The sequence below is a fragment of the Poecilia mexicana genome, unplaced genomic scaffold (assembly GCF_051168715.1).
Source record: "Poecilia mexicana isolate PSO_F unplaced genomic scaffold, ASM5116871v1 scaffold_3, whole genome shotgun sequence".
In the NCBI taxonomy this organism is placed as follows: Eukaryota; Metazoa; Chordata; class Actinopteri; order Cyprinodontiformes; family Poeciliidae; genus Poecilia; species Poecilia mexicana.
This window is the reverse complement of record NW_028263372.1, coordinates 31,804,087-31,935,690: the sequence shown is the minus strand read 5'-3', so window position 1 is coordinate 31,935,690 and position 131,604 is coordinate 31,804,087. Positions and strand designations below refer to the sequence as shown.

The 131,604-nt window shown below is 37.2% G+C and overlaps 5 protein-coding genes across 8 annotated transcripts; 3 read left to right on the top strand and 2 right to left on the bottom strand.

Annotated features, from left to right (window-relative positions):
• The first annotated feature begins 18,347 nt into the window (after positions 1-18,347).
• Positions 18,348-21,369, top strand: fibinb (fin bud initiation factor b). Its single transcript, XM_014978929.2, has one exon. The coding sequence runs from the start codon at positions 18,745-18,747 to the stop codon at positions 19,366-19,368; it is 624 nt and encodes a 207-aa protein (XP_014834415.1). The 5' UTR covers positions 18,348-18,744; the 3' UTR covers positions 19,369-21,369.
• A 3,085-nt stretch (positions 21,370-24,454) lies between these two features.
• Positions 24,455-50,455, top strand: bbox1 (gamma-butyrobetaine hydroxylase 1). The gene is made up of 8 exons (XM_014978922.2): positions 24,455-24,545; positions 26,623-27,055; positions 29,311-29,425; positions 45,767-45,965; positions 47,013-47,118; positions 47,263-47,459; positions 48,405-48,571; positions 49,585-50,455. Exons 2-8 carry the CDS (start codon positions 26,657-26,659, stop codon positions 49,791-49,793), a joined length of 1,392 nt encoding a protein of 463 aa, XP_014834408.2. The 5' UTR covers positions 24,455-24,545; positions 26,623-26,656; the 3' UTR covers positions 49,794-50,455.
• A 44-nt stretch (positions 50,456-50,499) lies between these two features.
• On the bottom strand, positions 50,500-103,768 carry madd (MAP-kinase activating death domain). 3 transcript variants are annotated; one of them, XM_088004445.1, is made up of 35 exons: positions 103,469-103,768; positions 95,853-96,052; positions 94,204-94,842; positions 91,449-91,752; positions 88,398-88,529; positions 88,144-88,257; positions 87,770-87,850; positions 84,327-84,383; positions 82,609-82,781; positions 81,784-82,019; positions 81,540-81,696; positions 81,347-81,450; positions 81,054-81,259; positions 80,697-80,947; positions 80,411-80,550; positions 79,418-79,519; positions 72,355-72,463; positions 72,053-72,239; positions 70,097-70,247; positions 69,573-69,776; positions 66,755-66,858; positions 66,489-66,572; positions 65,356-65,514; positions 64,894-65,014; positions 64,206-64,268; positions 63,429-63,549; positions 63,237-63,342; positions 63,028-63,138; positions 62,846-62,953; positions 62,598-62,762; positions 62,444-62,516; positions 61,299-61,405; positions 58,112-58,181; positions 54,835-54,881; positions 50,500-53,006 (listed from the first exon to the last, which is right to left on the bottom strand). In XM_088004445.1, the coding sequence occupies exons 2-35, from the start codon at positions 95,909-95,911 to the stop codon at positions 52,893-52,895; spliced, it is 4,959 nt and encodes a 1,652-aa protein (XP_087860571.1). In that variant the 5' UTR covers positions 95,912-96,052; positions 103,469-103,768; the 3' UTR covers positions 50,500-52,892. The 3 variants fall into 3 exon arrangements, with proteins under 3 accessions (XP_087860571.1, XP_087860570.1, XP_087860569.1); XM_088004444.1 differs by lacking the exons at positions 64,206-64,268; positions 69,573-69,776 and having other exon boundaries at positions 103,469-103,766; XM_088004443.1 differs by lacking the exons at positions 69,573-69,776; positions 84,327-84,383 and having other exon boundaries at positions 103,469-103,766.
• Positions 103,769-106,002: 2,234 nt separating this feature from the next.
• nr1h3 (nuclear receptor subfamily 1, group H, member 3) lies at positions 106,003-122,649 on the bottom strand. 2 transcript variants are annotated; one of them, XM_014978662.2, is made up of 11 exons: positions 122,521-122,649; positions 118,862-119,077; positions 114,527-114,609; positions 113,904-114,146; positions 110,887-111,153; positions 110,566-110,771; positions 110,291-110,470; positions 109,995-110,094; positions 109,741-109,854; positions 109,434-109,528; positions 106,003-108,274 (listed from the first exon to the last, which is right to left on the bottom strand). In XM_014978662.2, the coding sequence occupies exons 3-11, from the start codon at positions 114,567-114,569 to the stop codon at positions 108,128-108,130; spliced, it is 1,395 nt and encodes a 464-aa protein (XP_014834148.2). In that variant the 5' UTR covers positions 114,570-114,609; positions 118,862-119,077; positions 122,521-122,649; the 3' UTR covers positions 106,003-108,127. The 2 variants fall into 2 exon arrangements, with proteins under 2 accessions (XP_014834148.2, XP_014834142.2); XM_014978656.2 differs by having other exon boundaries at positions 118,867-119,077.
• A 1,072-nt stretch (positions 122,650-123,721) lies between these two features.
• Positions 123,722-128,199, top strand: arl14ep (ARF like GTPase 14 effector protein). The gene is made up of 5 exons (XM_014978677.2): positions 123,722-123,914; positions 124,765-124,960; positions 125,045-125,170; positions 125,925-125,965; positions 127,772-128,199. Exons 1-5 carry the CDS (start codon positions 123,844-123,846, stop codon positions 127,998-128,000), a joined length of 663 nt encoding a protein of 220 aa, XP_014834163.1. The 5' UTR covers positions 123,722-123,843; the 3' UTR covers positions 128,001-128,199.
• The last annotated feature ends 3,405 nt before the right edge of the window (positions 128,200-131,604 follow it).

Sequence of the window (131,604 nt, the reverse complement as noted above, 5' to 3'; positions counted from 1 at the left end):
TTCATTTATTTGTATAGCACATTTCAGCAACAAGGCACTTCAGATATATATTATCGAAATTCTTATTTTAGAAGCAACTAATTATTCAGTATAGCAATGCTGTACCGTCGGTACTTTGTAGCCCCATTTGTACACCAACACCTCATCAAGGCTTTTACAGAGATAAAATGAACATGAAAAAAAAGAGTTTTCACACTTATCCTAATTATTTTTAGTAATAAATAAATTTGCAATTCATGAGATAAACACAAACCAAATGATCTACCAAACATCGCTGAGGTCTCTTCAGCTAACCACTAGCAAAATGTGACGAGCTTCAGAGTCAACTATTCGCATCAAACACCACATTTTGACCCCTATATGTCAGAATAAGCTCAGGTTAAACACTTCCCTGTGGTAAATTTAAATAAAACACTATCCTTATGAGATGTTGGCTTTATATCAGATGCTATTCTAAAGTATTCAGGTTTAAGCATTAAGAATAATCACATTAGCATGAATAGACACTGAAACAGAACAAAATCAAATAGTTGGGCTCATCTCACTCCATATATATGGAAGTGTGCATAGTTTTAAGCATATAAACATTTCAGAACTCTAACTTTGGATGCTGTGGGGAGTTTTCTTTTTGGTGTGTATTTTCGCTACCCTGGCCATTCTGAAGATAAAAGATTTTGACTGCACCCCTGAACTTTTCAGATTGTTATTTTTAAAATATTATTTTTAAGCATAATTTATTTTCTGCTTCTTTAAAATTATTTGCTGCGTCACACACAATTCCACTAGAATACGTTGTTTGCGGATGCAACAGAACCGTAAAACCTGAATAAAAAAAATGTAAACTCAAACTTCTTTCATTTGCAATATTTACTCTTCATTCCTTGTAAAGATAATGTATTTCAGTCAAGACTTGGATTCCAAATGCAGGAAAGGGTTCTAGGATTACCTTAAATGGTCTTGTGTTTAAAAAAAGAATGCAGTAGAAGTAATCAAACAAATCTGTCTCCTACGCTATGAGGCTATGTCAAACATTTCTGAAGTTCAAATCTACATTGTCTGTTTAGTGAGCTGCCTCTTCAAATCTGAAAGAAACTTGGCAGAAGAAACTTGCTGAGCAATGTAAAACTCAGTAGTCAACTATAACAACATATAACACAGAGAACCAGAGGCTCTGCACCACTAAGCAGGATGGATTGCAGGCATGCATCTTTGTGCCAGCTTGCTTAGTATGTCATCATGTGCTCAAGTGGTACTTTTCCACTGCCCAGCAACAAATAAAACATCTCCCTCAAGTTCCATTTTATTGTATTTTTCAATTTGATGTACTTCTTGCTTTTGAGAATTTGAGCTTAACTGTGTTTATCCTTGTCTGTAACCCAATAAAAGGACATACATTTCCAAATGTTTGCTGGCACTGCAAAGGTTCCTAACAAAAATATTCGAGTTAAAAGTTAAAAATAAGAATCGTGAAAACTTTTTTTGTTTTTCCATGCCACCATGCAGACGCATCCAAGTAGCATCACTGCATATATGCATACTTGATCAGTTAGTGTAAAATAGCTGTTACACACTTGTATGAATTTGCTTGAAAACCACAATAGCCAGCTGTGTTCTTGAGCATGTTTTCATCAGCACTACATAGGACCAGAGCTTTGCAGAATTAACTTTCTTGTGGGGTTGGTTTTTCTAATTTACATTGCCATACACAAAAAAGTGAATTGTTTATGCTTCCCAAGTTCATATACCTCAAATTCCCCAAAGTCATTATGAACTGAATAGGACCAAATGACGCCAGGCAGGCTTGATGCACATGAACGTTATTATGACTTTAGGATTATGATTCTTCTGTTGATGAATGTGGGTTTGAAATGAAAAAAAAAAAAAGTCACATCTCGGGCCCCATATATGCCCATTTATGATACATTTCACATTTTGAGGGGATTTATTCTTTGCAAATCTGTGTGTTCTCTTCATTTTCATAATGCTATTACACCACTGTGTATCTCCCCTATGTTTAGATGGCATAGGAAGATGGGCTGCGTAGAACTCACTGCCTCCCAACATATCTGATAGCATAGCAAAGAAACCTGATTCAGATCTAAATGAATCTATGCTCAGGAGAAAAGCACATATTTCTTCCGTTTTTTTTTTGTGCTTTTTTTTTGTTTTTTTACGCTTATATCTTTTATGTAATCAAAAAACAGTAACATCAGACAAAGATAAACTGGGCAAATACAAAATGCTGATTTCAGATATCCAAAAGGCTCTCCAATCCATCGGGCCTTATCGAATAAATTAATTGCCCTCTAATCTTTCTTCTATTTTACTCCACTCCCCTTGCAGATTTGATTAAAATTCAGACACAATAAATTATTTTTGAGCCTGAATGGCCTGATCATATCCTGGCATCCCAATGCAATTTGAATTTAGGTATTAAAATCTTGTTTAGAGGTAGACTTAGTCGTGTGGATTTTTGTATTTCTTTATAAACCTAAACTCACAAACTAAAGAGAAATGTATCATAAATGGGTGTATTTCATAATTTTCTGGCATAAATCATGGTTTTATTAACTGCAGATTAACTGTTGATTTTTTTTTTTTTTTTTTTTTTTTTTTTTTGCAGTGTTGACTTACTGTAATTCCAAATATTTTCTACGGTAATATAATGTTTCAGAAATTACGGTCAGTAACTGTTGGTATTTTACATTTTTTACAGTAAATTTACAGAGTTTTTTTTTTTTTTTACAGTGTAGGAGGATATGTGCAGTTAAAGATCTGAAGTCACTTCTGGACAGATCTCAAGAAACATTATGTCTCTGACAGAAAACTGTTCTGACTGCTGCCAACGTGCAAAATCTCTTAATCTATGGCTTTGGTAGGAATCATATTTCTTTTCTAGCTCTTTTACTTGTGTGTTCTTCTTTGTGAAAGTAAGTTGTCTTATTGAACTTATTACACAGTTTTGTTGTGCACCGCTGCACCTATCGAAAGATAACTTTCCCTCCGAATCTTTTTTTCTCCAGGGTTAATTTTGGTATGGTTTTTCAATTAGATACTATACACGATAGGAAAAACGGCTCACTGCCAGATCTAGATAAAACTGCAGCTTGAGTGAAGCAAAGGCTTTGGGATGTAATTAGAAATGCAAAAAAATTTTAAATATTTAGTAATTAAGGCAGAAATGATACCTTCTAAATAGTTTTAAATGTTTTTTCTTGGCTTGGAAATTGAGTCTCTGCTGGTGGAATATTCATGGGGTGGGGCGGCGGAGGGAAGATCCTTCAACAGTGAAGAAAAAGATTTCACAGTTGTTAAAGCACAGAGTTTTATGTCACCGGGACGAGACACTGCCTGTCAGATTTGTTAAAGCAGTTTCTGCCTTAACATGCCAAAAATACAAGCCAGCTGCAAAACAGAAAATAATGCATGTAGATTCATGCTGTTCATCCACACAGTCTTCCCAAACTGTTAACGCAACTTATGTGCTAAATTCAAATGCAAAATTCACTTTGAAATCTAAACGTACACATTTTTATGTGATATTTCTCTTCGCGACTGTTTTGTGTTAGTTGACCAGTTTTCAACATGCTTTTACTATATTGGCTGTTTTATGGATTTGGACATTATCTCTTCTAGATAAAGCAACTGCAGGACTTATTGTTACGACTAAATCTGCTTTTCATTGCATAAAAATTACTACAGACTCAGAGGATATAGCTATTGTAATGGAATGTATACAATTAACTTTATATTACTAATACAATTCTACTTGTATTAGATAATACAATATTACTAGATCTGTATAGATCTATTAATAGCTCTATTACTAGATCTATTATGTAATAGATCTGTTACTATATCTAGTAATAGATCTAGTAATTATAGATTACTATATCTACTATTACTAGAAAATTACTAGAATAGTTCAGGAGTAATTGCAGCCTTCTGTATGTAAGGTTTTAAGATATTTTTTGGTCAGAATATAATTTCAGATAAATGTTCTGTCCTTGTTTTTATTTATTGCATATTTCCTTATTTTTGCAGGTAAATTTTATTGAGAAACAAGGTTTCTCTCACGGTCCAAAAACTGACTAAGTTAATTGGTCTCTCTAAATTGCACAGTCTTAGTTTGTGTCTTCATGGTTGTTTGTGTTCCTTGATGTACTTGCAACCTGCCCAAGATTCTCATGAATAGATTGATGAATATGTTTGGCATCAGAAAGTTTGCTTTAAGTTTTATATGGCATCTGGAAGTTTTATACGGCATCCGGGAAGAAACTGCTGCAAACAGAAAGTCTAATTTCTCCAGAAAATGTTGGGATCATCTGAATTATTAGTCTCCAAAGAGAAAATTATAAAACTCCTCCTGTCCTTTCCAACTGTTTTTGTCATAAAAGACAAGTTCACAAGAGGTGCACTGAGGTGAAGCATTCCCAGTTACTCAGAGATCAGTCACTCCACACGTGTGAGGACATAGTGCCAGTACTTGTTGCTGTGTATTAGTCAGAACCACCATTTTTTAACAAGGAAAGTCTAAAGCTATGAGTGATGCCACAAAACAGCCACAGCTGCCCATATCTGCAGGAAAGAAGATCATTATTCGAAACAGATTCAGCTTTCATAAACTTTCACACAAAAGCTGTTCTCATTGGTTTTTGAAACATCTGGTACACATCCAAATAAATGACATCAAGAAAAGTGACTGCGACTGGCACTAAAGATAAACTCCGTCATTGTTTTATTCATGAAGTATTTCAGAGGCAGCAAGTCTGGTTTATGGTAAAAGAAATCCCAGATCTAGAGTCAAAGCAGAATATTGAAGATGAGACAATGTGAGCGTGTGTGTGTGTGTGTGTGTGTGTGTGTGTGTGTGTGTGTGTGTGTGTGTGTGTGTGTGTGTGTGTGTGTGTGTGTGTGTGTGAGACATGTTGAGTTTTATTTGTCAATGTCAGCACATAAGGAACAGGACATCCAAAAGTTTTAACATCCCCTGAACTTTTTAACATTTTGTGTAATTTAACCATAAACCTCAACAATGATTTCATGTGAGCAAAACAAAATGGAATGATAAAGTATGTGCGGTGTTCAAAACTATAAATAACAAAGCGGCTCATCTTAGTCAATATTTCCTTTAACCGTCTTTTAGTGCAGTTATAGCGTACAGTCTTTTATTTGAAAGGATATTTATAAGCTTTTTACATTTAAAAACTAAAACATTAACCCGTTCTTAATAAATTAGCTCAGGCCTTTTCAAGGAGCATCTAGGAATATCAGTTTTTACAGTTTCCTGATTAGATTTAAGTCTGGACTTTTCCATTCTAAAACATGCGTGTGTTTTGTCCTAAATCTTTCAAAAGGCGCTCTGGTTCTATATTTCATGTTGTCAGTTATGGACCTCCACCCCAGTCTCTTTTATAGTTCCTAACCTGTTTTTTCTCTATTGACGTTTTTTCAATTAGGTGAACTCTGAAGTAAATTGGCTGCCCTTGTTTTTTATTTCAGTGCATTCGATGAATGCATACTATCAAGATCTTGCATTTGCATTGTGTTTTGCTGTATTTCATTTCATTTGGATTAAGTCCAAATGAAATACTTTGAAGTATTTAATCGTGATCTGACAAAATATGAAAAAGTTAAAGATGTATGAATACATTTGTGAGGTGATGTACATCAAAACTCCTAGTGAAGAAAATGAAAGCAAAACCTTTTCCCAGCTTTCATCACCATCCGAATCATGGTCAAATAATTGACAGAGTCCAAATTATAGCCAAAAACTAAGGGCTCTAAAATGGGCAAAGCAAGTCATTAACATTGCCGGCATAAACAGAACTAATAATGATTAGACAGAAAGTGATAAAAACAGGATCCTGATTGTCACTCATGCTCTGTTCCTCCATGAGGCTCAGAGCAGCAGAAACATTTGTCTGAGAATTTTACCCCAAAATAAACAGAATTACCAGCCTTTCTGAGATGTGTTTTGTAATGACATGGACATTGAGTGTGCAGAAAAAATTGATTTGTTCTTGGGTCATTGTCTCTGGCTGAAAAGAAATAACTTCATTAGAGCAAGCGGGCACACTCCGAGCTTGGATTACTGGAGCAGGAACTAATACTGAAAGGAAAGGAGAGTAGAAACAAATGAATTGAAATGGAATAAATTAGGCGAGGGTAAACATAACACAAACAGCAATTATTCAAATTGTAAGAAATGAAAATGTCAAACACACGAAATCCATGTATTATTTATGCTTCACATTATGCCACACAGCAGTTCTGAAACAGAGGTTTTGAAGAGAGTAAACTCTTGACCTGCATGTTCTCTGCAGAAAAAAATATTTAAATCAAATTTCAACAAAAAAATAAATAAATAAAATAAAATCTGAGTCATGATCCAGAGAAATTATTGGATGCTGCTAGCTTTGACAACCTAAATGTATGCACTGCATGAAAACTGTTTTGACCTTTTGATAACACAAGAACAAATAAATAAATAAATAAATAAATAAATACAAGAGACTTTCTGAATGTCATATTAGAGCATGCAGTATCTTGTTATACTGCAACAGTTTCGCTGGAGCCACTGAGCCTTGCAGCAAGTGATTTTGCTGCAGAGGAAGTACTCTGTCAAAATGTTCTTTCAGTTAGCTGAGAATGTCCGTGGATTAGTGCTGTACGTGCTCTGCATGCACAGCTGTGGACCTTAACAGACCGCTGACGATCTAACATGTCCACCCATTTCTGTCAGAAAAATAAGCCCAAAATGAAAATGCTCTGCCCGTTACATGATTCTAGTATATAAATTAAACAGTGTGCAGATATTCTGCAGCCATTTAAGCCTATTTTAGGAGCCAAGAGAATGAATGTTATGTTTCCTGCGTGAAGTTGTCATGTTTCCAAAGCAGAATGTCCATTTTATAGCACCAACACAAACGTTTTTCACACAGATGCATCGTTTGAGGCCTGTAAGAGACAAGTCAATGCATCTCCAACTTTGTATCTCTCTCGCTTTCTCTGCTGTCCTATCTAAATTCTCTTGTCCCTGCAGTCTGTCAGGAAATACAATAGATTCACTGACTCGTACAAGCCGCTGATAATGAAAAAGGATAAGAACAAATATTGGAACCACTCTCTGTGTAAGCCTCAGTTGCCACAGAGTCTTAAAACTTTACATTATGGATGATGTCATTGGCACCACCCTGTATTCAGAGTGTATGATGTAATTTATTTGGTTTATGGCTCTGTACCACTCTGCCACATGGTTCTTGGAGAGCCTCTTGCAGTGCTGTATCTGGATATAATTTAAAGCAAGCTGTGACGTCAGGACTCAAAGTTAAGAGAGTTGTAAGAGGCACCGCCAAAAACAATTTCTTGGGAGATTTTCAATTATTTCTATCTGTAGAGGTTGAGAGGGGCAGGATATGTTGGCAGCACTGCACAAAAGCTTCAAACAGACCAGTTCAGCATACATTTGCTACTTTACATGTGCAGTAATTGTGAAATGGTTTGCATGTCCCTCAAACGGCTAATCCATATTTGCCTGAAGGGATTTGAGTAGGCCTAACCTCTTTTAACAATGTCTTGCAATTCCAGCACCACGGAAACACTGGTAAAATTAAGTTAAAAAAGCATGTTTGATGTTATCAGTACATGTTGTAATGACAAATAACTGTAGTTGCTCAGGAAACACAAGTTCCCTCGCTCACTTCTTTATATGAGTGAGATTGGTCATAGCCCCTGGACAGCACCCCATCAAGAAAAGTGTGACTTGTGCTTATTTGCATGTTTTCTCTTGCCGTTCGCTGTGTTGAAAAGTCACATCTGTAAAAATACATACAGTGAGCAAGTAACTTCTCAAGTGACTTTCTGTCCAGGAAGAAGACAAATACAGTAAACAGAGCCAAGTGTATCATCTTCAGACAGAAAACATGGAGGACATGTTGTTCTTATGGGCTGTAATTTCCTCTCTTTCTGCTTCCATTTTATTCACACAACTCTACCAATTTATTTTCTGTTGTTGAATCATGGAGATAATCACAGAAATGTTCAAATCTCATATGTAATGTATGTTGATTAACATAGCAGATTATGATCTCTGAATGAACCAAAATAACTCTTAAAACAACCCCTCTAGATATTATTTCTTGGAGTAAAAAACTAAACTAAAAAAACACACATTTGTAGTAGACTTTACATAGAACATAGAAATGACTCAAATCATTGCATCAAACATCACCATGAACACTATGGCTGATGTGAAATCCAGTGGCAGATCCCCATACAACCAGCTACAAAGTTTTAAACCACAACCACCTTCAGCTAGAACTTATCTCTCCTAACTAATTAGATCTTATTCAAGCATTACTATCTTTGAGTTGGTGAAACATTCCAGTAAAACTGTCATATTTTGTTGCTGGCCACTGACACATTCCCCGAAGGTCACATTTTTTTCTGCAGATTAGGGAGACATGAGAGCAAAATGTCAGGCACATTCATTTCAGTTTTCTTCTAGATATATTTTGCCTGACCTTTAAACTTTTTCAGACAAAGAGATGCAACAATACCATCAATTACGGCGTCATTTTAACATGCATGTATGCAAGCTAGGGAGAGTTACTGCTATGTACTGTTTGTCTGCTGAAACATGTATTACATTTAATAAGCTAGGTATGCTGAAATACATGTGGTGATGTTACCACAAATCCACCCATTAACAAAGTTCATTTTTTACTTTCGATATGTTGGGATGAAAATACTGCGGTTTCCACTTCCTGCATCAAGGCCATCATCCTGCCTGCTATACTTTCAGCAGATGCTCCGCTAAACCCTCTTTAGCTGAACATTTCCTGCTGGGAGCACATATTGTAAGTAGTGGTTGCAGGAAAGGTCTGGACCAGATTTCCATCAAATTCTCCTTAACAACTCAGATGTTTTTTGTGTGAAATGACTTGCAAAGCTTCAAGGACAAGAGATGTACAACATGTCAAAGTGAAATGAAAACTAGCACCGCTGTTTCATTTTTTACCACCTTTAGCAAAGTAAAACATCCTTTTTCAAAGGAGATAGCACAGTTCAAAGTTTACATATTTCATCAGCTTCAGTTTCACCTCTGCAAACTCAAGTATAAGAAAAAAAAATCATGTACCACATTTTCTTGTCCTCTTTACATTTTTCATCAAGGTTAAAGAAAAACTTTTACCATCTATGTCTTCCTCTCCTCAACCCCAAATAATGATCAGATACTTTCAAGTTCAGCCTGGAACCTGTTCTGACTACGCCAATGGATTTTAATCAGCTTGGCACAAGTTTTCTTTCAGTTTTTGTCTCATCTTCAGTTCATTTAAGTCAGGGGTTCCCAAAATTTTTCCTGAGGGCCATGTAACTTTTCCCTTCTCTGGTGGGGGGCCGGAGTCAGTTTGTAACAGAAAAAGTGTGATGATTGCAGAAGTCCCTAAATGTAAAAATGTATTGTTTTCCAGAAAGTACAATCAAATAACCCTCTCTGGGTTCTTCATAGAAAAAAATCCAGGAAATAACACTATTTATTAAATAAATACTGTATTTTCTGGTCTATAAGCCGCACCAGACTATAAACCGCAACCCCAAAGTTTTTGTTTTTTTTAAACAGTAAACATACACATATAAGCCGCAGGTATCTCTGCCGCTCCAGGTTTTCCACAACGATGCAGCAGCAGCAGAGAGGGGCGGACACCCAAAATTTGAGTCATAACAGGTCAGTTGAATATCACATTTATTACGGTTGAAAAGGAAAAGTTGCCAAGTTTAGATTTAACTGAACTGATTACGGTAGTTTCCGAACGGTAACTGTAACAGTAAAAGTGCTGATCCTTCGTGTCTGCTACTAGCATGTGCTAAATGAAAATGGACGTCGTCTTCTTCTTCTTCTTCTTCTTCTTCTTCTTCTTCTTCTTCTTCAGATTTCAATGGCAGCTTGCATCCATTATTGTTGCACTACTGCCATCTACTGGATCCTAATATCTACACCTCAAATTCTCATAATGATCCCAGTATTATTTAAAAAAAACGAAAAATCTTCTTTTTCCCCTCAATGCTATTTAACTGATCAACAACATTCTCAAATTTCAATTCCCTATTAATACCTAATTATGTTTTAATGGGCTCTTCCTTCTTTGATTTCCAATTCTGACTTCCAATGATTCACTTCCTGCTAAAGAGCCCCCTGGTGGTTGAAGAAAAATCCACATATAAGCCACATGGTTCAAACCTTAGGAAAAAAGTAGCGGCTTATAGTCCAGAACATACGGTATATGAAAAAAAATCTAAATGCTGTCTGGTATTGTTCAGGGGACCGGACCAAATGTGGAGGCGGGCCGGATGCAGCCTGCGGACCATAGTTTGGGGACCACTGATTTAAGTGAACTATTATGGCATTAGAATTATTTAATTAGAATAGTATTACCTTTTTATCCTTTATAGCTGCTTGGTTTTTAACAGTCTTTCTCTCTGTTGTTGCTACAGTTGTTTTCGTCTTCCTCTGCGCGCTGGTTTTCAGTTTGTGTGTAATCTTGCCCTGGTTTCTCACTGTTCCTCCGTCACATCCGAGTTTCATCCCTAAGTCAGGATTAAATGTGCCGTATCCCATGTTGACTGGATGGTCAGCCAGCCTGCCTTATTAAATTAAGAGAAGCAGTTTTGATTCCTTTGAACATTGTAGCCTCTCTTCAAACTGTGTCTTTAACTAAAGGATGCATATAAGCAAATGTTAGGAAACTCCTGGTAGGGAGCTGTAAATTCCTAGAACTTACAACTCTAAAAAATGTAATTGAGTTTTTGCTATCACACACATGCTAATTTGGGAGGAGATTAATTTGAATATAGCACATACAATATATATACATCTAGATATGATGGCAATTAAAGACCTTAGTCAATAGCAATCAAACACATTTCCCAGTCTCTGGCATAAAGATTATTTTATTGATGATAGATTATTTATTGATTATTTTATTGATGCTAAAAAGAGAATGGGGCCAACTTACATTATAAGCTTCTGCCTTCCAGACAATCCATTATGCTCAATAATCATTGTATTTCAAACACAGGTTACAACTGTAAAATAAAAGCCATGTTGTTCGCACAGTACTATCTGGCAGTAAAGTCCTTCCAGTATAATCCCTGCAATGTGGAAAATATGCATCAACAGCCATCTTGGCTGCATTACGCAGCCACGTTTGTATCTTTCACAATTTTTCCCTTTGATAGATTTTATTTCCCTTTTATTTATGCAGAACATATGCCCCGTAAGGGTGGAAACATTCTTGGACAGATTCTTTTTTTTATGAATACAGGTCTCTGCCAGGAGAGCTTGTATTTCAATGGGACAACTTGTACAAATAAGGATAAAAAAAATGAAATAATTTATTACAAGACAAAAAGCTGACATTTCAGGTGATTAACTGTATGTCAGTGTTGGCTTTATCTATGCTAAAATAGTCTGAGTCTTATATTCTGCTTTTGTATATCTTAAAGTCCTACCAAGTTAAAAAAAACTATGTTTCAGTATATTTTTTGCCACAACTGAAAAGCATCCAGTGGATGAGTTTAAAATGTAGCCTCAAACTTCCCTGCTTCCTGCTTAAACATTTCTTGGTCATCATACCAGGTTTAGTTTCTCTTCAAATGCAGTTTACAAACTCCAAGGCTGCTAATTTACTCAAGTGGTTTTCTTGTTCTCCGAGTACTTAGTCATGAAAAGGTGGCATATTATGTTGTTAGACCTAGTCTAATTGTTTCTGCATGGGGCCAACTCATTCTGAGTTCACAAACACAATGACAGACTGCATTGTTTTAAATTGCCTCCGTAAGTTTTGTGCTCCAGTTACTGCAAGTTTAATTCAGAAAAGGTTTAAACCACAAACTTCTGTCTTTTTTATTACATTTATATTTGATGCCATAAACCAAAGCCCTGCATAGTTCTGAAGTGGAAGGAAAAGGACTTTCACATGTTTTAACAGATTAAAACCCAAAATGTGTTGGGTGTCACTCAGTCTTCTGAGGTAGGTCTCTACTGACCTTGCACATCTGGAGCCAAACCTTTTAGGCCTCATTATTCAAAGCCATTTCATTTCATTTGTAGCTCTAACTGCAGATTCTAATCGGTTTTTATACAGCATTTCATTGTATTTGCTCCATCTGTCTTCATATATCATTCACCATGTTTCAATACAGGGATGGGGACTGAGGATGATTAGCAGCATTAGTCTTGTCTTATTTTGGTCTCTTCTGAATAGCGCTCTGTGAAATACTGAAAACTTAAGACAGTTTGTAACCTGGCTGGACTTTAACCTTCTCGATTCTTGCAAAGTTTCAAAAAAATATATTCTTCTAAAATGTTTTTCAGTAATTTAATTTAGTGAAGAACGCATTTTGCTTTGGGAACTCGGCTTACAAATGTCTTGCACAATGAGGTTTGTCTTAGATTTTTAAGGCTAATATTAGATTTTTGTCCTAGGCTTTTGTTTGCATTTTATATTTGGTAATGTTACATTTTCTGTTGTCTTCTCTTACGACAAATCTGGCTCTAGCTCTAACTGCCACATCTGCATTGCTATAGTCATTTTCTTCTCAGAATTGTTCTTTTCTCAAATGCCTCTCTTTGTTTATTATCTGCATTAAGTGCTATTAGAAGTCTTTTATTTTCTTTCTATTTTGTATGTAATGCACTTTGGGGCTGAAATTTTCTGGATTCCCAGGCTCACCAAGACAGGTTGTTTACCTTATTTACCTTCCTCCTGAGTCCCAGTCTGCATTTGGGCTCTAATGCGCACACAGCAAATGTCAATTTAAAGAGTTCCACTAACATAATGCAATTCAGTGCTGCCCTAGTATCAACTGGTGCCAAAATCTCAAAATAACCCTTTGCCAACAATCAACTGAAGCACTCTTAGCCAAGCTGCTGAATCACTCTAAGTCAAGTTCAGTTTGAGAAAGGTTTTGCAAACTGGGATTTAATCTAAGTATGGTCAATTTAAATGGAAGTTAAGGGCATTTTATTCCCTAATTAGGACATTAAAAGCTGCCACCTATACTGTAAAATGCACATTTCATTCCACATTCTGACATCAATAGAGCACCTGTAAAAATTTTTGCTCTTTTGCCACAATAAGATGCTATCCCATGACTCCTTTGTGAGTAGGAGTGAAAATTATTTATAAGTAAATTTGCATAATTTTAGTTTTAGGTGCATATAGCCAAATACTTCCAATCAAAATAGCATTCCACCCTAAAGCCATGCTGTGACTTCATTTTCTATATTCCTTTTTTTAGTCTGACACCATATTAAATTTCTTCTGCAGCATAATGTCAGAGGCAGGCGCTTGTTAGGCCTCTTCATGCCCCTTTGAGTTTGACATTATTCTCATTTCTTACCAAGAGGAGTGCTAAATTTTAAGAAAAGCAGATAATTAATGACCAAGTCATTATTTCTATCCAAACAGGCAATTTTTACTGAGCCACTTTGTGTATAAAAATTGGTGCAATATCAAAATGCTGTTAATGCAATCTCATGAAAACAAGTCAAACCCAGAAAGATGCTTCAAGTTGGTTTAAATTGCTAAAAGTACAGCACACTGTGGCTGACTCTGTCTGCAGGCAACCTGAAAAGGCAATGCACATCAGGAGGAATCCTGCCAGAAGCTGTCAGAACTTTCTAACACATCTCAGTACTTTAGATTAAACCCATAATTAGAAATCTACAGAAACCTGTGAGCTGCAGTGATACTGAGACAAAGCCCAAGTGATCGAATCACGTCAGGCGGTGTTGTTTTAGTTTTTCATGTTATTGAGGTCGGATACTGACAGAAAGAGGAATGAGAAATGTGGAATTTCTGCACATCGTCAATCACCCTGATACACATTGCAGACAGTGGTTTATGTAAGGCTTATGTAACATACTCACTCATGTTCCATTTGCCAATTTTAACCCTGCTTTCATAATCTGAGAGGCAATTTAAAAGAAAAGAAAGTATTTGTTATAATTAGTTTTAAATGCTCTATTATTGGAAAACGTACAATAAGAGCATAATAGAAATGCTGAACATGTGAAATTGAATTTTAGAGAAATCATATTTTAGATTTAATTTGTTTCAGAGTCGCCTTGTGGATGTGCTGGTGGCTTCATTAGCTTCTCTTTTAACAAATCTTTTTGAAAATGAGCGGACAAGTTGCAGCACAAAGTAACAGAGGAACAGTTGTCGTTGATTGATCAGTCTCGCTTTTGTAAAATTGCACACTTTTGTTAGAGAAATTGACGACTCTTAGAAAAGCCCAATTTAATTAAACTTGCAATATTAATTCTAAACAAAGAACAGTTGAGTTTTTGTCTGTTGAACAAGGGCTACAGATGCATACAGATGGATTCGGCTGACACATTTGAACAATTCTCATTTAAAAAAGGAAACAGGTGAAAACTTATGAAAATATTTTTGGCCTTTCAAATGTGTTAACGAATCAGCATATAGCCCTTTTTATACATAAGCCTGTTAAGGGGTTTGCTGTGGAATCTTAATGTGAAGAAATTCTTATTTGACTAATGAGAAAATGACTCTCAGATGACTCTTAGGTTGCTTTAATGGCCTTTGAAAAACATCAACTAATACCCCTATTAGACTAATTGCCATTGTGCCTTTTGTTTTATTGCCTCATAAAAAGATATGCAGTTTAAGGAAGTTGGCCAAGCTAACACAAAAAAAAATCAATCAGCTTATATAGTTCACCCTTTGAAAAAAACGAATGGCACAAACACTTCTTTTCTGTGCTTATTTTGTTCAAATACAAAACATAATTCAGCTTTCCATGTACATGTTTCAGAGATGTCCTAAACTGGGCTACAGCCAAACAAGAAAAAACACACACAAAGCACAGTGATTTGTTTTTTTATATGTAATTTTAATTCACATTTGTAGGTTTTACTTGTCTTCTGTACAGCTGCAGAAAATCCCTGTAGTATATTTTAGAACTTTACTAACTTTTTGGATAATTACGCAGCAGGGAAAAGCAAATGCACAGAAACAGTTCATAAAGAAGACGAAGGCAAGCTGCAATAGACAGATTTTCTGTTGAAGCAGCAATTATATATCCTATAGACGGCTGCAAACAACCACATCATCTGTTATGACTGCAAAGAATGATCAACATGCAGAAATATCAGTGTTAGTCCAGTCAAACTAGCTAGTTTCAACATAATTGCACATGGAACATGATTAGAGGTAGAGTGAGATTAACCACCAGATTTGCATAAGTCACAAAACGCGCACTATGAAGCAGTCGATTTGTATGGCTAGTGTTCCAGTGGTAGAAGCTAGAGCAGTCTAAATTTATGTTGACGTGTGACAAACAAGTGGAGAAAGGAATAAAAGTTTAACTTGTGAAGACTGACCATGAAGACACTCAGTATCCGTTATGGTTCATGGATCATTACTGTCATATTCTGACTCAAACATAGATGCAGACGAGGTCTCCATCTTCCAAAAGCTCATCTAACTGAATGAAAATGTTTTAGAATGCAGAAAGAAATCCGTTAAAAGCCTATTATCCAGCACCTTGTTACCAGGATTTCTGTGTTTACGACTATTCTGGCAACTTGCCATTGGATCCCCTCTGACATGGGGTGATTTTCACTATACAAAAACTACATATTTTGTTGTAATCCTGTAATAAAAAATTGTGATTTTTATATCTCTGTGGTTTCTTCATTCTATCAGTGTTCCATTAACAACAATATCAGCCACTTTCCAAAAAGTGAATAATAGATCAAGTTGTTTTGAGATAATTTCTTCTTGTTAAAAGTTCAAACAGAAAATACTATTTTGGTATAGGAAAGGGATAGAATTAGGTATTTCCAAAGATTATAACCATATGCTTACCATGTGAAAGTCTTTCTTCTCAAACCTAGCTCCTGCATGTCAAAACTCTGAGTAATCACCACTGCAGTGGAAAGAATGAGAGCAGTATTCCTCAGCAGGGGTAGGCGATCTAATGATGTCTGCTGTTTCCTCGGGAAAAATATGCACACACTCTGTGACACTGTGGGTCTAAGACATTAGATCACTCTTAGCATGTTAGTGCATGAACTCATCATGTTAAAAATCTAAGTGGTTCTTTCTTTACTGCATTCTTCTCCAGTAGCTAACTGAAGAAGATTGACCCTGTTTATTAAATTGGTTTCAATGTCAGACTTTTGACTTTACTGGCAGAAATTTTAAATACAAAAACATTTCTCATTGTATTTCTGTTGCACCCAAATTAGTAGCTTTGGGAATAGAGAAGTAAATATTTAAATATATTACAGGTCTAGCCTGTATACATTTGGAGTTCCCGTCACTCACTGTGTTGTGTATTTTTGCTTCTTTTGAACTAAACTTGACGTCCTATTACATTGCTAGCAAATTACACAGACATACAGAACTCTTTACAGCAGTTTCTGATGACATGACACTAAATAATAAACATAAAAATTCAAATTTCAACAGCTGCTCGTGAGATCAAATCACTAAATTGTGCAATCAAGAATTGGACATGAAACCTTGAAATTTCTACACATCTCTTCTGAGCCACAGCTGTCCCGCATTTTCACAGAGACAAACGTTTTACTCTGGGCAAACAGAGAGGGAGCGCTCTCGTTATAGTTTATCTGTAGATGTCAAAATGTAATACCCTTCCAATTATCCATACAAGTTTGAATGTTAGTGATAAACTGTGGCATTATGTGTTCCCTTTTAGTACAGAAGGAGCCATTCTTTCTTAAGCTAAATAAATGTCTGAGTAATCCTCTTGGATTTACCAGAAAACGCATCGTCACTGAGAAAAAACAGGACTGTTTCTAAAGCTGTTTGTAAAAATATGTGATCCTAACAAAGAGGAGCAGATGACATTTTTGTACTTTAAAACCGGGTCATAGTTGAACCTCTGCCCTAATATATTCTGAATACTAAGGGTAAGCAAATATATTTTATGTTATTAACGTATTATTTCTTAATACATTTATGCTTTGCACTTACTTTTTAAGAACTTAAGTGGCTTTTACACTTGAGTTAAAATTTAGGGGTTTTAAATTTCATGTTTATTCTGTCACAATATTTTTTGTAAACTAATCTGAAGAGAGAAGTATAGTGACCATATTTTTGCTAATTCTAAAAAAAGACTATTTCATCACCTGTAAGAGGTCTTTATGGCTGACCCATTCTTGATGCATCCTTTGCCTCTGATAACCTTTATCATTTTGACTTTCTGCAGGATGCTTTGGTGCCAGCCTGATGCTGTTGCACCACCACTTATGCATCTGTGTTGCTCGTTCTAACAGGCCAGCTTGTTGTAAACTGCGTCATTTACATACCCTTCTTTTATTTGCCTCCGCACCAAATTGCACTCAAATTAAACAATTCCTTCTGGGTACTGAGCTGTTTTACACATTGGCATTGCAATCTTTGATGAACTTAAACAAAGAATCATTAAGGAGTTCATTAAAGTACACACTACAATGTCCTTCCACAATAAAAAAAAAATTCCTTTTTCTAGATTACCAGCTGATGAGTTCCACCCTCAACAAGAAATCTACTGGGCATCATCTCTACCCATCCTGTTTGCACAAATGCTAAGTATTGTTTCATGATTATTCCATGATTTACCATAAAACCATATTGAAAAATTAAGTTATCAATTATAGTAATTACAACTTTATTTATGTTTAGATTAATTATACACAGACATAACTAGAGGCAACAGATTGCAGTGGGTTTTATTTAAGTAAAGAGTCAATATACTTCATGGAAAATCCCTATGAATTATACTGGCATTTGTGGTTACAAGGTTCAAGGGAGGGGTATGAATACTATTGCAAGGATCTGCAGTTATTTTATGAATAGTGCTAATATTTTTATAATGTTATCCAATGTGCTGTTATTTAGCAATATAAATTAATGCTTTAATTTATACCGACAATACTGTTACTATTGGGATTTATTTTTAATTTTTAATGTAATAAGATTTACCACACTGCAAATATTTCAGTCAAATGTCATTTGCTATTAAAAAAGTATAACATTTTTAAATGTGTGCGCCTGGACTGTAATTACAGGTCTGGTTTACAAAAGGGCATTTCAGGTTTATATGTGGTCACTTGTGTATTTCTCAGGAGTGTAATAATCTTGAACCATATACGCCAATTTGCAACTGATGTGCGAATTAACACAAACTTGGTCTGGGTTCTGGTTTGAGCGAGGCTTTTTTTTACGGGCCGGCCCCGGTGGCAGTCTGGACCAGACTGAAAGCAGCCTTTTGGAAATGACGGAGGGGCTGTAATTTGAGAGTAGCACAGAGGTATTATTAGTCAAAAACTGAAGCGCGGCACTTGAGACGTCCAGATGTTGCGTTTGAGGCACCAGGCAGAGTCGGGACTACAGCCACGCCGAGGGAAACTTTTTTACTCACCGCTCTCCTGCTCGCCAACGGTGATGCAAGCTGTCCAGCTGGGTTAAAGAACGAAAAAGAGAAGCCGTGAAACAATTTCACGCCACTTTTTTGGTTTGTTTGGAGAGGCGGACGTTGAAACTACGGCCAAGCTTCAAGTAACTGCGCAGTTTGGAACCTGTTTGCAGTGTTTGCGCTGAAATGAAATAGCCTTTAAAAGTGCATTTTAGCAAGTATTTAAACCCTGTTTTTTTTTGTTTGTTTGTTTGTTTGTTTTGCACCCTGCAGCAAGTTTGCATCATGGCTTTTGTTCACTTGCTATTAAGTGCCTGGATGTTGTTACAGCCAGCGTGCGGAGCTTTTTACCGGGGACCATTACATCCGGAGATGTCTAATGGCACTTTTCATCATTATTTTGTCCCGGATGGCGAATATGAGGACAACGACGACCCAGAGCAGTGTCAAATGCTTTTTAAGATGACCGACGAGCGAAAGTGCAGTCTGGACGAGGACCAGGACTCTGTCATAAGGGACGACTTCACCCTCATCAAGCGGCAGATCGAGGACTCGGCGCGGGTGCTGGAGGGGATCGGGAAGAGCATCTCCTACGACCTGGACGGAGAGGACAGCTACGGGATGTATCTGCGCAGGGAGACGGCCCAGATCGGCGAGGCGTTCACAAACTCGGAGAAATCTCTGCTGGAGCTGGAGGTGAAGTTCAAGCAGAGCCAGGAGAGCGAGCTGAAGGAGGAGCACCGGCTCAGTGACGATTTCCTCACCATGATCGTGCACACACGGGACGCCCTGAAGGAGACCCTGGACATCTCCCTGGGCCTGAAGGACAAACACGAGTTGCTGTCTCTGATCATCCGCAGCCACGGAACGAGACTGAGCAGACTGAAGAACGAGTACCTCAAATTCTAATAGGAAAATAATCCCTTCAAACTTCCCATTACATCACTTTAAATATTGCTTTTATTGTGGAGTGCGACCAGGGCCGGATTAAGGAAAATGCGGGGCCCGGGGCTAAATCTCACATAATTCATGTGTTTCATGCATTCAAATTTCAATATATTGATCCAAATATTTTTTTCTGACAGTGTCCTTCCATTTTTCATTTCTAAACAAAATACATACCTGGCATCAGTTATATAATTTATAGAATTATATAATACAAGTCAAAACAGTGTTATAATGTGTTATAATAAACATTAGAGCGTCTTTTTGCTGAAAGACCAGAGGAGGGCTCTAAAGAGCAATCAGTGTCTGTATGTCAACTCTTTAAATTTGTAGAACACATGTAAAAAAATTGTTATTGTGTAAATTTGCTGCAATTATTTAGGTATTGCAAATTTATTGTTTTTTTTTATTTCCTTAAAAATAAATATATTTACAGTAGATAATAAGTGACCAGTGTAGCTTGAAAGGATTGACAGTTATAGTTTTCACAGTGAGTACAAATAAATTTGTAGAAAGTATTAATTTCAAAGTTCCCAAATTGGACAACTATTTTTAAATTTGTGTGAAATGAGTATACATTCAATGCAAAATGGGTCCTGGGTAATGGTAATAAAAATGGGTAAATATTAAAAATAGTGATAAACTGAATTAGTATGTGTAATTATGTACCTGAAAGAAAAGTAATTAGTAACTTTGCTGATGATAATAGAGTCTTTGAGATGAAAAAAACAATCTGGGCATACAGCTTTTAAACTATCTCTTCGTAAGAGTAATTGAAAATTGAAAAATATATATTTTTTACTTTACTAAACTGGATTGTAACCACAATGAACAATGAATTATTCACATTTTTATAAGCCGTCAAGTGCCATCATGTTTTGTTTTGCTTTTTTCCCCCCAGTATTTGTAAATGACATATTGGGGATACAATTTCTTTTTCTGCCACATGGAAAAATCTTAATGGATCAAACTACCGGATATCCTGGCAAGACAGCCTAAGTACCTAGCAGATCGTAAATAATAGTTATCTGACTAAACAAACAAGATACATCCTCATATTTCACAACATTTAATTTTAATTATCTAAATTGAAACTAGCTAATGGTTTGCACACACACAAAAAATGTAAACACTAAATGAGACACGGGTAGCTGTATTTCCCTTGTATATTCCCTAGATGTCAAATATTGTCATGCTGGCTTGATGGATGGGTGGATGGATGGATGGATGGATGAATGAATGGATGAATGGAATTAGAGCTAGAGGCTTTGACTTTCAAAACATGAGATTTAAGTAAGTTTTTAATATGTTTTGCAGATTTATATAGGACTAGAATTAAAATCTAATCACATTGCCCAGTTTATAGTGTCTGTATGTCCTGAATGCCTTGTGCCTGCTTTGGTTTTGCTTTTGAATAATCTATATTTAGCAGTGAAATAGCTGACCATAGTCAGGGTGAAAGATCCTATAAAAATGAAAATGAAACAATATTTGTGACTCTTTGACCCTCTTGAAGAATGTTTTTCTGAGAAAATCAAAGAATGTTTACATGTGCATCGAAGCATCAGTTGTAATTTTCTCTGGCTTTGTTTTATTGGCTTGCAAATGTTGCACAATTTTTACTGTCTGAGTGCTAAAGGTTGTGACTTCTGTTTTAAAGTGGGTGCCCCTTGCTGTGCTGATTTGTACAAGGAGTGTAGTCTTGTAAAATATGCATGTTATTATTAAAAGTAAATACTGTGAGTACCTTTATAACAGAATACCTTAATCTGTACTAGTGTTTATGTATTTCTTTTTCAACTCAAGGAACACACATATCTGTGTTTATGTTTTTGGTGTAATACTTTGACAGACAAGACTGCAGGCAGCACTCATGTACTTTTGAGTTTAAGGAATAATCTGTATGACAGCATACTTAATCGACTGTATTGTGACTTTTGAAATAAAGTAATTAAGTACAACGGGCTGCTGAGTTGCAACATGAATCAAAGCATTTTTCTCAGCATTCTTAATTTTAATCCATTAGTTTGTAATGTCACTACATAATGATACGCAAGATTTTCATTAAGCCTTACCAGTGAGGTCCTGTGGCACATGGGGGACCCTGTGATGTAGCTGTGGCACACATATAATTTATAGTATACAAAATATTGCCACATGGTTGAAAATGACAGAGTTCCTAGCATGTTTGCTTAACAAGACTTTGAGGTCTGCTAAGAATTATATTCTCAGGCCCTAGCCTAATTACACGTGCTTTGAAGAGAGAAGCTGCTTACTGGTATTTATGGGGAACGAAGTTGTAAGGGGTGCGTGTTTTAGGCGCTGCGGTCGGCCTCACAAACAGCCTGTTTGTTGTCATCCAGCGAGCTGCAATCTACTATTTGTTTATTTTAGCCATGGTTCAGTCTTTGAAGGTCACAGATAATGTTGCATAAACGCTCTGACACTTTGAGGCAAAGGAATTGAAATGTCATAACTACATAATGTTAAATACCAGGGGTTGTAAATTATGTAACAGTTCAGTTTCGCTCACAAAGACTTTGTGCCAACCGATTACACAAAGGCGTGTAACATACAGCTGAGGAACCTTTAACCTGATTTGTATGTCTCTGCAGCAAGGGGAAGACACCAGTTTTCTTATTAAAATTTAAATAAACAATGGGTGCCATGTAGTGGAAAAGTCTTATATCTAGCAGGCATCTTTAAGAAATGCCACAAAACAATTAGCCTTATTCCAAAGTGAAGATGTTGCTTAAATTTATATTCAATATTGATAATACTATGTAATTTAGCATTTATCATGGGAGGGCAGAATTTGCTTTGCTCAGATCAATAATTTAGTAAAGGTTTTGTGTTAAATTAAATTTACAGGAAGTAGCTAAAAATTGTTAATGTAGGTGTATTCTTCCATGGTCTCACTAAATTTATTCCAAATAATATTTTGCTGCTATTTTACAGATAAAGCTTATTTAATTTTGCAGGAGCTTAAGGCAGTAAATTTTTGTTATGTCAATGCACTTGGCAGATATTACACTTCAACCCAATGACTCCACGTCCGTTATTCAACACACCTACCTGCTGCAAGGTGAGTGAGTTGCAACCATTACTCAGCCTTTGAAAATGATCTCTGCTCCATAATTATTCTAGCAGCTATCTGTTACCCTGGGTTAATTATTGCAAAAGGATGCTTTTAAAGCTCGGATGTGAGCGTAATCGTGCTCCTGCAGTTCCTGGAACAGATCATCTCTGCACCTTCAGAAAAACAAGGAAAAAATAAGAGACAAGAGGTAAGACTGAATACTTGAAAGTTAATATTTAATCTCCATGCTTATGAGTTTTAGCATTCAAGTTGTATTATTGTGAGATATTTTAGTTTAATCCAAAATGTTACATGCCTATAGAATTCTTATGAATATTGCATATTAAACATTGTTCAAACTTAATAAAACTATGCAAAAAATGTTGCAGCCTCATAATTAAGAATTTATTTGACAGCACCAGCATACTGATGTTAGATTGCTACAGCCACAGTAAGACAAAATATTTATTTGCAAAAAAACCCCACTTAATTTTAAATAACATTTTTGCTTCAAATAATCTTGAAATACATTTCTAGCAATATGAAAGCTGACAAACTGTCAAAACTGGATTAAACTGCATTTATGTTATAAAGTATTGTTGCTCTCTCATTTTAGTAATGAGTTTGTGCTTCACTGAGAATTTTTGTCTCCCTTAGTGGCAGTGAAGCAACTGTTGTAGCCAAGCCCTTCTCCAGGCTCAGTCTGCGTCTTTGCTGTGTTTTGACCACAGCCACTGCAGAATCGAAGACATGGCTCCACAGCTTTCTCTGTCATGTTACGGAAAGGTGTTCCTTTTCACACACAATCCACTGTCATGTGGCATGAACGGGAGTTGGTCAAACCATCTTGACATTGGGAATAATTGATTATTTACATTTTCATTTTAGAATAATAAAACTAGGGGTTGCTGTGGTGGCTCGGAGGTAAAGCACAGCCCTCATATGAAGGCCCTAGACCTCAACGCCGCAGTTACAGGCTCAAGTCCCAATCTGAACATGTTCTGTTGTTTTTTTCATAAACAGCCACATTTCCCTTGTAATCTGAATATGGTTATTTCTTCCCATTTTCCTCATTATCGGGACTTATCTATGAATGTTATAAAGCCACCTGTTTTTCTTTCCCCCATTATATCTCCAATCTCCTCCTGACCTTTTGTGTAATTACTTGTTTAATTTCTTCTTTACTAAATGGCATCATTATATCAAGCTGACTTCTATTTGTAGCATGTTTTTCATATTTGTCTGCCTGCTTGTTTCCTTTTAGTTCTTCAGGAAAAGGTATACAGTAATTATTAAAAAGTAACTTTTAATCTCATTGCTTGAATTCTTTACGGTTGAATTTCCAATAATATGAGGGTCATGCTGTCTGAATTTTTGGTTTCAATGAATATATTGATGAACTATAATTGGATAAAACTAACCTCTTGAGGTAAAGACTTCCTCAATCCATCCCGCAGCTAAAACGATTCTCAACATTTGTCCTTCGAGCGCTGAGATTTCTGATCAGTTACAGTTAGTAGCACTGTTGCCTTGCAACAAGAAGGTCCTGGATTCAAATCCCAGCCTAGTATTTTTGCATGGCTTCTCTCTGGTCATGCCAAAAATGACTATCTGCTCTTCTTTCAATTAACATAGGTGGAGCTGGTGCCACAGGTTACATAATAATTTTGCGTATAGTTTTGCTTAAACCTCTTTTTTATTAATCAAGATTAGAAGACAGAGCTAGGTAGCCTAGCTTAAGCCTAGTTAAATAGAGATGGCAAGGATTTGCTGATTAGGATAATGTATTTGAAATTAAAACCTTACTTTGATTCTTTGAAGCCACCCTGTGTGGGGAAATTAATATTGTTTAAAACATAATTTCAGTTTGAAGGCAGGTTCAGTTGGTTTATCAGCTGGATGTGTGTCTGAGAATAGAAAGTAGAGCAAAGTTTACATGCTATGATTGTCTTGTCCCTGACCAGACAGGCAGGCACGGCCGACCTTTCACCTACTTCCCCTCTCAAGCTAACAGCTGCTGCGTTGCTAAAGACAACAACCGGTTGGCGTTTACAAAATACAGGTAACGTTTGTTATTGCCGACAATTTTAGTGTTTTTACCGGTTATTTGTCAGTGCCGCTTGAATTCATAAACCTTAGCGTAAGTCGGTAAATAAATAAGCCCACAGGGAAAAGAGGGGGAGTGTGTGTTTCGCTTATAGCGTTTTAAACTGGATTCCGGATGTAGCTTTAAAAACCTGCTTCATGCTAACAGCCTTGTTGATAGCTCAGTCTTTTAAGCCAGCAGCTGGAGACTATATTTCTTGTGAGGCTGTTTTCAACTTGAATGTCGGTGAACTCTACGATATAAGCTGTCAAACACCGAGTCACGTGCGGTATAATAATTTGCATGTTGTTAAAATATTATACTCTTGTTTTTGAACATTATCTGTAATTTGATCTCTAATGAATTGAAAATTGTTTATCAAACCTATTAAAGGCTAATAACTAATGTCGTATACATTGTTATGACCAGGGATTGTTTTGTTTTCGCTGAACTAAACTACTTTCAGTTTTATGAAGAGACAAGACAACACACCTGATTCAAATTATGTCATTGGCGGAGACCTGTAGATGTTGATTCCATGTTGAGGAATTAGTTCAGAATTGCAGAATAGAATAGAAATAACCTTTATTGTCCCTCAGTAGGGAAATTTAGGTGTTACAGCAGCAAAGAGATAGGCAAGTTCAAGCATTTAGATGTACACAAAGACATAAAAATAGAGCCATGAATAATATACTGTGCAGTAAGAGCAAATTTACGTCATAAGAAAATACTGTACAGTTAATTTGCAACTGAGGAGAAAAATTTCAAAAATGTGCATTTGTGCATCAATGAAAGATTCCATTTACAAGAATAGGGGAAAACAACTGTAAATAACAGCAGGAATGTTATTTGAAATGAGAACAACTGTACAAATAACAGTTTGGAGCAGAATTTGTTAGCAGTGATGGTGATAGAGTCTTAACTGCTGGAAGGAAGGACATATTACAAACACTCCTTTGTGCACCTAGGATTCAGCTGTTTGTGACTGAAGGAGCTCCTCAGTTCAGCAAAAACTTCCTCTACTGGGTGGGATACATTGTCCATTTGCGATGTAATTTTAGCCAGAGTTATGGCTAGGATGAGCTTGTATCTCTAATGAGCTAATCCAACCGCTTCCTCTTACCCTCAGATAAGCTGCTGCGCCATCATAGAAGATGACTGATGTCACCACAGAGTCAAAAAAGTGTTTAGGATTTCTTCTGTCTCTTGAATCAGCTATGCTGAAGCAGGGAAACATCTAAAACATGCAGGACAATGGTAATTGAGGACAAGATTTGGACATCTCTGCTTAAGATGATTTTAAGTTGATTGCTATGAAGCAATATTTCTCAGCACTGTTTCCCAGGGCCCACACTCCTTCATGTTTTAATTCAGCACATTTGATTCAAATGATTGTGTTACCTCTACAGCACGCTATCAAAGACTCTGTTAATCACCCATTCATTTAGTTCACGTGTGTGTGTGGCAGTAGGGAACGCCTAAAACGTGTAGGACAGGTCCTGCCGGCTAAGGTTGGGAAACCCTGATATAGAGCAGGTGTGTCCACCTCCAGGCCCCAGGAGCTTGGTAATGAACAATCATTTGACTGAAGTGTTGCAAACTAGGCAAATAACCTAAAGTGTACAGGATAGCGGCTATTGAGGACTGTGTTGGACCCCACTTATATACAGGATTACTACTGTTTTGATACAAATGATTTAAAAATGTAAATTTTGACAAGTTATAACCACAAACTTTACGATTAAATTAAACACATGTAAACTCTTACTAATTTAATTGAAAGACTTCTAGAGCCAAATGATGGCTATGGATATTATTTATGGACATAAGAGTAAAGGGTGAGCGGTGCATAAAGGAATCCATGCTTTTTAAATTTTTATTAAAAAAAAATGTTGAAAATAACATACATTTGCATGAGTTGGCACTGTAACATACTTGATTACGTAAAGGTAGACTAATTCCTATCAGGTTAGGTTTCGTTTGCTTTTTTGTTTTTTACATTAAAGTAGACTTGAATAATTCTCATAATTTCTTTGTCCTACATTTTTTTTAGTGCTGGTGATAAAGCTTGGGAAGAGCATTCAGAAATGTGGATGAGTACACTTTCACGTTTTGCTCGTCCCGTCTTTCAAAGGAGCCCCTCTCCAGTGGTCTGCAAGGCAATGAAAGCTTGCCGTAGGATGGAGCTGCCTGCACCAAGTTTCTGCATGACTCCAGTACATATTCACAGACATCAAACCCTTGGTTCTGCCCCCATGCCTGTGGCTGCTCACTCAATGAGACATGTCCGTGCTCTGGATGAGGAGAGGCTGATGGCGGTGGAATGGGAAGATGGAGGCCAAAGCTTGTACCCATTCACCTGGCTGAGAGACAACTGTCAGTGTCCGCGCTGCACCCTGCAGTCAGCTGAGGCCCGCTTGCTGTTGATGGCTGATCTTGATATCCACACAGGAATGGATTCTGTGGAGGTTACCAAAGATGGCAAGGTTAGTTGTTACCTTTATCTCACCTATTTCTTATGGTTGATTACTCGTTCCAATATTTTATGTTGCAAAACCATTCTTTGCTTAGTCTTAAGTTCTTTACATTGTGTGGTCTCAGCCCAGTATTGAGTAAATGTTCCTTTGATTTTGGGTCACTGCTTCAAAAGGTTTTACATCTTAGCAGTACAGCTATTTGTAAGAAGCAAACAAGCACTGGTTTTGTTCATTGTTGACTTTGTTCTTAGCCAATAAAGTCAACAATGAACAAGAAATTTTAATTTCTGCAGCTGTGATATTTCATACTTATTTGTAGTAAATGAGAAAGTGGCTTCACATGTAACATAACCCTGCCTGACAAAAGAAAAGTCACCACCTGGATTTAATTGAGCAAATAGGTACAAGCCTCCAATTGGTTTGTTACTGGATGATTATCTTTCAGTTGGCAACAAGTTACTTATCCCCACCAATGCAATGGGCTGCTCCTCACTTCTCAACAACTGTGCTGAGACACACATGCTGTGGTTGTGGAAAAGATGCTAGTCTGTTTAAGAAGGAACAAATCATTGGCATGGATCAAGCTGAAAAACATCTAAGGATATTGCAGAAACTATAAAATTTTGGTTAAGAACTCTGCAATGAATTAATAAAACTGGAAGGAAAGAGGGAAACCATGAACTTGGACTAAGAAATGTGGTCAGAATAAAACCCCAGAATGATTGTGGTTGAAGATCACTTAAACATTTGAAATCAAATTGAAAAAAAAAAAACAATAGTGGAACTCAGGACTTTAATTGTAAAAATAAGAGCATTTCCACACGCACAAAGCAAAAGGAGATCAAAGGTTTGAGGCTGAAAAACTGTGTAGCCATAAGAAAACCACTAATCAATGAGGTTACCCAAGGACAAATGTTTTAATTTGCAAGGTACCATAACAAATGGACTCTGAGCAATGGAAGATAGTCAAGTGGTGATGAGTCTACAAGTACCATGTGATGGTCTGGAGAAGGCTTTTCGCAATGGTCAGACTCTCCCATCATCAATATAAGATCTTGGTGAAAAAAAACAACAACATTGTATGGAAGCAAATCTTCCATACAGAAGCTTATTGAAACAAAAACAGCGAATGCATGCCGTAATCTAAGCTGAAGGCGATAAAATATTAGTGTATTTGGCATTTTTTGTAGGTTTTTTTTTTTTTTTTTTGACTTGACAGTGTAGATTGGTTGAGGTTTTCTGGTGGTCGAACCTTTCGCCTCTAAATTTAGATCATGAGTGATTAGTTTAATCTTTTGAAATTAAACAAAGCCAGCAAAATGTTTTCATTTTGGTGGTTTACCTCGGTTTATTTTTTTTTTGATCCACAAGGGACACTAGAAACTGTTTATTGCTTGTGTAAAATATTCATCATATTACCATCCTTTATAAAACGGGTGGATGTGTAAGTGCTCAAATTTTCTTTTAAAATGTGTTTTTATTTTGTATTAGAGCAGTTGTCCTTATAAATGTACCCAAGTATATAAACTAGGTTATTATTTGCTTTTGTATTTCTACTAGTGATGTGTGTTAAATTATATACACACAACTTTGTGCTTAGGTATGGAAAAAGCCTTTGCCAGGATGAGAATCACTGACCTCTGAGTGCAGCTGCCTTATGATGAAGTGCTGAGGTCAAAAAGGGAGATGATCTAATTTTGGCATGCTCACCATGAACCTTAGGTCCTCCAACAGAATCACCTCTGAGATGCCTGCTTCCCCCTAAGGATTCGGCTCCTAAAGTGGGACACAGCTTTAAGCAGATTCAGTTTTGACTGTTCCAGTCATCCAGGAGAGTCATCCTCAGATGTTTTTTGCCTTTGTTATGTAAATTGACTAAAATAACCCCTGTATAACTTTCTGTTTGCACTGTACTTACTGTTCTTGAATTCCTTGAAAAGGTCATTCTGACTTTTAGTTATTTAAAAATACTGAAACTCTGACTTCATCAAGTGCCTTTAAATGCATTTTAGTTGAACATAGTCAAAGTACATCATCATAATAGAAGATATATCTTTCAATATGTTTCTCCATTTGTGGATTAAACCATTTTTGTGAATTTCAAAAAATAGATGTTAATGAAAGAAAACCTACAGTGGGTCAAAAACTGTTAATTTGTTAAAACAGCAATGCTTTCTTTGTTGACATGTTTTGACATCAAAATGTGAAGAGTTGAAAACAGGCAATGTTTTGATGAGAATCAGTATGTAGTTATGTTTCCTCAGGTTTCCATTGTGTGGCCGGACCAGCACATGAGTGTGTTTGATGTAGAGTGGCTGAAGAAACGCTGTTTTTCTGATGCTGCCAGACAAGCAATGCAGGAGGAGCTGTTCCTCAATGGTGAGTTTATCTTTATCTTTTCTCTTCAAAATATGTTTTTCTGTATTTTAGAACTCAGCCTGTTGTGGATCCCTTTGATATAATATTTTTTTCTGGTGTACGAAGCACTTATCAATAATCTTTTCAACAAAAATGTTACAAAATAAAAGTAGAGGTAGAATTTGTCTCTGAGTTGTTTCATAAAGGTTTGAGACCATCCCACAAAGTCAACAGTAAAGTCCTTTTATTTTATAGGCCATAAAATAGGAAAGACTGTGTAAAAACAGAAGTTTGAGATACTGGTTACATTTATGGTATAAGAAACAGATTTGTTTAGACACGCACATATGAAAAATGAACTGTTACCTCTTTGGACATGTAAAGTGACTTTAATGAACAGAGTGCATTTGATGATCACTAAAAATGTGTCATGTTAACTATAGTGTATTGTTTAAAAACAACACACAAGGTGTCAGCACTATTAATATTTAAGTTCTATTAGTATTAAAGCACAAAGTCATGAATGTTTTTCTAGCTTATAACACTCAGTTGAAACTGGAGGATGCCATGTCATGAGCCACATAGTTATTCCAATAATATTCAACGGTGATATTGTAGAAAGAGACTTTTGTCTTTTTGGACTTTAACATAATTGTCTTTCTATGGGAAATAACCCAGTGAAACTCATTTAAGCTTTGCTTTAATTCAGCAGTTAAATTGGGCATTAAACATGTGCTACTGATTCCTTAACAGAGATAGTTTTCAATCCTACTTAAATAAAAGGAATTATATGGTCCCATAACTTTGAAATAAAGTGCCTCAAATAATAAACTGGTATTGGTGTGTTCACTGATCACTGAAAAAGTGGCAGTTTTCAGATTAGCTGTGTTTAACAAATGGCAAATTACCAGTTTTTATTTGCTGACCTGGCAACCGTCAACCTGAACCAGCTGAGGGAAACCTGTTCAACATATTTAAATTAATCTGTATAGAAAGATCAAAATTTGTGAGGAGATATTAGACCAACAGCAGGGATGGTGATGCAGACTCTTCACAGGTAAAGAGCGATTTTAACTTGCCAAGAAAACCATATTTATTGCAAGCAGAAAGCAGGCAGATGTCAGGACAGGGTTTTTACAGATGTTTCAGAATTACGCTCCTTCACACTTCAAAACATTTCTGTCTGAATTATAGGTATCTTAGAGAGAAGGCCATGTGTAGTTTCTATTTATTTATTTCACCCTTTTACCTTGTCAATTGCTTTCCATTTTGTGTGCAGAGTAATAATTTAGTTACAGGAATGATATTTTGCTGAACATTTCATGTTCAGTGTTGCCATTTGGCACTTAATGATCTGGCTACTTCCCCTGAAGATGTTCAAGGCTAAAGGGCAGCTAAAGCTTTAGATTTTTTTATTATATAGTTTAAAGAACTAAAGTCGGTCTCCTGGTGCTGAGCTGTGGCTGTTAGTGATTATGTGCATTTTTAGCCACTAAGGAGGTGCGGTTGGATGTGAGAGGATGACAAATCACTCAATGGACCTCTGAAAAATTTGTTCCCCCCGCTTCTGAGATGATGGTTATGCCTCTAACAGGAAATCTGCATCAGTTGTTTTCACAATTTATGCCAGGTTCTAAAATGGTCATAAAGATGCTAATTACTTCAAAGTATGCATTAACACAGGACTGGATGGGAACCTCTGTGCCTGCACTTACTCTTTATTTCAGATTTTGTAAACACCAGATAACATGTTAATATATCCTGGTTTGATGGATATTGCACAAAGTTGCACTCATACAACTTCCACAAAGAGAAATTTCAAAAATGCCACAATGTATATCTTTAATAATTGCCGTTCAGACGGGGTCGGACAGGATGTTAGACGAAGAGCAATTTGAAGGTCCTTATGGTGTCAGACCCAGTCACAATTTATATTATTTTGCAAAGTATGCTGTAGTTTTGTGAAGTGTTGGGGGTAGTTGAGCTCCTTCCACATGTATTGGGAAAGATTTACTGTTAGCCGTTACGTTCCACTGTAAAGATAAGATTTAGAATGATACTCTCTGTCTCTGTGTTCTGAGACTGGTGATCACTTTCCAATTATTGTTGATCTAACGGGCAAAGAAATTAATTTTTACGGAGGCCATAAATCATAGCGCAGCTGTCTCCCAATTAAAATGAAGAACAAACACTTCGGTGAATTACTTAGTTTCAGAGTTGTAACTAAGGGCAATTTATCAACTTGCCAAACAGCAGGTGTTTTCTGGTTGTTCATAAATAACAAACCAGCATGTGAAATAAAGCTTATCACTCATGACAATTCATCTTGTGTGGCAATATGAGTGCCACTGGATATGCCTTTGCAGTATACTGCACAATGATAGCTCAAAAACTTAACTAAAGCAAACATTTTTTACATACTGAAGGACACAACAAATTGGCACTTTATTTTTATTTTAATAAGTAAACGAGGCTGAAATTCACTCAAGTGAACATATGTCTTCCCAGCGATTGCTGTTAAATGACAGACTTCTCAGTTTGGTCTTCTTCATCATCATTTTGCAAATATTACAAATTTGCTTCAGAGTTGCATTTTGACAGCAATATTATATTTTTGGACTGTCTCAGTCGATTGGTTGAACGTCCGTCTTGAACTCTATGCTTCGGTTATCCATACATACTTTTAAATTTAGACCTTTAAAGCCTATTTTTTATCAAAATGAGCAGCTAAATGTGATGCTTACTGACTGTCATGGGGCAACCTGGAAGAGAAATTTCCTTTTTTAAATTGAAATATAATGGGTACTTACCCAGTGGTCACAGCTTGAATTAATTAGATAAATAGAACGTGCATTTTTTTATTTAGTCGTTACTAAGCATTGCATATGTATGTGTGTGGCTGTGAGAAAGACTATTAGGTCCTGCTCAGACATGAACATTAATGGCTTCATCAATCTGGTAAAGCGGTTGTATTCAGTCATTCAGACGCAGCCCGCTTTCATGTTAATGTTCCTCGCTGCGTCATTCAAACAGTGACAAAAAGAGCCATAGTGTGCACTTGATATTTTGAATTTGCATAAATGAGGTACTTCAGTCTTCATACAGCTGCATTTTTTCATGTTTTTGAAAGTATCTCATCATATCACCATAATAATCCATATTTATTTGAGATTTGTGGAGTATCATGAAATAGCAGAGCTGTTGGATAATGGCTCAAATTTAATTTTAGAGGTTTTTCTACCTCAAGAATAGACATGGTCAAATGTTTGCATTCTGCCCTTGGAGGTCAGTGAAATGTTACTTTTGCTCTATTGAAAGCTGAATCGGTCAAAGAAATTGCTCAATTTATACCTATATGTTTTTAGAATGTCTAGAATGTATTAAAACAGATTTTTATGATAAAGTCACAGATTATTTTGGTAGCCCTTGAGACTATTAGTCTTTGGTTTATAGTGATGCTTTGAACTATGCATTTATCATTATTTAGTATCATAGATGTCTTTCAGCTTTTCATCGGCCGATTTGAAGGGCACAAACATGCCACAGGGTTCTTTGGTATTGTTGTGTGCACCATGCTGAACATGGAGCAGAAAAAGCAAAGGTCAGAGCTTCCTGACAAGCTTAGATTATAGCTATCCATGTTAAAGGTAAAGGCTATAGGAGGATCTCCAGCAGCTTCATGTCCCTTTGACCTATTCTCAGAAGACCTGTAACCCCAGCTCGATCTGGCTGATGGTCAAGATAGTGGAAAAGGGTAAGAAACCATTGAAAACACTTCAAAGTACGCAGATATAACTAAAATATTACTCTCTAGTCCCTAGTAATTCATAAAGACTCAGAAAGACTTCCACATAGAGAGAAAGAAAATAATTTGCATGTTCACAAAATCTAAGATTTCTAGAATTGCATTTATAGATATAAATGTAATACCGATGAGACAAAAATTGGAGATATTTTTTTCCAGTTTTGCTCTGTGTCTAAAGAGGGAAAAAAGTGAAGATTTAACAGAAAAGGACACTGCATACCTACTGTAAAACATGGAGGGGACAACCCCATAGCCCAGACATGTGAAAAGTACAAGAAACTGTTGTCAGTTTCCAGAAATTCCTCCATGTACTTTAAAGTTGTTGTAGACATCTCTGTATCCGTTCTGAACCGTTTTCTTCCTGTATTTTTCAGCAGTTTTGGAAAGGCATGCAGTTAAATTTTTTTCTTTAGTTTTTCCACTTGATGATATCAATCTTCATTGTGTTCCTTGGCATATCTAATACTTTGAGAATAATTTTGAACCCGTTTCTTGACCAGTAACTTTAGACTTGTTGAACACTCTGCACACCATGGCTTTTACTGTGAAATACGAATAAGAAAATGTCAGAAACGCGAGGTCAGTTCACTGTTATTTTGAGTTAATCAGAGATACTCTAACAAGTGGTTGCTGGCTCTGGTGTAGATGTTGTGATTAATTTGAACACAGTCAAATCTGCAGATTCTTAATTTAAGATTTTTCTCTCAAAGTATTGGTTTTGTAGTGGTTATGAAATACATTAAAGGTGGAAAGACCTGGTGTTTTATTGGGGATGTGTAGACTTTTATGTCCTGCACACATTACAATATGCACCTTGTCATATTTATGATGTAAAATTTTAAATGAACTTGCCGTTCTGATTCAAACCACACACTGTCCTGTTCTGTGCTCTTTTAGTACATTAATTTAAAATTTCTCTCTTTACTTTTATAAGAAGGGTTACTTTGTCTTTAAAAACATCGGTTTTCTTAAAGACTGGAAGGGAACTCATTTTACAGTATATTTATAATGGCTCAGTACACTTTATAGTCTGCCAGACAGCAGAGGAGAAAGTTCAGCTGTGGAACAAGGTAGCAGCACTTCAGTGGAGCGGGGGATAGACTGCAGTCAGTTTGTGTACACGCACGTGGTCCTGAAGGACCCACAGGGCTAAGCGGCTCTTGTTCCACACTGATTAAGAGTTCATGTGTGTTAAATTTCATAAGTCCTCTATTCACATGGAAGTGTAAACAAATCCCTCTTATAGCACTTTACAGATGAATAGTTATTTTTATTTTTCTTTAAAAACCTTTACTTCCTAGGTAGAAGGACTTCACGATGATGCTATTTAACTTCTGAGCTTAAAGACAATAAAACCTGATATGTGTGTGTACACATACACTTTGAGTTTAATTATTTCCTCCTGCGCACCAGTCTTACATTCCTTACACCAGACTAGAAAAATCTACATTCCTCTAAGATAAATGATGCTTAATTTTATTCTGCTTCCCACATCCTGAAACAAAGTCCACAGTTTGAATTTCTCTTGTCTTTTTCACGCAGCGCAGCTAGATTTTACAGGCCCAAGTCTGCCTGTTTTAAGAGTTTCAGCTATGAAAGTGTGGCACGCAGGGGACACTGAGGTCAATATGATAATTGAAGCTTTGGGGTTATTATTCACCATGCATTATATCGTCTTTTTCAAGTTTGAGGTAATGTTTTTTTTCTTCAACTTGTACGTTTCTATGGAATTTCAGATCTGAAACCGCAGTGCGCAGTTCACAAGAGGGACATAAAAAAAAATTTGTTTTACGGTGTGCATTTATATGTATCATGTAAAAACATTAACTATTTCATGCTAAGTGAACTAAATGAACATTTTGTTTCTTGCATATTTATAGCAGTGTTTTGTGTGATGGAGACTCTTTATGTCAGATTTAGGCTCTACTTGGCAAACAGGATAATTCCTGTTCTCAATTATTCTCAAGATGTTAAATGCAATTTTTTACTTGCTCCTCAGTCAAGTCTGCAGCTTTATCTCCATTTTGTCACCATAAGTGTAATGGATTCACATGCAACTGTCAGTATATTTGGCTTAATGGCCTCATACAGCTGCTCCAGAAAAACCTGAACTATGTAATGCTTTGAGAAATGGTAGGAGTCAGTGAAGCATCAAAAAGGCTGATGTCTGTATAACTGAGGGACTTATTCAGACCCCTCCATCTGTCTCTCCCATATGGAAAACTGATTTAAAGTGAGGGGTCGAGAAAAGAGCTGCATGCTCTTAAACATGGATACATTAAACATACATTCTCTGTCCTGTCAGTGTTGCCTTTCATGGGAACGAACAAAATGCTGAGTCTCCAAATCCATGTTACAGGAGTTCAAACAAGAACTTTCTGCTTTCCAAAAAAAAGTTCTTGCAGGCTTCCCTTTCTGTCTGCTCTCCTGTGTTTATATTTTCTAACACAGGTTTCTATGGCAATTGGTCTACAGAGGTTTGGCCAGGCCAGTTATTCCTGATAAAGATTTTTCAGGTTCAGATTTATTTGAGTCCCAAAGGGCAATTAATGTTAAAGCAAGTAAAAAAAGAAAAGAAAAAAAAAGACATAGAAACTAAGAGACATACAGACAGCATTAAATACTGTTCATATCATTTATCGTCTCACTTTTTAACAAAATGCTGCAACAAATCAGCATTTATAGTAGCCACTACACAGGTCAATACAAGAGTATCTCTCGAACTCTTATATTTAATTATAATCTCAACTTAATGTATTTTAATTAACTTTTGTGTGACACACCATCAAATGGTGGCACGTTACTGTGAAGGGGAAGGAAAAGAACACACGGTTTTAATTTTTCATGCAAATATTAAATATTATACGTTCTGAAGCAAAAAAACCTTTTGACATGTGGCTCCTGTTCTCTTTACATTGATACCTCTAAATAAAGCAAGTTTCTTCCAGAAGTCAGATAATAAGTTTTATCCAACTGACCTATATAAATAATGAGTTCTATGAAGGCCTTGGAGGTTTGTTAGAAAACATTAGAGAACAAACCACATCATTAGAGACAATGAACACAACAGCGGTAGGTTATAAATTGATTGTGTTAGTATTTCAAAGGCAGTATTTGAGATCCAAATCTAAATTAAATAGACTTAATCTCTCCATCCAATCAGTTTGAGCTATTTTCTGAGGAAAATAGCTAAAAAAAATTTGTCTCTATGTGCAAAAGTGTTAGAGACATACTCCTAAAGACTTTCAGAAGCATTCAATTATAAGGCATGAATACAAATACACATAATACTTTATAGATGGTTACTTTAAAAATATTTTGAAAACCTCATATCCTTTTGATTCCTCCTCATAATCACAGACATCCCAATAAAATGCAATGATGTAATATAAAAAATTTCAGGGGTGTGAATACATTTTGAAGGCACTGTAATGATTATTTAAGGACAACTGATTTATTCACAGTTCCTGTCTTAAAAAAAACTTGTTGTACATCTAAGGTTTGTGTATCCGAGTTGCTGAATATTACATCTAACGTTTGAGAGGAAATAAACCAAGAATGTATCAAATATTTCCACTATGACTCTCAAGTGGATATGCTTTAATTACATATTGATTTGTGGCGCTTTTGTTGGTCCCCCATCAGTAGAAATCTTTATTTGAATATCACTCATAGTGTTTACCCACTCCCTAACCTTTAGGTCGCACACAGTAATTTTTCTGTTCTGACAAGGTGAACTTTAAATGTTTTGTGTCACTTAGGAGACCGAGGATTTTAAATTGTTCCTGGGAAAGCTTGTGTCAATCACAATGCAGTGCAATGACTCCTGCTTTCACCAATAAATCTGTCAGTGATATACTCCACGCCTGCCAGATGCTTTCAATATTTAAACCATGTCATCATCTTAAGCCTCCCATTTTGTGCTTGTCATGTTTGTTTAGTTGAGATGGGAATTATGACAAATTTCATGTCACTGCATATGGAATGAGGTAAAAAAAAAAAAATTATGCTCCAAGACTGATATTTAGTAAATGCATTCTGTCTTTCTGCTAAAGATCCCATTACGATCCTCACCCTCAACAAGGCGTAAAGACAAGTGTTTGTTAAGAGCTTGAGTCATTTATTGGTTAGAGTTACCTAATTAGGTTTCAGTAATACAAGCAAGTACCAGTGCTTTGTGTTCTTCGGCCCACCTCCCCTTCACATTTAGTGTGGTTTCACACATCAAGTGAACAATGCTTGACTGGTAATTTGATCGTGTAGTGGCAGGAAACAAAAAAGGCTTAATGACTTTCTGCTCCATTTACATTTATCTTTTGAGAAGTGCTGTACTTGGCTCTGAGTGCAGAAAGCAGTTGACATGCACACGTTTGCAGTAGAGCTTCATTTTTTTTGGCCAGACTGATACATCGATATTTACATCTTTATTTACTTTCCTCTTCAAGTAGTTGTCGATTGATATTTTGTGGGCTTGTAGAAATTTCAACTTTTTCGATTGTTTTACTTTCTGGATATTAGTTTTAGCCATAGTCATATAAATAAATTAAGAAACAAAAGACAGACGCAAAGAGGCATATTTTTTTCATCTGGTTGAAAAAAGATATTTACACAAGTCTGACATTAAATCAGACTGAATGACACTTTCTAGGTCAGATGAGCATTAACAAAATTATTCCCATTTGCTAAGTGCCAGAATAGTGAGAGGGACATTTTTTATTACTGTGAAATGAAAATTTATGCTTTTAATTATTCTATTTTCATTTTTTACTTGAAAAAAATAAGTGTTTTCCTTCATTAGGGGACTTTTAATCAGTCCGACTGCCCTATATTTGAACTATTATCAAGTCAGAATAAATGTATTGAATTTGGATGCATTTGTATGATTGCAATTGAGATTACATTTTTGGAGACTTGGTGCTATGTAAGAAAGTCAAACTCATTGAAATGGCCTGTATTGTGAAAGAGTTGCCTTGGTGCAAAAAGGTCTTGAGTTTGAAGCGTGACATGAGGGTTTTCTGCGTTGAGTTTGCTTGTTCTACCTGTGCATCCATGGGTTCTCCCCGGGTTCTTCAGCTTCTTCCCACAGTTCAGAAACATGGCTCTTCTAGATATGAGTGTGTGTGCATGGTTGTCCTGTGATGCACTGGCGACATCTTCAGAGTGTACTCTGCCCAATGACAGCTGGACAATGGATGGATGGATGCATCACGGTGTGGAAACACACAACGTTGTTTCTGTACACCACTTACATGCTGCATTTGTGTCTGTAAAGCAGCAGCCGATTTGTCAGGTTCTCGTCTTGCTGGTGGATTCTGGTCTTGATTTCTTCTTCTTTTATTTTGTCAGCCAACAGCCTCTTGGAAGCGTGTCTTTATTTCACTGGGAATTTTCTTTGTTCTTCCAAACATTAACGTAATTTCACACAACATTTAGTTCTTTAGCACAACCAACTTTCTAGACAGTCGCTCTCAGTGCTGTGTTATCAGCCTGAAAGTATTTAGGGAATTTGTACTGTAAACCACATCTTGAGTGTTTTTAATTTGTTATAATTAGCTTCTTTCACTGTTAGTGTGGCATAATGGATGTCGGATGGTTTCAGCAACTAACACTTTTCAAATAATGGACTCAGTCCAGGAATTTAGATTCGGCCCTTTTCAACATTTTTTTTTTTTCCCTGTTTTTCACTCAGCATTTATCTCCCTAATTGTTCACGGATCAGCTATATTTAGGTCACTTCCCACCTCTTTGTCATCTCTTTTGAAATTTCAACATCTTTGTCAGACTGCGGGGAAAGCTTAATGAACATAATGATTGGATTTTTCATTTTGTAAAACCAGGCGTCCTGCTTGGCACTTGAAGTGACACTGACAGCATTGAGTAGAAGTTGCCAAAAAATTGACTCCCGTTTAAGAAACTTCTGCAGGGCTCGGCTTGGTGTTATGCACCCGAAGTTGCAGATGGAGAAAGTGTTAGGTTTGGATTAGTGTGTTGGGGCTTGGAGCTCTCCAGCGAGAAAACAGAAAACACTGCTCACTTTGTCTCCTCAAGCTGGGAATCCAGGAGTTAGCAGCACTGTCATACTGCTGCTCTGTTTTATAAATAGGTGTTTGTGTTGGACTAGTAAAAGGTGGAGTGAGGTTTTTTTTTTTTTTTTTACTTTACTTTACAATTTGATGATTTGTTATATAAGCTATAAACGTGCAACACAACATAAAACATGCTATTAGGAATAAAATCTGGAGCCAGATGTTTACCGGTTCAGTCATGACTCAAAGTTTCATCATTGTTGAGAAGCTCAGACAGAATTTCCTTCTTTCCAAGAAAAACAGTCATTAGTCATTAGAACAACATGACATCTAAAATTAGAAACTGCCTTAAAATGCAGGTGTAGGTTTTGGTCTGTTTTGGGAAACTGTTTTATCACCAGAACTCAACATTCTGATCAATTTCTTTATAACGTGCAGAAAAAAATGAAAACATTTCCAGTTAAATTCTACCTTCATCCACCCCCTCTGTCTGAAGCCAGAAAGAATTGAAGTGGTGGTCTGTTTAGTTTATTACCAGCTTGTTAGGTCTATTGAACTAGTTCAGTGTCTGATTATACTCGGCATAAGTGTCAGCCTATTAAGAGTTAGGCTTTTTGACTAAATCTGTGGGACCTGTGTTTGCATTTTGTCTTAAGCAAATGAACTGAGACACAAATGAACTGAGACACAACTCCAGGTAATCCCTCTCAGTAAAAACAATGACGTCATATATTCAAGGTTACTAAGATAGCTTATAGTCGCTTTTAAAATTTTCTAACAAGCAAGGCTTCAGTAATTGCTGTGGTTTCAATGTGCAGCCATACTGATTTAAAATGCTAAATCAACATGCATGGCTTGAATTTTTTTTCTCATTTGTTTTGGCCTGTTTTTTATCCAGCAGCACTGTATTTTTTGGCTGAAGGTTGTACTTCAATTGTTTGTCCAATCCCTTTTCAGAAGCCAGTTTAAAATGTAGTAATACCTGCAGTAATGACTATACTTTATGCCCTTCTCCTTGTTTGTACCTGCTGAAATATTTTACACACAGTCCCCTACTGCTAATCTTTTTGAACATGCTGTTTTAGTGTTGCATAAATAAAACAACTGGCATATTTCACTGTCACCCAGGATCAAGGACATAGTTAAGCTGGGTTTTGTTTTGTTCCCAGAACAGGATGAAATTTTCAGAGGTAGTTTGTGGTTCATTTCTGCCTGCTTGCATTTAGCCTAGAATTTCTCAGATTATCCTTTGGACTTCTCTTTTTAAAATTTCTGGTATCTTTATTTTTTTTTACCTTGTAAATAATTGATAGCAAAATTTAAAAGAACTTTTCTAGTTTAGCTCATGTTATTGAATTCCTAAGATTTGACTTAAATAAATCTCTTAATCTTTTTTTTTTACTGTAAAAATGTGTGAGAAATGTTAATGGAATGCAAGCTCAATAATATTTTTTAAAGTAAAACTCCTAATAAACCCCCCCCAGCTCAAATAAACCATTAGAGATATAATATGAACGAATCCTAAAAGCTCACTGAAATATACACTCTGCATTATAATAGGTTTAGAGCCATAAGCATATGATGTTAGCAATTGAGAACATATTTCTTTACCAAAGGATTGGTAATAATAACAAAAAGATGTCGTCAACAATGTGATAATTTCCCTGTAAACAGCTGCTGAAATCATCCGGCTACGTCTGGATTTATTTATGTTTTTTTTTATCTCACGACCAGGTTGAATCTGATTTTCTATGCTTGGCCGTTTCACAAGGGTTTATGCCATCTGGCTTTGAACCCTCCTCAGTACATTCCAGACGGACCACTGAAGTGAGCTGATCCAAGCTCAGAGATAAAACTTATCCAAGTCAAAACAAAAGCTCTGTGGATAACGGCAGTGATTGAAGCGGAGCTTTAAAGGACTCCCACCAGAGGAGAGCAGTGCGGGCCTCCAAGCTTCAGCAGAGCACAGTGAGGGCAGAACCAAAGTGCCATGAACTGCGTAACAACCGCAGGAGCCCGGGCTTCAGGTTTCCTCATCTGGAAAAGCCACTGTAGCACTCTACAACTGTGGGAGAAACAGAGGAGGGAATTGTCTGCATATACTGTCTTGTCTGGTTGTCAGAAGCTGTCCCTTCAAGCACATGCCAGCACTTTTCTTCCTGTGAACGCTACAGTAACTTTACACAAATGACCACACAGGAAAAAGCTCCAGGCAGTCATATAGTTTGTGTTTTTATTGCTAGGAAGTTATTAAAAGAAACTCTGGCAAATTGTGGTAGTTATGTGTGTTAGTCACATCTGGAGGAAGAAAAACAGGGTCGCTCAGAAAGAAGATATAACTTATAGAAATGTAACAGTATTTTTTAATACAATACCTAAAAGTTTATACAGAATAATTTTCCTAACAAATAAAACATGTCAAGGATAACAGTCCTATCCTTGATATAGCCAATCACTGTGCATCATGTTCTTAGAAAACCCCAAAAGATTGTCATGCTTCGCTGCTCTTTAAACCTTAAGTTGTGATCTAAAACTGTAAAATTAAAATTCTAATACTTAGCTTTTATAATTCGCTTTGCAATCACGCCACATAAAGATTATAATGTGCACCTCAGATGTGACAAAAAAATGCAAACCCTTTAGCTCCCACCCCCGGGAAACACCGTTCCTTTGCAGGTTAAGGGGTTAACATATATATAATGGTGGCAGCATCATGCTGTGAGGATTCTTCTCTTCAGCAGGTAGAAGGAAGCTTGTTGGACGATTTAGGAAGATGAATACCGGGCACTTATGAAAGAAAACCCCGAGAGAATTGAGACTCAAACAGAGATTGACCTGAAACTTACCTTTGCTAATCTGAAAATGTTAGCAAAGGTAAATTTAAGACTGAGTTGAAGAAAGGACATGATTTGTTAATAAGGAGGCAGTTCACTGCTGTAGGACACTGGCTCTTTTGGACTGCAGATTAAGATCAAAGCATGTTCATGCTCTGAAAAGGTCCAGTCAAAGTCCAGACCTAAATCTTGTTCTGAATCTCTGGCAAGATTTGAAAAGTGCTTTTCCCATCTGTTTTGAGTTGGAATTTTGCAAAGAATCATGGATAAAAATCTATTGTTTTTGGTGTGCAACACTGTTGAAGAAAAAAAAAAACCCTAAAAGGTTTGAAGTTATTTTAAAATTAATCATCTCTACTTTAGCTTATACTATCCCAGCTTTCTGCACTACAGCAATCTGCAACGTTCACAAAGATTTCTAGGAGGTGCAGTCCTACTCTGTTTTTTCTTTTGCCGTTGCTTATTTTTTCCTTATTTTTCATGCAAATACACTGAGCTACATCAGGAGTGCTTGTCTTAAGTGTTTAAAGTCTTTTTTGTTGCTTCTCATGCATGTCAGTACACATCCAACAACACAAACTGCAGGTGGGACAGCATGTCCCTGCAAGAAGCTTTTGACCTGATGTAAATACCTGTAAAGAGAATTTTTAATAACGGGTTTCTGATCATGTGAAGCTCCTTCGACACTTCCAGTGTAACATTTGCTCACATGAGCTGATGGTTCAGTTGATATATTTCTTCCAGTCCAATAAGGCGCATCTTGTGGTGTGTACCACTGAAGCTGCTCGAGACATCTCACTCCAGCAGCCTTCCCTTCCGAGTCTCTTTGCTCTCACAGCTCCTTATTTTCATACTGCGTATGACTTCAATGCCATGTCTGTTGTCAGTGAGGCCCGCTGTGTTCCCCACCATCAAGGCCCTGTGCAGCTGCTCCGCCTGCCTCTGGCTCTGCTTGTGTGTGTGGAAGGACTGCAGCGTCCCAGAACAGAGTCATACTGTACGTTCAAATGCTAATAACTGCTAGTGAGAAGAACAGTCTCTTTGAGTCAAGTCATCCCGACTGAACTAAAATTAAGTCTGGGAAACTATTGAATTTTTCATTGCCTTTCTGGTGATTCTGCAGTGTCACGTCAATATATATTTCAGTAAATATGTGTGTCTAAGAACATTTTCTCTGAGACAACTTTACTGAATTCATAATGACTTTTAAGGACCTGCATTGGGTCAAATATTTTTAATGCACTGAGAAACAAGCATTGACTGTGTTTGACTTTTGAGGAGGAGGCACAACATCCAGAGTAGACATCATGTCTTTTACTAAAGTATTCATATCCCTCCACAGTTGATTATGTCTCTGCAGAGTTTTTAGTTTTTATTTGGATTTTATGTTCTACTAATTCTTTTGAAAATGGGAGCCATGGCCTCTGGGGGGCGATAGGGAGTCTTCAGAAAGTTGACATGGACATCAGATTAATAAAATCATAATACATTACCTGACAGTACAAATTTTAACCTCAGAATTCATTTCCAACTAAAATCAGGAGGTAGCCCTTTGTGGATAAGAGTTAGAAGTTCTTTTTTGTTAACAAGAAACAAATGTAATCCAATTCTTTGTGGACTTTTCTGCCTCAGCCACTAACAGTTTTCTTGTAGTTTTGCCAATTTTGATGCCTCCATCCATCTTGCCATCAACTATGACTCACATCCCTGTCCCACATCATGATCCTGCCACCACCATGTTTCATGATGAGGATAACTTGTTCAGGATGTGTTTACTTAATGTCACTTTCAAATTCAAAGTATTTTTGAATTGGTTATCTTTTTGTATTCAAAGAAGTCAACATTTTGACCGTAGCATATTTTTCCACATGCTACTTTCCTTCAGTGCTCTTCCAATGACTTAATTCCTGGCCCTCAACCCAAAAGGCCAGATTTGTAGAATATAAAACTAGTAGCTTGAGTTTGATCTTCATGTCGCTGTTTATCCCGGAATCTTTTTCTTTCATTTCAGTATTAAATTTGTCATCCACACTTCATAAAACTGCTTTCACACAGTCCCCACATGATTGTACTTTTTCATCTGTTTACAGCTTGACCCGGTTCTGAACTTTTCACTGTTTATGTTAAAAGGCCCTCATTATTTTCTAAGATTTGTGATTAACTCTCCCAGTCGTAAACAAGCTGCTGTGCGTCTCTGATTACATGATTAGACGGTAGATATTCAAGCAAGGTTCTCATCTTTTGTTCAGCCCAGCAGGCACACAGTGAACTGTCCTGATAATGGCGAGCGTGACAAGTTTCAGAATGAGATTTGTGCTGAACTGCTGCTGGGACTGAGCACGTATAGGAAGACTGCAACCCGAGCCAGAAGCTTTCTGTAAGGATCGACTTCCTGAAGTGAAAAAAATACTGAAGCACTGCTATGCCTGTGCACGTTCCCCAATTAATTGTAGCATCCAGGTTTGACCTTTGCCCAGGTTTCCCATGCTCTCTCTGTTTGTCTCCATCCTCATGACACGTTTTAACAGGCAGCGGATCCTTGACCTGAGTGAGTTGAGGAGCCAGTAACTGATCATTTGTGACAACAGCCTGGAGGGAGGTCTGCGAGTCCTGATGACCACCGTGCTCCCGACTCGTGTAGCATCGGTCTTCGCGCCTCACTGGTTTTAAAAAACAAGGCAATAAAATCACCACTTGAAGTTGTTTTGTTGCGTCTTTAAATTTTCACAGGCCTCAGCAAACGGGCGTATTTTCTTTGGTGGTTTTGGACACTTCTCATGAGAATAAATCATGCTGGGTTTTCAGCAGGAACATTCTGACTCTATCAAATCCTCGGTTTCTTTCTGGTAGGCTGCTTTGTGCTGCAGCTTTATTAAGCTTTGTTTTGAACATAGCGGTTACTTAAGAGACACAAGGAGGCGCCATAAACATCAGACAGGTACACACTTCGTGTGAAATCACCCCCCCCACCCCCCACCCACAAATGTACTTAGCAGCTGTTTCTTTGGAAGTCACTGGAGGGAGGCTGCATGGAAAAAGGAGTGAAGCCAGCTGGGTGGAGAGCAATGGGAAGATTCTTTCCATTTCTGTCTGTCTGATGGAGACATGCTGTTTTTTTTAACATTTTTTTTTTTTTTTTACTTTTCAGAGAACCATTCATCTTCAAGTGAGCAGCAGAGTTTATAATATTATTCAGCTCCAATAAGCAAAGGATGCAGTAATGGATTTAGAGATAAATCGCTTCCTTTCTAGAATAAAACAAACTGTCGTAGTTGATCTTGTCAAATGCAAAAGAAAGTTTTTAGGATAAGAAAACTGGAGAAAAGAAAGTGTTTAACTAAAAATGTTTGTCTAGAAGTCTTTTTCTCACAGTAAACAAAATAACTAGATGTCAGATGTTTTATAATGCCCGAGTTCAACATGTGCTGCACATCTGGACAGCTGTGCTCCATCTTATCAGCACAGTCCAACTTACACGGAGGATTTCTGAATGGTGTTCGTCTGTGTTTAGATTTACGGTTGTGTCCTGGATTAAAAGTACATTGGAAAATAAAGCTTCTCTTTTATTAACAAGAATCCAAAACTGGTTCCTAACAGACACAAAGAATGCAATAAAGAAACATCAGTGTGAACGCTCCCAGCTGTAGTTTCTATGGAGCAGCTTTGGGGTAAAAACCATAATGTGTTTGCATTTCAGAGCGTTATTATTGGGACGCGACGCTGCATATTCCCCAAGCTGACTTCCAGGAAGTTCTCCATGACGACGGGGCTGCGCTCGCCTGGCTCCTGGCCCTGCGGCGAGTTGGTATCGTGCACCTAAAGGGGGCGCCTGCAGAGCAAGGTCAAGTGGCCAGACTGGCTGAGAGGATTGGATATCTCAGGCTGACGTTTTACGGGTAAGACTGTTTACTGGAAGCACATTCAGCACTGTGGCTAAGCATAAAGGTGGTGGAGAATTTTTAATTTAATCACCACAAATGTGTGCTAATGTTACAAAAATATTGGGCTTTTACTGTTTCATTCATACTACTCTACATAGTAATACTTATGGGCTCTGAGTATTCATCCCTCCCCACGGTCTTTAGAAAATGTTCTAAGAAAACAACCAGTTTTAACAAACTTTACCAATTCTGAATATTGGGGGTTACTGTATACCCTATAGTGATTTTGTTTGACCCCGAATTGACTAGAAAACTTGTGCATTGTTTTTTTTAAGGTGAAAATTATTCCACGTTGAAGACAGTAGATGAAATGCATCTTAATTATTTACTCTTATGATGAGTACATGCAAACTTCTCGACATTCAAAAAAAGAAGTCAACCTTTTTAAGCACAGAAGTATTTAGAGCGTATGCACGAGTCATTCATCTATTGCTTTGGGTTCATATTGACTCCAAAAGTTGAGCTTACTGAGTATCTCTTAGCCTTTTTCAATCACAACAGTTTATCACTTTGACTTGCTGCAGGGCTGATTGTTTGAGGACAGAGACGAGGAAAACAAACTACAAGTATTCCATCTTTCCAGAGGAATATCCTGGTGCACTCAGCTGCAACTGGAGTTTGAATCATAAAGCTCTTCCACCAGCAGGAGATGAGCTCATTCTGCAGGAAGTGAAAAGTCGGCAGATGAAAACTAAGAGTCTGCCACGAGAGAAGTTGGTAATGACTCAAGCTTCGTCCAGAACGAGGCATACAAACAGAACATTGAAGATAACTTTAGCTCATTAGTGCTCGACTCATGCTGCATCTCAATGAAGGATCTACTTAAGAGTCTACAGTCTGAGCATTCCTGTGAAGCTGCCCGGTTTCCCCTCAGGGATCCCTCCAAAGTTCATCTCATCTCATCCTTTTCTCCTCGCTGCCTAATTGTCGTTGCTGATCTTCTGTTGCCAAAGTGGAATAATTAAAGTGGGGTTTATTAATGAATGTTATCTTTGTCCTCAGGCATACATGGCAGGTCCAGGACAAATCCATGGCAAACAATGTGGCGTACACTTCAGGGAAGCTGAGCCTGCATACAGACTATCCAGCTTTACACTTTGCACCTGGGGTGAGTAAAATCTTTCTTAAATGCCGTTTAGAGGATTAAACAGGAACGGGATCAGCGATGAATCATGTCTTGGCATTTGGCCTCCATGACTTCAGAGCCTTAAAGGGAGCATTTGCTCGGCATGTGTGCCTCGGCCTGCTGTAGGTGCAGTTCCTGCACTGCATTAACCAGGCGAAGGAAGGAGGGGAGAGCGAGGCGGTGGACGGCTTCCACATGGCCGAGCAGCTGCAGCGAGAAGATCCGGAGGCCTTCCGGACACTCACCTCGCTCCATGTGGACTTCACCGACACTGGGACGGACTACTGCGACTTCATGCTGCAGTCCAAGAACCGCATCATCGAGTAAGTATCAACGAGACCTCAGGTGACTGTTTCACAATACACACACACACACACGCACACCTAATTTGGTGGTACATCGTGTAACTGTAAGAGTGAGTGTGTGTGTGTACAGTTATTTCATTTGGAATGGAGACACTGCCATCTGCTGTTCAGAAATATTAAAAACTGATATGTATTTTCTTTGTGACTCTAAAAAAAGATGCGTTCAGGGCCCTTGGATTTTGAACCACAACATTAGTCTTTGGAATATGGTTGAAACATTCATGAACATTTGGGATGTGTTGATCTGTTTGTTCAAATCTACAGGTTCACAGCATATTTACTTGTTCCTTTATGTGAACGTAATGAGGTGATTATAAATTACTTTGACAGAAAACAAATCAGAATCAAAATTTGCTCAGTTGCTCAGCTTCCATAATTATTGAAATAACTGTCAATTAATTTAGAAATGGATTAATTAACTAAAGTATAATGACTCTGAAAATAGTCACTTACTTAAAGAACAACACCCTCTTTGTAAATATGTTCATTAGCCCTTAAACTGTTGATGTTTGGTCAAACAGGAAGTATGACGTTTTTCACATGTTGATGTTAGAAGTGGATTTTTTTCACTGCAGACGTACCTTTACACTAAAATAACACTGTTATTGCATGTCAGGCAAAAAAAAGAGTTTATTTTACTTATAAAAGGAATTTAGCTGTATGTTTGATTTTTATTTTGCATTTTTGATATGGTACAAAACTGACTTCAATTTAATCTTCAGAATAATCAATAGATTATTGAAATATTTAGCAGCTGCAGCTCTACATGTTATAGGTATAAAACAGGATGTTTAAAAACATTACAGTTTAAGTTAAATAGGGTCCTGGAAGAAAATTGTTTCAGCTCCAAACATCGAAGCTCACCAAAGTCTAATCATGTCCTTCTGTAATACCTCTAATCAGCGTTGACTCTGAGGGAAAAGTCACAAGAATCAACTACAACAACGCCACCAGAGACTCTGTGCTGGACCTCCCCTTACATCAGGTCCAGCCCTTCTATAGAGCCCTGAGGGCCTATGTGGACATCATGAACAGGCCGGAAAACGTGGTCACCTACACCATGAAGCCAGGTCAGTGGGTCACTTTGAAAATGAAAAGTTTGCCTATAATTTATTTACCTGACCAACACAAAATAGATCATTGAAAGATTCAGTTTCAGAATCAGACTGTATTGATCCCAATGGAGAATTTATTTGTAGCCTACCGGGCCATACATTTATCTCAAACATTCATCTACTAACCAAAAAAAATAAAAATAAAAAAAATATGCTGTATAAATACAACACAAATACATATAAAAAAAATAAAAGCTGTGGACATCAAATACATTCGACAGCCTAACTGGAGAAAGAATAAAATACTCAAAGTAAAGATTAGTTCTGGACTTGGGCATAAGTGTCCAGAGGGACAACACACTTTTCTGATAGCTAAAAAAATATGCACCTCCATTCATTATTCCACCTTTATTTATCAAGAAACCTTAGGAAAATAATTTTAAGTTTGTGTTGTAATCAACATTCTGTAGAGATTTACAAAAAGCAAGGGCAGTGTGTTTTCAGAGAGAAGGACGTTGTTCTTCAGGCTACTGCAGCTTGTCGTAAACATGGTGAACAACATCTTTGTCATCGTTAAGGTCACGGTGGCATTAAAACGTCACTGCCGTCTCTGTCACAGCTGGCCAAATCAAGTTACCAATGTCTAGCAAAAGCCATGACATGCATCTGTGCTGCATCTAGCAGCTGAGATTCAGGACATTAATGTGCAGCAGGATGAATCTGTTGGCTGCCACTGCATTATTTCAAGCAGTAAACATCCAAACCATTGGTAACCTCTGTGTTCTCTGTATTCACTGAAGGACTTTCCTCCAATAAAAAAAATAAAAAAATAAAAAATCTTCAGCCAGATTTTCATTATTAGATGGATAAAACCGGATTTGTTTCTGCCATGTCCTGAACTTTAAATGATGCCTGACCTTAAGCTTCTTGACGTTTAGCCTTTCTGGTTTGTGTTATACATTACCTGCACAAAACCGTCTCAGATCAACAGCAAACACTCACGTCTGATCCTGCGTGTTTTATTCCAGGTGACATTGTGACCTTTGACAACTGGCGTCTGCTGCACGGCAGGAAGAGCTACATCAGCAGGCCAGACAGGCTGCGACACTTGGAGGGTGCCTACTTGGACTGGGACGAGGTGATGTCTCGTCTCCGGATTGTCCGCAGAAATGTCCGTGGGCGTCGGACAAAAGGTCACGTTTACATAGAAAGACTTAAAGCCTCTTCTAGGATCTGAAAATTCAATTAAAACTACACATTGGTCTTAAAACGTGCTGACAGAATCAAGATGTTAAAATACTAGATGGCAAGCTAAAAGCAAAGTATATTTAATATTCAGAGTTTGAAGCCTGAAACTTGTGCAACACAACAATGCAACAACAAATATGCCTTGTTTGTAGATTTAAAAGGTGCTTTTGGAGTTTTTTTTTTTTTTTTTTAATTAAACCTAACTATGCTTCATAGACTATCCAGGGTATTTCATATAAAAATAAGCTCTAATTTATTATTTTGAAATGTTATCATTCCCTGTTCTGATTTGTCAAAAAAGAAAGGTTATTTTTAAAGAAATCATGATTCCTTGCATCACAAAGATATTTTGACAAAATGTCCTAAGATCTGAAGTTAATTGCAACAAAGTGCATATTTTCTCTTTGTAAACAAGCTGTCATGTTTCTCATGCATCCATGACTATATTCACACAGGTACTTTTTTTTAAATGGAAAAATTAATATGGCACATTTTTCTTTTAAGAGCTAATTTGAAAGAAATTGGTTTTGGTTTATTTATGGGCAGCTCTGGTCTCAAAGTGGTGCCATTTGTACTTTTAATGGTTTAGTGTGAAGTTAAACAGCCATGTGTCAAACCAGTTCCTGCAATAAATCTTACAAAAAACGCAAATTTAAGTGTGTTTTGTCAAAAAAAAATAAAAATAATACAACAGCTTAATTTAGGACAACTTTATTATATTGCCAAAGCTGTACATAATCTATAAATACCTTTTTTTTTTTTTTTTAACCTCCAAGTACTGGAATACTTACACCTGGCATCTCCTTACTGTTTCCCTCCCTTTCTCAGCCAGTGAGAACAATAACAGAGATGAATTGTAATATTCCAGATAAAAAAAAACAAAAAAACTTTGTAGCCAAAGCAGAATTCGCAGATCAGTTGTAGAGATGAAACATCATCTTCTCAATGACGTCCTGAAATTTCTACCTTGCACAGTTAAGTTACTAAAAATACAAGCATGTCAGGATTAAAATAAAAGCTCTTCCAGTGATATTACTGTAGCAATATATTGCTGATCAGGAAACTGTTCACCATGTGACCACACACACATACACTGTGGAATGGGCCTATTTTTCACCGTCATGGAATACAAAGAGAACTTAAAGACAAAATCTCCTCACAGAGTCGGTCATGATTATACATGTTGGCTTGAACACGTCTGAAGGGTCGATCACATGACAGAAATCCGATTACAAAAGTCATTTTGAGACAAAATTAGAATTTCTGTCATTGTTCCATCTTTACATCTGAAGTTTTGGATTCTGGATTTGATTTCCATGATCCAAAACCCCCTCAGGTTTTCTGTCGGCTGCTCATCACAATTTAACATTTACATTCAGCAACTCGCTTTCTGTTTAGCAGAAAATTGTATCATTTGTACTTTTTAAATTGGGAGGTTTTCAAACTAATTGATATAAAGTAAAGCCTGGACAGCCAAGTCAATTCAACCCTTCATAAATTCATACATTTGTTTCGTACCCAAGTTTTCTGCTGCCAAGAGCATCAAAATTAAGAAAACCCACCATTTTCAGTCCATGAACACATTTTGGTTGAGAGAAGTCTAAGCAAAAATAAGTCTGGGACATGTTTGGTATAAATTGTGAAACTCTTGTAGTTCCTGCAGTTTCTGTTGGATTCTAAACTATTTCTACCAAGGAATGTGATGCGTCTACTTGTTTTAGTACAAGCATAATTGAGATTATGTTAAAGCAGGAGAAATGTGCAAACTGAAGCAAGAAACAACTAAAAATGGAAAATTGGGGAAGTAAAAACTGCTCATTAAACTTTTTAAAGAACAACTTTGTTTATTCTTAATTTATTAAACTGCTGCTGCACTTCTCAAATGCTGCTTTTCATAAGTGAATCCATAAATCTGTCCATCAAATCAAAACTTAAGAAGCTAATTTTTGCTCTGAAAAATGTTAACCTTCAAATAATGCAGATAGAGCTGGCTGTCTTATGTTACACACAGACTCATGTTTCTGCTTGCAGAGGATGTTCTGTCTACCGGTTGAAGTTGGAAGTGAATCTAACTTGAATGATAAACCACCTTGAAATGTTCAGTTTTCTGTCTTGTGACTGACCGATAATTAACCATGGAGGACACTTTGACCAGTCATATCACACTGTATATTCAGTAAACACACAATAGAAAAAAAAACAAAAAACATCTTACATTCTTCACCCTGTGGGAGCCAAGAGAACCCGACTCTGGCAATGGCTAACTACTTAAGTATTGCACATCAAGCAAATCAACATTTTGTAACTTTTTTTTTTTCCAGAGAAATGTACAGTCTAAATGCATATATTAAATAAATACTATATATAGAAATATATATATAATATTTATTTCCATCCTTATAGTAACATGCAGTTAATACAGAGGAGCACAGACGAGAAGTTTTACAGCAGAACTAGAACAGTTATTCAGCCTGGTGGGCAAGAGAACACATCTGAGAACACCGAAAGTATTTTAGGACCAAACACCATTAAGAAGAGTTTACATGCGGTGCTCTAGTGCAGGATGCAGCTGCTTTGTCACTGCACTCTAACAGGGTCTCCCGGATGCTTCACCAGTTTCAACTTGGACAAACTGGAACTTTACAGTAATCACACGTCACAGAATAACACAGAGCTGTATGGAGGCGAGCAGGAGATGATGAGCTGCTGCTGCTGCTGCACAGGACCTGCATGCAGCCTGTGGCTCAGACCTGGCGTCGCCGAGGCCTTCACACAGAGCTGACGAATTGCTTCTCTGACGCCAAGGAGCAAGCAAATGTGGAACTAGTTGGGTTCGGAACATCAGGACAATGACGGAGAATGTTTGGAGTTATTTACACGACATCAAGGACCAAACATGTCTACACAACTGGATCTAAAAAGGATCACAGGCTCATATTTACACAGGAGGAGGGAGGGGGAGCAGGGATTGTGTGCTTAGACTTAAATTTGGGGATTGTCTGGTTAAAGAGAGATGAAGTTCAAGTAGAGAGGCACACTGAGGATGAGGAAGGAGGTTGGGAGGGGGCAGGGGAGCAGGAGGTGTCGACTAGCTGGGAAGGGGTCTTGGTGAGAGCAGCTTGGGTTTTCCTTCCGCTTCCTTCCCCTTCACAGCCGCCACGTAGGAGAAGAGGCAGAGGACAGAGTAACAGATCTGATGTGCCTGCAGAGGGGGAACAGAGGCGAATTATACAGGAAACAGAACCAGTAATAAGAACAAGTTAAACCCATTAAAGTAAACAGACATCAAACACTAAAACTGGAAATGCACCATTTAAAGTCCTTAAAGGAGCAGTATTATGTATTTTCAGGTACTTAGTGCCATTTTATAGCACAGCAAGTAACCATATTAACTTTAGTTGTTATAAAAATACTAAATATATCAGATATGATATAAAAGACTGTTTACTTAGCAGTTTATCTCCTTGACATTGGACCGCTGTCTCAAACTCCTGCTCTTTCTGAAATTCCATCAGGAAGTCATCGTCTCCATTAACCCTTGAACTTTTTTTTTTTTTTTTTACCAGTGTTGCACTGAGAAGTCGCTTGTATCGAGGTCAGCTGATGCACAGTTCTATCAGGTATTTGCTAATTGCTGCTGACTAGTCTGAAGGAGCAGAGTGGGGGAGTCAGGGGGTGGGAGTGGCACTTTGAGGCCGAAGTTTGTAAGCTTGGAGTCTGCAGCTCTGAGGAGGAGCTGCACCTCGAAGGCAGTGCTGGGTCCACCCAGGCAAAACGCACAGGTGAATGGTTGCCATGGGAGATTAAATGATTTCTCAAACATGCATGAAAGAATCAAAGCAACAACTAGGTATGTTTCTAATGAAGGAAAAGTCAATTGTACATAATACTGCCCCATTAAGAGGCTCTGCAGATGGATGATGGAGAATACAGCAACTTTCAGTAATATTAGATCTACATTTTTTTTTATTAAAGGAGAAACTCCATAGGTCAAATAAAATGTCATGCATCATGCAAAGCTATCTTAGCTGCTCATATTCAAAAGCATTTGAACCTTGAACGTTGCTTTACTGCAGGTTTGTGCAAAATTTAATACGGCACGCAGTAAAAGCTTTTATGATCCTGTGGGGAAAGAGTTACTGATGTTGCTCAAACTGGAAAAAGTTACAAGGCCATCTTGGAGTTTAAATCCAGGATCAGGCAGGTCATGTAGGAACGCAAGAAATATAAGACCACGAGTAAACTTCCCAAGAGTGGCCTAAAAGCAGAGATTACGCAAAGTGCTCTGCACTCATTAGGGAACAGAAGCAGACTTCTAAGCAATTAAAACCCTCAATCCCTTCAGCTGTGCACTTTCATCAACTGCTAGAGATCTCGGGATGCAAAATTTAATTAATTACTTAAAAAAACACATCAAACTTTAGCTAAAATCGGAGTTGAGCACCAAGAGTAGATCTAAATCCAATTAAATTTGTGTTGCAAGACATAAAAACTGATGTTTTCAGACAAGTTTACAAACTTTGATTTTGATTTTTCCACCCCAATTTAATTAGAAAATTTTCTCAATATGTTTTATAGTTTTAAAAAACCTTGAATTGTACAAACATTTAAAGGGAACCAATATTTTTGCAAGGTACTGTATTAATATTATTAATATTATATATTCCATCAGTTTCTTTAGATGTTTCTTCATCTAAATGTAATAATTTCACCAACTATTTCTGGGGATTTTTGTTTGAAAACCTGGTAATATCTCAAGCTTTTACTCGTATAAAAAAACAAACTTTACCCAAAAAAAAAAAAAAAAAACACTGCCAAATTGCACTAATTTGTCCTAAACAATTGGATTTCTTTTTTACCATCACGTATGAGACATACATGACAAACTAATCACCAGACCCACGCCAGCTGAGTCATCAACATATTTAGTCACAATACATCCTAAAATACTCCAGGCAGAGGGAGATTATGCTTCAAACAATGGCATAAAGCGTTCTAGCTGTGATGAAAGACAGAACAACAGGACTCACCATGGGGGTCTTGTACTTGTGGATCACCACTTCTTTAGTTTCAGGAACTATGTCGGTGCAAGAGACAAAACAAAGAATTCAAAGGCAGCAGGAAATTGGATGAGTTCATGATTGAGAGCTTCGGGAAGTTACAGGGTTGGAATTTCAATTATGTGTACAATGGGAAGTGGACCAAGAAGTTACACCGTAACAGTCGGAAAGCTTGTGAATAAATTTACAGAGTTCAAACCAAGGACAAGAGAGCACTGTTTGGGAAAATTATGTTTTACTCTTCGCTACTTTTCAAAGAGAAGCAGCTGGTGTCGAAATGACAAACAGGCTGCTGGTGACACATTCATGGCCCACTAAATGGACAAATAAAACACACACGTTTCTTATAACAGACTGTAGAGGTTATAAGATTTGAACGATTCAAAAAGAAATACGTAGAAAGACGACCTCCTTTTTCTAACCCTTTCTCCCCTGTGACCTGCCGCCACAGAAGAGCAGCTAGAAGAGGCTAAGACCCTGCCCAGAGGACAGACTGACTTTTCATTAGTAACTGTGAACCCAGAGCAGAGATGAAGAGGCTGAGATCTGGACAGATGTCGGGGGATTTCGGAAATGCTAAATCCTTTAGAATCAACCCCCGTAAAGCAGCCGTCCCACCTGAGATCCCAACTGGTTGAGATACTGAGGCGGACATTCAGCAAACGATGACCACATGAGGAATAATGTCAGGATGGATGTTCAAAGCAAAAAGGAAAAAAAAAAAGCAAGGGATGAATGAAGGAGAGGAATACTTATTTATACAAAGAAGGTGGAAAATAATCAGTGCAGTGATGGAATAAGGAAATAATCCACATGAATCTAGCTTGGGTTTTGTTTTTTTGTTGTTTTTTTTTGAAGAAGAAGAAAGGTGGCAACACTTTACCTGCTGGAGAATGAAGGTTTTCATAGTGGCAAAGATGAGGGCAACATTACAAAAGCAGCACAGAGGCACGACAGTAACTCAGCCAGACATCCAACTTCTACCTGCTGCTCTGTCAGAACTGAGTCATCGGTTTTAACTCCAGCTTGCATAAATAGACAGAGCTGTAACTAATCCAACTGTTGATCACGACTGTCTGGACAAAGAGACCGTATAAGTGCAAAACAATTTTTATTTTATCTCAGATTTATTGTTCTGAAAAACTTTAAAAAAATAAATAAATAAATAAATTATAAGTAGATTTATTGTCCCATGCTTTAAGAATTGTAATAAATTCAAATAAAATGTAACCATTTATTGAAACATGTGACTATTATTCCTGTGTGTATGGAGTTCACTGAAATTACAGCCTCATTTATCTGCTGTTTATTTTTTATTGGTTAGACTGCACGAGTTGCTGTGGCAACGTCGACTGCTTCTTTTGCTGCAGAGACTGTGCTGCTAAGCAAAGAAATCTTCTGCATGTTGGAGTTGTTTCCCTTCGCTCATTTATGGTAATCAAATTGTGGCGGTAAAGCCTCAGATCAGAGTGTGCTTTCTAGCAGCTTGTGGAGAATTCACAAGCGTCTGCAGAGGAACATCTCAGGCTGTCTGAAAATGGATGATAGCAACTTCACCAAGCTGCTAGCATCTCTCTGTCTACCAACAGCCACAGGAAACATGCCTCATGATTCATCCATCTGCTGAAATCACAATGAGTCATCTAATATTTTTTTTTCTGTTTTAGACAAAGTAGGTCACTTTATAAATCAGCAGCTAAGAGCGTCAGTGTTATGTTTTGATCCATAAATATTAATGCACACCAAAGATTGATCTGGTTTCCTATCAGCTGATCCTATAAAAAATAAAAAAAAAACACTGATTAAACTTTCTTTCACCTTGACTTCAACAATAATTAGGTGCCAGATTTATCTTTTCTACAGCCGCTTGTAGTGTCATAACGCAGCTCAGAAGTGCTTTAAAAGTCTTTGATCGTCTGTGTAAGTTTTTGCTATTCTTCTGATTATCATTCACTAATTTACAGCAGCTTTGATGCGTCAGTTTTCCTCCATACAGTGCAGTACACTCGCCAGCTTGATATGGACTTTAATGTAAAGTTTTATGCTGCTTCTCAGATTCTGAAGTAAAGGTTCTCTTTACTTCAGAATCTGATTCTTTATTAGAGCTACATTTTAACTGCAAAGTAATTTAGTCCTTTTGATTATGGAACTGAATGCTCAGCAACATTTATCAGTGATACAATCAATCAACCAATTTTACCTGGATCAGTTCTGATTGTTGATTAAATTACAGGATAATACATTTTTGAATCTGATTTAGATTTATAGCTCATTTTATCAATTTGTGTTTTTGTGTTGTAATTCATACTGAGAGATCGAGGCGTTATGCTTTGACAAAGTTGCAGGTAGCAGAGATAAAACACTTATTTAAACTTGGGGAACTAAAATGCTCTTCAGTTATCCAGTAAAACCTTCTTCACAGAAAAGGGAATTATTTAACAAGGTTTGGCTTTAAAACAGATTTAAACAGTTGGGTATAGCCATTGATAACCATTAGGAAGCTTACCGCATAATTTTAATAAAATCTACATGTAAAAGCAGTGAAATTGCAAGGAAGAGATGAATAAGAACTAAATACACCAATTAATTTGTTTTTAGTAATTAAGTTAATTTATTTAAGTAAGTTTTCCAAAGGTAGTTTTAGCCTTAAATCTGAAATAAAATTGGCAGATCAGAAAAGTCGGTATCAGCCAGTTATAATCCAATCAGTGCAACTCCAGATTTTGCAAGTAAAATAATAAGATTTCCTGCTCATTATTGTGTGTTGCATTTTGCGTAATTATATTAAATTTAAAGGTAATATGACACAATCAGGGAATTGAAAAAATATGGAAACAGAGCATCTGTGATGTCATAACTGAATGCTGTTGCTTTAACAGACATTTTGTCTGAAAACGGTTTTAAAACTGGTTATAAAGAAATGTTAAGTTTTTTTTAAAAGACGCCTGCCTTGATTGTGAATATAAACATTCAGTGGAAGACGGCAGAAGAAACATCTTCACACACTATTCCTTCTTAACAACTACATCAAGTGTTACTCTGACTCTACTCTGTAACTGAAAACTACATCCTCTATAAAATTCAACGCCCTCTTCCCCACCTGCAGACATCAAAACTTCAGCCTTCCTAAAACAGAATGAGGATTCAATTTAGCAAGCCGATCCAAGCTCTCGTCAGTGAATTTGCCATGAAGCTGAGTTACTGTCGTGCCGAGTACAGGCCTAGAATCAATAGATGGTGTAATTACCAAATTCCTCCAGGACAAAGACTCCCTTCACTGTATTGCACTTTTTAATGTGACTCAGCTCTATGAAAACCTAAAAACAAACAAAAACAAACAAAAACAAGACAGAACATTATTAACTCAACAACACCGGATGAAGAGTAAACACTTCATATTTAGAAATTAAAAGAAATTAACCGTGTTAAACTTGTTCCATTCAGTACGAAAGGTAAAATAAAAACAACTACACATGAAATGCAAGCGCTTAACAGCTACCAAAAGAAAAAAAAAACACTATGAGAAGTTTCCATGGTCAAACGCATACATGGGCAATGAGAAGAAATGCATTTAGTCTGCTCAACAGTAAGTCAGAGTAACTCATTAGTCAATGAAGTGCATCAGACGTATGAAACGTGTGGTTATTCATATACAAGAAGAATTTATAATGGCAATATGGCCCATATGATGCATACATGGAAGTTCTATACAAAATGGAGACAAGAACACAAAATTAGACTTGCCATACACTACGACGGTAAAAAAAAAGAAAGAAAGAAAGAAAGGAAGAAAAACAGGTAGAGGAAACAAAAGGAACCCAATAAGATGTAACTGCTAATAAGCAAACACAGCAGAGGTTGTGTACCTTCCGCTCCTTGCAGGGGGAGAGAGCATGGGAGAGAAATGGTTTGGATTATTATCGGACAGAAGAGCACAAACACTCGACGACACTCCGAGAGGGCGCTATCTATCTGCAGGAGCCTCGTAAAGATTCAAATCAAGAATCTGAGAGCCAATGATTAAAAAAAAAAAAAAAAAAAACACCACAAGAAGATTCAACCACAAGAGCTAGCAAATAGGAATAAGAGAAAAAGGATTAAAGTTTGACTAGAGTGTTGAGAAATTGATTCACCTTTGATTTCATGGATTTTAAAACATCTCAGTCCCCCAGAGCCCTCCATGCCTCCTCCTCCAGCAACAACGGCTGGCACCAACACAACTCACTCACAACAGCAGAACAGGTAACATGAGGGCAGACCGCTAATCCCACTAGCATGAAGGATGTCGCCTCTGACACCTTATCACCTCAGAACAACTCATCTTAGCTCAACTCTGAGCAGTGGGGGGAAAAAAAAAAACACTTGACAAAACACACAAGAAAAATGGAGTCCAAATGTGAGCTTTTATATACACCAATCTTGCATCAGATAATCCTTTTTAAGAAAAATGAGTTTGTCTTGAGATTATTACCGTCTACAGCAGCATATAAATTTAATCTTTGGAAAGGAAAAATTAAGGCCAAGAGCCTGAAGAAAAAAATCAAAAGAGGAGATAGAAACTTTAATAGTCTACACAGGTCTTGTAAATGTACTTTATAGATGTCACTTTTATCATTTAAAAACCACAAACATCATGGTATTGTATTGGAATTTTATGTGATTGAGAGTATGGAAGTGCATACTCGTAGAGTGGAAGGTAAAGAATACCAATTTCTCACAAATAAATAACTGAAAATTGTGGTGAGCATTTCTCTGTAATCCCTGTGTAAAACCACCTTTTGAGGAAATTACTGCAAGTCTTTAAGGTTATGTCTTCACCAGCTTTGCACATCTGGAGACTTAAATCTTCCCAGTCTTCAATCCCAGCAGCTCAGACTCAGGGATCACATCATATGAATGTGATCCCTGCATGAAGAAACCAATTAGGTGGCTTCTGAAGGCAACTGGTTGCACTGGATTTTTTTTTAAAAGCAACAGAACAAAAGGGACTTAATCCTACGCACCAACAATTGTCAGATTTTTATTTGTGAAAAAAAAAAAAAAAGAATGTCTTTCAGGTCACAAATACACACTACTATGCGTTTGTCTATCACAACAAAATCCCAGTAAAATACAGTGAAGTTTCTGGTTGTGGCATGTCAAAATGTGAAAAAAGGATCCTTGTTAAACGTCCATATCGATATGTTCATGTTTGGTTCCACTTTGATTTATAAGCCAGAGAATGATCTTTCAGTTTAGTTCAACTTTGGATTCAACACTACTGCTGCCTCATTCGTGAAAACGAACTGCCCTCCACACAGATTTCTCAGCAGAAATGAATGCTGTGACATACAAATGAAAAAAACGGTTTAAATTTTGGGCTTTGAAGACCAAACTTTAAATAAAAAACTAAAATGTCTTTCTGGCAGAAAATTAAAAAAAAAAATACTGCACATATGTTTGCAGATATATTTTCTTCAGTAATTTGCTTGAGCAAAATATTATTCAACAAATGTAAATTTTCTGTCTCATCATCTCCTTTGCACATAGTTACGGAGCGATCCGTAGAACTGGCCTGCTATGATCACTCTGCCACTGGGGAGAGTTTGCCTTCTGCATTTTGTGACAATAAAACGATTCTTCCGTTTCATTCTAATAAGATACGGGACAGAAAGATAATCAAGAGTTCCAAAGCGGGAGAAAAAATTGCAGTTGGACAAAATGTGCATCAAGTTGATAACAACCGACTCTTTAGTTGTCTTCTTTGAGATGATGATGTAAAAAATGTCTGCTGACCTTACTTGGATCCTAAGCTAAGGATTGCACTCTAATCAGCTAAGAAAATACACAAGCCAAGACTGCCGCTGCCCGCACAGATGTGAAGACGACACATGACAATGTTCAAGGGTCCAAACTTAAAATGAAAAGTTGCTATTATAATATAGCCAATTATTAATGAAAAGTCTTTGCTTAAGGTCATCTGTCTAATCACTGTTGCACAACACACACACAGAGATTAACACATCGTTTCCTCCCACACAGTAAATGAACATGAGGTCTGAGCACCACAGATGTTGGAGGAAACCAGCGAGGCGGGATGTGTTAACATTTTTTAGAGAACGTCAAGCATGCATAAACGCAAAAAAAAGAGCTAATCCAAAAAAGCAAAAGCACAAACAGAAATTCTTCCTCTAGAGGAAAACGCACGTCAGGACCAGCCAATCAAATACGTTGAAATTAGTAGTACACGTCACGTTTTTATCAAAATTTTTTATGACAATAGAGGAAGATGTCACGGGATGAAAAGAAATGCTACAAAGGCAAACGGGAAAGACAAGGAGAGATGGGAACAGAAGGACGTGATGAAGTCTGAGCCATCATGAGTAATTGTTTTTATTCTCATGCCCTTATGTGAGATGAGAGGCAGTTTGTCTGCTGTGGTAATGGCCTCCTACCTGGCTGTGCATGAACTTCAGGTTGATTCCTTCTAGCGTAACCTGAAGCAGTCCACCTTCACCGGTTTTCATGTCCTGGACGGGGAATTCACCGCCAAGCTCTGGGCCTGAGGATAAGGATGGAGAGCGGTTTCTAATCAGACTTTTTTTTTTTTTTCACACATTTCCAGGCTCAAATGCAGAGTTCAGTCCTCATCAGATAACTTTTAAAGGTGACAGGAGAGGATAGGTCTATGAGCTTTAGGGAACATGTTCATTAACTTTCATGCACAAAATCATTCTTAGATGATAAGATTTTAATTTGCTCAGTTCTGCCTATTTTGAGCTCCTTTCAGAATGAGCTACTTTAGAACCTCTTGTCACTTTAAATCCAAATAAGATTATGCTGGCCACGCCCCCTAACTCAACATTAGATTCACATGTAAAAGCAACTGCACACAAATGTGCAATTACTCAAGAGTACATCCCCCTGCAGAACCACTAAGAACACAAGTGGTTTCTGAATGGAACGAAAACAACAAAACACTTTTCCAACAGACACTGTGCAGCACATACAATGGTAAAACCAGCTGACCAAATGTGCTGGAGCTCCACTTGGGTTGTTAGGTAAGGGCACAGTGCCTGTAAAATGTGACACAGTGCTTGTAAAATGTGTCCGAAAACACTTTGTTTTTCGGACACCAAAAGACATCATCTTAATGTCAGAAAATTGCTGTATGGATTTTTTTGGCTGTTTTTAGAAGCAGCTGAGACCCAAATAGAAGAACAAAAACATACAAAATGTGAATTTTTCAAAATATGTCTCCTTTAAAGTGCAAATACAAACATGTATTAACTGCAAGGAAATAAGTGAATGGATGGATAGACTGAGAAAATATTTTCCACTTTTTCCATTCACTTCTGATGAATCTGAAAACTACCTAAATTGATGGGGGTTTTTAAGTCTGCAGTAGTGTTTTTTTAATTCTAATCATTAAATTTAATTAATGATTAGAATGAATTAATTAGAATCATAAAATTCTAATTCAGAATTTTATGAATAAAATTATCACAGTTATTTTAAAAATTTAGAGAGGATATAAATTAAATGTCAAATTAAGAGTTGGCAACATCGACTGAGCCTCAGTCATCTCAAAGGTATCAACCTGGTTTAATGCTTTGCTGTCTTGCTGCGGCTCTCTCCATGCTGTCTTTGACACAGTAGTAGAGCTCGCGACACTGAAACAGAGGAAAGTTACTTTAATTTTTAAACAACTTCTTCCTAAAGTTTGCAGAAGCACAAGATGCACAGTTGCAGACCTTTTTGGTATAGAACTTGTTGAGCTGCGTCTCTTGGCCGTTACGTCTCCACAGACACAACACCTTGGTCTTGGGGCAGTACGTCATGTTGATAAGCTTCTCGTACCACCAGCGCTCGTAAACCGTACCGATGTTGCTGCGCAGGACTATGCAGTCATCACAAACCTTTAAACATTGGTGAATGTTTGTTAGTGCAAAAACAAGAACAGATCATGATATATGCAGCAATGATGAAAGCCTTTTCCTACCTCCATAAAGAAGATGTCTCCTGTTGTATCAGTGCCAGCATGAACAACAAATGTTTGTTTCTTGATGTGACGACTTCCACTGGGCCTGATGGACAGCTCACGACCATTCTACATAGGATTGGTAAAAATCAATTACAAAAAACTAAGAGAGGTCAAATGGAAAAAGTCGAAAATATATTCACCATATGGGCCAGTTTGTCCAGTATCTCGTTGATCTCTTGGCTGTATGTGAGTCCGATGTGAGATTTGCCCATCAAACGTCTCACTTTCTTCCTGATGTCATTTTTGTTCACCTAAATCAAGAAAAAACATTTACACGCTGGTCCACTCATCTCAAGGAAAGAAAACAATAAAACTACAGCTGCTTAAACAGAGCAACAGGCTGTCATACTTTTATCATTAGCATGTAAGCAATCATGTTGTGCAGAAGGGTGGCCAAGAGTCTGTCCTCATCGTCCTCCAGACGCTTGCGATCATGCTCTCCAAGTGACAAGTATCTGAGTTATCACGAAAAACAGAGGGATTCTTAAAATTGTTTTAAAACTCACATTTGGATGGTGAAAAAAAAAAAAAATCAGAAAACCTTTCAATCATTTCCTGAGGTCCCTGGTCCATCCCCATTCCTTCGCGCTCCAACATCACAGCATCTAAGAAGGCGTCCTCCCAGAACTGCACTTGATCCCAAAGGGTGGAGCGCTCCTTACCTGAAAACAGTTTTTTTTTTCTCAAGTGAGCAAATCTTCTTCAGCTGCTCACTTGGTTCAACTCAAATCGTATGCCAACTTGAATATAAAATTCCGAAACATATGTATATTTCTTTTAGAATTATAATTTGAGGAACACAAGACACCCAGACTGAAATCAGATTCATCTGGACCTACCCTCAATCACTGACTCAGGCCTTTTTACAACAAAGTTTCAGGTATTTTTAATCAGGAAGCCTTTTAATAATTGCATAGATAGAAATGGGACATTTTATTCCAGATTTCTAGCTTTTTTTTCTTTTCTTTGTTTATTATTGATCTTTGTGAAGCATTTTAGCTCTCTGTTTGACTTTTGTAAAGCAATATATAAATAAATAAATGAGTGAAAAAGGACTGCAAATAAAACAATCTGTGTGTAGTCAATGTATACAGAAAGATGGTAGGTGTGACAGACTTTATTTTTTTTCTGTTTTGATATTATAAAAAAAAACATATTTTCCCACCCTTATTTGCACAGATCTAAACCTCACTAAAGAACAGGTAAAACGCTCATCAGATAAAAAGACTGAACAGAGCTAGATGAGCTAAGCAAAGAAACACAATCCACCAGCACAACACACACATAAAAAGGGGCAAAGGCAAGAGATCAGCCCTACTTAGAGAAAAGGTTTCCATGGCCGCATCCTCTAGCTGATCCCAAACGGAGCTCTTATCCCGCCCTGGAGAAATTTCCCATGAGCAGCAGGAGAAGAGAAAAAAGCAGCAAGAGCAGCACCGGGGTTAGGCAAAGAGGTGTGAATGGGTTTAATGGCAAAAAACGAGAGCTGAGCGAGCCGAGATGCACACCACAGAAACATGACAAGGATTAATACAGAGCGTGATTTTTAACACACTGCTTCAAAGCTTCAAGTTTGCATCAGACATTTTCACAAACAAGGACAGATAATGGAAATGGAGTTTGTGTTGACAGTACTACATTAATCCTTCAAGTATTTTGCATTTTAAACACAATTCAGGACTCAGGAAATGGGCTGGTAATATTCTACCAATACAGATTTTAACTGTTGTAGAGCTGAACAATGGTTACTAAAATATGAATTCAAGACATCTTGTTCACTTACATACAGCTAAATAAAATGTGTATAGCTGTGGTAATTTAGTAAAATCTTTAAAAAATACATGTAAAAAAATATATACAAGTCAAAATGCACAATTTCAGCAAAGCATAACAATTTAAACTCAAAGGAAACAGAGCTGTTTCAGTAGACATGAAACATCAGAAGCATAAAATCGTCTGTAGAGCAAGTTTACAGAGAAAGCAGAAATCAAGAGAGCAGCACCTACCCAGCAAACCTTCAAACAGATAAATCCTCATACTGATGTCCTCCATTGGTTGAACTGGAGGCCCTTTGACCATTGCAGGTAAATGATCTTTTGCACCTGGTTTAAGAGTGTGAGTTTTTCCCTATGGAAGAAGAAAAACCAGGTTTGTCAAACTGCAAGCACAATGATCACAAGTTTGCTTTGCTAAAATTATCACAACAAAAATATTATTTTACTAATTTTTTTGGCAGTCGGTGAATTGTTTAGTACTTGCAGAGTTTATATTTAGTAAAAGAAAAACAAAATGTATGTCCAATGTCAGCTTGCACTTACAAGAGAAAATTTATGCAGATATATATTGAATCATTTTTGGACAACTATTCTACATGGCAGTAACAAGGTTTAAGTACTCTCAGAGAGGATTTTAACCAATCAGTATTCTTTGGTGTATATGGAAGTTTTTTTTTTTTTTTTTTTACTTACAAAGACTGAGCTTGTGGCTGGATTGGTTTCAATCTCACTGTCAGACAGAGTTCCTCTGGACTGATTCAAATGAGGAGCAGCTCTCCCTCCAAGACCATCTCCTGCTGTGCTGCTCAGGTCACTGTCGGCCCCAAGGGTCTCACCAGAGCTATTGCTAATCTAAAATGTTAAAATTCAGAGTAATAAAGGTTTCACACGTAGACTTTTGAATGTTTACATTCATTGTTCACTTAATGCAGTAAAGGTAAATAGAAGACAGTATTTTCCATTTTATTCCAGCTTTTTATTAATGAAACTGTAGCTCTGTGTCTTTGGGAGTTTTGCATATTTTCTAATTACATGAGCCATCTGAAAATTTAAACTTATTTTCCTTACCTACATCAAGGAATTAATTCAACATACAGTGGATTATTCTTATACCACAAAAGCATCATGTCTCATTTTTGAGGGTTACAGAAAACGAACAATTCCTAAATTTATTCTATATGCTAAATTTAAAATAAATTCAATATTTTGGATACAATCTATAAACAGTAAAAATGGCATTTTGGAACTATATTAAAGAAGACGATTTAGTAATTATTTCAGTTCATTCACAGGCATGTGCCAGTTATCAGTATTAAGGTTTATCGAAATGTAGCCGTTAACATCTTCCATACCATACAGTTTAATCGAGAGCCAAAAAGCCAAAAAGGGCCAAAAAGTCCTGAGTCTATTCTGGGTTGATGGGAGTACAGAGCAGCGCTATCCCTCCCCCACCTGTTGCTCAACACTGTGTCAGCTGGCTAATATACAGCACCTAAGGCTGGTTAACAATATTTCCGGTCACAAAGAATAAAAAAATTAAATTCTAAAAAAAATATATTTAATATAGTGAAAGTATTTTTTTTCTAGGTTTTTTCTGCTCAAGCCTATATCAAAATACACAATGCACACAGCATTGTTACTGCGATAATAATCAATACGACACATTATTGAAACAGCAGTTGGAAAATATGATTATTTAAAATAAAACCAAGTGGCTCATGTCATATATTTATGTTTTGGATGAATGATGGGCGCACTCCTGTTGGGGAAAAAAAAAAAAAAAAGAATAAATAAAGTGCAAGTCATCCGAGTTGGCCATGCCCTACCACTGTGCTGGCCTCTGAGTCCTGGCTGGTGCTCCTCGTGAGGATCGGCGGCTCTGAACTGGTTACAGACTCCGTGTCGCTCTTCTATACAAAGAATGAAAAAAAAATTGATTAGCTGTCGCAAAATGTGAACTATCCCTCCAAATAAGGTGCACTTTGGTTATAATTATAATCTCAAAGTAAAACAAATAATAAACAAAACAAATTACATCCAAGATTTTATTATCACTAATATGTTTTCACACAGCAGTAATTATAGGACAAACCTGAGAACCAGATGCGACACTGAGTCCACTATCAGCACTGATCTGTGATTTCTTCTCCTCTGCGTCAGTCACCTGCGGGCGCTGCTGCTTTACCCCTTCAGCCCCTGCAAATTACATCTAATTATCAGCCTGTTTTCACATGTGGCCTCATGATGTTCTTACCTTACAGAAGGCCGCCTCACTCAAAGCCTGCACAGCATAGTAGCCCTGACACTACATCCCTTTGAAGGGTCAACGACTGCTTAGACATCTCACTATGTGTGTACGCTGCACACTCAATTACAATAGCTTTATGAAGTTTGAGTAAAACTTTTCATTTCCAATATATAAGCTGCTACTAGCTTTAAAGTGTAGGGAGGCATTTTTCTTTACTAATTATACAGAATAGGAAAGCTTGTTTCATAAAAAAAATTCAAAACTTCCTGTGCAAGTTACTCTGGTTCAGAGTAAGATCATCTTAACAGGACAGAGAGAGGAGACAGAAGCAAGCACAGAAAGCAGAAAACATTGCAATTCGGAAAACATTACAAATGAAACAAAACTGCAAGAGCGAGACATTATTTTTCAATCATTGTTGCAAATGTGGCCCAATTTACACCAAAACCCCACAAACAGACACAGGCAGTTAGGCATGCAGACAAACTCATGGTCGGTAAAGGAGACATTTTCTGTTTCAAGTGTGACTGTTATTTATCATCTTTGTAGGTGGACTTGTGGCGACACGTGCATCCATACAGGTCTGTGTAGTTCTCACTTTTTTGTGACATTTAACTTTGGCAAAGCGATTCATAATGCATCAGAAAACTGTGGGAAGTTGGCTGTAATGTTACAGCAAGTCACTTGAAACTGGAAAAAAGTACAGTTAAAAAGAGCAGGACAGGGCAGCAGGTATTCATTTCTGCTCATCTAGATGCATGATTGCAAGAGAGGAAAAAGAAGAACATGATAAAACAAGAATACACTTTGCTTCAGCTTAAGCCAATAAATGTTACAGTAAGCTTCTGTCATTTTTATGTCAGCTAATCCAACAATCCTAAAGATTTTAACTTTTACCCTTCATTATATTTTGTTTTTAGCCTTACAGTATATAATGAAAACACAAGTTGTACATAATTGTCAAATAGAAGGATGAGGTATGTTTCTCACCTTTTTTTGCTTTTACAAATACAAATATTAACAGTGTGACATGCAGTTTTACTCTTTTGGAATAAATAAAAAAAAAGATGCTCTAAACCTAAATTAATCCTAGCCAACTTCAACTTTTAATTTATACTCAAATATGTAAAACACACTGACACTATAACCCCTAATTTGGGGAGGATTTGTCCATTCAGATCTAGATTATTGCTGGTTATTGTTTCACGCATAGAAAAATACACGAGTGAGAGAAGAGGTAAAAAAAAGAAAGTGCAAAGATAAGGGGGTTGAAAAAAAATTCACTTTAACACCCCAGTTTTTAAGTTAGTTTTTTTTGTTCTTTTTTTTGGTGTGTGAAAAGTCTCTTACTCTGTTGTTTTTCCATAGCTTTTTGCTTATCCTGGTGCTTGCTCCACAATTCTACCCAAGATGCATTGCAAGCAAGGAGAGAAAGACAGAGAGAGAGTCAGAGAGCTGGTTGAAAAGGCATGTATGGTGGGTGAGCATTAAAACCAAACTCAAAACAAAAGAAGCATTAGAATGTTTTACTTTCTAAAAGAAGGTGTTTTGTAATGTTGGCATGTAGTGTTGATTCATTTAGGACAAAATTATATTTAAAAAAAATGTTATAGGGCTATATTGGATTTGTTATGCAACAGCTACTTAGGTAACATTACAAAACACCCCAACCTCTCCACACAGAGTCCTGGAGAGCCACACAGTGCTGTTACAGAGCTTTGGCTCTGACCGTCTACGTTCATCCATCGCATGTGTCTGGCTTTCCAGAGCAAAGGTGAAAGCGAGGAGGCTGATTGGGAAAAAGAGCGTGGGATGATGTTGATAGCCAGTGAGTGGAATGGAGTAGTTGCAGAAGCTGAGATGCAAGTCTCACAGCATTCTGTAGAATTGAAGGTGCAACTTCTAACAGGTAGAAAAAGGGGTGAGAGTAGGAGAGGTGTGGGTGGACGAACTGAGAGGAGTCCCCTGTAGACAGACCCAGAATTTTATTTGAAAAATCAAGGACTATATGCCCAAAAAACAAGTCTGTTGTAGGAATTTTCTATATACTGGGACTGTTTACTGGGGAGTTTTGTTTCCACCCTCCATGCTGATAGCAAAGGAGCTGTTTTGTTTTTTTTGTTCATTTTCTACAGCACACCTTGAAGAAACCTGCAGTAAAGGCTCAGATGAACACCGATTTGACCATCGATGTGTATAACTCTACTTTCCCCTTGTCCCCTACTGCAGATTTTCACACTGCAAGAACAAAACAACCACATGCATTCAAGGTGCTAAAAGGCCAACAACAGAACCCCAAAGGGGAGGAAAACAGCTTCACGGATGTTTAAGGAAAAGGCCACAAACACACACAGTCCAGGCTGGAAACAGGATGCATATTCCATACACTTCAAAACTAATTTATTATACAACTTTAATTTAATTTAAACAATTTTAATATAAAATTTCAGCTGGTTAGCCATCCTACGTGATTATCAACGGTAATTTCAGTTAAAGTGTGTGGAATATAATAACACCTGTTGGTTGTTGTCTGGGGGATCTTTCACTGAGACGGCTGGAAGTAGGGTGGGAGAGGTTTAAGGTTGATGAGCTTGTACGGTGGGGGCAGGGGAAGGAGGGGGGTTACAGTGCACATGCAACCAGGCTTGAGTGGTGTACACACCAATCGAGGCAATAAAGTTCTCCTCGTTCAGACTTCGGGTATCAAAATGGCGGGCTCCTTTGCCCGTGGTGTGGTGAGGCAGCTGCAGCTGGGGGATATTCAGGAGGCCCTGAGGTCTGGCTGTCTCCATACGACCAGAAGGACTCTCTTTACTCCCCGGGCTGCCAGCACTGTCTGTGGGACTTCGCTTGCGCTTTTCCGGGTCTACCAAGTTACCAAAATTAAGGGGGCCAAAGACAAAGTTCATCAAACACAGGAGAAGGAAGTAAGTTAAAAGTTTAAAATGGGGAGAAGAAAAAGATTATTTGACAAAAAAAAAGCAAAGAACAGCTTTAGTTAATGCCGTAAGACAGTCTGACATGCAGCACAAAGCTATGCAGAGCAAGTGCATTGACAAGTAAACAATACAAGCACCCTGATGTTAGCCTGAACACAGAATCTTATACATTTCTAAGAGTACTTCATATGAATCTCACAATTAGGTATAAACTTCATGAAGGCAGTTTTTAAGTTTTAGGGCATACCTTTGGTTTGATAATGTGTGCGTGCTATTTCCAGCAGGCTGAAGACACTAGCCATTCCTCCAAGACCAGCATTGGTATAAGAATGCTCCAGACTGGAAACCGTGCACTTCAAGATGTCCAGCATGCCTTTGTAAACTTTTCTGTTCACCTCCTGGAAACAGACAAACTGGTTATTGAAGGTTTGCCATCACAAGCAACCCATAATCTGATCATGATCTAGGATTTTACAATCTCCAGATCACTACAAAGACAGAATACAGCCCTCAAAAATACACTACTGCATGCCCTCCAGAAACAAACTTCAGATTTGATTTTCTGCAAATCAAGTCTCTGGCAAAAGTATTCATTCGCCTTGGTCTTTCCATAAGATAAGATGCATGTTACTGGATCCCAAAAACATGCATCATTGATGAAATCAATGATTAATTGGGAAGAAGCTTGAAAAATAATGTTCTACAATTGCCATTAAACCTCTTTCCTCTTAAAACACTGAATAAAATTTGACATTTAGTTCCCATCTTCACCTTCCCTTTTTACCCAGTTTAATTACTTTCAACTGAGACTACTAAACCTTTTTCAAAAATATTCAAAGCTCTGGACAACTTGCAGTGCACTGTTCAATCTTTCACTAGAAAATGGAATTGCTAACCTACCAAAACAATAATGAATAGAGGTGTGCCGATCGATCGGCCACCGATCATAATCGGCCGATTTCCGTGAAAAAGTGTATGATTGGTGATCGCCGATCACGGTCTCTTGTTGCCGATCACACAAACTGATCACCTGCATCTCATTTCGCAGCCTGCCTGTGCAGCTGGTCTGCTCTTTCCTTCACACTGCGCAAACGCGTAGCAACAAACCCGATAAGCGATGTGGAACTATAACGCACTGAGTGAATGGAGAAGTTTGCGTGTTGCGGCGGAAAATTGAAGCACGTGGGGTGAAGCACGTCAAAATGCGAATCTAATATGGCATAAAAACAATGCCATACTTGACGGAGTTTGGCTACATCGAGGCTCACTGCAGTAAAAATAGACATATGGAGCGATCAGATAGCAGGTAAAGCAGCGCACAGCTACAAACACTCACCTGGATTAGTATGACGGTCAGAAAGCTAAACAAATAACCTGGAAAATTATTTAAGTCTTCGAGCTGCGATGTAAGACGCTGGTTCTGCTCTGGCTGTTGAACCGCTGCTACGCTACAGGTAGTAATATTTCACAGACGGAGCGCTGCTTCTGCTCCACCTGGTAGTGACTCTCACACCGAACCCCTGTTTAAAGCTGCAGCATCTAACTTTAAAAAATAATTTTACATTCGTATTAAAACTTTCGCTGTCCTAACATGAGACAGATAATCTCTGAAAAAAGAATCTATGTCCTCTGCCTCCTCCCTGTTCTGCATAATTACTCCGCTCGGTCAGAAACAGCCAATCAGAACTAGCAGTAATCAGCTAGCCGCCATGCTATCAGGAAGTTTTCATTCAGTAACTCTGGATTGTTTATTGTAATGGATCCTGTATTTGCCTTTGAATGTTAAGTTTTATACTTGAATTTTCTGGCAATGTTGAGAGGTTTTATTTTGGCTCTTTGCGTTATTTAACCTCTTTAGAGCATTCATACGTTATCAGTCTGTTAAAGATAGTATTACCGATAGCAGTACAATTTGCACAGTGCCCGTTTTGTTTTGTTTTCTTGGAAAAAGTTATTAAAAACAAATTTTTGTCTAAATTAAGGTGAATTCATGGTTCTTTTTTCCACATAATGTAACCGGTAGTGCTTATGATTAAAAAAATTATTATGTGATCGGTATCGGTGATCGGCCGTGATCGGCCCTCATGGGTGATCGGAATCGGAATCGGCAGGAAAAAACCTGATCGGCACATCTCTAATAATGAATGTGAAAAAGTTCAAGGTTCATGAATAGTTTCTATCTTGCAGAAAACAAGCATCTTACCACATCACGTATGATCTCCTGTCTGGCGTCCTCCTCCGACTGGATGGCTCTGTTCAGCTTACTCAGCACAAAGACGCGGAGCTGCTCGTTCTCCAGCAGTCGGCGAACCTTTTTCATGTTAAGCCAGCCGACGCCCTGTCCTTCCAGAACACTCTGCACCACTTCCTTTAAAAACTGCTGGTTCTCACTGGGTCAAAACAAGTCATTAGGTTATTTTTGCAGCTTTTGAAGTAAACTACAATCATCCCTATTTTGTCTAACATCTTTGATTGCTGATGATGTGAGGCAAAAGCTTCAGGTACCTTGTGTTGTTGACCCGACCCTGCGGTGAGGGAGATTCTCTCTTCACAGTTGGGCTGTGTTTGATCACTGAAGACTTTTGGTCCACAAGTGCTCGGGGTGCACGCGCCCCTGCAAAAAAAAATAATCAAATAACACCCTCACAATCAGAAATGCACAAAAAAAGAGCACTCAAATGGACTGGACTCAATAGGAATTTAAAAAGCTGGAAACTATTTTCAAACTGCTGTGTTTATAAAGTCACACAGGGCTACGAGCACCATTGTGTACAGAGGACAGAAACATTTGGGAATTATCTACTGCAGGACAAACAAATTACAGGGGCAAAGCCTATTATTACAAGAGAAATAAAGGACAAACCAAACAGACAAAATGCACACTCACTCACACACACAAGAATCCATTTGGCTCTCTTGGTGAGGGCATTACACATTAGCAGCATAAAGTAGTTAAGGTCAGTGGAAGGACAGCATCGGTAGTAATTAGTAAATGACATGCACAAAAGAAAACAATGAGGTGAAAATTGAGTTTATATTACTGTATTGCTAAAATGCAGAGAGCCTGACAATCTGTGATAAACAGCTAAATTATGATGTTTTAAATAGTAGTGTTAGTAGTGACAGGATGTGAGTCAGGTGTCTGATCTGCACCATTCACACCACCAGCAACAGACTCAACTGCTGTTTATACCAAGGAGTCAACAAAAGATCAAAGTGTTCTTTTTTGTGTGAAGCAAAACCATATATAAAATGAGATGGATTAATTGCATGTTCTTTCATATATTAAAATCAACTTCAAAGCAGTGGCAGGAGGGATGTTGAGCTAAACAGACTAAACTGTAAATCCAACTTTAAATATGAAATAAGTAAGACAGTTTTCTTTTCTCTGTTTAGACAAGTTTAAATGCATGACACAGAAATTATTACAAATTATTTAGGTCTGTGAACAAAACTAATATCAGTTCTAAATTTACTCCCAGCCTGTAATTTTATGCACCTATCAAACAGTCAGGAATGAAATGAAAATATTTTTGAAATATTTTGAAAATATGGTGTTCAAAATATTTCTGAACACCACTGAAAGCAACACATTGTGGTTTAATTTCTTTTAATTCTAGATATCAAGCATTATGTATTATCTAACAGTGGATCCAAGAGGATTACTATTATAATTTCTTACAAATACAAGTAATATATAAAAAAAAATCAATTCACAATAAAAGCCAAAAGCTTAACCTCTCAGTTTTAGTTCTCATCTCACAGTGAAAAACTTAAATATTTTAAACAGACATTTTAATTTAGATCATTTTACACAAAACTCTACACCACGATAAGCTACTCAACACTACCATACAATGAGAAGTAATCTATACTTCTCATTATATATATTAATATTACAAGCCTATAATCATAATATTACTGTACACAAAATGCATATAGCAAAGAATTGCATGGACGGCAATCAAGTTTTACTAAGTATTTAAGCATCTTTTTATGTCTGGGTTAGATTTAGTGAAAATTATTTAATGTAGCATAAACTGTTTTAAATGGTATACGCTTTATGAGGTCATCAAGTCATTAAAGCTAAAGTTAAAGTGCACAATGCAAAAACCGCAGCCAGAAAACTATTTTGTAATTTAACTTTATTGCCCATATAGATATCTTTGATTTTATTTCATTTCTTCCAGTGCTCGGTGAGAAAATTCATTATCTGGGCTGTCTGCTTACTTTGAGCCCAAAGTAGAAATACAACACGTTAATTATTAGTTTATTTATCACAAGTAATTTTTTTTTTAATCGCAACATTCACAATTACTATTGCATATCTGTTCATTTGTGCAGCCATATTTAAACTTAGAACAAGTTTAAATAAAAGACTAATTCAAATGTATGCCACTGTTTGATAGGTGCATAAAATTACAGGCTGGGAGTAAATTTAGAACTGATATTAGTTTTGTTCACAGACCTCAATTTAATGTGTATAAAAATGCAAAGTATAATTCTCATGGATAATTCCCAGTGTGTTAACAATTGTGTTACCATATTATATATAAAGCTTCGTATACTAAATGATGATTTACACCTAAAATGTAGTTGTTGAAGAACCAGTGTCTGAGAATAATAGCTAACTTTTGCCCTGTGTACATTTAGTTTTAGGATGTCCTGAAAATATCAAAATCAACAATGTAAAGCTTGTACACACAAAAGGTATGAGGACTGGGGAACAATCCAATTTTTGTCTCCATCCATATAACTAACACCACTCAGTCTACTCAAATATAAAGGCCACTTAGCGTAAGGGCTGTATGATATTAACACATTTTGCAATGTCAATAATGGTAAATATTGTGATAATATCAGGTGTGACATATGCCAGTTTTCTTCTTTCCTCCCTTCTTCATCTGTGCTTCCATCACTGTGACCTTTAGCATTTTGGACAGTGTCATTTGTGTCTTGTGTGAGCATCTGATGCCATGAGACTTTTACAGAACCAGCAAACAGTTGGCACTAAATACCGTTTAGATTAAGGCTGCCTGCCAAACACTCGAAGAGAAGCAAGAAAGTTTCAGAGAAAAAAAGTATAATGAAGAAGCTGATCTTACAGGTTTTCAAATATTCTTATCCTCCTTCATACCCTGTGTCAGTTGTGATAAATCTGGTTTAGCAATTATTACACACCTTCAAAACACAACTCTTCCACCTCCCTTCGCTGTAAACTTGTCTTCTAAAATTGTTGGTACTTTATTGAAAGTGAAATCAATAACTGCCATGATTCAGTTCTCATTTATCCAGTGGAAGATGTGGATTATCCTTTACAACCTGTAGTATGACATCCTCAGGATAAATACAGCATTTCTGCTTGGTGTTCTGCTCTTTTCCAGCCAGCCAGTGTCACTTCCATCATTTACTTATTTCAATGAGAATAAAGAACCAAATCTTTAAAGCAAACATTCCAGCTGCCACCTTCATGTCATTTCTTTAACCAAAGTGCAGTCATTCAAGCATTTAACAAAATCCTCACAGACCTTGGGTAGATCTCTGCTTTCAAAAGGCTCATTGCATCTTGTCAATCACTCTACAGTAAACTCTCTCTGCTTTCCTAAAATAGAGTATACAGGTTTGGTTTGAGTAGTACTCCACTGGAAAGAGAAACAAGAAAGGGTTAGGGAAAAGGAAAAACCCTTATTGCTTTTCCAATGAGGGTCATAGAGATAATTTCTTGGGCTTTTTGATTTAACTGATGTAAGAGTTCGTATCCAGTACCATCCACATTATTTTCCATGTAGGAACACTTCTATTGCTTTAGAGGGACTGAGTTGGTTTATTATTTTTTTTATTCAATTTACAGCTAATGAGGACTTATATATGACTCAACCAAATATGAGTACAGCAACTATGTTTGTGTACAGTTATTTCATTGCAAATTTTTCCAATATGGATGTGTTTATAGGACACACTAAAATCCCACATCAGAGCCGAATGTACGAACAGTGCACACTGTCTTTGTTGAACACGTTTCCATGCTAAAGTTTACATACATAATAAACTGATCATAGAAATGTGCACAACCTCATGGCAATGCCAAGGCTGCTGTACATTCGTCTATTCTTTTATAGGCCCCTTTGGCGACACCTAGAGGCCACACCGCAAAACTCACTGTGAAAAAAAGTTAAATATCAAAAGCATGCAGTGTGGTGCAGAAAATACTTTCATAATTACTTTATCATCATTATTACAATAATAATCAGGGGACCAATCATTTCCCTGTGTGAACAGAGGGGTTCTTGATCCTTTGCAGCATGAAGAACTTATGGTGCTGATTACGTTTTAATATTTTAGACCAAATTCATTTTAATAGACAAAAATCACACAAACAAATTGCAGATTTTTTAAAAAAATCTGCATGCATCCATTTCAATTATTACACAAAAAACTACCCAAACCAATCTGAAAAAAAGAAAGTATATCTTAAGCCCAACAGTTGTGGCATTTAGTTTGTAATAAAGAGCAGTTTGTCTTTTCAGGTGTCGAGAAGGAACTTTGAGTCCCTCTTCTTTCCATGACTGGTTTTAATTTAGACCCAGTATTTTCAGACAAGAAAGGAATAATTTACATTCTGACACTCAATTGGATTCAAGTCCAAACGTTGACTAGGTCACTCCAATTTTGTTTTTCCGAACAATTGGATTTGCTGGTGCTCTTTGGATGATTGTTCTCCTGCAGAACCCCAGTGTGACTGAGCTAAACTTCAGACTTATTGTCAGACATTTTCCTTCAGGATTTTCTGACAGAGAACAGTTAATGGTTCCAAATCCTTCAGATGAAAGACAAGGATATTTTCCTAAATTCTGGGAGATCAGGATGACGTTTGTTGAGAAAATATTTTAAATGGGCCTTTGTGTTTTTATATAAAAGGTATATATATATAAAAAGGGTATTCAATTCAGAATTAAACATAAAGAAAATGAAATTTCAAATCACACTGGTAAATAAATCCCACCCCTGTATAGTTTTATTGATCCAAACCTTTTGAAGAATGTTTTTGCATGTGTCTTGTAAACAAGCATTTTCCTCGTTTCTCCAAATCCCTCCAGGAATAGAGATGTGGGAGGTGAATTCAAAATAACCACTTGCTTTTATCTTGCTGAACAAAACCTTGACTTCAGCTTAGTTTATTATTTTATTTTACTGCAGTCATGGCTTCTTGTTCTCAAAACAGTTACAGTGCAGCAAGATTCAGCCAAACCCCACATTTTGTACTCCGAAGGAGCATGAAAGGAGTAGCAAAAGATGGTAGGTCACTAATACTATTATCCAGCATTTAAAAGTTATTTTTTTTCTTGATGGCTAACTGGTGGGTTATTCACCGACTTAATGTAGAACCTAAATCTAAAGTTATATTATTTTTCTGCAACTTAACTGTGATGAGTTTAGCTTTAGAAATGAAGCCAAACACTTTATGAGGTGAAATAACAGACTGAAATAAGAAAGGTCATTAGAAATGACAATCTGACCAGACAAAACACTCAGTTTTCACGGATTCTGATGAGGCACACAGTGACTGACATGAGAGGAAGACATGGTGGAAATGCTGGGGAAGATGTAATTGACTGGCTTGGAGAAGCATGCAGCTCACTCAATAAAAGGGGCAGAACCCACCTTCTCCGCTCCCCGGGCCAGCCTCTGTAATTATCTCCATTAGAGAATTTAGCCCAAATACTGCACACAAAACTCAGGATTAGTGCAGCGAAAAGGTGAACAGAAAGAGGGACACCGGCCCAGACACAACCAGTCCGAACATCAACCCAACAAACAGACATGCATACTTAAAATGATGCAAAAGTGCAACCAAAAAACTAAAAAACAGAAGGTAAACAGAAAAAAGAAATAGCATGAACTCATGAGTCTGGATATGACTGAAAATGTGAACAACAGTCAAGTTTTTAGTAAGACGATTATCATTTACAGCTGGTGAGTACACTGTAAATATGTTGGCGATGTACACAACACTGCTGAACTGTGTGAACGATGCTGGACATTTTAACAGTTATAATAAATAGGGATAAATCCTTAGAAAGTATGCACATGTATATATCTCCCTCCCCCAATAAGGGAGACAGGCTTCTAATGAGAACAAAACACAAAAAGATAAGCAGTAGAGTAACTAATTAAATTAAATATCTTGCTTAAAAGACAAATGCTTTTAGAAGTTTAGTAATAACCAAGAGCAAATATCACCAAGCACACAAATAAGGCAACAACTAAAAAATGTCAGGGAAGGTTTGATATTATTCCATTAACTACATACAGATCTTTCTGTGAACATTAACTAAAAAGTAAATGGAATTTTATTAATTGACAAAATTAAGGTAGAAAGATATAGATGCCACATCAAGAAATCTTTGCAGTTACAGAAAAAAAAAAGACTTTCAACAGTGACACAAAGAGGAATAACAGAGGAACAAAAAGGGAAAGTAAACATAAACATGTAGCGGATGCTAAAGGTGTAACTTATATCTCAGTCCTACTCTGAGAACAGGATGCAAGGCAGGAACGTGTCACTTTGTAAGGTCACAGAAATGTCTAGTCAAGGACAAACTATCACACCAGACATAACATACCCGGACTGTCAGGGGAATCTGAACAACAAAGACAAAACAAATCACGATCAAAAGGAACAGAACACTTTTAATGGCAGCTATTCCACAATGAGTGGAGCTATTGAGTATCTTCACCATGATTCATCTGTTGTTTATTTTTCTCTCAGTTGAAGAGAAAATCCATCCTAAACAGAGTTTATACTAACCCAGAGAAAACTAACAGGCACTATGTTATATGTATGTAATGTTATATGTTCATCAATTTATTGGTAGTTGAGAAGTGTTCATTCTTTTACCCACAATGTTTTTCTTTTAGTTTGTCTTGAAACTTGATTCATTTAAAAATGTGTTATGATAGTTACTGAAACTTTTAAACACAGGAAGAAATACTGTGATTTTTTTCTTTTCTTTATCCATATTACCCAGTTCTCCACCTAAGCGTACACCAACAAATTAGGAGTCAGTGGAGTGAAAAAAAAAACAAACAAAAAAAACTGTACAAGACAAAGAAATGCTGAGTTATTCCTTTTGACAACACAATAAAGTCTGCTTTGGAGTGGATTTTCCTGAGAGAAAATGTTTCACGTTTCCTCAATATTCTCCTTTAAATAGTGCCATGTATGTTTGGCAATCCAGTGCAAGGAGAGAAAAGCTTTAAAATCATTTTACAAACCTGCTTGCTCCATTTCCTCCTCAACATCAAAATTTAAATATTCTTTTACACCCCAAAAAATGTCAGAGAAGGCAGAAAAGAACAAACAAATTTACAAACAAATAAAAATGTTTTCTTTTTGACATTTAGCGTATATAGTTCAGCTCTTAATCTGTAACAGCTGGAGATATATTAAAATCTGTAACATAAATATTTAAAAAATTGAGCAAGTAGGATCTAGTTATCGTAGGATGGCAGAAACAGACCTTGTGTACAACTTGAATCTGTGTAATAGTCATTAGTTCCCTCCTACCTTTCAGGCTGGGAAAAGGTGTTGATTTCTCCCGGGCTGCTTTGTTGGGAAGAGCCAGATTGGACAGGCTGAAGCTGGTGCCGTGGTTCTTGTAAAGATTACCTGGTGAAGGATCAAAGAGACAATCACTAAGCAAAGTATGATCAAATACTGTTGGTACTATTCAAGTCCATTAAATGAGACTTGATTAGTGACAGGGTGACAGGATCACCTCATCCTGCCAGTTGTTGCGCACTGTCAATCAGCTAGCTTAAGGAAGGTCGTAGCTTCTTTCATTTCACCAAGAAAGGTTTTTTCACAACCAGAAATATTCCCGGTTGTGACCAAAAAGTCTAATTGTGGTGTCAAAGCAAAATGAGTGGCACCTATCACTCTTACTAAAACTATAGTCAGTAAGATACAAGATCTATTAAGCAGCCAACACAACTAATTAACCACCTACATTCAGCTTCGTACAATATTACCCTATAAAGAGCATAACAACAAAAAAGGATAACATTTTGTGGAGTAATCACTTGAATTCTGATTAAGGGAGTGTTTATGCTATATTTATGATTGAGGCTATGCATGGAAATAAAAAAATGTTAGATGTTAAAATGTAAAATAAATGTAATGAACAACACTATATTATATAAGTAGCAGTAGGAATGTCTGTCCAGATAAAAAGTGATTTTTTTTCATTTCCGTTGAAATAAAAGGAGGCAATTTTAACCCGTGAAGGGTGTTTTGTAGCTAACGGACTAAATTGAGCATTTGCAATACTAACTTTAAATTTGCCATTTTGACACATTTAACTGGATGCTGTTTATTACAACAAACAAATCATCATCATAAAAAAACAAAACAAAACAAGAGAACTGCCAGCCATCTTGTCTGTCAATGTGGAAGGGGGCAGTTTTCCCATCTGGACGTTTTAACTTTCTTCTGTTGATTCTATAGTAATCAGTGAAGCTACATTCAGTACATCTACACTGATACTTGATTTATTCTTACTGGCAAAAGACATAAGTCCACCAAATCCATCATTGCTGCTGTTGGAGATGGTGGAATTGGGGGAGCTGTTACGAGAGTCTCCTTCTCCATCAGACTCTCCTGGGAGCCTCAGGCTGCTGGGACGTAAAGGCCGCTGAGCCCTGAAACCAAAAGAAAGGTCACATGAGATATTAATCACACACACACACAGGTTCACGCAAAAATGGACGGTAAGATCAAGAACTCCATGACACGAACATAGCTTGGATAATGAGAGAAAGAGCATCTAAATGCTGCATGTACACACTTGTTGCCATTGAGGTTCTGGTTGAACCGAGGAGTGTAAGATTCCACTTGCTCTTCTTCCGCGTCTTCCTCAGTGGGGAAGCCATACTGAGGCTCAAAGTATGGGTTGTCATACTCTTGCTTTTTGTTGACAGAATCCACCAGACCAGAATCTGCAGCTGGTCTGAGAAACGGCTGACTGCCGATTCCAGGGACTGGGTTCTGCAAAGCGGCGCTTGCTGATGCTTCAATCTCAGGTGCTTCAGCTTGTTCCTGTCAACACAGATACATATGCATTGTGTAAATCATTTCATATTAGCAACACATAAGAGAGTTGTATGAAAAAAATAATGTAAAGTTGAATGAAATAGTCACACACATGATTGACTCCTTGGATGATTGTGCTAGGGCTTGAGCTTGCAGTTGTGCTGGAGCTTGAACGAAGAGGCTGTCCGTCTGACTGTTCAGCAGCTCCTTCCCCACTAGAAGGACCATCCACACTATGGCTATCCTTTAAATCATGCAAGTCTTGAAACTCAACCTCGCTGGCATCGCCTAGTGCAGCATGAGTCGGAGGATCCAAACCTAAGAGACAGACAGTACTCAATGACAATGCCAAAAAAAGAAAACTATTCATACTGCACGGGTTGGTTTTGAATCAAAAGATCATACTTGGTGTATCCCCCTGGATGTCGCCTTGAATCATCTCGCTCACTAAGTCCCCAAGTGAAGAATAGGAAGAGCTGGAGTCGTCATATCCATCACTGTCACTACCACTGAGACAAAACGAAGAACAGAATATCTGAAGCTGCTCAACAAATATGTTACAAATGAGCCAAATCAGACATGGACCTGGTTTCCTAACCTGTCTGTAGGATCAGACTCATTGCCTTCATCTTCCAATGGACCAGCCATAGCTTCCACCAGCAGGGAGCTTCCATCATAGACTCTGTAGACCACAGGCTGCAGCTGATGTGCGTACCATTTTGACTTGTCTCCAATTAAAGATGGATCATATACATCTAAAACAGATAAAAACAGCAGCTTGGTGGTCAATTCAATTCAAAACGATTCATCAACAGATTATTACCATGTTAAATGAGTCTTACTGTTGTGTATCCTCTGAAAAGCAAGGTTAGTGGGATTGAGTGCCCACTCTCCATAGAATTCCACCGCCTGGGTGTGGGACAGTTTATCGGCGAAGCAGGAGCGGCGTGGGCGAGACGCAAGAAACGACGTAGACTGAAAAGCGACCACTGGTCGCGGAAAGAGCCGCAAAGTACGCGTGTGCATTTGGAAGCCCTGGAGGACATTGGGAGAGTTGAAGAATCGCACCATGGCAACCCTGAAATGAAAAAGAAAATTAAGATGTTTTAATTGAGGTAAATCATGTTATGTGATATTATAGCTGGTACAATGTTAGAATAAAAAATAAGGCTGCAGATTAACCTAAAAAACTCTATAATCGTGTTTGGGCTAACACTGATTTTAAAAGCTTTGCATAGTCATTCTGGCATGTCAATTTAGCCAACTCGCACAAAGAAGTTAATCCTTAAAGGTTGTTTTTAACATAAATTGTATGTAATGTGTTGTTACTACCACAAGGTGGTGGCAGCACACTAACGGAAGTGGTAGAAAACACACCAAGTTGCTGGATTGTTGTTTCTGTTTTTTTTTTTTTTTTTTTTCATAGCTAATCTTCTATTTTCATCTTTAATAAGTTGCAGTATTCTGACTTTTCTGTAGTGTTGCCAGTCTTTAAAAAAATAAATCAAAGAACAGGAAGTGATCTCAAATTTGTATTTTTGATTAAAAGGGGTCACCTTACCGTCTTCAAAAGTGGAATCTATCCTCATGGCAAAGCATACTAATACTGCTCAATGTTCCAACAGTACTAACGTACGTTTTTATGAAAACGTAAGTTTACTACTTGCCTGGTGGCCACATCAACGGAATCAACGTCATTGCCGTATATCAGAGGGTTGAATTCGGTGGAGGATGGCGAAGCCTTGTCTCGTCCTGGAGGGAGCAGGGTCATCTCCTGGCCTTCCTGGAACTTCTCCAGGTTCAGAATAGGTTGTGTGTTCAAACTCATGCTGGCCAATGCCTAAAAGGCACCAGTGATACAAATTACAAAAGACGCTATGGATCTAATAACAATGCTGTGATGACTACTCCCACTACAGGCATCAACAACTTCTAGAAATTGTGTTTAATGGAATATAATGTAGGTACATTTATTATTTGTAACCACCAACAAGGGAGATAATATATTTGCATCTAAAATTATTCAACCCCCACTGCAAATTAAGCTTATTGGCAAAGTGCCCAAACTAGCAGCTATTAAATAAAAAACAGTGTTGCACAATTGTTGTGTTATTTACTGCCATCTTAGAATTATACAATCTCTGTATATCTTGTCATCCAAATGCTGCAGGATTCCAATGTCAGATGATGGAAAGTCCATCCACAGAATCAGGGAGCCACTGCCCTGCTTCACAGTAAGCACAGTGTTCTTGATAACATATGCTTATAACTCTTATTTTGATTGACATTTAAAGCAGAACCAACTGTTGCTTTTGAGTCAGTAATGGTGTACGCCTGGAGATCTTCAAGTGTGCCATACTGTGAAAACTGAAATCTCAGTGCTGGCTGCCACAGGTGTTTATCAGCCTAATAATTGTTTCTGAACATCTGCCTCAATAGGAATCTGGTAGCGGTCGTTGATAGCTTTCAGGAGGTGAATCCTTCCAGCAGTCACTATAGGACCTTGTCCTCATTTTTGTAAGATCAATTGAACAATTTACTTGACCAGTTTAAAACATCTATTGAAATGTCACCATCAACTATCTAGTTCCATCCATCAACAAAACCCTTCATTGGTTGTATTGGGGGTGACTGAGAACATGCGTGGTCTGCAATGTGTGCTTTTATAAAGCTTTCTATTTCAGTAATTCTAAGACAGCAGTGGTCATTGGAAATGGTGTCGAATTTTACATTAAAACCTGGTAATATGAGGTTTATTTAAACAGATGTTAAGTCTTTTGCTTATTGGAAACACCTAAACAATTTCGAAGGAAGACAACAAACTTAATTTGAAGTAGAAGCTGCATAATTGTAGGTACAACATTATAAATTAGTCCCAATCCAAAGATTGCCCATCTTTATGGTTTTGACTCAACAATAAATAAGGTCATCAAAGATCAAATTTACACATGTTGATGCCTGTGGTGGGTGTGCCGTTTTAGAGAGGAGAAACAGGAGGAAGTAAGTCACTATGCATGGTTTGCTTAGAGGGAACTGCTGCAGTCTCAGGAGTCAATGTTTAGCTTAGCATAATGGAACATTTAGTTGCTGGGTCAGGATGAATGTTAACTTTGTCAAAGGGATAAACAGATAAGCTTTTATTGTCTTATTTTGGTTAAGAGAACACTCACTATGCCAAAAACAGATGCACGCACATTCATACATGCTCAAGCCAGAGTTAAGCAGTGTATCAGAAACAATGTCCAGCGACATTCTGAAATGTTCTTTAGCATTTTCTATAGGTCAAGAGAACAAGAGACAATAAGTAATGACAGGCAAACCAATGTGTGAGAGAGGATTTCCGTGCATGGGCATTACACATTCCACAGGAGGAGAAATGAGTAACCTTATTTTCAGAGGAGAAGATCTGCTTTTGGGTGATCACGGTCAATCTAACCAGACACTAGGAAGGGGAATAAGAGAGATGCCAGGAGAATCACATGTAGGCTGGAGATGACAGTTTTGTGACAGACACTGGAACATCACATGATGGAAGGGTAGCAGCATCTGCCTTTTCACTTTCTTTTCTTTGTCTCCTTTTAGAAGTACTTCCCACTTTTTCTGCTTGGCTGACAGCAAGTAAGTACATTTTGTTGTCACCAACATGTGAGTAATTTAAAGTTAAAGTTGTGAGGAAAAGGGTTTATACTAGAGTTTTGTAGTGAAACAACTCTAGCTCTGTCATTTTGTTTGTAAATTCTACAACTGACTTGAGTTGGATAATATTTTTATTGAGAGTGTGGAAACAAAGAGGATTCAAATTTAGAGAGACATTGAGAAAGCAAGACAGAGAAAAAGGCTGATGAAGAAGTTGAGATGATTTTATACCAAATATGATAAGACATTGAGAAACCGACAAGTCAATAACTTGATCAAAAGCCAGAATTCACCATCAGAATCCAGCCTTTGAGAGAGACAGGACAAACATCCATGGTCACCAACTGGGAAATCCCAGTGGTTACAATGGAGAGGAGATGACAGTACAAAACAGCAGATCTTTTCAGAAATACATAAAATGCTTGCACACCTCTGCATCTACAGAAAATGGAAAAAATGAAACTAATTCCCATTTTCTAAAAAAAAAAAAACACACAATCTGAGATTTACAAAAGTAAATGAATCAGTCTCTTGCAGGACTGATTTATTTGTAAAATGAAGAGCCGAGTGCAAGTATTTTCAGAGGCTCTCACAAAGCAGCATTATGCTACGGCATCCAAGTCTTTAGAAAAATCAGTGAAACATTCCTCTGTGACATGTTTTACATTCACAGAAAAACCATTGTGAGCTTATTTCCAAATATATGCTAGCAAAAACTGAGGCTTAGCACACTCCTACAAACCAGCTTCTCAGTCACACACACAAAGAAAGAGCTGCTAACCACACACAGCTATAAAACTGGCTCTGATTCAAGGTGGATGAAACCAATTGATGACTAAAATGAATAGTCAAATTGAGTTTTATCCTGTGAAAATTTGTGCTAGGCAAAACAGCCTCTGAGCAACGAAATACAGTGTTTTGCCAGTAAAGTGGGTTGATAAAGATAGAACTGGTATAATTAGGAACGATCCATATCTTTAAGTAAGTTGGAAGATATCTTGCATTTGTGGGGGGAAAAAATTATGCAGATTCTTGAGTTAATTTGTGCATTTAGATCAAGTAAAGTGGGTTGTGAAGCTTTGTATATAGTGGTATAAAAAAACAAGCACTCTCCAAAATAATCTTAAACAAAATAAGATTCTGAACTTGTATGTGAAGTCAAGCTTCATGTAAACACTTAAAACTCAAATACTTTGAAAGAAATTCAGATTTAATTAATATATATTTTTTACATTTTACTTTTCTGTGTGATTGTAAAACAAAAACATCAAAAAACAAAGCCTCTGCTCCAACTCAAAGAGAAATTTAAATAGTACTTTTGAAATTTGAAGCATAATAGCTGTACCAATTAGCAATCCCAATAAGTGCAAAAAATAAATGAATAAAAAAAAATATAAAAAAATAGCACATATGAATATCAAGCCAATATAGATTGGAAGGTTTGAGAAGGATATCAGCAGGTGGGGTTGTCCACAGTCCCATATTAATTGCTTGTACAGGTTTAATATAGGATGACAAAGGGTAAAAAGTCAGAGCCAAGCATGTACAAGATCTGGGCATTTGAATTTGTTTTCAAACTCATTTGAGACTCAACAGATACAGAGGGAAAATAAAGTTTGTTCGTAGGGTCCAGCAGTAATACACAATTTTATAATGGCCAATTTTTCAAATTGGCCATTATACGTTTATACTGTGGAACTAAAATCCTTGCAGCAGTTTTATAAAACTCAAAATTCTTCAAATTTTCTCATGTTACAACTACAAATTTCAATTTATTTTACTGGAATTATTTGAAGTAGATCAACAGAAAGTACTGCATTACTGGAAGCGGAAGGAAGACCTTTTTAGAAATAATCTGAAAAAAGTGGGGTGTGCATATGTATTCAGCTTCTCCATGTCAATGCAAGACGAACCACCTGTTTCTGCAAATAAAGCTGCAGGTATTTGGGGGATATTATCTCTACAAATCTTGCACATGTAGAAACTGACAGTTTTGCTCAGTGCTCTCTAATTTTAAAGTCTTGCCACAGATTTGAAATTAGATTTAGATCTGGACTTTGAATGGGTTTTCAAACACATGTATGTTTGGGGTTGTTGTCCTGTTGGAATGTCAACCTTTACCAAGAGATCCAATCTTTCATCACAGTTAAGTTTTGCTCCAGGCACCTTATTGTCAACAGTGACCAACTTGTATGTCTGCTGAAAAGAAGAAAAGTATTCCCACTGCATTATACTTCCACCACTCCATTTAACCTAAGGGATGATAGATTTAGGATCATGTGCAGTAGAAAGAAGGGTATTTTTTTCCCTCTGGCAATGGTTGTCTTATTGCCATTCTTTCATAATAAAAAAAAGTTTGTGGAGTGTAAACCTGAGCTCAAGATCTCAGAAGCTCCTCCAGCATTACCTATGGTTTCTTAGTGGCTTCTCTAATTAATACTGTCCTGTTCGGGTCTGCCAGTGTACATGGGTGTCCATTTCTTCCTAGGTTTGCAATTTGTTTTTCAGATGAATTGAACATTGCTTTGTGAGATATTCAGAGATGTTGAGAAATTGTGTTAATATTTTTACAAAAGGCAATCAGTGGGACATAATTTCCGTTAGAGGTATCGTTTGGTGAACACATACACACCAAAGTCCACAGATTTGTATTTGTACAAAATTTAAAAAACCAGGGCCAATTTTCATTTAGCTTCACTACATGTGTAAAATCACAGTAAAAGCCATGAAAGTTTGTGGGTGTTACATGAAAAAATAAAGGAACTGAATATAAAGCTGTTTTCATGAATCAGAACCAGACTCTGAAATTATTCAGTATGCTTATAGGGGGAAACTGGTTGCCATCAGTAACAATAAAAGGTTTATTGGGTCCAAGTATCCGACTTTACCTCCAACAGCTAGAGCATGCAAACAAAATGGAAACAAAAAGAAAAGAGAAAAATAATAATAACATGTTAGTGCACTAAAAACAAGCCCTTTTAAAATCTCGCACACTCATCTACAATACATACAACCCAGATGATGAAGGAGCCACCTACTCCTCAAATTGCTGAAAGAGAATTTTTACATGTATACGAGTGTGTTCAAGTCACAGTAAAAAGAAACAGCCATATAAAAACACTGGGATCACTGGTTTCTGGCTGCCACAGGGCAGTTGAATGAAGCTGACTTTTTAAAAAAAGTGCTGATTACCTGTTTTAGATGCTTCTTTAGCTCGCCTGCTTCAGGCTCTGGCAGAGGGGGCAGATTCTCTGCATTGGTGGGTGCTATAACCTGCAAGCCACATAAGACATATGATTAAAAATTTACTTTGTTAACATGATCTCTAAATAGGAAGGGAATAATCCACAAAAAATGTACTTCAATGGGGTTATATAGTTGGCCTTCAATTTCCTGCTTTATTTTTAACACCATCTTGGAGCAGCATTTGGTAAAAACATGCCACTGGAAAGACAGGATGTGCAAAACATTGTGTGACACACACACACACACACACACACACACACACACACACACACACACACACACACACACACACACACACACACACACACACACACACACACCTTACTACTGTCGAGGTCAACAAGCCAAACATCGTCTGGCATTTTGAAATCCGATTTGTAGAGGAAGAAGCTGGCTGGAACACCGATAATGTAGGGAGTGGGAGCGAGAAGAAGCTGTGAGGAGGAGAAAGCAAAACCAGTTTGTACATAAAGTTGGTATTCCAACAACACATGGTGTTTACAGTTTTAATAGGCAGCTAATTTCAAACGTTTCTCAGACTTGTTATTTCCATGCGTTTCATTTTTACACTTACCTGCTCAGCAGAAGCCATACATGTAGGGAGCAACGGGATGACAGGGAACATGTACTCCAGGGGGTAGATCATAGCAACAAAGGCCATGACACTCATGGACAAAGCATTGTAATCACGCGATTGAAGAATGACCTTAAAGGAAAAATAATGGTAAAAAAAACAAAAAAAAAAAAACACAATAAATGTTATTCAACATAATGTTACTAGTCCCCTTTCAAGCAGTGAATGTCTCATTCCTATTGAGTTAAGGCTTTACAAACGTAAAACTGTCAAGTTATGTCTGTCTTTTAATAACTTCACTGCTTTGTTCTTATTCCCTTGTTGTCTAACTTGCATGCAAGAATGCCCGGTTTTGTCTCAAGTTTGTTAACAGCATTATTAAAAGTCGATTTTCAAGAACAAGTGAAGCTGGGAGAAGAAAAAGCTCAAAAGAGACGTCAGTGTGACAGCTTTCAATTAGTTCAGCTTGACTGGATTAAATAAGAATGTGAAATGTTTTTCAAACAGATGAACACAAGGAAATTATACACATATTGACTTTTTATTTTACAGACATTTTGTATTTTAGCTTTTAATATATATGACTTTATTTTTATTTTGTTGTATTTTTTAGAAGTTGAGATAACAATACCTTTATATGCATCCTGTAATATTTTATAATCTTGAATGTGGGTTCAAATGATACCTTGGGATTAAATGATTCCTTGTTCAGCCAGTTTCTAATCAGATAATTCATATTTCTAAGCACAACAATGTCACAAAAACAACCACACTGTTTGGTGTGGAAGTTGTTACTGCAGGCAGAAGAATTAAGTTGGCTATTTTTCCACTGATACCACTTTAAAAATAAATAAATGAATAAATAACCAGGGTATTTATCAAGTAAATGTCCTTAAAATGAAGGTGGAACTTTTGGAGGGTGTTCTGTGTAGAGAGAGTGCTGAGGATTTACAAATAATTCAGTCTTATCAGTTAAAATTGTCTAAAGCTCATATTATGCTAACTGCATCATCAGCATCCATTTACAGCAGTCTATGGGCAGAGAAGAATTATATCCTTCATTCAAAAACAAAAGTCTACAGTTTTTATTGAACATAGTGTAGTAAACAAATAAACAATGTTTTATTTTAAACCAATATGTTCTGAAATACAAATAAAAAACAGCCACGATTCCTGAGGCGCTGCTGGTGTGTGTGTGGATAATGACCCTATGGAACAGACCTCTCAGCCTTTCTTTGTTTAATGTCTGGGAGTGTTACAAATGTCCTCTTACTTTGAAGAGATTATAATATAGTTTCTCTGTATACATGTTGTGAAATGATTACACATTTATGGCTAAAACCATGGGATTTACTCCCCACCGCAGCTGAGACGCTTATTCTCATTCCTAGAAAGCAGTAGACCAGGAAGGTCCATGAAGGCAAAATACCTTTTTACACTTTGGAATTGTTACAGCTTTTCAATAAATTAAATGTGAATATCGACACGTTTTAAAGTGACAAACTCCTCATTTATCATCCTACTGCTGAAAATTACAGCGTTTAAGTTCAAAATGGGAATTAAACTGACTGAGACCTCTTTCAGCACTTCTGACATGGGAGGAGGTTGTGCTCATGGTCTCCTGACATAAACGCCCAGTGCTATAGCAAAATGGTAAAAAACAAAAACAAATCAAAATTCCAGCAAAAAAGGAATACTTCTGGAATGCTAACCATACTAATCAATAGAAAAGGATTATTAATACAGACAGTCTAAAACTCTAGCTCGGTATTTATTTTGTCTTTGTTTGGAAATATTAGTGAAATCCTGTTTAACTGCAGGGGATTGTAACGCAGACAACGTTGCTGCTTATAAATAATTATCAAAGATGGGAAGGCCTCTTGGCTTGCATTTACTTACAATCTAGTAATTAATGAGGAAGCAGTATAACTTTGTCCTCTCACATATTATTTGGATGTAGATGTCATTTATTTGGAAAGGATTTTGCAAAAGAAAAAACAATAAATTACATATCTATTCTGAGACAAACATCCATATTTTGAGATGTGAAAAGAAAAAAAGTTAGTTCTGTTTTGCAAAGGGAAAAAGTGGAATGTATTGTAAAGATTTATCCTGATATCTCTCATAACCTGGAGGATTTTAGTGCATTTTTAGAATCATAGTGATGCAGACTGGAAACTTTAACTTTGGAAAAGTTTTGAAAAACATTTTGAAAAGTCATTGTTGATTTTATTTTTAAACATTTCAATTTGCATTTCCTAATGTAAACAAGTAAGAATACCAGTCAGTTGATCATAAAATTTGCAAAAGGAAAACAAAAAGGTTACACAACAGAGGAACTCCACAACATTGTGTATGAAACTAAAAGCACAAGTTTTGGTCTGGAAATGCTTCGAATGAGCCTATGTATCTGTGCCACAGTAACATTACACCAGCTAACTGAACAAGGATTCCAATTACATTCAAGTCAATGGCTCAAGAGGTGAAAGACGGCAGATGACAGAGAGAAAAGAGATGAAGTTCTCAGAGTTCTCATTTCCTCTCTCTTGCTTTGTGTAAACCAAATGGCTATAAAAACTATAAACAGAAACTGAATAATAAACGTTACTCATTTTGGCAGATTAAAAAAAAAAAAAAAAAGTATTTTACTTAAAGATAAAATGCCACTAGTTGGTAACTGCAATAGAGCTGGCTATTAAGGGAGAGGTGCAAAACATGTTTGCTAACCTTAGTAAGGTTAATTGCTTTAAAGAAAACAGAGTGGGTGTTAAGTTAAACTCATTCACTGTAGAGAAAATAATCAAATCAATTTTCTTTATCAGGAAATTAATAAATTATGAGGTATTCAGCCTGGTGGTAGAGCTTGGTCAGTTTTTTTCTTAGAATTCACAGCAGAGGAACTGTGTTCAGTGTTTTGCTGATCTTCTGAGGTTCTATTTAACATATTTTATGCATGAAAATTACCTTAACTGAAAATGCAAATACAGATATAAAAAGGTCCAAGGTATAACCAGAGCCTATCTTGAACTCCTGACTTGTTCTCATGGTTACCTTGTGCTCCAACAGGACACAGCTGAGGACCTGAAGACAGGCGTCAACACCCAGCAGCTCCAAGGGCAGGTGCAGCGGGAAATCAACCAAGGAGAAACGAGAGTTGTCAGGCAAGGCGAAGGTGAGTGGCCGTTTCAGTTCCTGGGGCAGCACCTCCACATCCACGCGCCTCTGACCTGCCAGTGGCACCGGGGAGCGCAGCAGCCGGTACACCCAGGACTCTATGTCCCGTAGGTCGACCAGCAGCTGACTGCCCTTCTCTTCCACCGAGAGCGCTCCGGTAAACACCCGCCACATGGTGTCCCTTCATAGATACACAAACAGATCACACACATTAAACCAACTTCTATGTTATTATTTCCTCTTTGCGGCTAATGTCCTAATTAACTGTACAAGAATTGTGCTTAAATTGCAAAACATTTTCTAAGGAAAATGGCGTAACAAACACAGGAGACTGTTGCTAAATGCCATTTCTTCACACATAAGAGAATGCAATACTTCTTAAATTTCACAGATACAAATACAACTATTCAAGAGAACTTAATTATCTAATTGACATGGCAAATATACAGAGTAGTGCTGATAAATTTAATGATAAAAATATCTTGAAGCAGATAAATGATGGCTGATTTTACTGCAGCAGACAGCTACCAATACGCATGACCAAACCAACTGTGAAATCAGTAATCTGAAGGGTAAATGATACTGAAACACAGAAGAGGCTCTTTGCCAATCACCACAATGTTGATTTGAAAAGGCTCAACTTCACACGCGACACCATTCTGGTTCTTGAAGGGTATATTTAGTGTGTGAGGCGGGGAGTGAGGGTAAACCATTAGTCCTTCAGAGCCCTCCCACCTCGCAGCTGCTGCCCAAAGGCAGCTGGAGACCTCAATCTGTCAGAGCTGCCATAGTGAGAAGTGCTCTAAGCCATTATACAATGACTCTCCTCTTTTCTCTGTCACCGCAACCCAACATTTCAACCTGGCAATCCACAAAAAAAACATAACAAAACAACTCAAGTATGTTAAGCATTTGGCTTCAATACACTCACAGGTTGTATGATTAACCACAATTTTATGATGCTCATTACTAGACAGACTGGATCATTTTACTGAAAGAGAAGTGCATTAAAACAATAATAAATTGTAATACCGAAGGGTAAAAAATATAAACTTTTATGCGTAATTAGCTTAAAAGCTAAAGTCTAAATAATTTCATTATTCAAATGTATGCACAGTCACTGAAAGCATTGAATATCCAAAACAGAATATTTGAAAATAAAAAGCCCTGGAGTAAATAAAGGTATCACCTGCTGTATAGACTATAACACAGTGCAGCCCTTCATCCACATGTTACAACTCACTAAAACCCTGGTTTTTTTGCTCCTCCCTCATAGGAAATATAATTTTCTTCTCAGATTTGTGATCATAAACAAAAAGCAAGATAAGTAATTATGTGGAAACTACAAATAATTAATGATTAATATATTATGTTAGAAGTAGTATAGATAATGGCTGCTTTCTAAATAAAATAAGTTGGATCATGTTATGAATTACCTGTCAAAAAACCACGGTGTTTCTACTGAAAGTAATCATACCCTGAGCAACCCTGCATCGATCATATTTCTAGCCAAGTATTTTTCAACTTAACCTTAAACTACTGACCGCCCCACAACAATATTTAACGCAACACAACTATAAAGAATCCAAAAACATAAAAACAGTCCTCAAAGCCTAAGAAAGGGAAAACACCGATGCTGGATCAGACATCAGTATCATATTTGATGAAGTATTACTTGACATTGAATAAATCGCTCAAAACAAATTCAATTAAATACGACAATGAATTCATAATTCAAAGTGCAAAAGAAAACTAAACAAAAGCTAGTTCTGTGAAAACAAACAAAAAAAAGCTGCAGATGGCCAGCAAAACCACACAGAGCTGCAGACAAAAGGCTCCTTTATTAGTTATATTAAACATACAGATCACATGTGGATGAGGAGGAAAGAAAGGAGGGAGATGCACCAATTCATCTGTATGAGATTAGAGTTATTCAAAAAAATTTTAATATGTTGCTGTTTTTTTTCTAATTTGTGAAACAAACTCCAACAGTTTTCTGTTTACATTCGAATTTGGTCATATACGTAAATGCAAAAATTACGATGATCTTATAATTTCATTTTTGTTTGATTCAGAATTACGCCCTGTGTCAAAAAACTGCAACAATGTGTTGTATCCAGATTTAAAAAATTGGAAATGAAAAAAAATAAATAAATAAAATTTAAAAAAAAATAAAAAAAAAAATCTAAATCACCAATTGCACACAAGTCAGAACTGATCTGGAAAAACCTGATTGGTGCTCATAAACCATTTAAAAACACAAGCCGGTGCCTTAATGTTGTGCTGTTTACTCTTTGAGTAGTACTGCTCTATTTTCTTGACATTTTCTAACAGGTCCTTGTGAACAGATGAGCTGTCAGCAAATTATTTATCCTGGAGACAGTAAAAGGCACACCAGTCAATACAACAGTTAGTGGATTGAGTATTGTGCTAACAATGAAAGAAAAATCAATTTTGTGAATGAAAAGTCCATTCAGACAAAAACAACGTCACCCCATTCCAACAAAAAGAAACAAAGAACAAAAAAGAACAACCTGAATGCTGCCATTCTGTTTTTTGTTGCTGTTTTTTTAAAGAAAAAAAACAGAAAAGCTAGCATTTGACCTCCAGAACAACAAAACAGAAGTCTCACCTTTGGGTGGCACGAGAGAGTCCCGCTCGTTGGGTTACCCTCTGACTGCAGCAGTCCACCAGCCTCTTGAGAATATATAAACATTCTCTAAAAGTGGTAAAGAAGGGGTAGTGGCTGAGTATGCACAGCGAAGTCAGCGTACTGTTGCGGTTCCTGGCAGCCATCTTGGCAGCTCTGCGTTTGTGCTGTGGAGACTTGCCAGAGGTTTGCTCAGGACCTGGTTGCCCACTTTCTTCTCCAGATGAAGACGGGGCTTCAGACTTGGAGTTGTCAGGTGCGGATGGCGCAGCAACATGGCCTCCACTGCTTCCATCAGACATTTCATTGGTGCTCTCCACTGCCTGCGCTGCAGTCTCTGTATGGCTACTCTTGTCGCGAGGGCGGTGATGCCCACGCTGAAAAGATCGATAGAAGTTGACGCAGATTCCGTAGCGGGTAATTCCAGAGTCCTTGTCGGTCAGCGTGAAAACAAACGAAGAGTCATCACGCAGGCTGACCCGGCGCTGGCGGATGCTCAGGCAGCCCTCTGGTTGGCAGAAGAACACCACATCCGGCGGGAGCGGGAAGTCGTGGTGATCCTCCAGGGGGTAGCGTCGGAGAAGCTGTGGAGTCTGGGCCACACTGTCACTACTTGGTTGCCTGAAGAACAGATGGATAAACATGCCAGGTAATTATTTGTTTCTCTTAGGTTTTATAACTGCTACAACATCAATATGCAAAAACTAAAAGAAATTAGGAATGCTTCCTAATGCTTTGATAGGAATCTAAACTGTTCAAAAAGAGGTGCTCAGTTTAAAACACAGATATAAAAGAACTCTAGGCAAAACAAAGTAGGGAAATCACATGTTTTTCAATGTGTGTCAGTAGCTCAAAAACCAGAGATCCAAAAAGTGGACAAAAATTAAGCTCTCATAAAGAAAATCAAAAATGAGCATGGTCTAAAATGACCATTATGTTTTCTAGAAATTCAACAAACTTTTCTACAAACATGGGGGAAAAATTGCTCGTACCCACAAAACAGTGGTTCCCAAGCTTTTCAGCTTCCAACCCACAAAAAAACAAACAGCGAAATAGACTAATGATCAGATGAGCGTTTCTACTAAGTTAAAAAGGGCTATAATGACAACACAAGGTGCAACACATACCAATATATAGTTTTTTATCTATGTGAAAGGACAGCTTTATGTCTTTCAATACTTATAATTATGTTCATTATCATTTTTGCTATTTAATTAAGTCGTCTTAAGGGAATCGCAAGAAACTAAACCACAAGGGGCCAGAACCCAACTTTGAAGAGCCCACAACAGTCACTGAAATAACTTGAAACTGAAAAGCAACTATAAATAGTAACTGAATAGAACCAAATACAATTCAAACATTGTTGCTAAATTTTAGATCAACAGAATTATATCTAAGAAAAAAAATAAAATCTAAAAACAACTGGCTTAGGCAAAAAAATTTCCATAAAGACTTTTTGAAAGAATCAAGCTTTACTAAGGGTGATAACTTTGCATTCTGGCATGCAGATGGTAAGGCGGAGCTGTGTTTTGTGGGGGCCTACGTGTTGCAGCACCCTCCCCCATGACTCCTCTTATGACTCAGATACATTTAAGACAATAACAGATTCATCAGTCAGGATCAGTGCTTACCTTGCTCCAACAACCACTAAGTAGTCAAGAAGACGTGGGCATATTTTCTTTTTCTCCATTTTGGAATATTAAAATCCTGTATGTCAAGACATCCAGGATATACGTTCCCTTCTGTGTCAATGGTATAATTTCATCAAAGGAGGTTTGTAGCTGAAATTCAGATCCTTTGTCATCATTATGTCCATTCACTACAGACAAACCTGCAAAAACACAAGAAAATATGATCATTATCAACCTGACAGTTTATTTTTGAATATGCATGTTACTATGAAAGGATACTAAACAGAAAAAAAGAGTGAAGAAATCGTCAGTTGATCAGTATAGGCAGATTTTCTGCTTGAACAGCTCTAACTGGTGATTGGCAGGACCTTCATCTTAAATTTTACAAACATTTACGCCATGAGATCGGCTGCAGGTTGCATTCTTGTGATTAAACAGTATTACAGCTGAGCCAGGAGATGACAGCTCAACACTATCTTGCCTCACATTTCCCTTTACAGGAAATTAAAAACACAATGCACAATATTGAACTAAATTTATTTTTACTAGACAAAGAAGGTGACAAAGAAACAAGCCTGGAACAGCATAAGAGATTTCTAGCTGTTCGCTGTTCGCCCCCCATGAATATCCCTTTAATAATTATTAAAGGGATATTCAACAATATCCCTTTAATAATTATTCAACTCAGAAATACACTGTAAATCCCTACTGCATTTCTAGCGCTGTGTGTTTTACAGGTATTTTATTCACTATTGTGCCAGCTGGTTGTTGTTGTTGGAGGATAAAAAGAGGCTCGCTGATGTAGTAAGCAGCTTACAGGCTGTTGGGAGAATGAGGACCATTGAGAGCATGCACTATGGCCCTTAAAGCCCTGGGAATTACAGGTAACAGGAGCAAACTCAAACACCAAGACATGAATCTACCACCATTTACCAGCTCCATTGTGACTCTTTAAGCTGAGATCTTAGAAGGTACAGTAATCAAACATTTTTGGTAAGTACAACTGCAAAACTATCTTATGGAAATGATCCAACTTTTAAATTGACTGAGCTACTTTTTTGTTTTGGAAAAATGCATTTTGTTATGTACGTACAGGGGAGTAAAATAAGTATTGAACACGTCACAATTTTTCATTGTAAACACATTCCTAAAGGTGCTAGTGACAAGAAATTTTCATCAAATGTTAATCCAAGTAATCCATTTAGAGAAAGGAACCTAAACAAATAAGTTCAGAAATTATTGTTCAGAACTTATATGTAATAATGTGAAATGGCAGAGGGAAAACAATATTGATCACATAGAGAAAGGGAGGTGGAAAAAGGCATGGAAAGCCAAACCAGCTTAAATCTATCTGTGATCAGAAAGCCATACTGCTCCTTGAAAGTGCAAATGAACATCACTACAAAATGGTCGCCATTTTAAAATGATTATTGACAAATAAGAACTGAAGTCTTGATTCAGCCAGTGCAGAGCAATATGTGTGGTAGAAAAGTTTTTCTCCTCTCTGCCATCTCCACAAAACAAGTTCAAACCAAAGCAACTATGTAATTTACATTTTTAGGAGTTTTAGAACTTTAAAAAAAAAAAAAATGGAATACCTGATACCAGTAACTACTAACAAGAGGAGGGAAATTATTTTAAGGACTCCCCTGTTATCGTAACGGCAACATATCTCTGAAGCATATATTCTCGAGTAACAAGAGCTTTCGCAGTCGGCATGCCATGGTGAACACACTTTACTGCAACAACAAACACCGCATTGCTGTTCTGCTGAAACGCCACCCTGAAAAGCAAACATTGAAGTGGAAGAACATGCTTGCATGATGTTACCCTGCACTGATAAGGTCAAGGAGCTATCCATTTACCTATGCACACATTATGATACCATTTACTAACAGACCAAGCAATGACCTGGCCTTAAATATGCCGGAAAATCTGCTGGAATTACTGTTTTTCACTGGCTGAGACAGTTATTTATACTAACCAAGATAGATGCCAAGTGGTAGGTAGGACAGTAGACATCCAAGGTATTCAATTTATTCTGAAATGTTCTCCAAATTCATTACTGTTCCATAATAATAAACAAATCAACAGTTTCTTTCTACATTTGCTGAGATGCAACTGTTTGATGTTTTTTAGTGTTAGTATCACAGCACAGGGGAAATGTGTAAAGTTGAATGGACTGAACACAAATACTGAGGTTAAGACTTCTCCCCTGATCAGCAGTTGGCAATTTTGTTAGTCTTTTAGAATCACATAAGCTCACTTAGAGTTTTGACTAAGATGGGACTGAAAAGGTATCTGTTATGCAAAACCTGGAATGGCAAATCCGATACAGACATCAAAATTGTTTTGGTGATGAATAAAGTAGCCAGCCTCAAACTCACTTCTACGGAAAAGTCTTGGACTATGCTTAAGGAGTGAGTCTTTGCCAGGAATACAACCTCTACAACCAACCTCAACAACCTCTAAAAAGCCACCTGTTTAGAGTTACCTGTGATTCATAGCAACAGGAAATTGACTAATACATCTGAATGATGATTTTGATTATGGCATTTGACAAAAAATACTGTAAATTGTTTCATAATTGGTTATTGTGTTATGTTTTAGTGGTGTAAAGCATTTTAAATGCCTTGTTCCTAAAATGTGCTGTACAAATAAACTTGACTTTTCAATAGGATCAACAAGCATGTGGTTTATCTGTAACTTGCTAAGGCACAACTAGTACAGGAAGTATATGAAAATATTTGATCATGTATGCAAAATTTTGACAATGCTTGGATTGGAAAAATTCATCATGAATTGAGATTTCTGTACCCATTTCTTTAACTATTGAAGGGTAACTAATAGAGGTGTGCCGATCGATCGGCTACCGATCATAATCGGCCGATTTCCGTGAAAAAGTGTATGATCGGTGATCGCCGATCCTCGTCTCTTGTTGCCGATCACACAAACCGATCACCCGCATCTCATTTCGCAGCCTGCCTGTGCAGCTGGTCTCCTCTTTCCTTCACACTGCGCAAACGCATAGCAACAAACGCGATAAGCGATGTGGAACTATAACGCACTGAGTGAATGGAGAAGTTTGCGTGTTGCGGTGGAAAATTGAAGCACGTTAAAATGCATCAACATGACGAATCTAATATGGCATAAAAACAATGCCATACTTGACAGAGTTTAGCTATATTGAGGCTCACTGCAGTAAAAAAAGACATATGGAGCGATCAGATAGCAGGTAAAGCAGCGCACAGCTACAAACACTCACCTGGATTAGTATGACGGTCAGAAAGCTAAACAAATAACCCGCAAAATTATTTAAGTCTTCGAGCTGCGATGTAAGACGCTGGTTCTGCTCTGGCTGTTGAACCGCTGCTACGCTACAGGTAGTAATATTTCACAGACGGGGAACCGCTTCTGTTCCACCTGGTAGTGACTCTCACACCGAACCCCTGTTTAAAGCTGCAGCATCTAACTTTAAAAAATAAATTTTACATGCGTATTAAAACTTTCGCTGTCCTAACATGAGACAGATAATCTCTGAAAAAATAATCGATCTCCTCCCTGTTCTGCATAATTACTCCGCTCGGTCAGAAACAGCCAATCAGAACTAGCAGTAACCAGCTAGCCGCCATGCTATCAGGAAGTTTTCATTCAGTAAATCTGGATTGTTTATTGTAATGGATCCTGTATTTGCCTTTGAATGTTAAGTTTTATACTTGAATTTTCTGGCAATGTTGAGAGGTTTTATTTTGGCTCTTTGCGTTATTTAACCTCTTCAGAGCCTTCATATGTTTTCAGTCTGTTAAAGATAGTATTACCGATAGCAGTACAATTTGCACAATGCCCGTTTTGTTTTGTTTTGTTTTTTTCTTGGAAAAAGTTATTAAAAACAAGTTTTTGTCTAAATTAAGGAGAATCCAGGGTTCCTTTTTCCACATAATGTAACCGGTAGTGTTTATGATTAAAAAAATTTATAATTATGTGATCGGTATGGGTGATCGGAATCAGAATCGGCAGGAAAAAACCTGATCGGCACATTTCCAGTAACTAATTATTTTAAGTTTTAATTTCTACATTTTCCAAGTCTTGGGGATTCTAACCACAAATCTACAAACTCAACATTTCTATTGTTTTATACAACAGAGATAAAGAATCTGTTTTGATAAGACATTGGATATGAAAATGTGAATAAATGCAGAAAAACTCGTGGGCTTGCCTTATAAAAACAGACACACCACAGCAAGATAAACAGAGGAGCAAAATGAGCAGCACATAAATCAGGAGTGTGACCCTACAGTCACACATCCCGGCCAGGGCTGTAATTAACCAGGAGCCACAAAGAAACCAGTATTCGACACAGCTGTACAAAGAGGACATCCGAACATTAGGGCGAACTTTAACACACGTTGCCTCACTTATATTATGGCTCCAATTATCACTAATGGCTCTCCTTGGCTGTGGAGAGGCCATTCACACTAGAATATAACACCTATCTGTGGCAGACTGACTGAGAATATACTCAAAGATTAAAATATTTGTTTTTGTTGAAATCCTAATCTTTGAATTTTCTCATATAGTTAAGTTCAGCGTTGGATATCAGGTGTGCTGTAGTGAGGGGCTTCAAAAGTACAAAAGATGGGCAGAAATATGCTTTATGGAGTCAGCTTAATATCAGATGCCATTAGACTTTGTATAATTATTCAAATACAGTGAAGACCGTACAGTTTCTAACTGGATTATGAAGGCTGTCGATTGTCAGGACCATGGTGTTAGAACAGGTGAACTCTTCTTGAAATATTTTTGAACAATCCAGAGAATTTGCAGATTTATGCAATATTTAAAAAGGGACTGGTGGTATTTTAAATTTACAAATGGCAATAAGATCCACCTTTCCTAAATCATGCGTCAAACTGTAGGAGGAAATAAGCCTGCTATTAGGAAATGTTGTGCAAGGCAGGGATGGGCCTGCACAAACTGTTATCCAGTCGTCATTATCTTGCAAAAGCATCAGGACAATGAATCTACATGCTGGTCTGGCAACTGGTGCAATGCCAAAATGGCTGTTTTATGAAGCAGCAGAGCTGTAGGCACACAGCGCAAAGAACAGAACCACAGATTTATTTTTAGATGAGGATGGAAGGTCGGTGCCACCTCACTGATGGTTCTGAATAAGTGGGCTTGGTGCTGAACCGTTTGTCTCTCAGTAAAGGAAATGAGAATCACGGCTTGCAATAACAGTCTTCAAAGGCAACAGAATAATGCATTTTAAACACAACACACGGATCTCTTCAGAATTACTGCAGGCGCCAGTCGTTGGTTATGCAAGCAGAAAGAGGAGAGATGGATTTGATTCACAGACCTTTCAAAATGGGTTGCAGTTCTTTCCAGTCAGAGCAAACTGCTGAAGCAAAGTGATGGAGTAGTTTTAGCTCAACAAAGCAGCTAAAACACATGAAGGACGACGTGTGCTTCAAAAAACTATCAGTCATCACGTCAAAACATTGCTCAGTTGAGCAGCGCTGGTATCGTTTAGAGCCTAGAAAATAAAACATCATGCAACCATTTGGAGTCTTGACATTGACACGACTAGAGGACTGATCTAGTCATTTTTGTTCTTCAGCTAAAATAAATGTACATATTAACTAGAATTGTGTGCTTAAGTGTCATATTGCAAACTTAACATCCAGATCCTGAAGTAGCCCTTTGACAAAAAATGTGGGTTCTTCAGACTCAACTGTGAGTCAACTGTTAAAATGTCGATGACTCTCAATGTATGGTATCATCAAATTACACAATGCAAAAACAGCTTTTTTGTAAAAGTAAAGTAGAAAAACTCTAGGACAGCAGGTGACAGCTGAGGTCTATCTATATCAAGCTATAAAAGGTGCGTACAATTCAACTACAAACTGGGTTTTCACTTCTGTGAGGTTGTTTAAGGTTTTTCAAGCCATGACAAAAATATTTCATTCTTTCCAGGCTGATGAAAGAAAAATATTCAATGTGTATGTCATGATGAGTCTTTGAACTGAAAGCCGCTGCCTTTGATCCTGAGGATAAAAGTCACCACTTCATTGCTTTATTTTATCCTGTTCAATATTTTCAAATTCGCATCACAGCTAGCATATGAATTATCCATTATGGGTCAAAATGTGATTCATCAGGCTGCAGTGACCTTCACTATTCAACACTAATGTTTAATAAATCTGTCATTGTATCAGATAAGATGGTTATCAGATAACTAATGTCATTTAGATGTTTTTCAAAAGACATAAAATAAAAGTGAAGTATTCCCTTTAAGTGCTCCTGTTATTGGAATCTTAATTACACCTCCAGAAATATGACTCATAGGTGCATCCACACAAGTCAAAATAATATATGTAGATAGTCAAAAACTTTTCCACAATTAGATTTACAGAGTTCTTAGTCCATCCTTTGATCCACTTTCAAATAAAGAACTTGTCAGCCAGTCTTTACATATGGATGCAAAATTTCTTATCTTGAAGGCTGCTAGAATAATAGATGGGCAAATGGATAGTGAAAACTCAACTACTATTCCGTTATTCTTTTCCAAAACTTATCCAGACCTGGAAAAAAATTAAATGCTGCATGGGAACTCAATAAGTAGTGTTAGATGGATTTACGTAGGTAACAGCTTGTGCGGGGGTCATGCACACACCAAGCTGTTCTGAAGAATAGTGTGAGACAAGCTAGTATAAATGTTTCATCCACATCTTATAACTGAAATGTAATTTATTTTATACCAGAGAGGAAGATCGTGCTCAGAGGCTCCAATACACAGAAAATGATGCATTTATGCATCATAATTCATTCCATAATGTACTAAACTGATGCTTTCTTTCCTGTATTCATCGTGTCTCTGTGTACATTCTGTCCTCAAAGCCCGTCTTCCGCATTATATTTAATTAAACACGACAAATCATATTTAATCATACATTAAAAATGTAAATGAAAACACAGAGAAACGTGACGCTACAGCTTTTCTGAACACGGGTGTTAAAAAGCTGGCTACGTTTATGTTTACCCAACTGCAACGGCCATTCAATCCTTTTAAATTAACTGCCTTATCGCAAGATCTTTCGGGAAGTCTGCCACATGCTAGTTCGTGACCAATATGTTCGAAAAACTCCTCTGTGTTAATGACGGAGTGAAAAACCATCCACTGTGAGCTAGTGATAAGCTGTAGTGGGAATACTAAACTAACTGAGGAGATAAGAGTAAGGGCATTGGCTGTCACATATTAATACTTTAACAAATATAATAAGGCAATGCCAACGCCTCTTGACAGCCCGCTGTATAACTCTGGCAGCGTTATCATTTTTATATTTATAGCATGCAGTCCATGTTTTGTTTGTCCTTTATAAGCATCCTCTCACCTCCTGTCCGCGCTGCTTGTGTGCTCTCCTACGCCACGGATGGATTAGCTAGCAGGCTAACTAGCTGTACTACTGCTAACCGGAGCTCTGCTGCTGAACCTCTAAATATTTAACTACCAACTCCCACGTCAAGAGGTCATATTAAAAAATTATCAGCCAGGAAATATGCAACCAACACGCCATCTGGGTTTTAATTCACAAGCAGCAGTAGAACCTCCTTACCTTCTCACATTAGCCTGCTAGCCGCTAACGTTCGCTGTGAAACCAACTGCCAAAGACGACGGCCTGTGTCTTGAATGCCTCCCTCGGTCACAGATACTGGAGAGGAAGCTGTGGTTGTGTGAATTATGTCGTGTTTTCTCAAGGTTACGGTTGGTCATTTAAAAAGCCGGACACGAACAATAAATGGGAGGGCTTGTCACTGAGTGTGACTGGTTGACAGCGTAGTAAGTGATGGAAATGCGTGTGTCCGCCTCCCTACTGGATGAATTAGTGGTTCGGTCAGTTACAACCTGACTTCACAACATCCTACTCCTCCTTCTCATCATCTTCAGTCTGCACGAAGTTCCGCATACTCAAAACTCAACTTAAAGGAAGTATTAAACTTGCAAAACAACAAAAACCGCATTGTATAATGGTTCCCTCAGTTACTTTCTGATTTTATTTTGTTGCTTTTCATCTAAATGGAGCGAGCGATTTTATAAGACACTATACCTGTCAGACAGCAATCTGGGTTTAGTATTGCCTGCGCGTAAAATTCACATAGATAAAGAATTTGTGAATTACCCAAAGTTAAACATCACAAGTGCTTAACCCTCGTATTATGTTCGTTTGTGAGGTACAGCAATAATGTTCCCGGGTCAATTTGACCCGGGAACACCCATCGTGTCAGAAAAAAAAATAATTCTCCAAATCTTTTTTGTGTCTGATTATTAACTCCTATACTAACCATTTCAATCAATATTTGTGCAATTATGTTTTTTATTCCTCACAAATAAAGGATCAATGACAACAATTTACTCATTCGGACATAAAAAAATGTGATTTACATATTTTTTATGGCCACTGAAAAACCTAAACACAAAATAACACTAAGTATCTTTGAAAGTGACTTTTTGTAAATTTTTTTATATTACATTTAGATTTTTTTTTGAAGGGGTCATCTTTATAATTGAACTTGAGACACTATTCTGCCCTGAGTCAAATTGACCCGCTGACTAAAATCAAGACAAATGAGTCCTGAAGATGATCCTCCAGGTGGATTTCCAGTTTAAACCTGCATGTCCAAAACATAACTGGGTTTTTCATCACATGCTGCCCAGATTTTTAGGTCATATTTAGCTGGTGTGGAAGGCATATATAGTGTAAATGAGCAGCGACCTCTGAATGCCAGCGGTGATCTTTATGAATGACTGACTTGATGTTTGTGATGTGAATGATCATCAAGAAGTTCCAGAGCTTCTATGGTTGTCATCTTTTTATTTCCCTGCTGCTCATTTCCTGATCTCCAACAGTGACAATATTACATGTACCTTCAGTGTGTAATGCGTTTAGGACTCCCTTGCAGAGAGTATTTATGTCCCCCCCCTCCACTTCTGCTGAGTGTCCACTCAGTGTGGGTGGAGTTTGTCCACAGGAACAGAAAAGGTTCCTGTCAAAAGTTGCATGAACACCTGCTTTCTGGCAGCTTCCTAGTGAAGTAAAGAGAATAGTGAAAGAGTGGGTTTGTGTGCATGTTTAGGTGTGTGTGTGGTGTGTGTGTGTGTTCATGCATGTGTGGTGTGGTGTTTGTGTGTGTGGTGAAATATGTCTCATAGGTGCAAGGAAACAAATAGAATTGGACATTGTTTTAACCTTTTTACCCTTCAACTTGTATGGCGGGTCAAATTGACCCATAACAGTACGTCTGTAACAAATGGACCTAGGGGGGGCTGCAAGTGTGTAAAATGAACCATTTTCATTTTATACACAGAGTGCACCTATTAAGACAAATAGAAAAAGTTTCATGCAGAAAAAATACTTCTATTTTTTTTTAATTTTTAAACTTTGAAACGGGTCAAATTGACCCGGAACATAATAGGAGGGTTAATCATAGAAAAAAAACATGCAGCAAAAATGCCTTGTATTGACATTTTACTAATAGGTGATAAGAGGTGCAGCCCAATATATATGCAATATTTGCGACCTGTTAGAGCCCCCTGCTGGTCATGGGCCCCAAAGAGAACTCAGTCACACTGCATAGGTTTAGAAATGCAAATACTCAGGAATACTTTCATACTTATCATTTATAGCCCTTATACTGATAGTGGCTTGAAAACGTTTGTCCCCTTCCTGATTTCCTGTTTATTTTGTGAACAGGACCAGCAGAGACTGCTTTTCTGGGAAACTTAAACAGGTCCCACTTTCTACTTGCATCCTCACTACATTCTGCAGGAATATGGATTAGTATATGTGGATGTACTGCATCACAGCATCTTACTCCAGCTGCAGACTGGCAGATAAGAGACTCCTGCCAAGGATGGTGAAAGTAGCTGAGAAGCCTATTGGGAGTGTCCCTACCCTTCATCCAGGACCTGTTGCAGTACTGCAGCAGGAACCCCTCAGTACTTTGCTGACACGAGGCTAACAGTACTGCAACATCAGAAGCACCCCACTGCTAGTTTTGCCTCAAATTGTTAAAATGATGAACTGCTGCAAATGTTTTATACTTTGAACTTCGTAAATGTAAAGCTTGAGAAATGAAGAACCCCATCACATTAACACTACAGCAGAGCTTTAATTTATACTGTACATACAAAACAGGTCATCTTTAGAAGTTACAAGTATTAAAATAGTTTTGCATTTCTATATATCAATGTTTACAGTCACCCTTTGAAGACAGGAATTAGATCAGATGTTACAATTACAGTATATACAGTAAAATTAACTTTGATAGCTAGAGCATAAACATGTACTCATACACAAAAAATAGTTTTGAGTTGATTACACCACAGCACACTCAGCCATGATAGTTTCAGTTTCATCTTTTTCCCTCAGTTGGTGGGTTGGATATTTGATTTGGGCACCCTGGCTGGATCCCTAACAGAGATTAGTGTTTGGCTGTAGGCGTCAAACCCAAAAGTTAAGAACAAATCCCACAAATTCTATTGCAAAGGAACACAAAAGCAAAATGTTCAAACCAAAAGAATATTGTGTGTACTCTCAACAATAGACCTCTTTCTGAAAATATAATTTTCAAAGAATTAAAATGTTGTAAAAATAACAAAAATTTTGAGGAAGAAAGCAAAATGTCTGAGCCAACATATGGTCAGAAAAATACCAGGGGAAACAGACTCTTAGTTTTTACATTTATGCTTGTCCTGACCCAGTCTAGCTTTGTTTGCATGCCATATAAATCAGTTCCCAGACGGTGGGTTTGGGATTTTATTCAAGTGGCTTTTAAATTAGCAACGCAACTAGAAACATCTGAAGATGGGAAATAGCCCAGAGCTAATTAACCCACAATATTCAATCATTCACATTTATGCTGTCTAAAGAGGACACTGAAAAATAAACTCCACAAATTTCACACTTAAGTTTTTGATTATCCAAGATTTCAACTTCACACCGACAGGCAATTCAAGGAGAACAGCCAAAAGAACCAGATCCCAGTAATTATAAAGTTCACTACAACTTACATTCTAATGTCTTTGCTCTTTGCTGAATTTTGGTGCCTTTTTATTGAAGGTTCTCAACATAGATGCTGGTATCAAGTTCAAGAATGCTTGTTTAATAAGACCTTTTAGATCAAGTTAGCTTTATAACTACATTTTCTTTTTCAGTGTGTTGTTAAATAAAAGCAGTTGCAAAATTTTATTAACTTAAATTTAAAAAATAAATTTTTTCATGGTATTTCTCATGAAAAAAGGTATTTTTTCACAAAAAAAATAAATCACAAATAAAACAAAATGTCATACAGGTAATATTGAATAACAACTAGATTCCCATTTAGGAATTCTTTAAAATTAGACTGGAGCCTAGTCTAAACACTTCCTTAATCCACTTACTAATCTTTGAGAATACATTAATTTAAATGGATTGATTGACTTTATTGACGCCACTTGAAGGAATTTAGGATCTCGTTAGATGTAATGATTGTACATTCTTATAGATATGTGATGTCCAACTTTCATAAACATTAATGGGCATTTATGAATGACCAAAAAGGTCCCTTTTGCAGTGAGAAAGAAAGAAAGAAAAAAAAGAGTAATATACTTAAAATTAAAGAAGCCTCTGCTTCTCAGAGGTCTGCTTCACATTACTTTACCTGAGCAATGAGTCCAACCAAAAGACCTCTGAATTTACTCTGAAGGAAATGCAAACTGGTTGTTGTCATACATGAATCAGGACAAAAATACAGGCAGAAAAGCATCTCTGCCTCTGCACAGCTGCAGAAATCATCTTTTCCTCTTAATGAGACATTGCAATTTTTAAGACAGTAACAGCCAAGACCTGCTCAGTGCTTCCTGATTTAATTAGTAGAAGAAAGGTACGCAACCACGCAAATGACCGACTTTAACTTTCAGCAAAGACTGAATCAAAGAAAAGTGTCTCAAAACCCTTAAAGCCTAAACTTAACCACAATCATGTGAGCATCTACAACAAAGAAAAAGAAAAAAAGAAATGTTTGTGTGCATGTTTCCTCTACTGCACACAACGCTGCTTAACAGTCTTTTAGGGAGCAAAGGGTTAGAGCACTCTACTCCCTTCAGGGTAAAACAAAAATCTCAAGGCAATATCCAGTCCCCGACCACAAGAGAAGAGAGGAGTTGGCGGTCTTTTCACAGAAGCCATGTCCCTCTCAGGGTCCATAAGCCATGGAGTGAGACACCTGGACCGCAGTCACTCATTGACATCCCAGATTTCAGACAGCAGCGGGGGAAGCTTTTTGTCCTGGAGGCGGAGAGCAAAAACCTGCTCCGAGTGGACACTGCTCAATGTGCGAAGGCTCACCAGTTTCATCAGCATACGGGGGAACATCAGGTGATCCTGAAGAAAACATTGAAAAACTATCAATTCATAGCACATTGTTAGCAAAGGAGATCTTTTAAAGATGTGAACCAGGTCTAACAATGTTTAATAGAAACAAAACATGATTTTTTCCCCCCCAAATTTTATAAGAACTGTGAGTCTTATAAAGGAGAAAAGTGATTGTTTTAAGTCCGGATTTTAACTTCTATAGAGTATATGTGTAGCATTATGATAAACTTTTTGAAAGAAAAGATATGCTGCAAGTGTAGGGCTAGGGACATACATTGTCCACGGAATAATAATTGGGCAGCTACATTTTGGTACTACAGTTGAACCTTCACAAGCAAAACAGGAACTGATAGTGTATAGAAAATTGAGACTTTCAATTGCTTCCATTTACTGCTGCTAGTTTTCACACAGCTCCCTTATGTAAATGTTCCACAGGCAGAGATCAGGCACATTCATATCAAAATAACAATGCTGGTCACAACTGGGCCAAAAATGAAATCATCTACCTGATTGCTACAAGACGTCTAGTCTTCTGCACTAGGATTTTAGTCACAAGCAGTCACTCAACAACTTTGTAGCAAAATCAAACCTTATGAATTTACAGGCGTTGAATGTGTCATGAACTGATTCCAGAGTTTGGTGTTCTGTATGAGACACACTCTTGAGCAACTTTCGGCTGCTTGGTTTATTTCTTAAACACTTTTTTTTTTTAAACAAATTCAACAACAACTACACAATTGAGCATAATTAACATTTCAGATACTTAAAAATATAAACATTCCAACTATGTTCTTACTAAAATCAAAAAATTATGAAGTACACCTCTAAAGACGGTAAACCTTTAGTTTTTTTGACTGAAGCCTCTCACTTTCTTAAAAGTAGAGAAGTTATTATTGTGAGAGGATATTGACAAACCCTCCATATTTAGGGGAAGAATTTTCTCAACAAATCATCAAATTGAAGCCCTTTTAGATTATACTTAAAGTAACGATATGCTTTAAATTTAAAGTCCACATAACCTTTTAAAGCAGACAACTGCTCCTAAATTCAACCCTTCCCTGTTAATATCAGCAGTATAATATGACCTCAGTTATGACCTAAAGTGCCTGTTGTGCTGACACACTCTCGGTCATAAGAGCAGAGGTTACATAATGTGGCGGGAACTTACATTTGGTCTCTTTATCATGATGTAAGAGCGCAGAGCGTCCACATAGGGCTGCTGCAGCCTCTCAACAAGATCGTGATCCTGCACATTTGGCCGATCTACACAAATTAAAGCAAAGCATACACAGGCAACTTAAATCTGTCACTAGAGAATTTTTAATTTTGTTAAGATATGATAAATGTTACTCTAAATGCACAGTCTGCAAGCTGAAATGGACCATTTCATCCTTGAGGGATTATAAGCATTTGGCTCACTCTGAGCCCTATATAATGATGATGAACAGCAAGCTGTGCAGTTTATTCATTCTAACCTGCAGAAAAGATGTTGATAGCAATGAGCAGAGCGTATTCGGCCTCATCGAGGTGCAGGTCGTTCATTCCTTTTGAAAACTCGAATATGGGGTTAATGAACTCAAACTGAAGCCCTGGGGGAATGGAACGAGAGAGAAAAGAAGGAGATGGGTAAAAAGAGGAAAAAACTGGGTTTAATGGGAAAATGCTTCAAGAATTTTATGGAAAACAGTACATAATATGATTTCTTTCATTGACTAAATGATAAGAGTACCTGCTTTGGCAAAATCATCTTTATTATAGCTGAAATCCTTCAGAAAAGTAATGCTTTCAATGGCTGGATTGTATCGCCGGGACGTCTCTAACAGCATAATCTGTGGAGGTCAAACACTTGAGTGACACACTGATGCTGCAGAGTCAGAGTTTTTGCCACAAACTCAACTGCTTCCAACATTCATTTACAAATAAATAGGTAAAAAGATGCTGAATCTTGAAAAATGTGATTGAATCATTTTAACTTTAGAATTGTTGAGTCAAAGCAGCTTTGAATGACGGGAACTCAAAACGAACCTCAATGGTGGAGGTTTTTAGTAGAGCGATCTGGTCTTCTCTTGTCAGCTCCAGGAAACCAGGAAGCTGCTTTGCGAAATCCACAATCTCCTGAACGGACATTATTGCGAGCTCTGTAAAGTGGGCGAACCGCTGCTGTCGCACCTCTCGGTTTTGTAAGTCTTGACTCTGGGGCCAAGGCTGGAAATATTCACAAACAGTCTGGTGAGACCCATGCCAAACAAACAGCAACAGCATTTGAAGACCATTTGTTGGGCTACATGTCGTCCATTTACCGTAACTTTTGGTCGGTCAAGGAAAGACCTCTTGTTGCATTGTTTCTGCATGGCCACCAGCTTCTCGATCATCTCCTGCTGCTGTGGGTCGAGCGTGGCTGCTTCCTGCAGAGGGGTCGGTGTGACCACTGTGGACGTGCGTGCCGTTTCCTCCTCCTGCTGCTTTTTCAGCTTTTTTAACCGGATTTGTTCCTCAGAAAGCACGCCTGTGGGTCACAGAGGATGATAATTGGCACAAAAGCTCAATCTCAGAGTCAAAGACGCAATTTTATTTACAGTATATATAAAAATCTTGAGTTCATTTGGCGTGAAGACACTCACACTGCTCCAGCATGCCCGCCTCCCGACACTTGCGCAGCCGGCACTGCTGGCACTTGCGGCGCATGTACATGTCCATTTCGCAGCGGCCGTTGTTCTTGCAGGAGTACTGGGCGCTTTTGATGACACTGCGGCGGAAAAATCCCTTGCAGCCCTCGCAGCTCAAAACGTTGTAGTGGAAGCCGGAAGCCTTGTCACCGCAGACGCTGCACACCTCGTTGCCCAGCATCTTCGGAGCAGGACCCTTTTTTCTCTTCACCGGCTGCCCATCTACACAAGAATACAAAAAATGTATTAGATTTCTGAAAGGAGGCTTATAGGAAATTAAATATTTTCATAAAGATTAAACACAAAAATTTAAAGTATGACATTTAAGGAATGCCACATGATCACAGATTTTTGTGGATAAGTTTGCAGATCATTTCCTAGATTATAGTTACTCTATAAGTGCAGTTTGGGGGGAGTAAGTTTGTTCCAGAACATATTCTTATAGATGGAAAGTTGAAGGATTTGGTGCAGAGGAGCAGCACCTAGCAGGATTGAGCAGGATGCACACTGAATATGGTGGATGATGTTTTTTTGGAGTAAAAAATGTCAGAAGTGTCAGGGTCTAACCAAACTCTTTGCTTTAAAAACTGTAAAGATCTTCTAAAGCATCTGCTGCAGTGATCATCCAGATGTAATCAGGGAGTTGACAGGTTATGCAACAAGTCTACAGTACCTGCAATGCTGCAAATATCTTCACTTGCAGCAGTAACATTTTTGCATCATAACTTTATATGGGTGCAGCTCTCTGTGTTGTAATCAATGTGCTCTGATCTAAAGTAAGATTATACAATCAAGGTGTTTGAGTAGAGATATTTCCTCTCAAAAGGCAAGAGATAGACAACCGCTGCACATGTGTGCACCTAAATGCATGTGTGGTTCAGTTTATTAAGCACACAAATGATCTTAGAGAGGAGTCATCATCAAACTGCTGCCACTTCCTTTGCTTTAAACTTAAGATAAATAAAAAGCTCATCCCCTGACCTCGTAGACTTAATATGCAGAGTTTCAGCTGGAACTGAAACCATCTAGAGGGGTTGAAAGAGACAAGCTGCTGAGTAAAACCACAGCTTACTGTATTATGTCACATCTTGCTTTGCTTTTGAAGTATCATACAAGTTACCAATTAGAAAGTTGTCTTCAAGATTTCGTACTCAATTTTCCTTCTGCACAGGGAACCATGTAAATAAAAAGAGCTTCATTGTGTGTACACATTATTCAGAATCTTGTTTCATCAAAAAAATTAAGGAATAAATATGAATGTGTGAATTTTGCTAAAAATGTTTGGGTGGTGTACTTGGAACACGAACCAATTCAGTTCTAACCTGTGTTAACAGAATTAATTGTTCTTGTTAAAAAGTGATCTTGCACAACACATCCAATCAGTTTATTGTATCTTTTTGTTACACGTGCTTTTAGGCTTTGTTTAGTATTTTAAACAGGCTTAATTGGGAACCACAGGCCCCAATTAAGCCTGTGGTTTAATTGGGGCCTGATATGTTGTTAAATGACTGGCCTTTCAGTCAGTTTAATGAACAACATTTAAAAATTAAGTTGTGATGTAGCAAGTCGAATATGAAGTGTGTCATTTAAAGGTAGATTTAAAATCCACTGGTTTATAAAGCGTTTTAAGAGTTTTGTCCTTGAAAGAACGAAAGAAAAAAGTCTGGGAAAGCAAACAATAGCTACACTTTCCCCATACGTATTCAGCCATGAAAAAGGTAAATGCTAATTGCATACTTTTCTAAATGTTTCAGGTCTGTATGATAACCCAGCACTTCTGCAAGTCTTAGAATTTTCCAGCAGAAATATAAAAAGAGATCTAAGAAAGCACCAAATTGATTTAATGATAATGTTTAGAATTTTTGAGTTAGTATATCAAATTATATACTGAATCTATTGGTACTTTTGTACCACTGACATGATCTAAAATGAGGGGATTGGAAATCCCCAAGAAGAAAAGGAGGACAGTTATGATAATTTAAAAAGTGCTTCAGTTCCGCCTTGTGAAATTCTTACAAAACAAAGGAAAAAAAATTCTGTTTACTTTCATCTCCTTTGTAATGCATCTTAAAACGATCCTTCTTTTCCCAAGAACATTGCAGGCACAACAAGGTTATCTGTGCCACCACCCACATATTGCTAAAAACAAAAACAGAGAACTCGCTACAACATAGTTCAAGTATCGTGTCCCGCCTCCTTCGTGCTCAACTCAGGCCGGCCTGCTGAACGTCCTGCAGAGACTCCTCCTGCTGTGTAGAGCATGTGTGAATAACAATCCACAGAGAAGTCGGGACACCAAGCAGCAGAAGACGGATCATAATAAGCAAGCCTAATGTTCCAGAACCACTTTGCAAAATTAAGAGACTTGATTTGGATTATGAGAGGTTTGGAAGCAAGAAAAACCCCTAAATAAATATAATTATTTAGGGAGAACTGGACTCCAGGTGCATTATAAACACTGCAATAACTAATCTAGGCTCCACTAAAAACAACAATACATGTGCACAGTAAGCAATAAATCAATTGATCACAAGATACATTAAAACAAATTCAATCATTTTCATTTCAATGATTTATTGTTTTTCTTTTTTTTCTACCAAAAACTTGATGGCAAAAGTTTTTAGCCTGGTGCATTGGTTTTCTTTTTACAGAGACTTCATGATTCATTTTATTTGTAGTTTCAGTTGTTTTATTTATTTTAGATATTTGAATATTTAGTTCCAGTATTAACTCTTTGTTAGAATTTAAAGCTTATTAATCTTTCATTTTTTGCATTATTATGCCCTTACCATTAGATTACTTTAAAATGATTTGAAAACAACATTATCACTTATCGCAATAACTTCTGGGACAAATTATCGTTGAGCAAAATTTGTTCCTTAGAAACAGCTGACCATAAGGTCCTGCATTTAATCCGTTTATGAAAAGCAAACTCAAAATAAAAATTAGGAAACTCTTATTGCTCTGCTTACCTACGCTACCAGACGCGTCACCTGCACACGGATCCAGTTTGATGTCACTTGGCTCCACCGGCAGAGTGCTGCTCATGTCGGCGAGTGACGGGCCATTGTGGGAGGCGACTGGGAAGTCATCTGGCTGGGAGAGGTCGGTCAGTGACAGCAGGCCGTCGGGCTTCATTGTGGCGTTTCCACCGCTCTCCTCAGCCAAGCAGTCCAGCTGCAGCTCAGAGGCCCCGTCAAACACCTTACTCTCATCTGACAAAAGAGAAACAAACTCGCTGGACTCAAAGACTCATTGTTCGGCTTCCTCTTATCTTATCTGTTTTAACAGGTGTCCAAAACAAACAATTCTTGGAGAACGGAGAAATGTAAACAATATGATAGGGAATCAACAGAATCAACAGCGACTTTATGGTTATTACAATTTAAAAACAGTCACTCCATTAGAGGAAGCTTGGAAATGAAAGCGTAGCTTATGTGTTCTATGACTTTTATCTTGCAGAATTAGTCTTATTCTTTTAATGTGGGAGAATAGATACATTTATTTTAACTGGAAGAGATATGATATTGGCATATTTAAGAAGAAATAATCCTGCCTAATCTCTCAGATTTAAGAAATAACCTCTTCCTCTTACCATGACCAACATCTGGGATATCAGTCACAGACAGCGTGGACATCTTCTGCACAGCAGCTTGTCATTACGAAATCAACGTGTACCTGTGGAGTAAAAATAACCAGGCTGAGTTAAGGCAGCAGAGTTTGCTTTGCAGAAGAACAAAAACCACTTGTGACAAACCTTTAAAGGGTTTGTCACACCTACAAACTTTAATGTTGGCTTTGGCCATCTGTGTAACTGTGAAGTGGTTTCCAAAGTTTTTTTGGTTTTTTTTTTTAAGATCATCTGAAACCTGTTACACAGATTTGCAGTCGGCACCATTTGCACATCTTCTCATGTCACGTATTTTAATAAATTTTCTAAAAGATTGTTTATAAACTTTATTTTTTGCCCAGTCTTCTATGTAAAATAACTCAAACTAGAATTAGAAGACATCATTTTTAAATTCTTGCCAATGTGGAGTAAGGTCTTAGCTTTGTCTGACCTATAAACACACAGACATGCATTAACCGTTATAATTTCACTGAAGCTCTGGCAGCAGGTTTAGATTCACAAGTCATTTTAAGCCTTTGGCAGCCTCCAGCAGATTTTGCTCAAAAGCTGCAACGTACAAAGCCTTTATTTTCACTTAATTAATCAAATAAAGGACCCATTAAGACCAAAATCTCTTTGACAAGTTTGACAGGACCAAGAGCTTAGTAACATGTTTTACGGTAACTGGTTTACTAAATTGTCCAAAATCTATCAAATCACAATTGTAACAGTTTGTAATTGTAAGGGACTGCTTGGAATAATTATTTGATAGGAGGTCATATGTCTAGTTGCCCTGCAAATCTCTCTCATATTTGGTCAGAGCCATCACAATTTTCAGCAATGGCAATGTTTCCCTAAAATGGTGAGGACCAAATTTATAATTACTGAACTAATTTGGTGACTCCTGGAGGTAGGTGGACACAATTCATTCTATTTCAGGTAACAGAGTGGAGGGGGCTAAACAGATACATATGCTGCAATCTACAGGTAGCTAAAAACGTTAATCATCATGCAAAACTTCAATGTTTGACAATTTAGAAAGTGAATCTCATTAAATGGAGTCAGTATTCAGAGTGAAATATTTCAAGCCTTTATTTCTCGTCTTTCTCCATTTTTACAGATAATTAAAAAAGATTTTGAATAGGTGAAAAAGTTGAATGTTACGAAAATAATGGTGTCATGACTGACCCTTGTCAGCTAATTAAGCAAAGCATCTGTAAGAGTTTCCTGAGTCTCAGTCTGGGTCAGTAGGCTGCACAATCATGGAGAAGACTGCTGACTGGACAGCCACTACTATAAGGAGGGAAAGCCACAAAAGGTCACTGTTGAAAAAGCTATGCGGGTGCTATATCCAAATATGTGCAAAGAAAGTTGAGTGGAAGGAAAATGTGTGGTATTAAAAGGTGCACCAGCAACAGGGATATACAGCTGTTCTTCAGTGCATGGTACACTGCCCTGAAGTAGTGATTTGTGCAAAAGGAGCCCCTTTTGCATGTACTGTTGACTGCATTGAACAATATTTAGCAATATTAAAATTTTCTGAGTCAGTGAATTTTTGGTTTTTATTCTCTGTTAGCATAATCATCAAAATTAAAAGAAAAAAAAGGCTTGAAATATTTAATTATATGTAAGGAATCTATACAACACCTATATATATATATATATATATATATATATATATATATATATATACATACATATACACACACACACACACATATGGTTAGTTATTACACTTTGGTTGGAGAAGCTTGTCAGCCAATAAGCAATTTCCTTTTGGGGATAAATAAAGTATGTTATATTCTATTCCATTTTATGAGATGTACCACTACATTTTCAAAAAAAAAAAAAAAAAAGGGAAAAAAAAAACTAAAGTAAGGTTGGACAGAGATCTATGCTTGTTTGCAGACATGACAGGTAGAGTTTGGATCCTGATGAACTTAAAGCTTTGAAAATCTTTTAACAGTCAACAAGATGACAAAATATGCAAGATTCCTAACAAAGACATGGACAAATACACACAAAACAAAATTTTCGAAATTCAACATGACTGACAGATGTAAATACAGATAGATGTAAATAAACAAAAATTGTATTCTCACTAAAAAAAGGGATGCGGTCCAGAGAATGAGCTGATTGGGCATCTTAAGCAGCAATGTGTGGTTCTTAGAAAGACTTGAAATGCCAGAAAACTTTAATTGTAGTTGGACACTCCTAATATCAAAGTGTGTGAAAAAACCCAATTGGATGTAAAAGCAGAAATGAAAGTCTGTCATGTGCTGCTTGGAGGGAGAGGGTATATTTCAGGAAACTGATTCAGCAAACACACCAGCACAAACTGAGGCTATTCTTAACCAGCCTGCAGGACAAGTAAACAAAATGTATTTTACTGTTAATTTTGATAGGTGAAGAAATGCTAAACAAGATAAATTCATGTATGGTTATCTTATAACCTGTTTAGTACGTTTGTCTAACTAAAGATGAAGTCTTGAAAACTGTGTTGGATTTAAATGATTTTTAAATAAAAGTGCTACAACATAAGAAGTAGTTGGTTGTTGTTGACTTTCATTTCTGTGGGTTGATCAAACGGCTTATGCTATTGATAGAATGCAGTATGGTTAAGCCCTGTAAATATTCACAATGGAATGGATTTTGTTACTATTTTAGTTATTGGTTTACATAATCTACTAAAAAAAAAATAATACGGTCAGAAGCCACAACAGCTACCCAAACCACGAGCTGAGTCAGAGCTATGAGCCTCATAAACTGGATTTCTGTCATTTGCCAGATTTAAAAATAAAATTCACCTCTTTAATGCTACAGGGGCGACACAGAGGGACTTTCATAAAATGCCCATGTGAATCTATGCCATGGACATAAAGTATAGATGCAGTAATAATTTTAGCAGAAATTAGAAGTGACCAATTTTCCCTTGATCAGTGCTGATTGGTCATCTGCCGGTCAAATACTAAAAAATATCAATAGCTTTTCCCTCAGTTCATTAAATCTTTCACAACTAAGAACTCCATACATTTTTGTTCCATGGAATGATTAACAAACATCATGTACTTTGATGCGTCTTTATCTGTATCCAAAAAGCTGCAGAATGCATTTCTGAATCAGCGGGTCAGATCTAAAAGAAACCTCATTATCAGACTTTAATCTGACATTATCAGACATAATCTAATCTGACCGTATTCTAATTGTGCATTCCCAATTAAAGAGCAGGGTTGTTCAAAGTGTGGTCCAGAGACCATTTGCAGCCCATGGACAGATTTTGTGTGTCCACTGACAGAAATTCAAGAATGATACAAATTTAGAGACTTTTTATTTTCAATGTAAATCTGTCGAGTCAAACACCAAAGCTTTTTCATTCTCTTTAATTTCACAATAAAAAGTACTGCATCCATCCAGTGACTTTCACTCAAATGCAGACTTTGGAGCAAAGAAATTAGTTTTTAAATAATTTATGAAACCAGGCAGAATGTAGAGGTGTTATCAAAAAGAGTGAGACTCAAATCTTGTTTTTATTGCTGGTAACAGACTAAATCTTTTTCTAGTTTTCTATATATATATATATATATATATATATATATATATATATATATATATATATATATATATATATATATATATATATATATATATATAATATCTGAGCTCAAAAGAATTTGCAAACTGAACCCCTTTCTTTTAATAAATCAAATGTGCAAAACTCTAAGATTTGCTTCGACAATGGCTTACACTTCTCTTTCCTGCAGCAAAGTAAAAAAAAAAAATCTCATTACTTTTTGTTAAATTATTACATGGTTGGTTTATTGTTGAACAGGTAAAAAAAGAAAAACAAAAAAACATGTTCTTTTTTTATTTTTTTTAATTTTTTTTTTACTTTTGGCTTAGCATTTTTGTCCCACATGGTAAAAGTTTGGACAAATTAATTCCATACACACGTTCATTTCTTCTGACAGAGAAGTGATGAATAAAACTGAATCAGTGGAATGGCTGCAGAGCTGATGATGGGAGTAATTCATCTCTCCAGCCTCCACAGACTAAAAATAAAAACTTTCATTATATAACAAACAAACATGTTTGTTATTATAAGGAAGACAATATGAACTTTATAATATTGGCATTTACAAATGCTGACCAATTGTTTACTTCTGTTTGTGTTAGTACACTGTAAGCAGATTTTCTCTGTTAAATTTGAAACAGAGAAACTTTTTCACTAAACAAAACAACCTAAAAAATACAACTCTGCTAAAGAGCATCATTAGGCTCAAATGTATTTGCAACAGTGAGCATGTGTCAGGTGAGACTGACCTTACCTCTGAAGTGGATGTCCCAATTACCGCCTATCCATCTCGCCCATGCCAGTCCACAGCTTGAGTGTGTCGATTCCTCTGCGCTGATGGAGGACCGGCTTTCCCTGGTGGGCCTTATGGGATGCCCAAAGCCCACTGACTTATTGTGCCGAGGTTTTAATGACTTGATAACTGGAGGAGAGCGAGTAGGGAAGAAGTGGCTTTCTACAATGCCCTATGGGAGACGGGAGGGAAAACAGAGTGGGAGGGAGGAGAAAGGGTGAAAAAGGGAACACCAGGGGTTACTGTAGGTCATTGACTCTTGAATATTAAAATGCACTGAGGTGCTTTGCTCATTTTCTCCTGAAGCAGCTTATTGTATTTACGTAGACTTTACCAGTTGTCCTAACGCTTTACCCCCAAATCTTAGCTGTTTCTTAATAAAAGAAAGCAACATCTAAAATCATATATCAGACTTTGATTTTATTCAATGCTAAGTAGATAACGGGAGGCCTTATCTGTTCAAAAGGCAGCAGGTGTAATAATTAGAGATATGGTTTATTGACTGAATTTTACTTTCTGCAGTAGTAAACCATCTCTTCATTGTATAATGTCTCCTGTTATCCACACCCTGATCTGACTGGTAAAGTCCAATGTCCCCAACATCTTATCGGTCACTCACCTTTGCCCATGTTCCATTTTGCCACAGATGGCTGGAAATAAAATCACCAACAAATATCAACAATGTCTTCCTGGCCAACCTCATTGCACCATACATTCATTTACATGAAGAAAGTCTGATTTAGTCCATTTAAAACCTTAATTACTTATCATAAATCAAACCAAAACTGTGGAATAGCATTTATTTTGAAATCCACAAGTTCTTATCTTTCCAGACTCCTGGGCAGACAGACATCAACCTGCCCTGCAATAAACAGTTCCACCAGTTATTTACAGCCAAATATCAAAGATGTTACCGTCACAATTTAGGTGACCGAATGTATTCATTTTCAAAACCAAAATCCAAATGAAACACAATATTAGGGTCACTGGAAATGGGAAAACATTTTGCCTTCTTTTGGTGGAGCTTATTTTTCTCATCAGTTACAGGATAAAAATGAAACGTAGGAAATATGGTTCAAATTTCATTTTAAGAATAAATCTGAAATGGTGAAAGACGAATTTCAAATATTTTGTGATTAAAGTCACAATTGGTGGTATGTTGACACTGCTGTGTTCTTTCAGAGCAGGTTTGGTGTGTTTTGAGAGTACGTGTCCACAGGATGTTTGCAAGCTGAAATTTTTTTGTTAATAAATCTTATTCTTAAGTCCTGGCCACAGTGTTCTTTTGATTTCACTTTTTACCATTTCATCTTTTTTCTCACCATTTTACCCCCCCCCCCCGCCCCCCCCATTTATATTGACTTTAATCTTAAAATGGGTAAGCAACACAAAGTAATCTCCACTTCTTTTATCCAAATGACCCCAATACTTTGCTTGAGCGGAAAACGTAAAGTTTAGACTATAAAGATATTGATTTTTAACCCAATGACACTCAAAGTCATTTGTAAAAATGACTTTGAGTGTCTGAAAATTCCCTGTCAGCAAACTTTTCATAAATAGCCCCAGAGAAAATACGCAGGGCACTGGTATACAGGAGCAGTCAGCAGAACTGGGAGGGAAATGTGGCTTCCTCAAAGCGTACCATCTCTTACTCAAAAAGCAAAACGGGATTCCTATGTTCAGCAACAAACTGGTGGGAAACGAAGGCGCCGCTGATTTTCAGGAATTGCTGGCGCCACATAGAATTGGGGTTCTCATGCACGCCCTAGTAGAAGAAGAAGTGATTCATTTACTGCTTGCAGATCCACCCTAATTTTTTTTTACTTCTTCTGACCTATTGGCAAGATTAACACTGGGTGGGGCTGAGCAGAGAATTATGTTAGGTCACCATAGTGCTGGACATGATAAAAAGATGGAAGTCATGCCGCATTAACAAACAGGTGAATCAGACATTATCTGGATGGTTATCGAGAAAAAGGGCTTATTAAGATAAGAAAAGCAAAGCCTCAAGTAATAGGAATTGGTAGATTTGAAACCTAGTTGTAATTTCTCTTACTGAATCAAAAAAAACTATCCAAGTCATTAATATTTGAGCAAGTTAGGGCACAATGTACTGGCATTACATACGGTAAAACCATTATTTAAAGCAACTGTCACAACTTGTAAACATTGTTTGTAGTCAGCCGACAGTCTTACAGTGTCTGTTTTGAAGCATTTCAGCACTGATCTTCTGAGGCATTGCCATGGTTTTCCAAAATACTCAGACGAAAAACACAGAAATTCCAATAGTAAAAACTTCCATCTTTTAAAATAGTCTAATATTAATTTTCAAATGATATTTACCCTCTTAAATATTTGTGAAAATCGTCATCCTTTCACAAACTATTAAGTGCTTTCTCTCAAAATACTACAAATAAAACTAGAAACAAAAGATATGTAACTTAAACGGCACAAATGTCTAAAGCACCACCTCCATGGTCAGGATGCTCTAAAACCACAACCATGATTTGTCCACTGAATCCATTTCAGAGATAACATTTATTTCTAAACTTCTGACAGAACTATACCTAGCAGACATGATCAGATCTGAACAGATTACTTAAATGCTACAGAGAGGTGCTTCCTTGTTCATACAGCACAACACTGCAATATATTTTACAAGATCCCAGTATAATTTAAAAGTTATTTATTGCTCTTTCTTCTAAAGTAGTTATTTTTGTTATACAATATACCTACTAATGGTCAGAATGCAATCTGGTGTAGATCTCCTGTTTCTGTGCATCAAAACTTTCCTTGCTTTGATGGGAATTTCCATTAGTCATAACAAAGAAAGGCATCCTTAGATGCCAGACATAAAAGATCAGTGGAACAATTGCTATGGTGTCTTAAAAGAGTTCTGCATTTGCACCTCTTCATAACGCCTCATTTGTTGTTTATCCACCTTGATTTCAGAGAGAAAACATATTGTAATACATGCAACCCACGTTATCGACTCTCTGAAACGCTGTTTCCTCTTTAGGAGTTTTTTTTTTTAACCAAGAAACTCCAAACTTTCACATGTCTGAATATGTGGGCAGTACACTGACATTTAGGCTCATTTTTTAAACCTCAATCATATTCATACAGAACTGAAACGACCACAATGAGCTCAAGAGAAATACTTTATAACCTAGTTGGCTTTTGTCAAACTGAAGTAGTGCTGTAGAATTTCATGTCAACTGACTATGAACAGATAACGCACATGTCTGGAGTTTTATATTGACAGAGCTGGAACTCGTTTTATTTTTCTGACCACATATTCGCTGCTAACATTAGCTAAGTTAGTTATGGACTCTTGACACGCAACTTGTTTTGTGAAACTAGCGTAAAGAGGATTACTTTACGTCAAAACTTTGGCGAGCCAAGTAGTCTAGATTTTGACAATTTACCTAAAACACTTAGAATAACAAGAATGGGGTTGTTTATGGGAGCGTAGCTTAATGGTCAACCCACACAGCAAGGCCAACATCATGAATGTAACGACAAAAACAAGTTGAACTTAGTAACCGGAGCTAATTTCAGTCCCCAGATCTCACTAACAAACTCAGGAAAGACATAAAACAACTAACTCTTTACCTTCCAGGAGGTTCACGCCTCTGTGACGGGTTGTCTGTTCAGTAAGTTAGGAGATTCAGTCCTGTACGTGATTCCTGACTACGGCTTTGACAAGCCAAGCTAACTCGTTAGCCAGCGTAGTACATCATGTGACTAAGACGCCCCTAGGCACCTGGGTGATTTTTACCCTGTGTTCTGACTTGCAGGCATATACAAAAAACAGACACTTGATATTCCGTTATTATCTAGAATAGAATAGAATAGAATAGAATAGAATAGAATAGAATAGAATAGAATAGAATAGAATAACTATGACTGCTCCACTATGAAAAAATGACTGCTCCACTATGAAAAAATTCAAGTGTAGCAAGTACAGGTAAATGGAAGAATGCATAAGGTACAAATGTTAAAAAGAAAAACAGGGGGATGGGTTAGAAAAGAAACTAGACTAAATAGATGGGTCAAATTTACAGCATAGGAAAACTAATCCCGTACATTTATTAAAAACAAAAATGAAAATACCATACTCAGATCAAAAGAAACATGCAACTGAGTAGGACTATTTAAACATCAATATTAGTCCATAGAAAAACAGCAACAGCCTATTAACGAGAAATAAAAAATGCCTGAAGGAATGTACCAACTTACTGAGTTTGTGTGGACCAGTGTGGACTGTAGCACACCTATAAATACACACAAACCTTATGTTCATCCATATTAATATTTGCAAACATTACAAAGACATAAAATCCGGCTCTCAAAATGAAATTGTAAGATCTTGATATTCAACATTTATTTCCTACATATGCCCTGGCATGAAGTATGTGAGCAAATTTGAATAATTTGCTGCATATGGGAGAGAATGTGCAACCAAAAGTATTGATCTCTTTCCAGTAGCACTGATCTGATGCCTGTGCTCTGGTATTGACAGTATTGATATTCAGATCAATACACCCAGCCTTATCTGACACTGAAACAAGACACAAATAAATTTACCAAGGACTGGAGGGAATTGAGAAAAAGAAAATCCAGGGAAATGTCAAAGCCTTTTCTATTTATCTTACTGAACTTCTGTGAGGTGACATAAATCAGCTTAAATTCAAACATATACTGTAATCAGCCCTAATGGGAATTAATCACAAGTTCATAAACTGAAGTAGATGGAAAAATTGGGTGTAACTCCACAAACGGCCACTAGAGAGCACACGACTTCAAGACCAAACAGGAAGTGTGATCATAAAAGAAGAAAAACGGAAGACAGCAATCTTACAACTCTTGTTTATGTTGTGCACGTTTTTAGTGTTTTTCTGCATTCCTGCATAGTTTCTTTAAAAAAAAACCATCATGCCTGTAATTTGTGCTGCACCGGGGTGCAATAATAAGTTTGTTAAGGGGTCGGAGATAAGATTTTACAGGTAGGTTTAACACTTATAACAAGAAATTGGACGGTATTTTGCTTAGTGCTGCAGAAAGCTATTTTACGTCAGATTTAATTGTGATTGTAGACAAAAACGAACCTTGTATTTTCGTTTTAAATGCTTTTATAAAATGCATCTTTGAACGAAGATTCTTTTTTAAGGAGAATGCAATCGCTCTAGTTATATACACTATTTTTGTGATAGAAAAATCCAATACAATTCCCAACAGTAAGTTGCTTTTTTAAATAGTTACAGTCAGGATATAGTAATAGTAATTTAATTTATCACGTGGTTGAAACAGACTTTTATTTTCCGTGGAATATCATTTGTAGCGCTAAATTTTCTTTATAGATTTTGTAAACACATTAGTGGGAATCGTTGACTTTTCAGGCATTGCAGTATTAAAAACATGAGGTGAATTCCATCTGATCAGTTTCTAAGAACGTATTATTTACTTCTTCCATAACTTTTACCCAGTATTATAGTTTAAGCAAAATCTGTTGAATCTAATGAATCCTTGTTACCAGGCCTCCGAATAACAATGATTGAGTTGTGTTGGAGAGGGGATCCATCTAGATGCTGCAGGGTAGTAGCTCTCTAAGCCTGGACTTGGACAACCCTGTTTTACATAGTATTACCATACGATATAGTCAGAGTCATATCTAGACATACATAGCTCTATCGCATGCTGTTATAATGATATGCAGTCAAATTTTACATCGTCAAATGAAGCTCAGCCAGTGTGGTGACAGTGTAGATCAGCGGTGTCAAAGTGAGACATGTCTGTCACGAAACGTATTGTCAATTTGTGAAAAAGTTGAAATCCTTCCATGTCCCTGTTTGTCAGATTCCCTCTTAGCAAACCTCAACTTGCCACCAAATGGGTCCAGAGCCTGGGGATGAAAAACTTCATCCCGACCCCCAACACTTGCCTCTGTTCTGAGCACTTCAGGACCGACTGCTTCAGGGACTACAACGGAAAGCAGTTCCTGAGGGAAGACGCAGTGCCCACCATATTCGCCCCAGGACAGGAGAGTTCAAAGGTGGGAGCACGTTTCCTCTTGTTTTTCTGTTAAAAAATTTCATTCTCCACATGAAGTGAACAAATAACTCTGCACATTTTACAGATTGAACTCCGTAAAAGAGGAGTAATACCAAAAGAAACAAATGTGTCAAATCAGATGGGGACGCTGGCAGACAGAGACAGAATGAGAGAGACAGTCATGCGCAGAGAAAAAAGAGGAGGAATGAGGGTGAGTTTCTTTTGGTGTTGATTTATACATTTGTAACTGGATATTTAGATGCGCTGCATATAAAGACACATAACCTTTCTATTCTAACTGTCTAGCACTAAATACAACTCAACTTTTCCTGTTTTAAGTCAGTTAAAACAGGAATTTTTAAATTATTTCTATTTGCTGAATGTGTGAAAAATGAGATAATCTTTTGGAATGTGTTAGTTTCTTAAAATTTAGAAGTTAGCTTACATTTTCTTCATATTTGATAAAATTGTCTTTTAAACTGTATGCCTTAAGTCAGACTTCAGCAAGACATATTCTGCCAATAACACACACCAGCATTTTTGAGTTGTTGCTTTAAAATACGTCTACACATGTGTCTCAGTTGAACCTAAATCTTGTAAACTAACCTGTCAAAAACCTTAGAAAAGCCATAGCATTATTAAATGGGCTTTGTCAAATGGTATTAGGCCATAATGATATTAGTTTATGTAAACATTTGATTTTGACGAAAGAAATAAAAAAATCTCCATCAGTTTTCTGACATTTACCCACCAGAAATAATTTTGTTAATCTCAGTTGGCCTAAAAGACGGAAGAAGTTATGCGTCTCTTCAGTGTGTGTAAATATCTGGTTTCAATTGTAGGTAATGTTCTTTTCCTCCTTAATGATTTTAATTACTGCAAACAAGGTGGTTTTAATTATGTCAATCATAAATTTCTAACTGAGATCACCCAAAGAATGTATTATGGGATGCAAAATGTTGCAGGGAGGACGTGGAAGCCGTGGAGGAAAACAGCTATCTGACAGGTGAGGCTGTTTTTTGTTTTTGTTTTTTTTTCTTTGCATATCTGCACTTTAAGGGTTTGTGAACTGAAGCTGGTCCAGTTCTAGATCAGGTCCAGAGCTAAAAGCATTACTTAATCCAAACAGAACAACAGAAAATGATCTGGTTTTCTACATCCAGAGAGCTAGAAACTACTCATATAGTTCTATTAGACATAATTGAAACTGTACATATACCAGCAGGGATGTAAACACTTATTGAGTTTGTTGGGAGCAGAGATGGTTATATAGTCTTAAAAGTTGCTGAGATGAAAGCTCTTTACTAACGCTGTCATCAGGCTCCTTTTTATGGATCCAAATCCATTATATTAGAATGTCTTATCAAATGAAAATAATTTTAACCCTTCAAGGTTGTACATCGTTAACCTATTTTAGGTTTGAGAGAGTCGTGCATTCTGCATAATCTTCTGCTGGTGTGTGTTTGGGTGTGCTGGTCTCTTGGCACACACCATGTAGGCTTTAATTCATGAGGATATGTAGATTATTTCAAACTTCCTCTGAGCTAGAAGGAATTGCATTTCTTTCTCAGGTTGTAACTGCCGTAAAAAAAATAAACAAAGAAAAGTCACGGCTATAGAACTCAGAGATGTGATCCTGCTCATATATCTTGCTCTGCTTCAAGAGCAGGAAAATATTCATATAAAGTTTGCCACAATTATACATTTCTCAAAGATTTTGACTGAGGGCAGAAGTCATAAAGTGTAGTTGCTGGTGATAATTGTTCTGCTGAAAATCATAACTTTTTTAAGTTTGCAATTGGAGCTGCTTTTCTATCTCCTTCACATACACCCACCGTCAGATTTTTCAAAATCCATTCCAGCTGCACATTTCCTCTAAGTTTGGAGTGGTTTCGCATTGCTTGTGCACCAACATTGTCATAAAACATTCTGGTATTATTGCTGTATTTGTGTGATTCACAGTTTTAATCTCACACCAAACTCTGCTGTTAAGGTGTGTGGTAATCAGTCCCCCAAGATTGCTGATGCTCACAGCAGCAAAGCCCTTCCTTTAAGAGGAGCAGCTGCTCACTGTCAGCCGGCATCATTTAAATACATGGACCCGTTTCGGACCAGGCAGTGGAAACACAAACAACTGACTGACAGGGTTTAAATGAGGTTCTGGGAAATTAGGTTAATATTCCAAATCGCTTTGTCAAAATGTGCCTTAAGCATTAGATTTATGTGGAAATTATTCCCCTTTACATAATTTCCTCTTGATTTTCTTTTTTTTATTTATTTAACTGATTGAAACTCTGAATAGCTGCTGGGAACAGATTTCAGAGGTTATTGAGTATTTTGTATTCTTTCCTGTAATTGACAAGTTGATATAGAACTGGCACTTTTCCAGTTCAGCAGAAATGGATTAATGAAAAACTCCTGCTATAGTTTCTCATAAGCCTGGACTTTCCTTTTGGCCGTGGTTTGTTTAATTAGATTAGTGAAATCCGAATTTGATCCCTGTTTCATAATGAAGTGAAAGACAAAACTGTCCCCAGGTTTTTAACTCTCCTCACTGACTTCTTTATATTAGCCGACATTGCCACTCCGTGTTAGACGATGGCCGTGTTAATGGACACATACGCAGGGATGGTTTATATCTGGTTGTGATAAATTCACACAGTCATAATGTGCGATATAAAACAAGTGAGAAAGTAATTATAGAAAGCCACTGAAGGGGCGGGAGGAAGAGGCTTCAGGAAAATGATATCAGATTGTTTTGCATCCGAGGGAACAAATCACATCACGTCACCTTTAACTCTCCGTCATGCAGGCAGAACATCGCAGCCAAAAGCAGAGTTTACGACAGCAAGGGCCGGCTGCTGTCCAATGGCAAAGACATGTGCGACTGCCTGGATGTGGACTGCATGGGCTGCTTCTACCCCTGCCCCGAGTGTTGCTCCAGAAAGTGCGGTGTGGAGTGCCGCTGCGACCGAAAGTGGCTCTACGAGCAGGTGGAAGTGGAAGGTGGAGAGATCATCCGGAACAAATTTGCAACTTAGCTACCATTGATGCCCTTTTTATTTTGTTTTTTGATTTAAAAAAACAACAACCCTGTTTTGATATATCCTCATTACTTCCAGTGAACTTCAGCCTGTTGAAACATTTTACTTTACATAAAGAAAGACAATGTCGCTGTTATTTAAAGGTGTTTTTTTTAATTATGCCAACATGTGTTAATAAACTTTGTTCTTTTTGCAATGTTTTCACTGTTATTGTTTGGGATCACCATCTCCATCTACCCCGCATCTATTGACTTGAAATGATTTTTTTTCTCACTGTTTGACGCTAAGTCAGACTAAACTTCTCTTGTTTTAGGTCTTTTTAGAATTTCCCAAATTATTTCTATTTGCTAAATGCCTGAACCGAGAAATATTTTTTTACAGATTTTTTGGAAATTGAAATTCAAAAGGTACTTTTATTTTTGTTATTTACTTTGTATTTAGAATTTAAAAGTTTAAAAGAACTCAACACTATAAAAAATTGGTTTGGATTGTTTTTTCACATAAAAAATGTGAAGGAACCATTTAATTCCTTCATAGCCACAGTGATGTCTATGTTGCACTATAGACACCACATATATCTTAACTTGTGCTCATAGTAATCTGCTTAACAGAACATTCACAATATGCTTGTTTTTTTTTTTCTTTAAGCTGCTTTTTAACCAAAGTTTTCTACACATTAAAACAAATATAGCTTTTCATTTCCCTTCTCACTGACCCAAGGCAGCAGGGGACCAGTATGACACAGCAGTTTCAGAGCTGCAGCACTCCTGCGAGTATCATTTTTCATTTATACGCATTCTGCTGCCCTTGAGCATCAGCTGCAGGTGAAGTGTCATGGAGCCCTGGGGGGCATCACCTCATGACATTTCTGAAAGAAAATGGATAACCAGCTCTGAAATTCACCGTCCTGCTGAGCCTGGAAGTAAAACTGAAGTGGAAATATTTCTTTTTAAATACCTTGTAAATAAAATAGAAGTAGTTGTGGGGGGGGGGTAAATGTGTGCAGTCAGCTTTCCATAAAATAACAGAACAGTGTTGCAGTTCTATTCATTGTTGCCTTTTATTACCTGCACCAAGTCCATTTTATAGCGCATCATACAGAGGCTACAAATAAATGAAGCATATTAATATTTATAAGTTCTGAGGGTGAGTCGATGTAAACAAGTCATTCATCACAGCAACAGAAGCTTTGCTCCATACTGGGTAAACTTCCCGCCTCCAATCCTAACATTTGGGTGGTATATTAAGTGTTTATATAAAAATTCAGTTTGATGTTTATATTATTAAGTAATATGAAGAAAAAATATTTTTATTTCTGAAACAGAGCTGTTACAACCTTTAAGTTATAGCATCCTGAATGCGATGGGGTCCTTCAGGTTATGTCCTTCCACACTTTGGTAACATTGCTTTAGGGGTGTCACATGGACTCAAATAGCTTGTTAAATATGGCATGTGTTGTCATAGCATCTGTTGACCTCTATAAATCTGCCAGTGAACTGCTGTAATGTGTGACCCTTTACATAAAAATATATCAGATTGAGTTTGTGTGACACAGTTCAAGTAAGATATTCACCTATTACACGGATTATGGCCTTTTGAGACAGATGAAATATAAGCAAATATCATGACCTCTTACTTTAATTAAATTAGGAGCACAATTTTGAATTTTCTTGGGGGATTTCTTCCAGCTGGGCGAGAATTATGCTGATGAGGTCAAAAAAGACACAAACTTGTGTCTTTTACATCACAGACATTTTGACTGGCTTTCAGTCCAGAATTGAAAGCCTATGACTACGGCCCTGCTTCTCTCTCTATCTTTTTCTTTCTTTTTTCTTATTCAGACATGGTGTGCCGACTGGTATGTCTATGTCTTCGTGTCTCATTTGTTCTCCGATTTCTTTAGCTTGGCACATGATGTTTGCTTTGTGAAATTTTGTAGCGTTATTGGTTATTACTGTACATCCTAACCAGGATGACGGTGTGGGTCAGAGAGTAAGATGTCAACATAATTTACTCACACTAACTGACTTCAAAGGAGCAAAGGAGAATACTTTACAAAAGTTCTTTCAGGAATACTTATAGGTTGTTTTTTTCTCATAGACATCTATTTTACTTTTAGAGATCTGTGAATTAATGGCATCTATGTAATTAAAGAATAAAAAAAACAAAAAAAAACCAGCCGTTTTAAGTTTGTGGAAACTTTTAGGGAGCCTTCATCACACCCTGACTGCAAATCTGAGTTAATTACTCCCCTCTAGCAGAGACGACACAGCGACTGACCCGTGTATAAAACTTGATAAAACATCTATTTAAGCATAATAACATAAACCTCCGGGGATCTGCTGGGCATAATACAAATCGGCTATAACAAGACACTAACAACCTGAGCACACATCAGCTTGTCAGCTAAAACTCAGCCTGCTGTGTTGCTCTCAGCTGGAGATGTGAGAGAAGAAGCAGTAAAAGGCTGAAACAAAAACCACTACCATCAGGGTAAACAGGTAAAAGGTCCTTCTGGGTGTTCACAAAGATGATGAACTAATAGAACAATCACTTATTCACAGCTTTTTGTGGTATATTAATAATTGTTTTAGTTTTAGTTTCTGATTTTATATTAAATCAAAAATAATTCAGGATCTGCAGCATTAGAATTGTTTGAAACACTACAGAATCAGAGAAAATGTAAACCTCATTCCTAATACCGTTGATCCTTTTGTATTTGTCCTTTCAGCAATTGGCAGAAACCCTGGGATTAATCTGGATGCCAGTGCTGATGCTTGTTGGTTTGTCAGCTGCTTATCTCTTCACTGGGACATCAGATTGGCTTGAATTTTACTGTTGTGCCTCTGGCAGAACAACAACTCATTATACAGTAGTTTGGCATTGATTTAGAAGCAAGAGGTTTTTTTTTTTTTTTTTTGCCTAATTACAGAAACAGAGATTGATTTCTAAGTTAACCTCCAGAGCTTTGGATCAGTTCATTCAGTTTAACTGAAGCTGGATACGGTGGATAGTACCGCAATGGACAAATACTTTGAAATTATGGAGCTTTACATTCTACTAATCTCTGTGCTCTGACTTCTTTTTTTATATTTATTTAGCATTTATTGCTGCCTTCAGGCTGTTTGCATTGATGGCAAAACTGTTGATGTTGTTACACTAACATTGGGCAAAATAGTCCCTACCATAATTCCTTCTGGGAAACAGTCAATATCTATACCTGCTGAATCTCTCTTTAGCTTTGGTCAGCTCTTTACTTCAGGCTTTCTGTCTATAGTCTCACCTCCTTGTGTTTTCCAACTCAACACAACAAATTGCAAACTTTCTAACTTTCCACCAATTTTGTCTTGACTTGGATTCCACTTCCATGCAAAAGCTAAATAAAAACAAAAAGTTTTTTTGTTTTGTGTTTGTACAAAGAAAGAATCTGAATTTTGACCTCCATTTAAAATGATGATTTTTCTTTATAGAATCACCTTTTGCTGGAAATACAAACAAAGGTTTTTTTGTGGGATATTTCTGTCAGTTTTCAACATCAACAGACTGAAATAGCTTGAGCCCTATCCATTTGAGCAGTTATAAATGTAAATATTCAGGTTGT

Bases quoted from the DNA above. Each gene is read 5' to 3' on its own strand.
- fibinb (XM_014978929.2), top strand. From the start codon at position 18,745: ATGGCTTTTGTTCACTTGCTATTAAGTGCCTGGATGTTGTTACAGCCA.
- bbox1 (XM_014978922.2), top strand. From the start codon at position 26,657: ATGTGGATGAGTACACTTTCACGTTTTGCTCGTCCCGTCTTTCAAAGG. The intron at 47,119-47,262 runs GTGAGTAAAATC...GGCCTGCTGTAG, and splicing joins CTTTACACTTTGCACCTGGG to GTGCAGTTCCTGCACTGCAT. The intron at 48,572-49,584 runs GTCAGTGGGTCA...GTTTTATTCCAG, and splicing joins CACCTACACCATGAAGCCAG to GTGACATTGTGACCTTTGAC.
- madd (XM_088004445.1), bottom strand. From the start codon at position 95,911: ATGGAGAAAAAGAAAATATGCCCACGTCTTCTTGACTACTTAGTGGTT. The intron at 82,020-82,608 runs GCAAGTAGTAAA...TTTTCATTTCAG, and splicing joins TCCGTTGATGTGGCCACCAG to GGTTGCCATGGTGCGATTCT. The intron at 81,260-81,346 runs GTATGATCTTTT...TCTGTCTCTTAG, and splicing joins CATCCAGGGGGATACACCAA to GTTTGGATCCTCCGACTCAT.
- nr1h3 (XM_014978662.2), bottom strand. From the start codon at position 114,569: ATGTCCACGCTGTCTGTGACTGATATCCCAGATGTTGGTCATG. The intron at 114,147-114,526 runs GTAAGAGGAAGA...CTCTTTTGTCAG, and splicing joins TATCCCAGATGTTGGTCATG to ATGAGAGTAAGGTGTTTGAC. The intron at 111,154-113,903 runs GTAAGCAGAGCA...ATTCTTGTGTAG, and splicing joins TGACGCGTCTGGTAGCGTAG to ATGGGCAGCCGGTGAAGAGA.
- arl14ep (XM_014978677.2), top strand. From the start codon at position 123,844: ATGCCTGTAATTTGTGCTGCACCGGGGTGCAATAATAAGTTTGTTAAG. The intron at 123,915-124,764 runs GTAGGTTTAACA...CCTGTTTGTCAG, and splicing joins TCGGAGATAAGATTTTACAG to ATTCCCTCTTAGCAAACCTC. The intron at 124,961-125,044 runs GTGGGAGCACGT...CACATTTTACAG, and splicing joins CAGGACAGGAGAGTTCAAAG to ATTGAACTCCGTAAAAGAGG.